The sequence below is a fragment of the Zingiber officinale genome, chromosome 6A, assembly GCF_018446385.1.
Source record: "Zingiber officinale cultivar Zhangliang chromosome 6A, Zo_v1.1, whole genome shotgun sequence".
NCBI lineage: Eukaryota > Viridiplantae > Streptophyta > Magnoliopsida > Zingiberales > Zingiberaceae > Zingiber > Zingiber officinale.
The window spans coordinates 133,726,114-133,856,958 of NC_055997.1; the positions used below are offsets into that span (position 1 = coordinate 133,726,114).

The 130,845-nt window shown below is 39.4% G+C and overlaps 2 protein-coding genes and 1 long non-coding RNA gene across 9 annotated transcripts; 2 read left to right on the plus strand and 1 right to left on the minus strand.

The window, feature by feature from the left end:
• The first annotated feature begins 13,400 nt into the window (after nucleotides 1-13,400).
• On the plus strand, nucleotides 13,401-35,856 carry LOC121998225. 3 transcript variants are annotated; one of them, XM_042553028.1, is made up of 3 exons: nucleotides 13,401-13,663; nucleotides 13,785-14,024; nucleotides 35,838-35,856. In XM_042553028.1, the coding sequence occupies exons 1-2, from the start codon at nucleotides 13,459-13,461 to the stop codon at nucleotides 14,012-14,014; spliced, it is 435 nt and encodes a 144-aa protein (XP_042408962.1). In that variant the 5' UTR covers nucleotides 13,401-13,458; the 3' UTR covers nucleotides 14,015-14,024; nucleotides 35,838-35,856. The 3 variants fall into 3 exon arrangements, with proteins under 3 accessions (XP_042408962.1, XP_042408961.1, XP_042408960.1); XM_042553027.1 differs by lacking the exon at nucleotides 35,838-35,856 and adding an exon at nucleotides 20,697-20,855; XM_042553026.1 differs by lacking the exon at nucleotides 35,838-35,856 and having other exon boundaries at nucleotides 13,403-13,663; nucleotides 13,785-14,142.
• On the minus strand, nucleotides 20,094-63,501 carry LOC121998224 (beta-glucosidase 24-like). Of its 3 annotated transcripts, none has more exons than XM_042553024.1 (13): nucleotides 63,235-63,501; nucleotides 63,094-63,166; nucleotides 62,314-62,372; nucleotides 62,044-62,119; nucleotides 61,884-61,961; nucleotides 31,654-31,741; nucleotides 31,203-31,458; nucleotides 24,191-24,297; nucleotides 23,862-24,079; nucleotides 23,683-23,714; nucleotides 21,364-21,466; nucleotides 21,173-21,281; nucleotides 20,094-20,504 (listed from the first exon to the last, which is right to left on the minus strand). In XM_042553024.1, exons 1-13 carry the CDS (start codon nucleotides 63,376-63,378, stop codon nucleotides 20,336-20,338), a joined length of 1,512 nt encoding a protein of 503 aa, XP_042408958.1. In that variant the 5' UTR covers nucleotides 63,379-63,501; the 3' UTR covers nucleotides 20,094-20,335. The 3 variants fall into 3 exon arrangements, with proteins under 3 accessions (XP_042408958.1, XP_042408956.1, XP_042408957.1); XM_042553022.1 differs by having other exon boundaries at nucleotides 24,182-24,297; nucleotides 63,235-63,500; XM_042553023.1 differs by having other exon boundaries at nucleotides 24,182-24,297; nucleotides 63,094-63,163; nucleotides 63,235-63,499.
• Nucleotides 63,502-102,385: 38,884 nt separating this feature from the next.
• Nucleotides 102,386-105,943, plus strand: LOC121998226. Of its 3 annotated transcripts, XR_006116453.1 has the most exons (6): nucleotides 102,386-103,009; nucleotides 104,077-104,408; nucleotides 104,534-104,747; nucleotides 104,973-105,048; nucleotides 105,224-105,375; nucleotides 105,547-105,943. It is a non-coding gene; the product is annotated as an uncharacterized LOC121998226 (long non-coding RNA). The 3 variants fall into 3 exon arrangements; XR_006116452.1 differs by having other exon boundaries at nucleotides 102,388-104,408; XR_006116454.1 differs by having other exon boundaries at nucleotides 102,386-104,408; nucleotides 104,534-105,153.
• Nucleotides 105,944-130,845: the final 24,902 nt, after the last annotated feature.

Consider the following 130,845-nt stretch of genomic DNA (forward strand, 5'->3'; position numbering starts at 1 on the left):
GGCAAATTCACAAGTGTACAGAAGTGTTGTCAAGTAATAATAAGATTAAATCCATAGGGACTGTTAATTAAGTACTAGTTAACTTCATATAATAAATTATCTAGACAATCGGAGGTTAGTTCTTTGAAATCCAAAGCTCGCACGACGAGATCTTCGTTGAAATCAACTAACAAACGTACGTCTGAAAAAATGTGAGAAGGTAGCCCAACTACATGCGAAGATCAAGGAACTGATCACCGGGCTAGTCAACCTCGGTGAAATGGTAACAAACTGGGACTCAGTCTCCTACACACTCAATGTCTTTCCCAGGATTCCAGAATGGACTTCGATAATCGACGCCTACTATATCTCGAAGGACTTGGAGGTAAGTACACTAGAAGAATTGTTTTCGACTTTAGAATTATACGAATCCAGATGTGCAGGATCAAGTAAAGAGTTAAGCCAGAACCTGACACTCAGAGCTACAAAGAAGGACGGATCCGAATCAGACTTGGATCCGAAAGGAGACCAAGAAGCGTACATGGTAAGAAAATTTAGGAAATTTTTTAGATCAAACAAATTTAAAGAAATATAGAACAGAAAGAATTTGAGAAACAGAAGAAAGGTTCGATGCTACCAATGTCAAAAGGAAGGACATATAAAGGAGGAATGCCTGGAACTCAAAAAGGAAAAAGACAAGAGGCCCAAGCAAAATCAGTACAAGAATCTCAAGTCCACTTGAGATGAAAGCTCAGCATCCGAGTCAGAAATAGAAGCATACACTTGACTATCACTGATGGCTAGCCATGAAGAACATAGCATCTCAAAAGCCAGTATCGATAAAGGGGGAGCGACTTCAGACGAATGCAGCGAAGCAGGGGGAGAATCAAGCTTCAGATTTGACATGGTAAGTGAGGTATGCCTCTTACCACCCGATCAACTTTACCTTAGCATTAAATCAATGGTAAAATCAATATGCAAATTGAAAACTAAAAAAGATAAGTTAACAAATGAAAATTTAGAAATAAAAAAAATCTTAGCAAAATTATGCTTAATAGAGGAGCTTGATAAATTGAAAATTAAAAATGTTAAGTTAAAGGAACAAATAAAAAATTAAAAAATTCTGCATGCTCATATTCTAGATATTATCCACGACTAAATTGATATTTTAGATACCATAAGGATCAAATTAGAAAGGTATCACCAAAATATGTTCCTAAAAGATACTTGATCAATCCTGTAGGAAAAAACCTATATTGAGTTTCCAAATCCGACTTAAAATAAATTAAAATATTTTTGAAATCTATAATTTACAGAAAGAAGATTAAATATTTGATTTCTTTAAAAAACTGTCTAGAAGTGGTTGTTGTTTCAATATCCAAGAATGTCTAGTGCCTTGTCACAACTTGGAAGCCAATTATTGAAATGAATGTTTAATTGACTAATTGTTAGATAGTTAACAGTTATAAAAAAAATAAAAAATTAAAAAAAATTACACAAAACATAGTTTTTTTCCTACTTAAGTTAATTTTTTTCTTTATAAATGACTGTACGACCCTTATTAAAATTTTTAATTTTTTTCAATGCTTAAAAATCTTTTTCAAATATGAAAAATAGATTTTTTTTTTTAAAAAACTTAAACTTTAATGAATTCCTAGAAAATCGTTTATAATGTGTTGTCTTTAGACTTTGTCTTGAATTTTCTTCAAGTCATTTTAAAATACCCTTAGTTTTTTAATGTGATCAAAGGGGGAGAGTTAGAAGTTAAGTTTAAGGGAGAGGTATATATTTCTCAAATATATTGTATATTTACTGATTTACAAAACTTGCAATTTAATATTAATGTAACGAAACTTGCAATTTCATTCAATGTCTTTAATTTAATGTCTCTAATTTAATATCTTGTTTACCCTAACTTAACTTGCGTTGATCCACATCAAAAAGGAGAGATTGCAAGTACCCCATGATGATTTTGATGTGATAAACCAAGTTGTCTTATTGTTATTTTGATGCCTTATGTCTAAGTGTGCAGGAACCTAGGAGCGCAGAAAGTCAAGCGAAAGATGTAGCTAGCGAGAAGGATGGCATGAGCGAGAGTTGACGGGCTCGGTACATCCGAGAGACGAGGTGCTGCGGAAGAGTACACTGGCGGACGAGAAGGCGACGCGTGATGTTTCCGAGGCACGAGAAGCCGAAGCGGAAGACTGCTCGAAGGTCAGAAAATGGGTTCCGATGAACCCTATTCCGGATGTCTGAAATCACCCAAGTGAGCGGAACTAGAGAGGAAAACCCAGAGCCAAGTAAGGTGAACTAGAGCGGAAGACCTGGACCAAAAAGTCAACTAAAAGTTGACTTTTTGGTCCGGGCACCCGGGCCAGAGTTTTATCTGAAACTCCAAGTGTCGCATTATGTTGCAACGAGGATAAAATTTTATCCCCCTCCAGTCACTTGGAACCCTTCCAGGTACCCCTGACCCCGACTATAAATACAGCCCAGGTCCTAGTAGTGAAAAATAACACTTGTAAATCATTCCTTTCTTGTTCTACTATTATTTGTGAGTCATCAACGTTGTAAGAGGCTACTCCGCCCAAAGGAGATCTTCATTGTGCGTTTCCCTTGCCTTGGATTAGCAATCCTCTGATTGCAACCAAGTAATTTTTTTTGTATCTTTTTCTTTCTCTAATTAATTAGTTTTTTTATGTAAGTGTTAGTTAATTTATTTGTAAAGCTCGAGAAGTGTTTGCATTTTATTTTTTAGGGCTATTCACCCCTCTCTAGTCGGCCGCCAAGGGTCTTATAGAAAATCGATACCTTGCCTTGGACATCGAGCTTTACTTATATTGCTTTACTTCCTTCTTCACCGAGATATGATCTTCGCGTAATTATGAGCAATTAATGTTCGGTTGACTAATCCCCTTGATCGGTCGACTAATCAGTGTAGTTTCCTTGTTCACTGAGATTCTCCATTAACGAGCCTTTAATTGCATTTAATGTTTGATCGACTGATCTCTGGATTCGGTCAATCAATCAGACTGGCTTCCAATTTTGTTTCTGATTGATCTGATTGGTGCCATGTTGACTTGGTTTGGTTGATTGATTTGCTGGTTCGGTCGACTAATCAGTCAACTTACCAACTTTGATTTCGAGCTGATCTTTGCTTGTATCAACTTGGTTCGGCCAACCGATCAAGTCGATTCCTGCAAAATAGAGTTAAATAGAATATTCTTGAAAAAAAACAAAGTTAGGGCAGTAATATAAGATGCATGGGCAGTAAATGACGGTAGAATTGTCTTGATCTCAACTTGGAAACCTTTTCGATTTCTTTAGTTGGACAATGACCTAGGGTTTGTTCCTTTCCAGAACACGACCTCACTGTCATTCCTCTCCAGTTGCTTACCTTAACCTACCTACCAAACATTGGTCTTCTAGACTTATTTGGACTTTGCCGCTTAACATCAGATCGACTCACCAGGACTTCCTCTCGATCTTTGGTCCTTTAGACATATTGAGCTTCCTTGTCTATCGACCCACTTGGGCTTCTGCCTAACTTTCACGATTTGCTAAGACTTTCCCCGTCGAGTAAACATCCTACATACTTAGTTAACTTGTTAGATCACAACAAGACTTAACTTGAACCTTTAACAATATCAAAACTCAAGTTTGATTATGGTGCATTCTGCACCAATAGTCTCCCACTTTTTTGATCTTTGGCAACCAAGGTTCACAGTTAAGTTTATAACATATGCAAAGATAAGTAAACAAGTATTTTTAACTTTACTCCCCCCTTGAGTTTAACAATTCCCCCTCAATTCACTATCTCTCTCCTTTGAACACACATTAAAAATAGGAAAAATACAAACAATAAGTTTGAATTATTCCAAGATTTAAGTATTGGAGTTAGACAAATTTGGAGACAAAAGATGTATAAAAATATGATTTGTAAAGAGTTAGGTTTAAAAAGTTAATCAAGACCTCAAATGAATATATTTTGAAAATATTAAGTAAATATGTTAAGACTTTTGAAAATATAAACTGTTAACTAAAAAACAAGTGATGAAAATTTGTTGTTTGGAAAACAAATTGGTTAATAAAAAGAATTTTGAAACCAAGATGTGAAGAAAAATATTTTAAATAAAGAAGTCCGAAAACTTATTAGAATATTAAATTTAAAAATTTAAGTTTAAAAATAAGAATTTTTTTTTTAAAAAGACAATAAACAACTTTTGAAATATTTGGAGAAAATAAATTTTAAAATGAAAAAAATATTAGCTGAAATTTAAAATTTTGAAAATGTAGAATCTGAAAAAAAAATTGTGAAGATAAATTATGAAAAAGTTTGAAATTTTTGTAACGATAAATTTAACATAAGTGTAAAAATTATAGAGTTTAAAAATAAAAAAAAACTTTTGAAAAATGTGAAGAAGAGATGTTGGAAATATTAAATTTTGAAAATCCAAAAATTTTACAAGTTTGTAAAGAGGTCTAAAAAAATTAATTTGGAATTTTCTTAGTCTTGAAATAATTTCAAAAAAGTTATGTGCTTTCCCTTAAATTGATAATTTCTTAAAAATCCAAGCATTATTTAAAAACTAACAAAAAAATGTCCTTATAATAAAATATCAAACCTTCATACTTAGTTGACTACCACAAGAAAACAGCTACTGATTCAAATTGGTCAATTTGAGCTTTTGGTTCTAACTAGTTTATTACTAGCTAGATTATATAAATTGATCAGTGTTTGTGAGATGTTGACTGCTAAAACTATAGGAGCATGCAACTCTATAGGAAATCCCAGGCTACTACATAAAGAAAATATATTTTGAAAGCTATTTTGAAAGGGAAATTTTAAAAACTAATAGGTAATATGTCTCTTAAAAGTATATAAGAAAAACTAGTCTATAAGACATACTTATAAATTGCATAAAAGATAGAAAGGAATGCATTAAGAACCAAGCAAACAACTAAAGTATCCGGTTATGGCATCACGATACAAATGTATCAAAATAAGCAACAAGTTCTAAAGGTCACTCGTCCTGGTCATCATCAGTAGCATGAAAGTAATCAAACATCCTATGATGCTCCTCCTCAAAAGCATTAGCTCAATCAGTCATCTCCTGATGAAAATCAACAATTTGTCATTGGCGAGAGTTATACTGATCAATCATCTTGGTCTCTAGGGAGTTGAACCGTCCAAAAATGTCGTCTCGGAGATGATTAAAAGAATCACTCGTCGGTGGAGGAGGTCTGTAAGAAGTCCCTTGACCCGCATCGAACATAGGTGTCATGGCGAAGCCTTGATCAAAAGGTGACTGATGAGGCTCCTCGACTGCAATCAACTCATCCTCAGCAATGACATCCTCTCCTATAGGTGGAATGTATAATGGATCGATCCACTTATACACCAGTCCTTTTGCGCTAGTCTTAATCCCATCTAAAGACAACTGTCTAATCCCAACGAGATCAAAATCAAACAACTCAATTAATTCACCTTGATGAACTCCTACCCCTAGAGAAGCAATGTATGCAGTGAGAACATGTCATTGGATCATATGAACTTTATTCGAAGTGTTACACCCCGAATAGTAATAATAGACCTAAACACCTAGTAACCTAAGTCAAAGTCAAGTAGATGTCTCAGTGCATACATCTGAAAAAGGGCACTGGATGCAGAACTCCCTGATCTCTAGATGACAAAGGATGAATGCAAGACACAACCATCTTATAAAGTGCATTGTCATGTGAACTCAGTGGCATGGATAGCATCTTTTTGGGGCGCGAGACCTCAAAGAAATCAACATACATAAGATCAAGAGTCAGATGAGCGAAAGGGGTGGGTAGTATGGTAGGAAGAGAAACACTGAAAAAGATACGATTAACAGAAGGTCAAATTCGTAAGAATCTAAGAAACATATCAAGGTCAAACAGCATATCCCGGGTTGCTACTCTAGTCTTATAGTGATGATAATCAATTTCATATAAGTTGTGATAGAATTCAGAACACTGAATTTGATTATATGCATGTCGATAGAAGATAATACTATTAAGTTGAAAATGTTAGGTCATGTCTATGACCTCCTGACAATATATTTGATAAAATAGAAGGTCAAGATAACGAGTTTCTATCACTTTAATTTTTTTTTTGAAAATGATTGACGTAGATTCTTAGTTGAAAATTTAGGGTCTTGGTTATGATTTAAGGAGCTACCCTCCTTTTGTGTAGTTGTATGACTCTTTCCACTATTATTAAAAAATTAAATAAATAAACCATAATTAGAAAAGAAGAATTGGTTAGATGTTATCGAGGCATGATTGATATCTGAGGAAAGTTGTAGATGACGAGACGTAGGAAAGGGTTTCGAAGGGAGGAGAGAGAGATGAAGGTGAAGAGAGGATTTTGGATGAGAAGTAATCTGTCCAAGTCCCGTTTATATAGAGCTCAATCAGTCGATCGATAAAGGGTTTAGTTGGTAGATCCCTTAAAAACTTGAGTTATCGACCAATCAGATGAAGGTGGTTAATTTTTGGTAGATCGAACCAAGTTTTCGGTCGACCGATAAATTGATGATAGGTAGATATTTACGTATTCAATGAGATTGAACTAAAGTTATCGGTCGACTGAATCGGATGTCCGGTCGATCGAAAAATTGATGAAAGGTTCACTTGTTAGGGATGAAATTATGTTTTCGGTCAACTGAACCAGAGTTTCGGTCGATTGAATAATTGATGATTGTTTTGAAATAAACGTCGGGTTCGGTCGACTGAACAATTTTTTTTTAATTGTAAGTTAAGTATTAATATTTTAATTAAGTTTAGAATTTGTTTGAGTTTAAATTGAGTTTAGGTACTAAGTTTCAAGTTAGAATTTTAGTTAAGTATTAGGTTAATTAAGTCTTAATTAGTATTCTGATTAAGTTTAAGTGTTTAATTTTAGTTTTCAGTTATTAAGTTAATATTAATGGTAACATTATTAATATTGTTTATCAACTAATATTTTAGAAATTTCAAGGTTAATTGTTAAAGAGAATTAATTAATTAATTAAGGATTAATTAAGTTGATTTAATGATTATTAATTTAATTTTATTTACAGTTAAGGTACTTAATTTGTTGAAAGTAGTTAAAGATTAATTATGTGCATTAAGTAGTTAATGAGTGATTTCAAGTTTTGATTTACATTTTAATTTTTACTTAATTTTAATTTTATTTTTTAGTTAATTTTAGTTTTATTTTTAACTTAGTTATAATTTAATTTTTAATTAATTTAGTTTTAACTTAATTTTTAATTAATTTAGTTTTAATTTAATTATTAATTAATTTAGTTTTAATTTAATTAATGTTTTAAGTTAATTAATGTTTTAAGTTTTAATTTCTATTATTTGTATTTTTAATTTGGCTTTTATTAAGAATTTTGAAAAAAATTGTTGAACTCATATTAGATTCAAACTTAGCTTTGGGTTAATCAAGCAAGCTTCCTAAGGATAAGTTTTCAGTCAACGGCGAGACATATGACCTTTTTGTATATCAACGGTGGACCACTTTCTGAATGCTTTCCAAGATAGTCCTGCCCAAAAAACTTAATACTAGGTGTTGGTCTAACTAGCTCACATTTAACTGAGGTAGCTTCAACCAGATCCACTAAGTCTAGTGCACTAGGTAGAATACACAAGATTCATCCTAGACATGCCTTCAACAAAGCTTTCTTGACATACTATCATCCCAATTCATTCCGATGCTATGTTAATAGGGTTTGATAAACCTTTTTAACTAACCATTCTAAACTAAGTAGAAAAGTAAACCTAATTCAAAGCATCATTTAATCAAGTAGGATGAATAATTTTTCTATTTTCTCCCCCTGAGTTATAGTTTAGATATGATCTATCTAAGTAGTGAATTTGACTCTTTGGGATCAAATATTGGTTTGGTTTGATTGGTTTAGTTAAGTATCTTTTAGGAACCTATTCTTGGACTTAATTTCGAATGTTTTGATTAATTAATGACAGATATGATTTATTTGTGTTGTTTTGGTTGTAGTCGAATCCCGATTTATTGTACACGGATCGTTACGTCTAAAGTACCATATTTAGACATTTGGATCTCAGTTCAAACGTTTTCAACATTTTCTTGAGTCGTTCATCTTAACCTTTCAAGTTGGAATTTTCTTCCTCAAGTTTTGCAACTTAAGTTGAAGTTCCGGCTTGAACTTGGTTAGTCGAGTTACTCAAGTTAACTTGCTCCTTAAGGTGGTTAATTTCCTTAAGTAGTAAGTTATTTTATTTCTAGGACTTTGTCAATTTTCTAAACAAGCATTTAACTATTTTAAGTAAGTTTGACTTGGAATAAAATGTTACCATATCGGGACTTTCGGAAACGGATACGGATCCATGATTTCTCTTAGATTCGGTGTCGGACTCGTACTCTTCCGGACTCGGAATCTTCGTTTCTTGCCATAAAGGCAAGATGACTCTAGTGCTTCGGTTCTTTCGTATAGGACTCCTCGAAAGATGACTCATCCCACGTCGCTTGGAGGGTCTTCTTCCTTCTTGCTAATTTTGGGGTTTCCTCCCGGTTTAGGCATTCATGTTTGAAATGTGTCTTCTTGTTGCATCCATAACAAATCATTTCTGATTTATTTTGCGTCTGGTTGATTGGTATCTTCTTAGTGCTCACTTTGAACTTTTTCCTTGTTAGTAGTTTTCGGACTATGTTAACTAGCTCTTCTTCATTGGTTGAGTCTGAGTCACACTGACTTTTTGGTTCATTCTTGGTTCCAATTTTGGTTTCTTTTCTTGATCCTGCATACAGGGCAATTCCTTTCTCTACTTGACTAAATTAGACTGTTTGTATAATTCTAATTCACAAAAAAGTTCGTCTAATTTAAGAATGAAAAGATCCCTTGAAACTTTGTATGCATCTACTATTGATGTCCACAAAGTGTTTCTCGGAAAGGCGTTTAGTGCGTACCTTAGTGTCACGATTTTCTAAGTTGTGTTTAATCAGATGTAGGACGTTGAGAATATTTTTTAGTCGAGCGTGCAGTTGCGTGACCGTCTTTCTGGGAAGCATTTTTATATTGAATAAATTATTTAATAGTAGATCTCTCTTATTTACCTTAAATTCATCCGTTCCTTCGTGTAGCTTTATTAGATGGTTCCAAAGTACTTTTTCATTTTCGTAGGGCTCAACTCGGTTCAGTTCTTCCATAGTTAGCCCTCACTGGATGGTGTTGATTGCCTTATAGTTTAGTTATGTCTTCTTGATCATTAGGGGAGTCCAATCTTCTGGTTCTATCGGCTTTCCATTTACCATCCGAGATTTGTATCCTTTGAGTATGGTGAACCAAAGTTCGATGCCGGACTTGAGGTAGCACTTCATCCTATTCTTCCAGTAGCTGAAGTTCTCCCCTCTGAACAATGGAGGACGGACAGTACTATACCCTTCTTGGTAGAAATTCAACATTCTTGCAATTAAAGAATTAGAAGAAAAAATTTCCAAGACTTTCGTCTTGGAATTAATAGTGCGGGATAAAGAAAACAAGTATATAAAAATCCTTTTAAGGAAAATAAAAAGTTTTTTAAAATTTGCTCGAAAAATGGTTAAGTATTTTCAGAGTGATCTCATTCTGATACCAATTGAAAGATCGAGAAGAAGTGATGAAGGGGGGGGGTGAACATCACTCGTTAAAACTTTTTTGTTTTGTATTGATTCGTAAAACAAGAATCAAAGCTGCAACGGAATATAAAAGTTAAAATAATACAGATGACTCAGATGGTTACTTGGTTCAAAGCCTATGTCGACTCCTACTCCAATACCAAAAATCCTTGATCGCACCGATGGATAATCCACTATAACTCTTCTTTCTGAAATCCTTCAAAAAAAAGTAATTCGTATAATATGAAGAATGTAAGATAGTAACACACTACTATCTTTTGGAAATTAAAACAATGCAAGCTTTAACTAAAGTTATACCGACATTAGGTAGAAGATGAAGCTCGGCCGACACTTCTGGATAGAGCAGCTTGCCCGTGAAGATGAAGCACAGAGTAGCAGAACGAATAGGAGCTTTGCACACCGTTGACTTGAAAATTAATACCTTGCCTCAGACTTCGAGTTCTGCTTATATAAGCCTTTATCAGTCGACTGATAAATTCAATCGACTGATATGTTCGGTCGATTGAACCTCCTATCAATCCATTGAACTACTTACTTCCTTCTTCGTCGAGATATGAACTTTGTGCAATTATGAGTAATTAATGTTCGGTCGGCTGATCCCCTTGATCGGTCGACCGATCAATGTAGTTTCCATGTTCGCTGAGATTCTCCATTAATAAGTATTTAATTACATTTAATATTTGGTCGATCGTTCAGACTGACTTCCAACATTGCTTCTGATTAATTTGATCTATGCCACATCGACTTGATTCGGTCGATTGATCTGCTGGTTCAGTCGATCGATTAGTCAACTTACCAACTTTGCTTTCGAGCTGATCTTTGCTTGTATCAACCTGGTTCGGTCGACCAATCCCTGGGTTCGGTCGACTGATCAGGTCGGTTCATGCAAAATAGAGTTAAATAAAATATTCCTGCAAAACAAAGTTAGGACATTAATATAAGATGCATGAGTAGTAAATGACAGTAGAACTATCTTGATCTCAACTTGGAAATCTTCCTGATTTCTTCAGTTACATCAGCGACCTATGTTTGTTCCTTTCTAGAACATGACCTCATTGTCGCTCCTCTCCAGTTGCTTACCTCAACCTACTTGCCAAACATTATTCCTCCAGACATGTTTAGACTTTGCCGCTTAGCATCGGATTGACTCACCAGAACTTCCTCTCAATCTTTAGTTCTCCAGACCTATCGAGCTTCCTTGTCAAGTGTCGAATCCTCTCGACTCACTTGGGTTTCTGCCTGGTTTCCACGATCTGCTAAGACTTTCCCGATCGAGTAAACATCCTGCACACTTTGTTAACTATTAGATCACAACATGACTTAACTTGAACATTTGACAACATCAAAACTCATGTTCGATTCTGGTGCATCCTACACCAATAGGTTCATGAGTGCTTAAAAACTAGAAATTGTGAACAGAGAGAGAGAGAAGGAAAGAGCGAGAGAAGTGAGGGAAAGAGTGCGAGTAGAGAGGCAGAGAAGAGGGAATCGGAGAGATCATAATAAAAAGGTAGTAGGACCTTAGTGAGAAAGTAGCGGGTGATGATAGTGGTGATCATAGAGAGAGAGAGAGAGAGAGAGAGAGCGCTATCACAGGAAATGACAGTGAGATCACTGAGAGAAGGCAGTGGTGAAGGTAATTCTAGGACTTCGGTTTCACCCAAATGAATATAAACACCTAATCTATGTTTGGTTCCTATCCTCAATATGTATTTATATAGATAGACCATCCTATGATATCAGATGTGAACTTTTACTTCTATAACTACATATCAACCCTAATCTTCTAATGTATTAGGTATATATTATTTTCCATTAAGTTCTATGATTGCCTAGGGTTCCTCGGGACAAATCGGGTTGTACTCGTATTCGACTCTTCGCGTCTCAATTTTCTACTAGTCAGAGGGTCGGGTTCTCCTTTCGGTTCATCTCTAATCCCTTGTGGGATACAAATCTCGTGCTTTTGGTATCGAGATAATATTAATACAGTAGATTTGAACCATAAACACATATTTCATCAAACAATAAACATGCAAACATATATATTACTTGAAAAGATGTTCACATAACAAAAAAGCTACTCCCTACATCCTAGAAGCATGAGAGCTACTCCATAACAAAGGAATTACAATCTAAAAACACTAATGAAACCATTCACACAAATTAAAATAGAGAATAGAGATAAGAAATAGTTAGGGAGAAGATTCTCGATGTTTTTGGTATGGTTCCCTTGTGTCGGAGATGGATGAATAAGCAGAGTGGATGAAGATGATGCCTCTAGGGTTTCCCCAAGAGGAGAATTCCTCTCCCAAGGAGAGGGACGAAGTCCTTCGGTCCAAGCCTCCCGAACCGATTTGATCGAATCCTCTTTTATAGGTGCTAAGGTTGGTCACGTGACATGGGCCGTGCTGCTGGGCATGGGTGGCCGTGCTACGCGAGAAAGCTTAGATCTAGCGGCCACGGCCTGTAGAGTGGCGGTCGAGCCTGTCATGACCCATTGTGCTGGCGACGGGCAAGCCGTGGAGTGGCAGCAGAGCCTGCCAAGGGCCGTGGCGCTAGCCACGACTGCCGGTGGCAGGGTAGGGCCTTTGGTTTGATCTTTTCGCTCTTTGTTTCGATTCAATTTTTGCTCCTATCATCCAAAATACTCCTGAACAATATCTATGAATAATAAAACATAAAAAAAATGAAGCATTGGTTATATCAAATAATGTATGTAAAAATGGGTCAAATGTAGTGTGAAAATATATTGAAAACCCTATATACTTCACACTTATCAAATGTAATTTTACTTGACGTTGTCAAATGCCGAAGTTCACAAAGTTTATGAAGAGTATCCTAATGCACCGGCTGGAGGAAAGTAGAAGATTTCAAGACCATTGCCTTACGGAGGAATGGAGAGCAATAATTCTGAACAGAAGAAGAGGCAGTCAGGGTGGCGTGTGGATGAGAACGGAGGAGGTGGTGGGCAACTTTTTTGGGTTAAGAAAAACACATACAAAAGGGAACAGAGAGAAGAGAAATCTTAATCTTCTGCGGGAATAAAGAAACGACGAGATGCACTCTAGGAAAATCAAAAACAAAAGAAGAAAGAAATAACATTGAAATAATACATAAAGGAAGGGTGCCCCAAGTGATGGTGTTAAGACAGAAGAACTAAGAAAGACGAGGGTGTTGCAGTGGTAGTATTGAAGCTCAAGAACTCTTGGAGGGGGCTGAAGAAATTCAAAAAATGCATTTGAGAGAAATTAAAAGAGGAGGAATTAGCGTAATGAGAATGCCAATAAGAATGAGATGGATAGAAATAGAAAATGAGTATGAATATGATTTAAATTAGAATAGTATTTTTTTTCTATTTCCTTTCTTTTTGTTAGGTAACAATTTATTCTCATATTTAGTGGATAATAAATCTATAAGATCCATCATCAATTCCTCAAACTAAATACCCACTTTTAATCCTTTTTTCATTTCTTATTTTCGTTCCATCAAACCAAGCACCCTTAATTACAAGAACGTACATAACGAACACACAAAAACATAGAAAGGGCAGAAATAATAAAAGAAAAGTAAAAAAATTATTATTTTATTAATTTATTATTGTAATTAATAATTATATTTATATAATTCATTTAGATGATATATCAAAAGAATTATAATAAATATAATAATACAAAATATAATATATAATCTCAATGATTATAAAGATAATAATAATTATAAAGATAATAAACGGGCCCACCCACTGGATTCCTTATCTCGCCCCGTAGCGCACCCGTTTCCTCGCTTCATCTCGCACATCCCGTTTGATTTCCATGGTTAATTCGCTGCAGCACTGCGGCATCCTTCCCATCCAAATCTCGCCCAAACCGTCCCCCAAATTCGTCAAATCATCTTCCTCAATCCGAAGTGGACCGAACCCCCAGAAGCAGATCAAGAAGCGATGCCTGAGATGCGGCGAACTTTACCACGACAACAATAACTCCCCCACCGCCTGCTCCTTCCACGGCCACACCACAGGTAGGATTCCTGAGACGGCTTAATTATATTGTTATTATTATGCAATCGATGGAGGTGCCTAGCTAATTTTCTAATTTATCAATGGAATGGACTACGCGGTGGGTGTGGGTGTCGGAGGAAGGGGAAAGAGGGTTGCTGTCCATGGCGCCGCCGCACCAGGGCATTGACGGGGAGTGGAGTGATCGCAGCGGGGTAATCGTGTACAGGTGGAACGACAAGGGGGAGAGGCCTAACACCGGCCGCGCCAACTGGAAGAAAAGGTGGACCTGCTGTGCCGAGTACGGGGAGGACGCGCCGCCCTGCCGCCGGGGCCGCCACGTCTCGTACGACGATGGATTTACGCTCTATTGATCCCGTTCGAGTGAGTCAATCGTTATCCCTTCTTAATAAATAATTGTGGCAGATGCAATGGATTAATTAATATTGATATTATAACATTATTATGCATGCTGCTGGCGGAATGTTTTTCATCTTTATTACCTATTTATCCATTTCTTCTATTCCTCTAGTTCATCTATCTGCCAGGAAAATAGAATCCACAAGGGATGAAAATGAATAATTTTATTGGGTACAAATTAAAAAAATATTTTTATTTTTATTATTTGTTAAAAAATATTTTTAGTTGAAAAAAATTAAAGATGCCTCATCCAATTATATTCTCTATTCCAATTATCTCTCTTTATCCTGGGAAATAGCAAGTGCATTTTATCATTCAATAATAAAATACCATCCTCTAATATTATGTTGCTGACTATCAGTTACATATAAAAAAAAAATAGGCTACCTATACAAAATCAAAATAAGAAAGCAACTGTAATATTAAAATAGAAATTTAAATAACAAAACAAGAGAACTAAATAGAAAACTAAATCTTAAGACAATTTTAAATTTCAGTTTTACGATAATAAATATCAATTATTCCGTAATGATTCCCTCTCTTACAACATTAAGTTATTTATGAAAGTGAATTATCATTAGGTAATCATTGTTTCCTCTTGAATGCAACGACCTATTTATCCTAACACAATTTCTATTCTCATAGTAATTGAATCATATTAACCATTTAAGATCTTTGATATTCAATGTTATCCATGAGAGAATTTAAATTACTTTTGTGATTAAAAAATTAAATTTGATTTTATAGATCCGAGATTAATATTCACCTCTCAATTCATCCCTTAATATCTAAGTCACGCGAACATGTAAACGATTGTAGAGCACACTAAACCATGTGGACAATATATTACAAAGGGTAGTGGCCTTGGCCGTATAATGAAGCTCATGGGTAAAGTCAGCCCAAACATTATGTACTATAAATTCAGTGGGATCTCTCCGCTCCCCACCATAAGGTAAATCAAAAACAATATTTGTTAATTTTGAGGAAAAAAAAAGAATATCTTCTTTATTGAAGAATAGACATATTATACAAACTATACAAACTAATATATATATATATATATATATATATATATATATATATATATATATATATATATAAATATGTTAACTATTATATTCAATACTTAGTTACTTACTCTTAAGTTGGAGCATAACTATTATTCATATCCAACTTATTACAAAGATAATCAACCCGAATCTCACTTAAAGTTTTTGTGAAGATGCCCTCTAGTTGTTCTTCAATCTTCACATATCTTGTAGAAATTAAGTTTTGTTGAATTTTCTCATGAATAAAGTGACAATCAATTTCAAAGTGCTTAGTTCGTTCATAAAATACATGATTCAAAGCAATATGAAGAGCAGCTTAGTTATCACATCATAATTTCGTTGGTACTATAATTTTAAGTCCTATTTCAGTCAAAAATTGATATATCCACATTATCTTACACACAGACTGTGCCATAGCCCTGTATTCTGACTTTGCACTAGATGATGACATAGCATTTTACTTCGTACTCTTTCATGAGACTAAATTTCCTCCAATAAAGAAACAATAACCTGAAGTAGATCTCCTATCTATTTTGGAACCTGCCTAATTTGCATCCGAAAAACATTCGATATGAGTGTGCCCATGATTTTTATATACGATACCTCGTCTAGGTGCTCCCTTCAAGTAACACAAAATTTGTTCTGATGTTGCTCAATGATGAATGGTTGGAAATGTCATAAACTGACTGACAATACTAACTAAGTATGCAATATCCAAATGAGTTACGATAAGATAATTCAACTTCTCAACCAACCTTCGATATCTTTTAGTATGTTTAAATAGCTCTCCTTCTCATGTGAGATGCATGTTCTAAGTCATTAGAGCACTACAAGACTTTGCCCCCAATTTTCCTATCTCAGTTAATAAGTCGAGAACATATTTTCTCTGAGATAGGAATATACTTTTTTTACCCCTCATAACCTCAACACCTAAGAAATACTTCAGTACCCCCAAGTCTTTTATATGAAATTGAGTATGAATCAAAGATTTAAGATATGAGATTCCCGTAGTATTACTTCTAGTGATAACAATATCATCCACATACACAACTAATAGAATGATACCAACTACTGACTGCCTATATAGCACACAATAGTCAAGCTTGTTCTTCATCATACCAAATTTTTTAACAACCTGACTAAATTTTCCAAACTAAGCATGAGGACTTTGTTTTACATCATACAAAGCTTTCCGAAGACGACAAACTTTCCCTGACTCCCCTTGAGCAACAAACCCAGGAGGTTGCTCCATATACACCTCCTCCTGAAGATCACCATGAAGAAAAACATTCTTGATATCAAGTTGATGTAATAGTCAATTATGAGCAGCAGCCATTGAAATAAACAATCGAATAGATGACAACTTTGCGACAGGAGAAAAAGTGTTAGAATAATTCACACCATAGGTTTGAGCATAACCTTTAGCAATAAGGCGGGTTTTTAATTTGGCAACCAATCCATCTTGATTCACCTTTACTGTAAATATCCGTTTGCATCCAATAGTCCGTTTCCCAAAAGGTAGATCAACCAAGTCTCAAGTGTCATGGTCATCTAAAGCATTCATCTCTTTTATCATTGCATCTTTCCAACAATGATGAGATATGACATCACGAACATTTTAGGAATAGAGATAGACTCAAGTGAAGCAATAAAAGAATATGAGGAAAATGATATGATGTTATAAGAAACAAAAGGAGAAGTAGAATAAGTACACTGGCGTTTACCTTTACGTAACGTAATAGGAAGATCATTGCTTGGGAGTTGATCTGATGATGAAATGTTGGGATATGTCCGATGCGGTGTGTACTAAAAATATGCTTCGTAAACATGTACAGTGGAAGACTTAATGATAAATAAACTAATTTATTACATCACACACACACACCACTGTTGGCCCAAGTAGGCCGGAAGATGCACTGAGCCCGTTGACTTCCTTCCCGTGCCATCCTTCTCGGCAGTTGCGTCTTCCGCTCGACTTCTTGTGTTCTTAAACTCCTGCACACTTAGACATAAGGATCAAAATATAATAGGACCTAACTTAACTTGGTTGATCACATCAAAACTATCATGAGGTTCCAACAATCTCCCCCTTTTTGATGTGTATCAACCCAAGTTCAAGTTAGGGAAAAACAAACAAATCAAATTACAAGTTGTAATGGAATTGCATGAATAATTTTATAAAACAAGTTAAAATAACATTATAATGTTGTAATTGAGTTAGCAAAATTCAAATTTCAAATTTGAAACATTCTAACTCCCCCTAAACTTACCTTTCCTCCCCCTTTGATCATAAAAAAAAAAATTAGAATATTTTGAAATTAATTTTGAGGGGTGCTTAATAGAATGTTTAACAATTTTTAAAAAAATTCATAAAGTTATACTTTGTATTTTGAAAAAAATAAAAAGAATTAACAAAAATATTTTGTCAATTGTAAAAATTTGACTAATAAAAAAAAATTTCTAACTTGTTAAAAGATTATAATAGTAAATCATTTTAATAGTTAGTTAATTAAATATTTATTTCAATAAAAGACTTTCAGACTGTGACGAGACACTAGGCTTCTTGGATATTGGAGCAACAACCACTTTCTTAGACAAACCCTTTAAAAAAATTAATATTCAATTTCCTTTCTGACATTTTAACCCTTTTAAAATTGAGAGAATATTAGTCTAAGTATGATTTTGGAACTCAATATAAGTTCCTACCTACTGGATTAATTAGAAATTTTAAAGGTACATAATTTTTAGAAATATTCCTAATTTGTCCCTAGTGATGTCTAATATACCAGTTTAGTTTACCATACTTTCTAAATTTTGATTTTTGACAATTATTCAAATTCAAAATGCATGGTCATTGTTCAAACTTTTGATTTGAGTTTTTAACTTATCATTTTTCCTAGGTAGACTGAATGGGCTAACTGTATACTAAATGGTCCGGGTGACCGAGTAGTAAGGTTTGGTCGATCTAATGCTGATGTGCCATAGTTGGTGACTTGTCAAGTGAGATGTCCGGTGTGCCGATGTGGCATTTGCGATGGATGAGAATAAGTCTCAGATGACTGACATGGCAAGGGATAAGGATCATCTGGATCGACGTGGAACTGGATAAGAATCGATTTGTTGATGTGGCACGAGGCTTGGTCAAGGATAAGGGCTGTAGAGCTATAATGTGGTCGATTGACATCAAGATGTTGAGGTGGTAGAAAAGCATTGGTGGGATAGAGGATCGCTAGACCGATCCTATAGACTAGTTAACCGATAGACGGATCTGGCTCAATTATCGAGGAGATCGGTAGACAGATTGAGCTAATCGGTAGACCAATCCAAGACTATCAATGTAGGCTCGACCAGAGGCTTCTACATCAACTCTAATAAGCTCTCCACGCATGCAAACACTCCTCCACAACACCATTGTGCTACTCCAACGACGAGGCTCCACTACGATCCATAACTTATCGATATATTTTTATCAAGTCATTGTCTCGGTGCGCTCTAAATTCTAAGGAATAGTAAATATTGTAAGAAGTGGATCTCTGCCTCTAAATAGTTGTTCGGAAAGAAAGTGAATTGCCCATTGGAAAGCATTCAAAGATCATGAAGATGAATCAAATAAAAATAAATTTATCTTAATCGTGTTTAATTTTTTTATTTTATTCGACTATGTAATAGTTTGAAAAGAGAAAGAAAAAGGTTTTAAAATGAAATGTGTCGTGCGCTATTTCCCCCTCCCTATAGGTCTCCCCTCTGGCGCTCACGTCGATCCTGCAGACAGTCAATCGTATAAAATACAATTCAGCAACGTCAAGGGATTTGAACCTCAGTCTTTCCGGTTATTTCTTTCATTGCATTATACTTTCTTTCTCACACTCTACTACCAGTCAGATACTTCCAACCCCCTTCAACGTGGGTTGATTCACGTAAGCTTGTCCATATCACTAGAGGAAGCTTCAACACATCCACGCAAATTGATAAATCCAGTTAATCTAATTGATTAGTCTTAAAATAACCTGTCCAATTTGATCCTCATAGAAATTTTCTACTAGCCATTAAGATTAATCGAGAAGCGCACGCGGCTGACAATCCAGAAGTCCAACATCCTTCGATTGCATGTCCCATTTAGAAGAAAATTCTCATAAATACGTCATAATTAGAGATCAAACCATAAATCCTTAAGTGATAATTTGAATATTCTATGCCCCATAGCCCCTGGACTGAGGAAGCTTTAACTTAGATGTTTAGCCAGAGGTGAATTTCGAATACATCAGGAATATTATTTTTCTTTTATTTCTCGCTATATTTTAGATAAATTGTTTACTATCTATAATTTAACCTTTAACTTTCAATGATTATATTATAAACTTTGAAACTAATAGTAAATTATTCTAGGGTAATATTCAAAGTGACATTTTGAGGTTTCCATTTTTTTTTCTTTAATTCTTTCATTCTATTATTTCAAATACTTCTTTGTCATAGCACAACCCCAGTTTCCAACTCTAAATATTTCATTTCAACCCAATTTATTCTATCTAATTATGAACCTCCTTTGTAGTTTTTATATTATAATTAATTTTACTCTTCACACTTTGTAAGTGTTGTCAAAATGTGTCTATAGATTCATTATTGTTGTTTGACCTTGCTCTTGCATAAGTAATATCAATTGATCCTCTCCACTGTTAATAGTAATGGTTGATGAACCAATAAAAGTTAGGAAGGTGTGTGCTTGGGGGAGGGAGTTAAAACGTCCAAAATGTAAATATATAGGGCATTTCGACAATACTAAAAATATAGGAATTATTTCAAAAAATTAAGAGTATAGGAGCTAAATTGATTTTTTTTTCTAAAATGAGATATAACAATTCTATGCATATAAAGAGTCTTACATGAACAGACACAGATTAGGAATAATACAATTATCCATATTTGTGTGGTTTTGTATTTTTTATATATGTTGTAAGCTCATTAGATGCTTCTTGCATTTTACTGCTTAAAAAGAATATATATAGATCACATTAATGGCCTTCACGCGACGACCCCATGTCGACAGAAGGAGATTCATCAGAAGCATAGGTGTTAAGTGTATGGTAGGACAAACACAAACAATATATTCCTTGAGACTCAAACCCTGTCCACTACAAACAAACTACTATACATTTATCATCTCTGTCAAGTCCAAGGGTTGCATTTTATTACTAAGCTAGCATACAACTGAGACATAGAGAAAAATAATTAACTGGCGAGGAGTTTCTGAAACCAAAAGGATGAACTCTTGCGAAGTCTCTTCAAGTTGTCATTGTAGTTAACATAGTTGATTCCAAATCGAATAGTGTACCCATCCATCCATTCAAAATTGTCCAACAATGACCATGCAAAATATCCTTTTACATTGACTCCTTCTCTGACAAAAAAAACACAATACAATTTAATTAGTTACCAAATTCCAAATTATGATATGAAGTTGAGTGTGATATATATAACTCTAAAATACATATGATTTATGTTGCTAGTGTGACTTAATTAAATAATACACTTTTCAACATGAGAGGTTATGATGATTTTCTCTCAAATGATTATCTAATATATATCGCAGGGAAGCACCTCCGATCATTGGAGGCGCCTTCCAGGGTGAGAGGCGTCCATGCGCGTTGTGTAGACTAACAATTTACTCTCTCTGTATATATTCTTGTTAATGGTGTAACTCTAAAATACATATGATTTATGTTGCTAGTGTGACTTAAATAATACACTTTTCAACATTGGAGGTCATGCTGATTTTCTCTCAAATGATTATCTATTTGTTTTATTTTTCATAATGATCAAACATATCTTAAAATTTTGCATGTTGATATTGTATTAGTCTATATATTTAATATTTTATACTATTTTCCAATCTAATTATGCAAAGCATGCAGTCATAAGAAAATCATATAAAGAATGTCATTGTGAATTTATTAGTTTTGCAAAAATTTATTTAATTACGAGAAATGTTCAATCACCAAAATATATATATATATATAAACATCAACATCATGTAATTTGATCTCATAAAAAGTTTAGTCTATGTACCTGATAGCTTCTAAGACACATGAAATGTGTCGCCGGTGGAAGTCTACTCTCAAATTGTCCTTTAAAGCTTCTCTAACTGATGATGTAGCATTGTTGATTTCACTGACTCCTGGAAGTTTTGCTAAAGTTTTAAGTAATAGATATATTATTAGCACTTGACTCTTGCTCGATAAAAAATTGTCATATCTTACCATTTTCAGTGACATAGATTAGAGGATTGTTGTATTTAGTCTTTGTGTAGAGTAAGAGATCCTTTATACCTCTTGGATAGATGTACAACCAAGGTGAAGCTGCCTGCAATTGTTTCGAAAATTTTAGTTGCTAGTATGACCTAACAACAAATTTTCAAGTAGAGAAAAAGGTTATTTGAATTATATGACTATTTAAGTTGAACCAAAAAAATTAAGCTCCAATACAATTAATTAAGCTTCGATTACTTAGATAATTTCCAGGAATCAAATTGAAGTTGTGTTGAGTTTGTATAGAGCTCATCACGAAGACAATGTGATTAAAATCATGTGCATTCAATAGGAGATCAATTTAGTTCGTTTTGGCCAAGCTAAAGATGAACCAAACTTCTATGGGAAGATAGACTGGTTTAGTCACATTGGAATAAATTAATAAAAATTTTGAGAAGTTGTAAATTATACATAATATCTCTCCTAGCTCTCTCCCATGTGATTCTCTCTCAGTAGTCACTGCCTAATCCCTTTTCATATGTCATTCCGGACCTACCTTACCTTGTGCGTTGTCACCCCCATTTATTAGTGTCTGTCATTCTAAATTCTAAATCTTAAACCCTAAAATAAATCGTTAGCACCAATCACAGTTCGCTCTGATGTATTTCTCTTATACTATATATTTTTTTATCTTTATCCCTTGTCTTTGTTGTGTTGGTGGCCATTAGTGTTGCAAGTGATAGGATCAAGAACGGCTATTGCCTAATTGACCCACCTCCCTTTCTTCTTTCTTTTTTCCTCCCCTCTTTTGTAGTAGTAGCAGCTAGGTTTGTTATCTCTTCCTTTCTTTCATTTCATTCCTTGTGTTTCCTAGTGGCGAGCCTCTTATGTTGTTTTCCAATCACTACTCTTAATCATTTCTAGTCAAGTATTAATATATAGGAGTAATATTAATGTATTAAGATTAACATGTAAGTTAACTAATGACTTAATCTCATAAGTTATTAATATAAGATATCAAGTTAACATATGAATATATATTAGAGAATATATATATTAAATTGAACCGTCATGAGAATATTTCATAGGTTGTTATACGAGTGTCATAAATATTTTCATAGTTATTATTAGTATAAACAATCCTTTGACCTGAAGTCACTATAGTTCCTTACAGAAGGAGTTGCGTACTTTAGTATCAACAAATGTTACCTGTAACAAGGTTGATTATAAAGTTGTTCATTGGGTATACAATAAATTATGTAAAGAGATATGAATGATGTAGATGGAATTTGTCCCTTCCATATAATAGAAGTAATATCTGTGAATCCCTTGATTAAGTAGGACTACTAAAATACATGGTCATGTTTAAATAAATCAGTATGAGATATTGAACTTATTTAGTTAAGTCTACTTAGAGATCAAGAAACACATTCATTGATGAGAATATGATAAGATCTATGTCTCATAAATCAATATAGATATCATGAACAACAACACTAAGTTATATAATATAGTCATAGACGGATTAGGTCGAATCTACGACATTCTTGTCACTTGGTAGCTATGATGTATTACTAAATGTCACTCATCGCTTGTGTCTTTATCTCGTGATTTTAGAGTTACTGTCAATGTTAGGAGAACCTATTGAGTTACACATAAATAACACATCATTTTAGGAGTTTTATTTTAGTATTAAAGTGGCCATAAGTTTTAAGTTTGAAATTTATTTCGGATTAGTTAGGTTAATGGGATAATCTAATTGAATCTTACTCGATTACTGTGTTAATCTAATAGGATCTTAAATTTGTTGGATTATGATTAATCTAATATTTATTTAGATTTTTTCAAACAAACTCAAACCAAATATGCATGGAAAAATAAAAGAAAAGAAAAAAAATGTATTATTTTAGATGAGACTTGGAGATTGAGTTTATTTTTTTGGAACACGATGTTATCTGATAAACTTCTGTCAACCCAAAAAGTTAGGGTTCAGTCTAAACTTTTAAATAGTAGCTAGTAGTATGGCGTGGGTCTTGTGATTCTCCAATCATGCTCGTGAGACGGGTTGTGCTTGTGTGGATATCATAGAGGCGAGAACATATTGATCGTGCTTGGATCAACTTCACTCTCTAGAACCGCAAAATGTTTTGTGCATCAAGAGGTAATATTCTTATCCAAACGAGTAATGCGAATTCGTTCAGATCTTCCTTTTCCACTGCGAACATGTTTAATTTTGAACAGAACCCAACAGAAAGAATAAGACAACATATTTCAATTGAAGAAATACATCACAAAATGTGGAGGCACAAAACATTATAAATGCATACTGACCTTTGGTCCAATTGCGATTCCATTCCTCAACACTATTTCACATAAGTAAATATTAGCGCTTTGAATTAACTATGTATAAAATTAATATTTTGAAGTAATAGTCAGGAAATTAAATACACACATAGGTCATATCTGATGTTAAACATGCATTGTCACGGAAATATATAGCAATAAGCTACCTGTTGAATTGGTCCATGAATCGGTGTTGTAGCTCTTGTGAACATTATGGTACCTAGGAAGCTCATAGATGTATCTTGCTGTGTAATAATTAACCCCTATGAAATCATAGGATCCCTTGACCATTTTTGATTGCTTCTTGGTGAATTTAGGTAGTCGATTTCCAACATTCACTCTCATGCTCAATGGATAATCACCTTTTGTCAATGGATCCATGAACCTTTACATTGGAACAGAAAAAAGAAGAAACAAACTAAAATATACAATAAGAAAATGCATAGTTAACTTATTATGGGATTTGAAGAAGCGTATGGAACCTCACCATCCATACATGAAATCTAAAGCTCTGTCAGTTGCCTCTCTATTGGACTTTGAGTTGGAGTATGGGATCATCCAATTCGATACCAATGTTATGCCTATTTTCCCCATCTGAAATGGCTACATAAATACAAAATCAAATGAATATTTAAGTTTCATTTTTCACTCAATGTCATAAAATTGTTATCCAAAAGTAGATAAAAAATGTTATATCATGAAAACAAAAGGCTAACATTTATGACTAATTTCATTCATCTTTCTAATTAATTTAAGGTAGTGAGTATGTGGGGATAATCTGGTTAAATATCAGAATGATTGATAGTGTTTAAGCATTACTTTTAGTTTTAAGGATAATCAAATTTGAGTCGAGCAAGTTTGATTTTAAAGATAATGATAATCTTGGTGGATGGAGTTGGGTTTAGATTGGTCTTTAATAAAAATAAGTGTATACATGGTTATATTGTGTGATAGCCAAAGTGTAAATAAAGTGCAAAAATGAAAATATCAAACGATAATAACAATGGGTTTAATGTGATTCAAAGACCTTCTACTCCATTATCTTTGTTGAGTTGTTAAATGCCCTTGGGGTTATGGTGTCTCCCAAGCACTCACGGTTTGATTCTCAGCTACGTTGTATTTGCAGTGATTTTTCCTCCAAATGAGACTTGTAACTAAGAGATACTGAGCTCTAGGCCGCTCGCCATAAGTACTTCTATATTTATCCTAGTGGTCGGTGAGAAATTTTTTTAGGATTGAACTAGTCATTCTAGATTTGACATTATTCAGCTTGATTAATTATTTTTTTTATTTGTTAAGTTGGTAAATAGGTTTAGAGCATCCGTAATGCTTTTAACGTACAAATGTGTTGATACGTTATATATATATATATATATATATATATATATATATATATATATATATATATATATACAAGATTGATATGCTGCGCGCCTGTCCAGTGCGCGACTGTGCACGACTTGCCTTCCTGAACCTCCTGATCGGTCTCTGGACCGATCAAGGAACCTCCTGATCGGTCCAGAGACCGATCAGGGAACCGATCATTTTCTGATCGGTCTACAGACCGATCAGGAGGTTCCCTGATCGGACTGGTGACCGATCAGGAAGGTAAGTCGCGCACAATCACGTACTTTGCAGGCGCGCAGCATATCAATCCTCTATATATATATATATATATATATATAATCCTTAGCATTTGAATGCATTAATGCTACGGTACCAAAAAAAATATCCATCTCAGTATTAATGCCTCACACATTAACGGCATTTTGGAAGCCCTTAGCGGTGAACCCACGAAGCGAGGTTTAATTTTCCTACGGTGTCAAATTTCTCCTGAATGTGGCCATCAAGTCCAGATCTGCTTGCACTTCCCTAGTTTACCAGGAGATGTATGGAGAGTGGAGCCGAACAGTACACCAGTCGAATAATGATGCATATTTTATTTTTGTTGCTTTAGCGCAACAATTCCAAAATAAAATCCACTAAAATGATTCCATTTAACCCACTTTTTATAATGGTTTGACAAATCTAGAATCCTAGATCTACTCTACTACAATATTATATATAACAACCCTATCTTTCAAAAGATAAAAAATAAAAAACACTTGAAAATTCTATGTCCCATTAGATGCTATTGATTTTAAGGCGAGGAAAATGTTGGCAACCAAGTGAGAAAACAAGCCTTTAGATTGTTAGTGAATCTTTTTCTAACACGAAAAGTTGATTTACACTTAGACCTTGAACACTAAACTTTAAACTCTAAGTCCTAAAATTATAAACCTTACACTTAGAAAAAAGATAGATCTACTATCTTAGTGGTTCTCTTAGTACTGACCAACCCTACACTTAGAAGATCGTATTAGATTGTGTCAACGGACATACGTCATCGTCTATACATGCATCGAATATTAGAGTTCCAAGTTCATTTATGTCTTTTCATCGATGCTTCATAACCCAATTAGATCAACTCTGACATAGAAGATAGCTATCACTTCCATAAATTCGTGCACAAATATAAGAAGTGGTCTTCTAAATCCTGTTAATTCCATAGAATGTTAGTAGATAGGCAATCAAACTCGGCGTTTGGAAAAAAATGACATGGCCATAAATTCTTATTAATTTAAAACCTCTCAAAAACAATTAAACAGATGTTTAAATATTCAAACCCTAAATATCTAAAAGATTAAAATACCCTCAAAAACCAAACTAGGCAAAATAATAAACGCATCATTCTCCTTATGATGCAGAAAATTCATCATTGAATTGCTGGTTACTATGAAAATGTGATTTGTCGACTAGGGAGGTACAACCCGAGGACGATGATTGTGAATGATGATGCTCCACTTGATTTGTAGGCTAGTTGTGTGGAATGCGAGCAAAAACCTTTGAAATCATCCTTGTCTCTATAGTAGAACCCAATAGCCAATGATGGGTCGATTGTGTCTAGAGGTAGGTGTTACATTGTGATGGGGTTGATTTTTTTTTTTTTTTTTTTTGACCGAGGACCAAAGGAATAGAAGTAGTGCCTAAACTTGTCACCCCTTGCTAAAATCATGACAAATCTAGCAGCAACCTCAATATAGACAACTAGAGCTCCACCTCATTTTCCATCTTTATCACCTGAAATAATATATAGAATCATAGGGAACCTTTGCTTGAGTTTTTCATGATCATCTTGTTTGTTGCTAGTGTCAACACCATAAATTTGATTCTTTTGACATATTGTTTCAGTAAGATCTTCCAGGACTGGCAAATGGCACATCATGAATAATTTTCTCTAAAGTATAATCATGAGGTACCATATCCATGATATCTTTTGATAGTTCTTGTAGATTCTAAGAGCATGGATCTTCATTTCATCAATTAAACATGACATAAGAAAATAAATATATAAACAAATATGATAGGGAACCTGATTGAAATGTCATCCTTGTCTTTAGCGTCGTCTAAAAATAATCCCTATGGAAGAAGATGCAGTGGAAAGAAAAAGAAGATCTTCCAAGGGGCTTAACGGCGACAGCGCCAAAAAGATTTAGGTCAATGGAGAACCAAAAGCTCTGTTAAGATGATGCCCTAAGCCCTTGGGGACCAACTCTATATATAGTGGACATCTATTATCAACCCATAGATAATAATAGATACAGGACTATAATTAAGTCTATATATATATATACTAAATATCTATTATCAACATATAGATGATAATAAATACGGTACTATAGGTTCTATACATATGAGATCCACATTCAATTACCCGAAATCTACTAGACATAAGTTAGATCACTTTAAAATGTTCGAATCATATTCAGATATACAACTTACAAATAAACTCATCTAGTAGGAATAATTATATCCAACATCTTCGACATCAACTTCAACATATTTGTTTCCAAATTTTTCAATGGCTCTGCTAAGCTTTTCTTTTAAATCTGAACCTTCTTACTAGGTTCTCCAATTTCTTTACAAGGATGCTAAAGATCTAAAGCAGAAGCAAAATCAGGACTTGGACTCACACTACCCAAGTTTTCAGTTGCAACAATTCTTCCACAGTTATCTGTTTTCTTTCTAGCCTGCAAGATATCATCTAACGACATTGAATTATAACCATTAGGCCTGGAGCCTTTGGGGCCTTCATGCTGCATACTATAAAATAAATTAGCAACCTCTACTTTTCTCAAAGACATTGCTTCAGCAGACTTGCCATTCCGACGCCAGACACGTCCCCCATCATTTCGGACATGAATGGCCCATCCCCATGCTGCTTCTACTGCCCTCACCATGTTCATCGACAACTTCTATTCATCATCTTCGAAAATTAGATCATCGAATGTTTCAATTTTATCATTTACATCTTCTTTATAATTAAAAACTCTTTCCTCCTCATCAAGAACATCCTCTTTCTCTTCCGAGTTTTATCTTGCATTGGATCGGATTTTTTCTATTTTAGTTTTCAAACATTGTCGTCATCCTTTCAACAAGCTGATCCACAACCCCTTCCATCTGTTTCATCTATTTATCAATAATTTGAACTGGTTGCTCCATATATCATAATCAAAAGTGTAGTCAATGCGTTGTTGTCTTCTCGATGACATGATTCCACAAGATCAACTCGGTTCTAATACTTACTGAAGCAACAGATAACTATCAATTTTATTGATTCATGCACGAATATTAGAAATGATCTTCTAAACCCTATTGATTTTACAAAATGCTAGGAGATAGACAATCAAATTAGATGTTTGGAAAGAAGCGCTGTAAATTCTTATTAATTAAAAATCTCTCAAAAACAATTAAATAGGTGTTAAATATTCAAACCCTAAATATGTAAAAGACTAAAATACCCTAAAAAAATCTAACTCAGCAAAATAATAAAAAAAGAACTGAAATTACTCTTTAATTCCAGCATCAAACTCTATGCCCTGAAATTAATTTGAGCAAAAAAATTCACATTGCAGGAATTAATTGATAATTCCTCAGATCAATTTCCATCTCTAAGTTTAATTAGAAGAATTCATCATTATTTTTTCTAAATTATTTTTTTATTAATCAAAGTAATTAAGATATTTAATTATTTGAATAATAGTCCAATCATGGATTGAAATACTAAGCTTTTTAGCTTGAAAAGAGTGGTATTTACCGTTCCAAACACCTGTACCTTAGTGACACTATGACCACAAAACCATTGAGAACTCGTGAGGTCACCGCAAGGTCGTGTAGTGTGTCGCACCCCTGTGGCGGCCCTCTGCCGAGGCTCGGAGGGTGGACGACTCCACACCAGTTGTTGTGGGGTTGTGATTTTTTTACTTTTAAAATATATTTTTATTATTAATAATGATAAATATATAATAATTATAAATATAATATAATATTAATAATAGTTGATCATGTCCGAAATTGGTGAAGGCGGTGAGCTGGGGACGCGACTCTGCTATTCACTGGATGAAGACTCCGTGTTCTCCTACAACACAGCGAGCGTTAGTGTTGCATCAAGAAAGGGTTCCCGGTGTTGGCCCTCCGACGTTCATATCAGTGATCCGGTTAAGTGAAATGTAATATCGCATACCTCCGCCTATAGATAAGAACCCTTTTATAGTGTTACTTTTGCATTGTGCACGTATCTCAAAACATTAACACATTTCCTGAGGCTTCCTAAGAAAGGACAAGTCATAAAGTACTCCTGCACCTTTCCTTAAATGAGCGTGCAAATCTTTGTGATTTGACAGACTTGAAGCTTCTAAAAGACGATTTGTCTGCAGGATATTTTCTGTCCTTTTCGGCACAAAGTTTCAAAAAAGTATGATATGACATGTATGTGGGTTCCGCTGTAGGCCAACAAGCCGCCACTCGACCGGGATATCACCCACTTGGCCTTACAGAATGCAGTCGATAATTCGTTCTTTATTTAACCCTTATTTTGCCGAGGATGCGCAGTATGTCTGATCGGTCCCTAGGTTCGATCAACTCATAAGTTTGATCGGCTAGGATGGTGGACCAAATAAAGTACTACTTAGCTCAAATTTCATCTGTGAGTTGCGAAGGACGACCGCTCGGGTGGTTTGGTCGGCCCTTCACACCCGATCGATGTTGCGAGGCCTGCTGCAAGTCCCGCTTGGCTAACCTTGCCTAGTCAGCAGTTTCAAGTCCGTCCGATCATGCTACTTTGGCCATTTGACTTTGATCTCCATGTCAGTCGGTCCTCCGTGCTTTGACCTACTTCTTGAGCGGCCTATCCTTATGACCATATCAATAGTTATAAGATATTAATAATTTTTAACTTTTTGAAATAATTTATAAATTAATAAAATATTTTCAAATATTTTATTTTTTAATAAATATTAAAAATTGAATATGAATTTAAAATAATTTAATAATTTTAAAATATTTTTATAAATTATATTTTTTAATAAATATTAAAAATTGAATATGAATTTAAAATAATTTAATAATTCTTTAAAATATAATTCTTAAACCTTTCAAATAATTTTTTAAAATAAAAATTTACAAATACATTCAAAAAATAATTTAAATATTTAATAAATATTATAATTATCTTCAAACATTTTAAATAATTTTATAAATTTATATTTAATTTTGAGTTTTAAAATTATTTACTTTTAAAAATAAATTTTATAAAAAATTGATAAATATTATCTTATGAGAAAATATTGAAATATGAACTCAACATCTCAAAATATAATATTAATAGTGAACATATTTAATAATTAAATATTATTAAAATTAATTTTGATTAATATATACTCATATTTGAAAATTAAAAAGAAATCAAAATTATATTGGCATAATACTATGCGATACTAAAACCATATCGTTCTGATCCAAAATCAAAACTCAAACACGGATCGAAATTTTAAATCATGAATCCAATATAATAATTATCTATTAGTTTTCATCATCTATTCCACCTACCTAATGCTAGGAGAATCAACTTTACATGTGAGACTCTAGACATAGTGGTAATATGATTAAGAGATCAAATCATTTGATCCCACATGGAGACCATATATTTAGACACACTAGATTTAGTTGACCTCTAGCAAAGCATCTAGCCCACACATTATGTTAGAAATAGTAGGTTCCATAAATGCCTTTTCATAATGTGCCTACCATGAAATACAATTTTCTTATTACTCTTATATAATGATTAGACATTGAGACTTGGATTAATGTATGTTCAAATAGAGTAAGAATGCTCAATCAATCAACTAGAACTTATTTTAGTATGCTAGAGATGCATGTTTGTAAACTAGCTGTTAGAGCCCTTTCTATATATTCTCTGGGTTTGTTTGTCTTGATATAGGTTTCTGAATATCTCTTATGAAATTTTTGTGATCCAATGCTTGTCTATGGGTTTGTGAAGATTATTTCAACTAGTTTTTGGCATTATATAGTCTTCTTTTATTTAACTTAAATTATGGGTTACTAATCCACATAGAGGCAACAAAGAATTGGAAGATAACAATAAATTGTTTGCAAGGTTGGCTTCTTACCTGATATTTTCTCTTGTAAACCAACACCGCGGCTGCATGGGCTAACAACTGATGATGTGCCACAATGTACGGCTCCTTACTAGAGTCACCATTGCTGCATCGTTGTTCCTCCCAGTTAGAGCACCTTCCTGGAGCTAAAAACCCTAAACCATATCCCCCAATGCTATAGCTCCATGGCTCATTGAAGGTGATCCAATGCTTTACTCGATCCCCAAAATTTCTAAAGCAAGTTTCTGCATAGTTTCTGAAGTCATCCCTGTAAAATCCAGCCATTTCGCAAACATTTATTAAAATCTTAAAACTGAGCCATTTGTTTCATCAGGAGATGCACATATAAATCTTTGAGACCATTAATCAAAATTGACAAAAAAAAAAAAAGGGAAAAATCAAAGATACAGCAAGATTGACTAAAATTGTATTTTCGAAGTTAGTCTATATAAAAGAAACTGACACAATATGGGAACTCAGGAAACCTCCATATTGATCTTCCAAAAATTGGGGAGAGTCCCAGTGGAATAATGTCACAAAGGGCTTCAACCCTGCACAATTAACATAGATATAGCTGAGATGATAATAGAGAGAAAAATTACATTCTTAATGAACCATTGAATTCAAGGTGTGGCATTTATTTATCCCTGGTGATTATCCATTCTATTTTTAATTTTAATGTTGTCAAAATCCATTGGAATTTTATTTAGAGCATGTAAACCAGAACGGATCATCAATTTTAAAATCTCACAAATTACAGCCATTGAAAATGCCCAAATACTGTCTTTTCCTTTTTATGGATCAAAATATTCTCCATTGCCAATCAAATTATTTATCAAATTACACTTCATATCAAGCTCCACTTTTAAGTCATATAACTTATTTCACAAATATTCTGGTATTATTCTAGATATTAAGGGCCGTTCTTTATCAGTTAACCATAATAACTGTGATTTTTCTTTATTGCCAAATTGGATGGGCAAAAAGAAAATCTCCACGGAAAATTTTATCAAGGCTCAACTTCCTCTATAGGGGTCCTCTTTCTAAATGGTTTGACAAACTACTTATTGAAACAAGTTAATAGATTAAAATAATTTAATTTTCTTTTAAAGAAACAAACAAATACCTATTCCATTAAAGGTTATATGTTTTAAAAATATAAGGAAAAATACGTTATTACACGCATCAATTTATTTGTAATACCTATTCCATTTAGTTATATTGAAATTACAACAGTAGTAAGAGAGATACATGAAAGCCTCTTAAAGATCTAGTGTTTTTTTTAGTTTGCACAAGGTATAATTGTTATCTTCCAAGATCTAGTGTATGATATAATGGTACATGTGATACTAATTTTAAATCAATTTGATTTTCTATAATGTCACAATTCAATTAATTATAATGTCTCAGTGTGATTTTAGTTAGTGTAACTCAATTGTGGTAAATGTCATGATTTAGTTGATGGTCATAATTTGGTTGATGAGGTGGAAATTTGTTGCTAGGTCAGATGCTAAGGTTGAGGTGATGACTATGTTAGTGTTAGCATTGAGAGCTAATCATGAGTTGATTAACTTAGGACATAATGTATCATATTTATAATATGCAATGTTTTGTTTGCTATTTACTTTATGTTTGTGCTAGCTGAGTAAATATAATACCTAGAATAATATGTTCTAGTTTACAACATATCAATTGATTGAATTGTGTGATATATATATATATATATATATATATATAAAGCTTCAAACTATCATATAGGTCAATTGATGACTTATTCTCATAAGTCATGAATATAAGATACAAGTTAACACATAGATATATATATTAAAGAATCTATACTGAATTGACTTGCCATGAGAAGTTTCATGGATTGTTATATAAGTATCATAAATATTCTCATAATGACTATTAGTATAAATAGTCTTTAGATCTGAAGTCATTACGGTTTTCTACCTAAGGAGTTATGTACTTTGGCATCGACAAATGTTACTTGTAATAAGGTGTACTATAAAGTTGTTCATTAAGTATGCAATGAGCTATGCAGAGGGATGTAAGTGATGTAGATGAGATTTGTTCCTTCCATATAATAGAAGAGATATCTATAGGCCCTTTGATTGAGTAAGACTACTGAAATGTATGACCATGCTCAAATAAGTCAATATGAGATATTAAACTTATTTGGTTAAATGAGTCTACTTAAAGATCAAAAAACACATAAATTAATGAGAGAATGACATTATCTATACCTCATGAATCAATCTAGATATCAAGAACAACAGGAATGAATTTTATAATATCATGGTCATAGATAGGTTAGTTCGGATCTTGACATTATCCTTACTTGGGTGACAATGATGCTTATATTACTAGATGTCACTCATTGTTGATTTAGAGATTGATTTATTTTATGATTTCAAACCTTAAGCTTATTGAATTAATAAATTAATCTAATTGAGTTTTGGACTTGTTGGATTAATTGGTTAATCCATTTAAGCCCAACCCAACAAGAAAGCCCACTACAAGAAAACCTAATGGTTAGGTTTTCTTTTTTACATCGCTAACAAGACTCCAACTTCTGGAGAAGGTAAAGGGTTTAAAACTCTCCAACTTCTGGAGAAGATAAAGAGTTTAAGACTCTTCAACTTCATGAGAAGGTGAAAAAGCTTTAAGACTCTTTAACTCCATGAGAAGGTTATAAGACTTTGTAATTCTATGAGAAGGTGAAAAAGACTTTAAGACTTTTTTACTCCATGAGAAGGTGAAAGGGCATTAGCTTATTTAACTTCATGAGAAGGAAAAAGTTTAAGCTTGGTTGAGAATAAGAGGGCCCTTTTCTCCTTTTTCGAGTGAAAGGGTGTGTGATTCACACTTTCTAACTTGTTGACAAGAGAGTTTACGAGAGTCTCCAAATTCTGAGTTCATGGGATGAACAAAGAATATGCTCGTGTGGATATTGTAGAGGCGCGAACATTCTGATCACGCTGAGATTGCTCGGACTAGAAGTCTTCTGAGGGTTGTTCATGCTATTGGTGATCTTGTGGATGACTAGAAGGGGAATTGAATATCTTGGACACCCCCAAGTCGATTACTTTTCTACAAGGTTAGTGCACAAGCGGAAATACAAACTAAATCAATAAAAGCAATAAGTAAAGAACATAAAACCGCTAACACGTTCGATGTAACATAGTTCGGAGATTGCTTGCTCCTACTCCACTGCTTGTCCTTGAGGTGGACGATCCCTTAATCCTTTGGTGGATTAGTCCCCAACAATCTCCCGCTAGAGCTTTCTCCTTATCGGTGGAGCAAACCTCTCACAAGGGACTCTTTTTCTTTACAAGATTGAGAATAAGAATTGGAATAAGAGTGTTAGGCTTTGGAAGCTTGAATGTAAAATACCGTAAATAGGCGAATATTAATAAGGGATTTTTCCGGAATTTTTGGAAAATTTTCGGGAATTTTTCGGAGCTCGTACGGACTAGTTGACGGGGATAAAAACGGGGCCCGGAAAAGCCTGTTTAGGCTACTCCATTTAAGTGAGGAAAAGTTGATTTTCCTTTTCCTTTTTAAATTCTTTTTCTTTCTCTTTCTCACCGAAAACCCGCGCGCCCCTCTTCCTTCCCCGTTGCGACCTTGCCCTAACAGCATGACCGCACGCGCCGCGGCGGTTCCTTCTCCCTGAGCATACCAGTTCCCCTCGGCACTTCTTCTTTTCTTCTCATTCTTCCTCTCCGAGTCGATTTCTCTCCTTCTCCCGACGCCGAGCAGCGCCGAGCCCTAAGTGCCGACGCCACCGACGCCCTCTGCGACCCCCCTTCTCTTCCTCCTCGCCTAGCGAAGGCGCCGCTCGCCAGACACTCCTCACCTTGCCCTAGATCGGCTTCTGCACCATACTGCCGACATCACAGGCGAGGTCCCTTCTTCTTCTTCTTCCCTGTCTCGTCGTGGAGGTCCCAGTGCCGCGACTTCCTTTGTCTTAGCTCCGGCTGACCGACGGCTTCTCCTCCCTTCCTCTGGTCCGACGAGACACAGCCGACCTTCCTTCTGCCGCAGCCGCCACAGGGACCAGTGCCGCCACCTGGTGTTAGATCTTTTCCTTTGTTTCGGCCAGGAGTTTCCAGACAAGTTGTACTGGCCAAACAAGCTTGATTCGGCTAGAAGAAGAGTATCGATTTGGAGGGTAAGTAGTTGGTTTAGAGGATTATACATTAGTAATTTAATCTAATGTTTAGCAGTGAAGTTTTCCAGTGGATATAGTGTGCTGTTGGTTGTTCTTGGATCCGACAACAGTGGTGATTTTCAATCACTAATTCCAGCAGCTTCTTATTCTAGAACAAAGTTGTGATTTAAGGTAAGCTAGAGATTAACATGTATTTTATTGATGGTTTTGAATGGTATCATTAGCTGGTTATGAGAATTATGAGAAAATTGGAATTTTAAAGGTAATGTGTTGAGGTAAGGAATAGAGGACTTTTCCAGTTGTAGTAGCGTACACAGGAATTTGATATATTTTGTAGTTGGACGATCATGTGTATGTTGATTAGGTTTATGTGTTTTTGAAATTAGGGTTTTACCCTAATTTAGGGTTAAAGAATTGATTTAGCTATTTATATAAATTTAGCTAAATAATTGTATATCTATTGAATACAGGACTTTGACGCGAGACGGGTATCTCGGAGTCAGATTGGACCTTTCTATTTTTGGAGGCGGGTACTTTTGACTTTTTGTCTTTGATATGCTTAGTAATGAAATTAACATGTTGCATTAATTGTGTTTCTTATCTGTTTCGGTTAATCACTACCCAAATCTTGGTACATGCTTGATTTATTGATTGGTTTGCATCTCATGTATATTTTACCTGTTTATACATGCTTATAGGGTAGTGATATACCATGCTTTACCATGTTCAGGACCTAGGTTTTATACCTTCTGTGTACCTTTGGATTGTTTTGATTCGTTGACCTATGATGCATTTTTATATACATGTGGATTAGGTCAGGATATTTTGTGGTTAGTGCCATGCACCATTTGCATGATTGCATGCTGTGCGATAGTCCACTCCATTATTGTTGAGCACATCGCCAGTTACATGGATCTGCACACACCACCACTCATGGGTTAGTGGTCGATTCAGGCTGAGTGTGTTGCAGCAGGGACTCTGTTAGGCACTGTTGGTCCGCTCATGGGTAGTGTGACACAACGTGTTATCCGGCAGGGATTCCTCCCCGTCTTTGAGTACCGGGAGATGAGAGCATTGCGCTCCCCCATTTATGATTTGGGGTAGGAGGATAGGTGTACTCCGACAGCATCCCGTCCACTCGGTCACTCATCAGGAGTAGTGACGACAGAGTGCACGGTTGTCACAGCCCTACCCACTCGGCCTCACTATTATGTGTGAGATGATCGATTGGCGTCAGGGGTGACCAGGACGCATCATTGGCATCATATGCATGATGCATTTATTGTTTGTGTTTGTGCTTGCTGCATTTATATGCTGCATATTGTTTGGATACCTATGTTTGACATGCATACATGATTCCTATACCACTCGGACTGTTTGTCCTTATACTCAGGTCCTGGTTAGTACAGTTCCTCTCCTGTTTACTTCAGATGCAAATTTTTATCTTTCTTATATTAGGAGACTGTACGCATGATTAGTGTTAGGTGTTATTTCTTTACTTTGCATATCAATTGTACCTGCTGAGTGTTGGATTCACCCCGCCTCCATTATTGTTATATTTCTGGTTGATGCTGTCGGGAGAGAGAGTTCCAGTTGCTAGTCCCCTGCAGACCATCAGCTATAGTTATCTTTGGTTTTGTTTATGCTTCTCATTTGACTATGTTTTAGACTTGGTTGATTTGATACTTGGATATTTTATTTTAGCTTTGCTCTATCAGACTTTGTTTTAGTCTTATTTTGGATTTTACATATGGATATTGTATGGAATCCTTTCGTTTTGATGGACTTTTGGTATGATTTGGATTTTATTCTACTACATGCCTGCCTGGATGGCAGAAGAGGTGAGTTCGCCGGATTTGAGCTTTACGAGTGTAGTTGAGTAGGGTGGATTTCGAGTCAGAGTACTATTGTTTGTGATTACTATTATTAACTGCGTGGTTGTGACAGCTAGAGGCTGAATATCTATATAAACTGCGTGGTGATTGTTTTTATTTATTGTTATTATTCCAGCCGCCTGTGGCTGAGGTATATGAGGATGTAGAAAAGTTTCAGATTGTCCACCGTACAGGGGAGATGCTGTCGAAATTTTCTCAGACAGGGACTCCTCTGGGGCGTGACATTGAAGGCCAAGACTAGGAGTGTATCAACAAGATCAGTAACCTCGTTCAATGCCCCATATATAGAGAGGAAAGAGTTGATCACTAGACAACTCATTCCCTGCATAATAGTCGACTGGTGCAACCGTTGGACACAACCAACGACTACTTAGTAGAATCAGGGTTTCTGCCAACAGTCTCTAATGGTTGCTTACCAGTCGACTGATGAAAGTACCAGTCGACTGGTCACTGCTGGCTGAGCGAACAGAATGCTTCTGTTCGCTCCCAGTAGACTGCATAATCGACTGGACCAGTTGACTGCAACTTCTGTCAGTTGACTGGTCTTGGTTACACACTCACACTCATCCTTTTCAGAGTCGCCCTTGAAGCCCTCTTCCTTGGTCTTCGTCCCTCAGATGCACCCGAGCTCGCGGCTCCTCTCCATGCCATCCTTCACATTGCCTTGAAGCTCGCTTCCTTTGGCTTCACTCCGTTGCTCCTCGTCCAGCGGTCCCTCGGATGCCTTCCTCATCATCATTCACCGTCTCAAGGACCCGAGCCCTAAGATGAGCTTCCCAAGCTGTCGCACCAAGCTTCTCATGTGTGTTTTACCAAGTCCTGCATAACTCAAACACACATATCAAACCAATATGAAAGCCTAACTTAAACTCTTTGGCACACACAGATCAAAATCATGATCGTACTGATCAAACCTAGGTCGATTGCACCAACACATGCATCAAAGGTAATAATCATATTCACTAGAATACTTACCAGAGTAGTTTTGCATTCACATAGATATATGGAGGAATCAATTTCTACTACATTTTAAATTTATTTTTCACTATAAATCCCAACAGACTAAGTCTACCCTATATAGTCTATCCTGTGCACAAGGGGGCAAATGTTAGAGGGGCATCGGAGTGGTCCGACAAAGTTCCTTCGATGCTCAAGTCAATAACATGTATTAATTGATAAAAGAAATGAAAAGGAGAAAAAGGAGAGCCCCTTGGCAAAAATCCAACATAAATCCCTTATGGTATTTATAGCTGTAGATTAAAAAAAATTTATAGAAACCATAGCCATAATCTCCTAGAAACAACCCAAATATCTCATCCATTAATCTCGTTATCATAATTGTCTCCATAAATACCACCATTAGGCCATTAGTGGCCATTGTATCCATAGATGGTGAATGTGGATCATATTTGCTAGTGATTAATAATTGCTCATATTAGAGAGCTTGGACTAAAGAGCTCAGACTAGGTATCTCTGGCAAAATAGCTCAGATTAGAGAACTTGGATTTGAGAACTCAAACGGGATGGTTTAAATTAGAGATCTCAAACTTAAGAGTTCATGATAGAGATCTCAAATTGAAAAGCTCAAACTTGAGAATGGGGCTTAGAAGGAGGAGATCGGGAAGAATAGACTAGGAGCCTAGACTACAGAGCTCTAAGCTTAGGCTAAAGAGCTCAAATTAGAGAGCTTGGACTGGAAAGCTCGAGCTAGAGGACTCGACTAGAGATCTCATAATGACTTGACTCAAAAGTTCAGTCTCTTGATGTTGACATGGAATAAGACAATGTAAGCATGGTACCTAGGTGAGGTGACTACCAAGGGTATCACTGGTCCCTCCATTTAAGTCGAGTCAAGGAGACAAGGTGTAAGAGACCCGACCAAGATATATAAGTTTGTAGGGTGCTAAAGTGGTCCTTTGCACAATAGGGCGAAGTTGTTGGAGTAATGAAGAGGCTTTGATGAGTCTCCCTCCTAAAAACTTTATGCTCAAATAGATTTTGTAATGTATAATATGTGAACTTTGAATAAGGAAATTGTTGGGATGAAGAAAAATGATTGTATTAAATTAATGGAACCTGGTGTGGAGAAGTAGACCCTAGAACCACAAGGGCAAATGAGAAAAGCTTGATCCCAAGACGAGGTTGAGGAGAGAAACATTCGAAGGTTGAACCCCAAAATCATAGGGGCAAAGCAAGAAAGCTTAATCCCAAGATGAGGTTTGGGAGAGACATCGGAATGTTAACCCTAGATTCATAGGGAATGAAAAGGAGAGCCCTTGGCAGAAGTCCAACATCAATCCCCTTTGGTATTTATAGTTGTAGATTAAAAGAAACTTATAGAAACCATGACGACAATCTTCTAGAAATGATCCAACTATCTCATCCATTAATCTCGTTTCATAATTGTCTCCATAAATGCCACTATTAGGCCCTAAGTGGCCATTGTAGCCATAGATGTTGAAAGTGGATCATACTTACTAGTGATTAATAATTGCTCATATTAGAGAGCTTGGACTAAAGAGCTCGGACCGGAGATCTCGGGCAAAATAGCTCGGATTAGAGAACTTGGATTTGATAACTCAAACTGGATGGTTTGAATTAGAGAGATGGATTAGAGATTTCAAACTTAAGATTTCATGATAGAGATCTCAAATTGAAAATATCAAACTCAAGAATGGAGCTCAGGAGGAGGAGATCGGAAAACTCAGACTACTTGGACTGGAAAGCTCAAGCTGGAGGACTCGACTTGAGAGCTCATAATGACTTGACTCGAAAGTTCAGTCTCTTGATGTGGACATGGAAGAAGACAATGTAAGCATGGTACCTAGGTGAGGTAACTACCAAGGGTATCACTAGTCCCCCCATTTAAGTCGAGTCAAGGAGACAAGGTTTATGAGACCCAATCAAGATATATAAGTTTGTAGGGTGCTAAAGTGGTCCTTAGAGCAATAGGAATAAGTTGTTGGTGTAACGAAGAGGCTTTGATGAGTCTCCCTTCTAAAATCTTTATGCTCAAATAGATTTTGTAATGTATAATATGTGAACTTTGAATAAGAAAATTGTTGGGATGAAGAATAATAATTGTATTAAATTAATGGAACATTGTGTGGAGAAGTAGACCGTAGAGCCACAAGGGCAAACGAGGAAAGCTTGATCCTAAGACGAGGCCGAGGAGAGAAACATTCGAAGGTTGAACCCCAAAATCATAGGGCCAAAGCAAGAAAGCTTAGTCCCAAGATGAGGTAAGGGGCAAACATCAGAATGCCCTAGATCCATAGGGACCAAGGAGAGATAATAACTTGATCCAAAGAGCTAGGTAAACCACTGAGGTCTAAGAAAGATAATAAGAGCCCGATCTAGCAACTTGAGTAGATCTCTGAGGTTAGGTTCAAAAAAGAATTAAGTTCTTGAGAATTGGATGAACCTCTAAATCCAATGAGAGATAATAAGAAAAACTTGATCCTGTGAACTAGGGGGCCTTTAAGGTCGAGGAGACAATAAGAATTCAATCCTATGACCAAGCAGACCTTTAATGTTTGAGAAAGATAATAAGAAGAACTTGATTCCATAACCTAGAGGACCTCTAAGGTTGGGGAGAAAATAAGATCCTGAGATCTAGGTGGATTTCTGAGATCTAGAAGAGATACTAAGAAGAGCTCGATCTCATGACCTAAGCAAAGCCTTGAAGTCAGGAAGAGGAAAAAAAATAGATCCTTTGAGGTCGAGAAGAGAATAATAATTCAATCCCAACAGTTGGTTGGATCTTTGAGGTCTAGGAGATATAATAAGAAGAACTTGAACCTAGGGAAGTATAAGAACTCAATCTGAGTCTTAGCTAGATCTCTACGGTCTGGGAGAGATAATAAGATGAATATGATCTTTCAAGTTGGGATAGAAATAAAAACTTAATTTATGACCTGAGAATATCTATGAGGTTTGGGAGAGAATATCTGAAGAAGAGATAATAAGAATAGATGGATCCTAAGACCTATGTGTTAGTGTAATCAGCTTCTAAGGCTTCGATGTTTGACAATATACTTATATTTGGTCAACTTTGACAAAGGATTGATCCAAATAGGATTAAATGTTTTTAAGTAAGATAAGTGTGAAGTCTAGTCAAATCAAGATTAACTGGATGACTAGAAAATAGAAGTATAATTAGGTCAAGGTTAATCAGATGACCAACAAGGGTAAAGTATAGTCAAGTCAAGGTTGACATGATGACTAGTGATCCGGTAGTAAGAGCGGGCCCCCCCTTCTCTTGCAAAGTCAACGCCAAGTGGAAGTCACCGGAACAGCCTCCCACCCAGAGGAGAGTGTGGTCCGACCGGACGGACGGCCATAGATGGCCGGTCCGACTGGACTGCCGGCCGGCCGATGGAATCGAGTACCCGGAAGGGTCCGGCCGGTTTGCACTCATAGTTGGTAGGCACCCTGTCAAATCGGGGTTCCGACGCTCAGTTAAAAAGGTCATGGACCGAGCTGACCTTTTGATCGATCACAGTCATAAAGCACCCCTGTTTGTTAGTCTCCACAAAGCACAAGTAAACCACTGCGGATGTCCGGTCGGATGTTTAGGTATCTTTCCGCTCGGACTACAAGTTTGGAGCAAAGGAAAGGGCCAGAGGATTTCTTTCTCTGACAACCTGTAGGTTTCACGTGTGTGTCATGCTCCAAATCTTGTGACAGGGGATTCTGCTGTCCCATCGAGGGCATGCTTTGACTGTAGCGATATGGGTCAGGTAAACTTTCTGACAGCCGCATACCTAGGATAGGACAGGGGACACTTATGCACCTTGGTACGCGTGCCCAAACCTTTCACAGCTCTATATAAAGAACCTCAGGTTTCATCGACAGGGAGAGGCTGGTATGTACTCTGAGACTTCTGGAGCCACCTTGTTCATCGTGATTTACCTGACTTGAGCGTCGGAGGGTCGTCGCTGGGAATCCCCTTCCCGGCTCGACTTCTGTGCAGGATAGCCGGAGCATCTCGACACTAGTTGGAGACCTACATCAGCGAGCCTTGGAGCGTCACGTGCCCAGCGTCTGTTGACTTCTGGTTCGGACAGGATCAAATTGGCGCCGTCTGTGGGAACGCTCCTGCATCCGAGCAGAGACAATGGACGAGGCTGGACGACAGCACACGGTGACGCTTTCAAGGGAGGAACTCGACGCTCTGGTCGAGATAAGGGCCGCCAAACTCGTGGAGCAAAAGCAAAAAGCATCCGCCGAGCGGGCGGAGCAACAAGCAACGTCCGCGTCGGGGGGCCGAGCGGAAGCACCTCCAGCCACCGTCGCATTCCACCGGGCCTTATTTCGCACCCCTGGAGCCACGCCAGCCCGAAGAGATATAGGATCTTCCTCAGATGAAATGCCAAGGCGGGATGACAGGAAGGGGAAAGCTCCCCGGACGGACTCATCTCCCGAGCGGACCAACCGCCAATTTTCGGAAGCCATTCTGCGAGATCCTCTGCCCAAGCACTACGTGCCCCCTACGATCGGCGAGTATAATGGAACAACGGACCCGGATGATCATTTGGGTAAGTTTGATAATACCGCCACGCTCCACCAATACACCGATGGAGTGAAGTGCCGAGTCTTCCTTACCACGCTCTTGGGATCGGCCACGGTGGTTCCAGATCACGGACGGATCCATCACCGACTTCAGGACTTAACGGCCTTCCTCCATCACTTCGCCAGCAGTTATCGAAAACAAGCGTTAGCTTGTTCGCCATCAACAAGAACCAAAAGAATCGCTCGAGCTTACATCCAATGATTCAACCAAGTGGCGATGGACATCCCAATGACCACATCGGAAACGATGATGAACGCCTTCACACAAGGCCTTGTTGATGGGGACTTCTTCCGGTCGCTCCGAAAGCCGCCCGAGACTATGGTCACATGCTACATCGGGCGAATACATAAACGTGGAAGAAGCGCAAGCCGCTCGGAAAAAGAAGTTCCAACCGAGCGTTCATGCTGAGCGGAAGCAGCACTCCGCTCAGCAACCACCTAGAGGACCAAGGGCTGAAGCAATTCGATCTCCCCACACCAGATCGCACGTGCAAGAAGTGGCTGCCGCTCGGCCCAAGCCAAAGAAGAGGTGGACCCCAATGTTCTGCAAATTCCACAAAACGGATACGCACAACACGAGGGATTGCCGAAGCCTTCCCTTTGTGTCCAATCCTGTTCCCGGAGCCGAACGACGGTCTCCTCCCCTCCACACGAGGCAAAGGACCCAGGAAGCCGACCGGACCCGCATAGAGAGGCGACATCACCATACGTCCGATCGGCATAGATCCCCAAGACAGGAGAGTCGCCGGACGTCCAGGGAACGGTCCCGACCATCCACTCGGGAGGAAGAAAACAGAGCAATACTCCCGGGCGAAATCAACGTTATTGCTGGTGGGCCGACCGGAGGAGACTCCAACCGAGCAAGAAAGGCGGCGTTCGGCAGCTGCAGATCCATACGGTCGGCTGTAGCCAAGAGCGGGCAAGTGGACCGAAATCACTGGGCCCGGAGACTTGGAAGGAGTAGAAGTACCCCACGACGCTGCTCATTAAAGCGGTAATAGCAAATTACACCATTCACATATTTGTTGACACAGGAGCTCGGTCAACATACTATTCAAGAAGGCGTTCGATCAGCTGCAAAGCCGAGCTGCTTCAATGACGACCCGCTCTACGGGTTTACGAGCAATGAACCGGTCGGACAAATCCGGTTGGCCACCTCACGGGAGAAGAGCCGCTCGGAGGACCAGGACAAAAACTGTGGTGGTTGACTCTCCCTCATCCTACAACGTCATTTTGGGACGACCGGCGAATTCCGAGCGGTTGTCTCAACCTTCCACCGAAGATAAAATTTCCGTGGAGGACAAAGTTGGAGAAGTGCGGGAGATCAACTAGCAGCTCGGCGTTGCTATATAGAGATGATCCGAGCGAAGCTTCTTCCGCTCCCCGAATCGAGGTACACGCCATAACCGAGAAACCTCCTGCTTTAATTTATGCTGAAAAGGAGGCAGTTAAGATCCATCCGAACCGCTAGGAGGCCACCACTTTAATCGCCTCGGCTCTAGAGGACAAACAGAAGACGAAGCTGCTCAAATGCCTCCAGCAAAATCATGATGTCTTTGTTTGGTCGCCAAACGAGTTGCCCGGAATTTCGCCTAGCCTAGCGCAACATGAGTTGCATGTCCGACCTGACGCTCGGCCAGTAAAGCAGAAAAAAAGAGATTTTAGCGCGAGCGTAATGCCATAATCCGGCGGAAGTAGAGAAACTGGAGGCCTACCACACGCGAGGTGCGTTCCCGAGTGGCTAACGTGGTATTGGTCTCCAAGCCGGGCAACAAGCGTTGCATTGACTTCGGGACTTAAACAAAGCATGTCCCAAAGATTTTTATCCTCTGCCCCGGATAGATCAGCTGGTGGACTCTACGGTCGGTTGTGAGTTAATTGCATGCTCGACGCCTACCGGGGCTATCACCTGTCGCTCGCCCGCGAAGATCAAGAAAAGGTGAGCTTCGTGACAGCCGATGTAATGCCGTTCGGATTGAAGAATGCCGGGGCCACCTATCAGCGCTTGATGAACAAGGTATTCAAGGAGCAGATCGGGCGGAACCTGGAAGTTTACGTGGACGACATTCTTATCAAATCCGTCCGAGCGGCCGATCTTTTCAAGGATATGGAAGAAACCTTCCGAACACTGCGCAAATATGGAGTCAAGCTAAATCCCCAGAAATGCCTGTTCGGAGCTAAAGGAGGGCGTTTCTTGGGGTATATAGTGACCGAGCGGGGGATCGAAGCAAATCCCAACAAGGTGAAAGCTCTGCAAGACATGCTTCCTCCCAGAAACACAAGGGAAGTGCAACGGTTGACCGGTCGGATAACTGCTTTGTCCAGATTCATCTCCAAAACTGCCGACCGGAGCCTGCCATTCTTCAAGATCCTACGCAGAGCTACTAAGTTCCAGTGGAACGAAGAGTGTGACCGAGCATTTGAAGAGTTGAAAACATATCTGAATTCCCTGCCTGTACTGGCCAAGCCGATCGGAGGTGAGTCACTGTATATGTATTTGTCGTCAACTGAACATGCTGTAGGCTCAGCACTTGTGAGGGCGAGCGGCGAAGAGCAGCCGGTGAAAGATGTTGAATCTCGCTACACCGGGCTCGAGAAGTTGGCCTTTGCATTGGTTCTAGCCGCTCGGCGCCTTCGACCGTATTTCTTGGCCCACACAATCATTGTCCTGACGAACAGTCCACTCGGAAGAGTCCTGTTGAATCCAGAAGCGTCCGGACGGCTTATCAAGTGGACGACAGAATTAAGCGAGTTTGACATCCAGTACCAGCCCCGCTCGGCGATTAAAGCCCAATCCTTGGCTGATTTTGTGACCGAAGTGCAGAGGCCCGAGCCGGAAGCTCTGTGGAAGATATATGTGGATGGGTCTTCCACTCGACTCGGAAGCGGGATTGGGATATTACTTATCTCACCGCAAGAAGAAAAGATGCACCTATCCGTCCGGCTGGACTACAAGGCCACCAACAATGAGGCAGAGTATGAGGCCCTTATAGCCGGATTACAGGCGGCACGACATGTGGGGGCCGGTCGGGTAACTCTCTATTCGGATTCACAGTTGGCCGCTCAGCAACTTTCCGGCACCTTTGAAATCAACTGTGTTCGGCTTAAACTCTACGCTGAGGCCTTTGAGAAACTCAAAGCTACTTTCCGAGAGGTGCTTATTCAGAAGATTCCCCGAACGGAGAACCAGGCGGCCGATGAGTTGGCCAAACTCGCGAGCTCAATAACGCCGATCGCCATTCAGCAGCCAATTGAAAAAACGCTGATGGTGGCGCATGTCGACCGGATGCAAGGCCTCGCGTTTCCAAGTGACTGGAGGACACCTATTATAGAATTCCTCCGTTCGGGCACCACACCATCCGATGAATATGCAGTGGCTCCTCGGAAGAAGAGCCGGTCGGTTTACACTCATCGGAGATCGACTTTACAAGAAAGCTTTCTCGCCTCTGCTAAAATGTGTAAGCTCGGAGGACTCGACATCCTCCGGGAAGTACATCAAGGATCATGTGGAGGTCATCCGGGCGGATCGTTAGCCAAGAAGATCCTTTTGGCCGGATACTTTGGCCAACTTTACAAGCGAATGCTGCTCACTGTAAGAACACGCCTTTCATGCCGAAGTATCACAACTTCTCCCACCGACCGTGCAGAGGAGATGAAGGCATCAACCATCTCATGTCCGTTCGATCGGTGGGGAATGGATATTGTAGGTCCATTTCCGATGGCGATCGGGCAGAGGAAATTTTTGCTAGTGGCGGTAGACTATTTCTCCAAGTGGGTGGAGGCCGAGCCACTGGCAAAGATCACTGAGCAAATGGTTAAAAATTCATTTGGCAAGACATCATTTGTCGGTTCGGCATCCCTCGCCGATTGGTGTCCGACAACGGGCGGCAGTTCACAGGGAAGATGTTGGAGGATTGGTGCCAAAGCTACGGCATTGAGCAACATTTCACGTCCGTGGCCTATCCTCAGAGCAACGGTCAAGCTGAAGTCGCCAACCGGGAAATTCTTCGTATTCTGCGCACTCGGCTCGACCATTTGGGAGGGAGTTGGCCGGACGAGGTGCCGAGCGTCTTGTGGGCTATCCGAACGACGCCAAAAGAAGGGACGGGAGTCACACCGTTCCATTTGGTATATGGCGGTGAGGCTGTCATACCGGTCGAAGTAGGCGTTGAGCCAGGAAGAAAAGATGCACCTATCCGTCCGGCTGGACTACAAGGCCACCAACAATGAGGCAGAGTATGAGGCCCTTATAGCCGGATTACAGGCGGCACGACATGTGGGGGCCGGTCGGGTAACTCTCTATTCGGATTCACAGTTGGCCGCTCAGCAACTTTCCGGCCATGGGCAGGCCCTTTCAAAATCATCGAGAAGCTCCGCTCGGGCGCGTATTATCTGGAGGAAGACGGACGGCAGCTAGATAGACCGTGGAGCGCGAACCACCTCCAGCCTTACCGGGCAGGGTGAAAGGTGTATCACTGTAAATCACCCTGTGTATTTCATTTTTCGACTAAATACTTGAAATGCAGAGATGAAAAGTCAAAGGAGCGAATATAAGGCATTATCATCGTAGCGCGAAGGCCCCCAGGCCGATCGGCCGGGAGGTTTATGTGGTTAGACTTGTAAGCAAATAACCCGTGCCGTTCGGCCGGAATTAAATTGGTCAAGCCAAACGCTCGAAGATCGAAGGCCCCGTACCCTTCGAACGGAGGTATATTATCCGAGCCAAAATACTCGATGAAGTAGATCCTGAGCCGTGCGGCCAGGAGGGCATCATCCAAGCTGGGGGAAAGGCGAAGAGCAACTCCGAACGGAAGTGTCAAAATTAGCCTTGACGGCCGTCTAGCCCAGACGTTAAACCGCAGAGCCGCGCCGACCGGCTATAAATATCCGCGCCGACGAGCTCCGTCGTTAAAGATCGAGAGCCGCGCCGACCGGCTATAAATATCCGCGCCGACGAGCACCGTCGTTAAAAATCAAGAGACGAGCCGGCGTCTATAAACCCTCCGAGCGGAATACCGACGAGCTCCGTCGTTAAAGATTGCGGTCACGGCCGACCGGCTATAAATATCCGCGCCGACGAGCACCGTCGTTAAAAATCAAGAGACGAGCCGGCGTCTATAAACCCTCCGAGCGGAATACCGACGAGCTCCGTCGTTAAAGATCGAGAGCCGCGCCGACCGGCTATAAATATCCGCGCCGACGAGCACCGTCGTTAAAAATCAAGAGACGAGCCGGCGTCTATAAACCCTCCGAGCGGAATACCGACGAGCTCCGTCGTTAAAGATCGAGAGCCGCGCCGACCGGCTATAAATATCCGCGCCGACGAGCACCGTCGTTAAAAATCAAGAGACGAGCCGGCGTCTATAAATAATCCGAGCGGAATATCGTCGACACTGCGATTATTCGTATTCCCCGCCGATTGTCAGACCGAAGCTATTTTCCGATCGGACTCGAGGTATAAAAGGTTCGGATCGGCTTATAGCGAGCGATTCTGGCTAGCAGCCCAGATTGATATTCGGCCGGACGGAAGAGCTGGGGAAAACACTTCATTCTGGAAGAATGCACCTCGAATGCCCAAGGTATGATGTGATAGAAGACGAGCGGACCGTACAAGTGTTAGCCAGGGAACAGTGCAAAAAGATAGAGTACACGAAAGGAAAGCATTTCATTAAAATTAGAACCTTAGGTCGAGTGGCCTAAGTACAAAAAGGTTCATGTTCAGCCGAGTGGCGAAATTACAAAAATTACTCGATGTAGTCGTAGAGGTCCCTCGGAATGTTGCTCAGGAGCTCCACTTGATCGCCGGCTGGAATATTGGTGGACTCGGAAGAAGGCCCTTCGACTTGAGATAGGTCATAGTGGCGAAAGTCGAGTACATCCGCTCGCAAATTTTCTCCGAGAACTCGGCGATCGGATGTAACTTGTCGGAGAGCGGCGACTCGGCTCGGCTCGGCATCCCGGTATTCCTTGAAGGTTGCCCGGAGCTTGTCGGGGCCTCATTCGGACGTTCAATCTTCTCGCATCGGTAGGCGAGCTGCCTTCTCCGATCGAGCCGTCGGCTCCTTTATCTTCAACTCCGCCCCGGGCCTCCACGTTTTCTTCTCGGATCGGAGATGGCCGTGTTCTTCCGAGTGGTGGCGAGTTATCTTTGTGTCGACTTAACCTGTCGCTCGGACTCGGCTAGGGCGTGGGCACGATCACTGTTTTCTTCTGCTCAGCAGCCAGCGAGTTTGAGTTTTCTTCACTCTTTTGCAGCTCGGAGTAGGAAGGTCCTTGGGAGCCGCTCGGACCACCTGCCGCCCGCAATTGCCTTATCTCCTCGTCCGCCATAGCCAGACGGTTGGAAACTGCTATCTCTTCCACCCACCTCTGAAACGAAGGCGCAGTTGTTAGAAGCCGAGCGGAAATATTTTAGGTAAAACAAAAACAAAAACAACGAAGAACTTACCCCCAGCTTGCATGTGGCTGTTGGCTAAGTTCGGAGAGGGATCATTGCTACTCAGCGTCGGCCCACATCTCGGCGAGGGCCCTTTCAAAGTAACGGTGTGCTCGAGCGCGGGTCACCGCAAAGGCAACTCTTGATCGGAAGATGAAGAGTAACCCGTATTGTGCGTGCCCGACCGGGATCAGAAGCGGGCGCAGAAGACCGCGAATGGATGGTCGAACGCGTTGGACCGAACGCAGCGGGGAGAGTGTCGACGGAGTGGCCTCGGCCGGTCGTCGTCGAAGGCGTCCGGTCCGATGAAATGGTCTCGGCCTTTCGCAGCGATCGGTGGGCCGGTCGGAGGGTTGGACCGCGGAGGTAGCGTAGTGGGGTCTCCACTCGGCGTCTCTTTTGCGGGCTGATCCTCCTCCCGAACGGACCCTTCCTCGGGGCCGTTGGTTCCCTGGAGGGTAGCGCCGCTGTCCACATGCTGTTGAGAGGCGGCCGATTCAGCTGGGTGCCGCTTTCTCCTTCGTGAGAACCGACCGACTGAATACCCAGCGCTTTCATGCCACGGCCTCCAGTACCGTGCCTTTCTCTTTAGAACGCCGCCATCAAGTCCATGATCACCGGCGGAAAGAAAAGAAATCGATTAGCAATTAAAGCAAGTGCCAAAGCAAAGTTCTTACCGAAGCCGGTCGGAAGTGGGGTCCGTATAGGACTCAGCCCAAAAATGTACATCACTCCCTCGTGAAGAAGCTTGTTGATGTCAAGTCGTAGACCGGCTAGTACATTTGCGGCGTGAAGATAGTCCGGTCGGGTCTTGAATTTCTTCAGTTCGGGAGGGGGAGGTAGACTGACTTGCCACTGGGTCGGAAAGTTTGGCTGACTGGGCATGCGGAGGTAGAAATAATAGTCCTTCCAATGTTTATTGGAAGTGGGTAGTTTATTGAAGAAGACCAAACCGGGCCGAGCTTGGAACATAAAGGTGCCCGGCTCGGCTTGCTTAGGATAATAGAAATAAAAGAAGACCTCCGGTCGGAGGGGAATGTTGTGAATCTTGAACAAAACGACAACGCCGCAGAGGAGACGGAAGGTGTTTGGTACTAAACTTCCGAGCGGCACGCCAAAATAATTGCAGACGTCTGCTATAAAAGGATGGACGGGGAACCGCAGACCGGCGGTAAATTGGTCGCGAAAGACACAGAAACCACCGCGCGGCGGTCTGTGTGGCCGAGCGGCAGGACCAGCTAGGCGAACTTCGATATCCTCGGGGATTTCGAAATTGTCAGCCAAAATATCAAAATCCCGTTGTTCGAAACGAGATCGCAGGGATTGTTCTTCGGGATGAGAAGAACTGGCCATGATCCGGACAGAAGAAATCAAAAAAGGAAGTTCCAAAGACGAAGGAATGGAATTTCAAAGACTCGAGCTAGGAGAAGAAATACGGATTAGATACCGGAAAGGAAGGAGGAGAGATCTAAAACCTTACTGAGGGGAGATGAATCGAGGAAAGGCGCCGGAGAGCGTCGAAGGCAGCAACAAGATCGCCGGAGCTCCACAGCACAGAGAGCAACAGGCGTGTGAAGGCGAGAAGGAAACGAAGAATTTATAGGGTGAGGGCCGGTCGGCCTCCACCGTCGGATCCAGGTCACGGGAATCAATGCATACATCTAGCCGTTTATTTCGAATTGCTTCGGTCACATCAAAATATCATGCAACCGCCTCCGTACTCTGATGGCATTGCTCCACGTGGCAGTCAATCATTCGGAGCATTTAATGAAGGTATGATCGACATTGATGTCGAAGATTGGCGCAGAACGCAAGGAGATCCGCGAAAGCCATCATTGATTCATTCAAGGATATCTCTACGGCTGACCGGGCGGAGAGTATTAGCATGGAGGAGTCGTTCGGCTAGACTCACAGTCCAGTCAGTCGGACTATTCGCCTCCTTCGACTAGACTTGAAGGGAAGGCAAGTGATCCGGTAGTAAGAGCGGGCCCCCCTGCAAAGTCAACGCCAAGTGGAAGTCACCGGAGCAGCCTCCCACCCGGGGAGAGTGTGGTCCGACCGGACTGCCGGCCGGCCGATGGAATCGAGTACCCGGAAGGGTCCGGCCGGTTTGCACTCATAGTTGGTAGGCACCCTGTCAAATCGGGGTTCCGACGCTCAGTTAAAAAGGTCATGGACCGAGCTGACCTTTTGACCGATCACAGTCATAAAGCACCCCTGTTTGTTAGTCTCCACAAAGCACAAGTAAACCACTGCGGATGTCCGGTCGGATGTTTAGGTCTCTTTCCGCTCGGACTACAAGTTTGGAGCAAAGGAAAGGGCCAGAGGATTTCTTTCTCTGACAACCTGTAGGTTTCACGTGTGTGTCATGCTCCAAATCTTGTGACAGGGGATTCTGCTGTCCCATCGAGGGCATGCTTTGACTGTAGCGATATGGGTCAGGTAAACTTTCTGACAGCCGCGTACCTAGGAAAGGACAGGTAAACTTTCTGACAGCCGCATACCTAGGATAGGACAGGGGACACTTATGCACCTTGGTACGCGTGCCCAAACCTTTCACAGCTCTATATAAAGAACCTCAGGTTTCATCGACAGGGGATTCTGGTATGTACTCTGAGACTTCTGGAGCCACCTTGTTCATCGTGATTTACCTGACTTGAGCGTCGGAGGGTCGTCGCTGGGAATCCCCTTCCCGGCTCGACTTCTGTGCAGGATAGCCGGAGCATCTCGACACTAGTTGGAGACCTACATCAGCGAGCCTTGGAGCGTCACGTGCCCAGCGTCTGTTGACTTCTGGTTCGGACAGGATCAACTAGTAAAGGGAAAATCTAATTAGGTCAAGGTAGACATATAGAATAAGGCTTAGGTGAGTCTAGTAGGTTAGGTAAACTTACATAATAAGGCCTATGTAAGTCCACTAGGTCGGGTAGATTTATTGGATTACGCTTGGTTGTGTAAGTACACCTGGATAATTTTGATGTGGTCAACCAAGTTCAGTTAAGTCCTGTTGTATTTGATTCTTGTGTTTAAGTGTGCAGGAGCATAGAAACAGAAGAAGTCGAGCGGAAGACGTAACCAACGAGAAGCATGACACGGGAAGGGAGTCGACGGACTCAGTGCATCCGAAGGACGAGATGTGATGATGTGTTTTTGTGGAATTTTATTTTATGGGAATTGTTTAGTTATAGAGACTAATTTGAATGAGGAATTGATTTGTGAGTTAATTTGTTGCTAAGCAAGGAGTATTTTGAGCTAACCTCATTTACTATTTGTAATTCATGATTTATGCTTAGCATGTTTAATTTGATTTGTAGCAGAAGAATTGGGCATATTCAATGAGGTTGATTTAATTATCTTGGAATTTAGGCTCAATCCGTACTCAACTACTATTGAACCGAGCCAATTGAACTTGTACCCAGTGCTTTGAGCTTGCTGGACCAAGTGAGCTATTGTTGGGCTCAGACCAGGTGAGCCACTGTTGAACCCAACCAGATCTAACTACTGTGCATGCACAGGTTCACTCCAACATTTAAAAATGCAAAGCCGGCATGGTGAGCAGTGGCTTCATCACTGTTCATCGTGCCAGTTTCTTCCTGAGTAGCACGAGGCGGAGTCCCGTTTCATTTCCAGATCTGAGCAATTTGATTTCTTCATCTACGATGAACTTCGAGCTACCGGAACCATCCGCCGGAGATTAGAGCACATCAGGTGGAGTTTTCCCGATTGCGATATTGGTGTGGGAAGCACCAGATGATCGAACCTGTGTTTTGATTACGTTAAAGGGTTCAAAGTTAAGGTTATTTGTTATTTGACAAGTTTGAATAAGTTTGCAGGAAAGTCCTAAGTGTTCTTAGGCAAAAGTCCTAACTGCGGTTAGGCAGGTGGAAAACCCTAAGGGGTGGTAACCCTAGGTCCTAGGGGTGGTAACCCTAGGTGATGAAAAGTACTAACTGCGGTTAGGCAAGTGGAAAACCCTGGGGGTGGTAACCCTAGGTCCTAGGGGGTGGTAACCCTAGGCAGAAAGTCTTGGCAGGTCGAGGGCTTGGGGCAAAATCCTAGAGTCGGGGACTTTATGTTGAAATCCTGGTGTCGCGAACCGGGTGAAAGTCTGGACGAATCGCGAAGCGAACGCCCAACATGAAGACTAGAAGCTTCGGACGTTGAGCAAAAGTTCAGTTGATCTGAAGGATCAATATGACAACAGGTAAACTCTCCTGAGAGGAGTAGGTGAGGATGCTTTCCTCGACGAAGGAACAGTGGACGTCGGTTCTACCTAAGGTTTCCGGAGGTGAAATCTGAAGTCAAAACCGGACAGTCCCAAGACTGTCAAAAGCTTTATTTTTCATGTCTATATTATGCTAACTTTATTTTGCAAGGTATGATTGATTTCTTGGACTAACCTAATTTGCAGGAAGCGAATTGGACATGTTTGGCTCGGATGAACAGTGTCTGAGGCACCTCCGGGGCTGTTGGAGGAGCCTCGAGCAACTTGGATGTAGCTACGCAGGAAGCAGGGCAGAAGGCACCTTCCAAGTATGCTGAAGGTGTCTTGGACAGCTAATGGAAGACACCTTCCATAGAGCTTGAAGGTGCCTTCGGGTGGATAAGCAGTGAACATCGCGGAGCTTATCGACGCTGTGGACTTAGGGATAGAACCTTAGCTGAAGGCGCCTTCTATGAAGGCTGGAGGCGCCCTCAACGGGCTATTTAAGGTAGTCACGAGTTGAATCTTACATATCTCTAAAATTGGCAATCTTTCTTCCATGTGCTGCTAACAAGACGATCCTGCGAAGTCATAACACTACTCCGATGACCAAAAGCTCTCAATTTCAAACATAATTATTGTCGGTATAATATTTGATAGCACTTTAATTATTGTACTCGTTTGTAATATTTCATATTGATAGTGAATTGCCCAAAATAAACACTCAATGAGTGTGGCCTTGGGGTAGGAGTCGTCATAGACTCCGAACCAAGTAAAACCAACTTGTGTAATTATTTTTCTTTAGTTGTTCTTATTCCGCTACATGTTTTAGCCAACTATTTTAAAATGAACGAATTAGTCACGAGCGATATTCCCTCCCTAGCGCTTTTCGATCCTACACTTGCGTTCCCCTGCCTCGTCGTAGATCAGAAGGAGTTTCCTCAATTTTCAATTTCCATCATCCAACGGAGATGATGGCGGAGTTATCCCGACGTTTTTGGTCTCATTCTGTCCGTCATTTCACATGCGACTCCTGAATCGATCGGATCAATCGACCAGGTGAGCACATACCAGTTACAATACTCTAATTCGTCGTGCATTGAGTTTGTCAGCATATCGCTAGCTTGAAGGGAGGTGCCCAAGAGTTGTGAGTGTCGTCTGCACGACTGGGAGCTTGGATCTTCTCCAGAGATTGTTTGAAGGGAGGTCTCCAGGAGCATCTCTATGTCATGACAAAGAGAAGGAGTTTGATCTCGGATTTGAGTTATGGAATGTTGTTTTTTTTATTTTCAATTTCAAGTTCAATTGCTCAGATTCGATGATCTAATTACTTGCACTTGTAATTTTTCTTCTATTCACTCCTATATTTTGTAATAACATTTTATCCATTCCTTTATTGAAATCAGACACCCTTGATCTTTACATTTGGTTAGTTGCAATTTGAATAGTGATAGTAATCGAAAGCTAGGTTTTAGTTCGAATAAGTGGATCATGTTGAGTTCAAGACCATTTTTGTTGATTTTGCTTCTGAATCTTATTTGTCACTCAACTAGAAAGGATTAGGATTTTACTAATGCACTATTGAGAATTAGTTGAATTCAATTTGTAATGTGAGTTTAATAAAAAGTTAAGATTACTTTGTTAATGTACGTAGTTTAATTTGAATTGGAGGTCATCTCTGTTCTTCTTTTCAATGTGTTCGCATGATTAGCCATACATTGCTTGTCAGATTTTCGAATACTTTCTTTTAGATGAATCAAAACCAAAACACTCATTTTTATTAGAAAACCCAAAAAGAATTCCATATCTAAATCATGCACACACTTATTAGTTATCCTTGAAACAATATACGATTTGAGACTTATACTACATCTCTACTTTTGAGTTAATATGGGTTTTCAACAATTAAAAATTTGAAGTTCCACGTGACATGTAATATAGTCAACATCAAGATGTTGCGAAAGAACACACCGGCGGACGAGAAGAATTTGCGAGGCAGTTCGAGGGACGAGAAGTCGGGGAGGAAGGCTGCTCAAGGAGGAGGCCGAAGTTGAGTTCGGGTGAGCTCAATTCCGGACGGCCGGAGCATCACCCAAGTGAGCGGAGCGAAAAATAGTTAACAAGAGAAGTTAACCATTTTCAGATGAATAGTACGAAGATGCCTTCAAAGGCTTGGTGTAAATATCCCGTGGTAGTTTTGATGTGATCAACTAAGTAAAGTTAGGTCCTGTTGGTATTTAACTCCTATGTCTAAGTGTGCAGGAACTTAGGAGCACAAGAAGTCAAGCGAAAGATGCAATTAACGAGAAGGACGATACAGGAGAGAGCCAACGGGTTAGGTGTGTCCGAGGTACGAGGTGCTGTGGAAGAGTATGTAGGTGGACGAGAAGGAGGCATGTGACGTTTCCGAGAGACGAGAAGCCAGAGAGGAAGTTTGCTCGAAGGCTGAAAGTTGGGTTCGGGTGAGCCCTATTTCGAATGGACGAGATCACCCAAGTGGAGCCAAAGTTAGAGTGGAAGACCTGGACCCAAGCAAGCCGAGCCGGAGTGGAAGAACCCAGACCAAATAGTTAACATGATGTTAACTTGGGTCCGGGCGCCTAGAGCAAGATTTTATTCGGAAAGCGATGTGGCGCATTCTGGTGCGATGGGGATAAAAATTTATCCCCTCCTAGGCGCCTGGAACCCTTCCAAGCGCCCCGACCAGATTTATAAATACAACCTTGGTCCCAAAAGATCAGAACAACACTTGTAATTTATTTCTTTTCAATCTTGTTTAGTAACTGAGTGCTTTAATTGCTATAAAGAGACTTCTCCGCTTGAAGGAGAGTTTAGTGTACTTTCATTTTCCTTGGATTAACAACTTTCTTGGTTGTAACCAAGTAAATCCATTGTGCCTTTTATTTTTAATCTCTTATTTTTGTTTATGCAAGTGTTAAGTATAATTAAGCTATAAAAGTTCGAGGAATGTTCATTTTTATTTGCAGGGCCATTCACCCCCTCTAGCCAGCCGCCCAAGGGTCCAACACTTTGAAGGCGCCTTCCATAAACAGTACGAAGCCGCCTTCAAAGGCTTGGAAGGCGCTTTCAGTGAACAGTACCGACCTCAAGTAATCGTTTGTTTTCATTGTAGATAAAACTTTATCCACTTGAAGGCACCTTGAACCTTTTGAAGGCGTCTTCCACCCACAGATAGGATTTTTCAGGAGCTATAAAAAGGCTCCTGGAGGTAGAAAATATTCAACAAATTGAACAACAACTCTTGTACTCTTTCCTAGTATATTTGTTGAGCTGTCAACGTCTGTAAAAGGCTTCTCTACTTGCAATGAAGGAGATCTTCTAGTGCCTTTCACTGCCTTGGATTAACAACTAAGTTAATTTCTGGCCTTCTTAAGTCTTTCTTTGAAGTTGTTTAGTTCAGTTTTATTACTGTTATTATAATTGTATTACTAATCAAAGGATCGAGAAAGAGATTTATTATTTTTGTAGGCAATTCACCCCCCCTCTTACCGGTCCCGCTATACCAATAAGTGGTATCAGAGTCCAATCACTTCAGAAGGACTAACTGTCGATTGAAGTATAGAGACGATGGTTGGTGCAAGTATTCACCCATCGAAATTTGACGGAGACTTCGTGCAATGGAAACGCCAGATGGAGGTATTTTTTAAAAAAATAAATTTTATTTTTTTTTAATTATAAAATATGATTTTGTAGCCCCCAAGGACCAACATGGAGCTGAAAAAGAAGAGTACTTATGGACAAAGAAAGAACAACTTGATTTCATGGTAAACGGTAAAGTAGAGTTCCATCTGCCGAGTGTTCTTCCGCCCTAGGAGGTCAATCGAATCGACAACTATGACTCCGCTAAAGAGCTCTGGGATAAATTCCTGGAGCTTCATGAAGGTACTTCAGAAGTTAAGTTAACAAGGTGGGGCATCCTCCAAACCCATCTAATGAACCTTCGGATGAACAGTGGAGAGAAAGTAGCGCAACTCCAAGCACGTATCAAAAAACTCATCACTCAGCTCAACAATCTTGAAGAATCTGTAATGACCTGAGATTCAATCTGGTACGCGCTTAACGCTTTCCCAAGGACTCTAGAATGATCATTCTTAGTAGATGCATACTATATATCTAAGGACTTCGAGGTAAGTACACTAGAGAATTTATTTTCTACTTTTAAACTTCACAAAACTCCATGTGCAGATCCTAAAGAAACTGAAAATTCGAATAAAAACCTTACCTTGAAAGCCAAGAAGGAAGATCAAAACTCTGAAGCATCAATTGATGAAGATGAAACGACCCTAATGGTAAGAAAATTTAATAAATTTATTAAATCTAATACATTTAAGACGCATGCTAAGAAACAATCTCATAGTAGAAGGAAGGTCCGGTATTACAACTGCAATGAAAAAGGGCACATCAAGGACGGTTGCCCTAAACTAAAGAACAAGGGCAAAAGACCAACAAAATTGAAGCTCAAAACCCTGAGGGCGATGTGGGACGAAACGTCATCATCAGAATTTGAAGTTGAAGAATACATCGAATTAGCCCTAGTGGTAAACCATCAAAGAGAAGAGGAAAGCAGCTCAGAAATGAGCATCGATGAAGGGGAAGGATCCTCAGAAGAAAGCTCGATGAAGGGGAAGCATCACAACATGAGGTAAGTGTAAGGGATCGGTGGCCGGCTATAAGGGGGGTTGGATAGCTAGGTCACCCCCTAATCGATTGCTTTTCTACAAGATTAGTTTACGCAAGCGGAAATACAAAAGCTAAAGCAATAAAGATAAGCAAGAATACAAACGCTAACATAATTTCTTTATGTGGTTCGGAGATTGCTTGCTTTTACTCCATGGCGTGTCCTTGAGGTGGACGAACCCTTGATCCTTCGGTGGATCAATCCCTGGCAATCTCCGGCTAGAGCTTACTCCTTCTCGGTGGAGTAAAACCTCTCACAAAGCTCTCTTCCTCTTACAAGATGAAGATTTAGATTAGGAGGAAGAGAATGACTTGGAAGCTTTGGACAATTGCTAAGGAGTTATTCAATAAGCATGAGTAACCTCCTTCAAGCCCCAAAGCTTCCTATAAATAAGAGGAGATAGTTGATCATCATATCAACTCATCTCGGCACCAGTGGACTGGCAAAACCATCAGTCGATTGGTGCTACCGTCGGAGGTAGCCAACGACTACTTCGTAGCACCAACTGTTGGCCAACAGTCATTTACCAGTCGACTGCTAGTTTTAGCAGTCGACTGGTCACTGCTGAATGAGCAAACAGAATGCTTCTGTTCGCTGCCAGTCGACTGCTAAAACATGCAGTTGAGTGGTGCAGTCGACTGCTAAAACATGCAGTCGACTGGTGCAGTCGACTGCTAAAACATGTAGTCGACTGGTGCAGTTGACTGCTAAAAGTTGCAACCGACTGGACTGCACCTTGTTACACACTCACACTCATTCTCTCCGGAGTCACCCTTGAAGTCATCTTCCTCGGCCTTCGTCCCTCAGATGCACCCGAGCCCGCGACTCCTCTCTGTTTCATCCTTCACGTTACCTTGAAGTCCACTTCCCTCGGCTCTACTCCGTTGTTCCTCGTCCGGCGGTCCCTCGGATGTCTTCCACACCATCCTTCACGACTCAAGGATCTGAGCCTTAGGATGAGCTTCCCAAGCTTAGCTGCACCAAGCTCCTCATGTATGTTTTACCAAGTCCTGCAAGACTCAACACACACATATCAAACACATATGAAAGTCTAACTTAAACTCTTTGACACACACATCAAAACCATGATCGTACCGATTAAACCTAGGTCGATTGCATTAACAGTAAGTGAGGTATGCTGATGATGTGGTTAGGTGGTACTATATTTTGATTGAAATTGTTTGGTTTTAGAGCTTATTTTGATTGAGGAATTGATTTGTGAGTTAGTTTTTGCTAAGTAAGGCACATCTTGAGTTAATCTAATTCCTTAATTCATGATTTGTGCTTAATATATTTTACTCTTGGGTGTAGGTGAATATTTTGGACGCATTGGTTATACTTGGATATATTCAAATTGGCTAGCTTGGATTTGGATTTGACTCGAGCCAAGTACTGTTGAATCTGAACCAGACCAATCCATTGAACCGGTTCAGGCTGAATTCAAAAACCCATCTTCGGCACGCCGAACAGTGGCTTGTGCTACTGTTCACCGTGCCACCATCGTCTGCTCCAGCGCACGGGACACAAGCACCATCCACATCTAGATCAACGAACAAGTTTTGTCATCGCCGACGATATTCTGAGCGACCAGTGATCATCGTCCAAGGAACAGACCGTGATAGAGGGAGGTTCTCCTGTCCGCGATTCCTATGCATCACACACCACAGATGAGCTCAGATCGAGGGAGTTTTCCCGATATGAAGGCTCTACCAGTCAACAGAAGGTTCAGAGGAGTTTTCCCAGAGTTTCTGCTTCCAATCCATCTTCCAATTTGCTCACGACTTCGTAATCGGTCCGATCAATCGATTGGCGATCACGATCAATTCTTCTTCCTCTGTTCTTTGAGCGATGAGCTTTCAATGTGATAGCGAGCTTGTAGGGAGGTTTCCACGAGTTGCGCAAATCTAAATTCCTAGCCGAGAATTTGAATCTGACTTGTGATTGCTCAAAGGGAGTTTTCAAGAGCTTCTTTGCATTGCAGCATAGAGATGGAATCAGATTTGTGATTTGAGTTTGTGGATGTTTCTTAATCTAGATCTTAGATTCTATTGTTAGATCTTGTGCTCTTATTTGTTTCTCTTTTTCATGCGAACAAAACCCAAATATAATTCTGCACTTTAGAGTAGATGGAATTTTAAATTCTGTTCTTTTGGTTTTCCTTTCTAGATTAGGGATTCTAATGTTACACACATTATTTCTGCATATAGATGTTGAATTGAGTTCGTGTTGTTCTGTTGAGTTTTAAGTTCTCACTTCAAAGTCTTGTTCACAGTTTCCAATGGTGCTTAATCCAAAACCAAGAGTTTAGTTGCATTCAATTCATGATTTCTGCACTTCTAATCGATTAGTTTGCTCTGAAGTTAAGTTTCCTTTGAATTATTTTCACTTGGTTCAGTTAAGCTTCAAGGGGTTTAGGTTTATTTCGACAAGTGCCATTTAGTACAGTTTTAGTTAAGACGCTATTTTTTCTTTGCTTAGATTTAATTCATTTGTTAGGTTAGCTTGCTGTTAGATTCGTTTACTTTTAGTTGGTCTTATGCCGTTTAGTTACTTGTTGTTTAGATTTAATTTTTGTAGTAGAATACGTTTTATCATATTGCACTCGGTTTGGTTAACTTGCCATTTCAAATCTAATCTAGCAGTAACCAAAACTTCATTTCATTGGAAAACCTCAAAAAGGAATATCACAACTTAATCATTCACACATTGGCTAGTTAACTTGGAAAAAAATACTACTTGGGACCTATGCTACATCTCTTTTCTTGATTTAATATGGATTTTCAAAATTAATTAATTTGACGTACTATGTGACAAGCAATATGGTCTACATCATACGTGCACTATCTTCCAAGCAGTCTTTCAATTTTATTAAAATGCTTTCAAAGACTATACTATAACTAGAAAATGAAAATGCTAAGATAAAAATAACCTTAGCCAATTCATGCACCTTAGAAATGTCTGATAATTTAAAAATAGAAAATAAAAAATAAAAAATTGAGAATAGAAATCGAAAAGTTAAAAAATGATCATGCATGTTCAAACAATTTTAAAAAACCAAAATTTAGAAATTATGGTAAAATCAACTGGTACATTAGAAATCACCAAGGACAAATTAGAAAAATTCCTAAAAATTATGCACCTTCCAAATTTTTAGTAAATCCAGTAGACATGAACCTATATCATGTTCCAAAATCTTTTTTAGATAAGTAAGACCAATGTGTCAAGTCACGTGGACATATAAGTAAGACCATTGTTTCGAGTATGTGAGTCTATCAAATTCAATAAATCTTTCTTGCTTAAGTTACAATTCTCCATACAGTCAAAAATAGACAAGAAAAAAAACATGATAGGTAAACTTATCTTTGTTTTTACTCAAAACATTCTAAAAAAAAAATTCAAAAATGACTGACTCTTCGCTAACTATTCTAGAGTTTCTTATTGGAACTCTAAACTAGTCACAAGTTACAATTTCAAGTGCCACTTCTTCATTGAGGTGCTACAGTTAAATTTCATTATATATTAGCAATGTAGAAGGTGATGTTGTGATAATTTGCTTATAATACTTACAATAGTTTCATTATAGTTGATGGCATAGTTGATTTGTCATAGGTGTTAGTTGAGGTATCATAAAATGAATAAAATCAGACTTTTTTTTTGAATAATATTAGTATTCCAAATAGCATTGTAAAAAAGGAGTTAATATCATACCATTGGCTAAGAGCTGATCGATGAGATTGTTGTAGTACTCAATGCCTTGTTTATTCACTCCCCCACTTTGGCTTCCATCTGCCATGAAAATGAAAATTCAATGCGTTTTGGTTATCCAAATTTGGGCAATGCAAGAATGCATAACAAATTAAATACTGACTGGGGAAAATACGTGTCCAGGATATGGAGAATCTAAAAGCATCCAGACCCATTTCTTTCATGATGCCTACGTCTTCCTGCAAATGATCAAGAACAATCAACTCAAAAATTCCAAATATAGATACACTGGAATGAGAATCCAAACTCATCTCTTTTTTGGGATTGGGGATTTAATTCAAATGTGTTGAAAATTTAGATTTCCAATCGCCAATTCAATTGTTTAGCAACTGATATACACAGTAGATACAATGCTCACACAAAAAATGTGTACCTTATATCGATGATATGAGTCAATCGCAATTTCCCCATTGCTCCTATCGATAATTTTTTCTGTCATCGCTACCATTGAATTAGAATTAAATCTTGAAAATCTATAATCATTGTGCATTTTTGCAATTGCAAGCATTCATCTCACTCCAAAGATTTTACTTGGGTTTGTTTTGTTTTTTTTTTTTGTAAAGTTAGTTTAGAAAGTTGGCAATAAAATAATTCAAAATTAATGAGGGGACAAAAAACTAGAAGTCATTATAAAACACACATATGCATCAAAGTTGATGACATAGAAAACAAGAAAAGTCATGATTCGATAATATGCTTATGTTGGCATATCTATTTGACCCCAATCTCGTTGGCTAATGATTAGATAATGCATGGTAATTAAGTAGACAAAGCTAAGAAGCAAGAATCTACGGCCAAATATGACGGCTTAGTTCATATGCAAACAGTTTTTAATTAAAATTAAAGTACATATAAATTTTTGTTGGCCTTTTTGCTGTCCAATCTTTTGATATATGCATTTCTTATTTATTTAGGTAGTGAAGAGAAACAAAAAGTAGAAAAGAAAATAACGGAAACTTAGAATTTGAAGACATATATTTCTCTCAGTTAACAAAATGTTTGAAGGAATGATTATTGCAACAAGAAAAGCATGCATACATACACACACAGATTTCCAGCAGATAATTGATCAGATCTGGGATTTGGACCATACTCTCTCTCTCTCTCACTCTCTCTCTACCATAAAATTTATAAACTGTTATCAAGAGAAGACCTGGATGTTCGTGAGTGAAGGTGTCCCATATGCTCATCCCCCTCCCACCTTCCTTGGCACCACCTTCATACTGCTGTCCATTGATCATGTATTACATAGAAACTCAAAGATGGTTATTTGAGCATAAATTACAAACTTAACCTGATAGGCTGAGGACGCAGTACCGAAGATGAATCCCTTCGGAAATCGGCTCCGTTTAAGCTTGATATTACTCGCTCGTGACGCTGAGCTTAAAACAAACACAATGAGGTATAGAAAGAAGAGGAGAGATGCTGCAGGCTTCATCTCTTGGCCGATGCCCAGCTTACTAAACTTTCAATTTGATTTATAGGCATCTGTGAAATATTTCTTTATGTTGTGCATAACATAAAATAAATTATCTCGAAACAAATGACAATAATATCAACGAGTGAAATAATTGAGAAGCTAGCCCATATCGACATGAAACCCCACTTTGACTGTTGCAATTGGCATCATTGCTCATCATGCGCTACTGTCGATAATGCACGGGAAAGCAAAGCTTTGGAGAGCGTAGCAGTAGAAATTAGGCTTTTGGAAGAGTAAAAGCAGTGGTAGTAATTGAGTTGAGCATCTTGTAAATTTTAAATATGAAAAATAAAAATCAAAAGAACATCTTTTCTTGTAGACTCATTGAACAGTGGAACACTTGTGAATTTTATTAGCAAAGGAACGTAAATCCACTAAACAGCTACGCTTTCACCTTAAGTTATTGTGTTTCCGTTGTAACTAACTTTATTTTAAAATATATATATCAGATATTCTCCCCTTCACTCTACCCTCTTCTCGATCTACTTTTGGAAAGAGATAAGGAGTCAATGTTCCAAAAGTCGATTGTCAAAGATCGAGAAGAATATATATTCCGACAAACCAAGGCATCTCCTGTCTCTTTCCAAAAGTCAATTGCATGTCTAAGATCGAGAGGAGAGTAGACTAAAGGAGAGAATAGCCGATCAAAATTTTTATAAACTTAGTTAGTGGAGACACAATAATCTATATAATTAAATTCAAGAATACATAATATCCTCCTTGGTAAGAAACAAATAATTCCTACTTATAAGATGAAAAATATGAGTACTAGGGAATCTAATGGGATTAATTAAAAAGATAACAAAAATAGAAGTTTTGATCAGTCAGGAAAGTAAAGATTTAGTAGTAAGCCTTCCCGCACTAGTTTTGAGCTGCCTGGACCCCATATATATAGTCAAACCCATAGCTGTTAGTCATTTGATGATTGTGAGTTAGTATTCCAGCATCAATGTATAAACTAGATTGTTACCATTCGGTTCATCAATCAACTGGTCAAGGCACATCAATCTACTAATTCCTAGTTGTCGATTGCCTGCAAAATCAGAAAGAACAAAAAACATATATATTATTTGATTGTATTTAGTGCCCAATTATCTTCATCCTCCAGTCGGCTTATACACCTTAATTCAGTCAACTAACAAACCTTCTTCAGCCACTTCCATCTTGCGTTCGTGCTCACCTTCATTCTTCAAGGTATTAGCACTTCTTTACTAACTTGACCTTAATGCCAGGAAGTTTTCTACACCTTTGGAACTTCCTTCACGCCAAGAAACTCTTTGCTTCTGGAACTTCCTTATTTTGCCTAACATTTGATCGTCGTTCTTGGCCCACTGAGACTAATTATACACCCATCTAGTGTTTTTTAAAATATGATAAATTTAATAATAAGTGTTATTAGAATAATAATTTTATTAATTTTTTAAGAAATATTAGAAAGTTTTCAAGATTTAAATGGAGTTCATATAACACGTTTAAAAAAAAGAAACCGGTTAGATTTAGGAGAGGACTTATTTAGAGTACCTAATTAAGATGAGAGTTAATTGAGAAATTAACTTAGGATTTAATTAAATTAAACCTAAGTTTAGTGTTGATATAAAACTTCTCTTCTTTCATTCTCCACACATTCTAAATTCCTTATCCGTTTCCTCATGCGTCCTATTTCCGCCGATCCTCTTCCTCACCCGTGATCTAAATCCACGCTGCCGACTCAACTCTTCTCCTCCCAATCTCTCTCTCTCTCGCACAGAAAGCCGCTCCCTCTCCCTCGATTACCAAAGTTCGAATCTCACCGCCACCTCAGATCCAATCGCCGACGCACCTCAGCATCTCTTCCTCTTTCAATGTCAGACCCCATTCGTCCTCGGCCGATTGTGATCTAGCTGTTGTCGGAGGGGCTTCAAGCATCGAACAACGACGCTATTTCTTTGTTCACACCACGTTGTTTCTCCATCGATGTGAGCAAGCCGAGCATTGCTTGAGCACCACCTTTCACGGCGCTTTTTCGCAGCCACCACCTGCTACCACCCTTTGCATGGTCACTGATCGCCTCGATTCAGCCAAGCATCGCCGCCAACAAAACCCACAACCACTCACCAGATCCGGCAACCATGGATGTTGATTCCACCTTTAGCCACCAACCGCTACACCCATCTTGTGTGCCACCGCAGATCGTTCTGATCTATTGCTAGAAGAACTGTGTGCCGCCGCTAGTGAGCCACTATTGTTAGCCGTGAACCGCCACCAGCCACCGTCGGACTAGGTGAGAATTAGGGATTATGTTAGGCTAAACCTGTTTGATCTTTTTGTGTGATTGATGAGATCGATTGAGGTTATGATAGGTTTGTGATGGTTTTGGAGTGATTAAAATCAGGTGAATTTGTTTGGATGCTTGTAGTTGTTGAATCAGCCATATAGCTCCTGCTATCATGGTTTGTGGGCAATCCATAGCTCCAGCCATCTTTCCAGCTAAAAATTACTCTTTGATTGTGAGCCACCAGCAACCTACTTGAGTTTGGGTAAGTTTTGGAGTTGATTTATGTATTAAATCTAATTCAGGTTGAAGTTATTGCAAAAACTAAATTGGTGGATTTGTTGGTTAGATAATTAACTAAGTTGTTAGATGAATTATGTGAGTTGGATTCATGATGTTTAGTAGATGTTATAATGGACTGTAGAAATTGATTAAGTTGTATTTAATGGATTAATGGATTGTAGATTATGATTGGAAATATTAAAGGATTCATGAATGATTTGATCAGGGTTTTTCCTAATTAGTCTGGGTTGGGATTTAGCTAGTTGTTGCAAGTAATTAGCCAAATTGTGCATCATGTGATTTGCAGGACTTTGATTCGAAACGAGCGTCTCGACGTGGGATTATTTAGCACAATCGACATATAAAGGCGAGTACTTCTTACCTTGATTCTGTAGTTCGGTGCATGAGCTAGATATTCGAATAGATGCTGTATTTATCTTGACTCTACTCATATTTTTCCTGAGTTTGATACTTACCTGCTTGATCCTTGAGTTGATCGGATTCATATCTATACACACTACAAAAAAAACACTCATATAGGTGCAGTTTTTTTTTTTTAATTTTCAAGAGCGGTTTTCAACCACTCCTATATTTTTACCACCGGTTACAAAAATGCTCCTTTTGTTGTCACTCCTATATCCTATAGAAGCGGTTTTTGCAACCATTGATATAAGTTGGAAAACCACTCTTATTATTCTTTATAGGTACGCTTGGAAACCAATCTTACATGTTGTGCATATAACAACAGTTTCAAACCACGTTTGTAGCTATAAATTTAGGAGCAGTTCAAATCACTTTAAAACCCTTTAAATATAAGAACAATTTTAAACCACTCCTACATGCCTTGGATATAAGACTGATTTTGAAACAATTTTCAACTTCTCCTACAAATCATGAATATTCAAATGGTTTCAAACCACTTCTAAAACTAAGAATTTAAGAATGATTTGTTAGCTAGAGCCCTAGAGCCAATCATTTGATGATTGTATTTTGGACTTGTTGTATCATATTCTATATAAATAAAGGCATTTGGTTTTTGGTTATTATACTTACTTGTATTAGTACCAAATAAATTAAGTATAATAACGTCCTTGAGTAGAAGGTTCTTACCTATATCAATCGATTGGTTGAATCAATAGTGAAATGATATAGGGAACACTACTCTAAATCATTCCTAGTCGAGTATTAACATTCATGGACAATGTTAATGCAATAAGACTAGCATGTAGGTCAACTCGATGACTTGATCTCACAAGTCATGGATATGGAGATATCAAGTTGACACATGGGTATGCATTGGAGAATGTATACTGAATGACCCGCCATGAGAAAGTATCATGGATCGTTATATGAGTGTCATATACTTTCTCATGTGGCTATTAGTATGACTATTAGTCCTTAGACCTGAAGTCACCATGGTTCCCTACATAAAGAGTTATGTACTTTAGTTTCGTCAAACGTTACCCGTAACTGGGTGGACTATAAAGGCGATTACTGGGTATGTAACAAATTATGCGGAGGGATGTGAGTGATATAGATGGGATCTATCCCTCCCATATGACGGGAGCGACATCGGTATTCTTGATAGAGTTAGACCATGAAGTGCATGGCCATGCCCAAATGAGTCAACATGAGATGTTGAGCTCATTTGATCGAGTGAGTCTACTTGGAGTTCAAGATTTAGATTGATTAGAGGATGACACGGTCTATGCCTCACATTGATCAATCTAGATGTCTAGGATAGAAGGACAATGTCACATATTGTGAGGAGTCACAATTAGTAGTCACAAGGTGATGTTGAATCTCAACATTCTTGTAACTTGGGTAGTAATGATGTATTGCTAGATACCGCTCATTACTTATGCTTCTAAATGAGTTTAGGGGCATTGCCAACGTTACAAGAACCTATTGGGTCACACACAAAGAACAAGTGGATGGAGATTAGGTTCATATGATGAACCAAGAGGATTAGATTCATTTGATGAATCAAATTGAATTAAGAGTAATCCTAATTGGGCTAATTGAGTTGGACTCAAGTTGATTCATGTGTTCAATGAGTCTAATTTAGATTATGACTCATTGAATCAATTTAATTAAATGAATTAGATTCATTATATTAAATTGGCTTGAATCAAATGGTTGGGTTAGATCAACCATGGGAGAGATTTGGTCAAGTTTGACTTGACTTGAGAGGAAGATGGAGAGTCAAGTTTGATTTGACTATTTGCCACATCATTAGTGAGTTGGCAAGATGTGGATCAATGATGATGCTCCACATCATCATGGTTACATATGTGTGCCACATCATGGGGGTTACAAACCTCATGTGGCCGGCCACACTAATGGTGGAGAGTTTTATTTTTCATTTGGTGAATTAACTCTCATTCACTTCATCTCCTTCCTCTAGTCATTCTCTTCTCCCTCTCCTCTTCTCTTGGCCGTGAGTTTCAAGGAAGAAACAAGGTGAGTGGTTTTGAGTTTCATGAAAGAAAAATAGAGTGATTGTCACATAGAAGAAGAAGAAGAGTGTTCTTGTATTTCATCTTCTCCATTTTTCTTTCCAATCCTATCCGAGAGCCCTAGAAAGTGCTAGCACACTTGTGGTGCTCTCTTCTCCATCCTTGTGTGTTAGAGAACACACCTTGTTCGTGTGGATACTACTAGAGGATTGTCTACGTTGACAATCTTGAGATCCGTCGTACCTTGGACTTGCGGGATTACGAAAAGGGCACACATCGAAGGTATAAATGTTTTTCCTTTGTAGATCTACTGTAGATCATAGTTTGAAACTCGTACTCATATTTTTGAAATCTATCCTTCGCACGAGATCCAGTGGCATGGGTGATTCGGGATTTTTGTGACGCGAAAAGCGATTTTCGCGGCCCGAAAAACCCAACATGATTGTGAACCGCTCTTGAAGTCGTTAATTATAGAAACAACTTTGAACTAATCCTGATACCAAGCTTATTGGTTTCTCAAAAGTAATATTTTTAGAAGCATTTTGAAATCATTGATGAAACTATAAATTTGGAGTTATTTTCAATCAGTCGTGAATATAAAACTATTTTAAATCAGTCATAAAACAATACATATAAAAATATTTTTTTTTGAATTATGGATTTATAGTGATTTACAAACATATGAGAATTCTATCAGAGGCACTTGTTCATATGAAAAAATACATAATTATATTCAAAACATATTACAAAATCCTACCCTAGTAGTTCTCATAACATTTGATTCAACTTCTCTCTATAGAGAAGAGACATGCCTAATTAACCACCGAAATCATATAGAGTCCTTCCCTGCCTCTTCAATGCATAGACGATGTCCATGGCATTGACGATCTTCCTCCGGGTGTGCTCCATGCAGGTCACGGTGTCGTGGATCAAGTTCTTGAGGACTCCGCGAGTCTTTTCATAAATGAGCCCACTGCTATGCTTGACACCGCCCCTCCTAGCTAGGTGTTGGACCAGCGGCTTAGTGATGCACTGGTTATTGTCACGGAGCATTTTGCAATGGCGCTCTGCCCTTGCCCAACCCCTTACTTCCCTTCCCTCTTTCAGACATCGTCGTGGAATCGAGCAGTCGATCTACAAATTCTTGCACAAATTCGAAGTAATTTTAGAACAATCAAATGAGTATCCGAAGCCAGAAATTAAAGAAGGGTTGATCGTGTGAAGGATTATGCGGGAGAGTCTAAAACGTGAGATCTACGAAGCTTAGAGGAGAAGATGGAGATAGATCGGGTGTGAGCGGGACTTAATAGCGACATCATCTTATGACATAGAGCTGCTGTAGAGCAGTGTAAATCCACACCATTAGTCGATGTGAAATGGACGGTGGGTGATGTGTGAATGGAAATCACACGAATCGTTGAGGTGACAACAAAATATATAAAATTTATACGGAAAATCAATTAAAAAAATCCCACATTGCCTAAAAATAGTAACATTAAAAAGATGGGGCAAAGAAGAAGAAGAGAATATAAATATAGAAGTATTTATAACAATGTTAAGTATTAAATAATTTTCCAATAATATAAATATAGAAGTATTTATAACTATGTTAAGTATTAAATAATTGGTATTGTTTAATTAATTGATTAAAATTTTTTAGAGATATGTTAAAGAGAGAAAATTAGGGAAAATGAAAGTAGCTAGTAGACTTGATAGAGATATTTATGTAATTAAGAAATAGGTTTCATAAATAAATACGAGGTGATTTAACTTAAAATCGCTTCTAACAAACTGCTCCTATATGGATGTTTTTTTTTGTAGTCACAGTCTCTCGTTGTCATCTATGATACTTAACAGATACTAGATACTATGTTTATTTACTTTAATTTCTGTTTATTCACATATCTTATTGAGCATGTTGGCTTACTGTAGCATACATGATTTCTATATATATATATATATATATATGATTGTTGTATCTTGCACATCATATCATTGCATGCATGTCAGCAACCATGTTTCCCTTCTGGTTAAGAGAGACGTTGGCTAGAGCCGCACACTCGGCTACTCCTTGGTAGTGGTAGCTGGAGTACGTGTCGCTTGTCCTGTCATGCCCCCACTTGACCACTCATAGGTAGTGGTAGCTGAAGTTACGAGAAGCATGTACCCCATTGCTACGTAGCTAGTTAGCTACTCAACACCTACCCACTTGGCCACTCGAGAGTAGTGGTAGCTGGAGTGTGTATAGTTGTCATTATCCCGACCTCTCGACCATACAGGGGCTATGGTGTAGAGGGGTGGACAGGAGTAACCATCCGTGCATACGCTTTTGTTATTATAATTGCTTATGTTGTTGATTGCTTACTTATATAGTTGCTTTATCGTATCCATGTAATATGCTTACATATGTTGAATTATATACCTGTTGCATGTGTTAGATACTGACTTACATATTGGTAGTATATATATATCTCACATGTTACTCTTGTAGTTATGAGCAGTACTATTGCATGCCTCACTACCCCTGACTTTCTATTACTAGCTTAGTATATGGATTCAGGTATGGACATTCAATGTGTTACCTCTGTAGTTCATGATACATTTTTCCTATGAGACTGTATACCTTTGGCTCTCTCTATATATTATGCTTATGCACTATCTGTCAATTACCCCCTGAGTCCTAGCACTCACCACCCTTTGATCTGGTTTTTCTTTCGCCAGGGAACAAGAAGATGATACAATGACACTTGGAGGATCCTGACTATCGGTCCCACGTCACATCCGAGGATGATTTTCTGATTTTTATTTCTTGCTTTACTTATGTTTTGAATTTATGAATTTGGTATTGTAATAACTCGATGTTGTCTTGGAGTTGAGTCTTGCAGTTGCTTATATTTTGGTTTGTTGTTGTTGTGTCAAGCCGGGACGGCTCACAGTGAGTTGTTTTATGGTTTTGCATTAGTTATTTTGTGACTTCTGCTGTGATTTGTTACAGCTATGTGGGTTGCATATTATACAACTGCGTGGTTATGCTCTTTTGTCCCAGCTGTCACGCCCCAAGTAGTCCCTGTCAGAAAATTTTTTTGGTAGTATCTTCCCTGTACCGGTGACAATATGAAATTTCCTACAATGCCCTCAGGGTCACATATACCTCGGCCAACACGGTCGGAACAATAATAATACATAACAGTACAAATATAGCAAACATCCACGCAGTTTAATAGTAACAACTAAACATAAGCAGAGATAAGGAAATCATCGCAAAAATCCTACTCAACTACACCCATAAAGCACAAAATCGATATCCTACTCAACTACACACATAAAGCACAAAACTGATATCCTACTCAACTACACTCATAAAGCACAAAACTCCAGCATACATCCAAATGAAAATCCATCGCCAAATAACAAAACCATACAATATCCATATGTCAAAAGCTAAAAGTCTGAAAATATAGTCTAACATAATAAGAAAACCGTAATGTGCGAACTTGTCGCGACGCGCAGTGGTGGGGGACTAGTGACTAGAACCTCCTGAACAATCTCAACTTGAAAATAGGAATAACAGGGTGTGAGTCTAACACTCAGCGAATACCTAGTTGACATGCATAGTAAACTATAACAAATAGTAATAACTATGCATACAGTCTCCTGATATAACATATAGAAAGTGCAAAACTGTAAGATAAGGAGTAAATGTACTAACCAGAACCTGGGTATAGGGATATCAAGGTTGTTAGACCCAAAGTATCATAAATCCTGTATGCATGTCAAACAATGCATCCATCCAATATGAAGCATATAAAGTGCAACAACCACAAGCAATAAATGCAAATAATACATATGATGCCAATAACATGTCCTGGTCACCCTACTGCCAGTCAGCCACCTCACACACTATAGTGAGACAAAGTGGGTAGGGTTGTGACAACCGTGCACTCTGTCGTCACTGCTCTTGATAAGTGACTTAGTGGACGGGATGCTATCGGAGTACACCTATCCTCCTACCTCAAACATAGTGAGGGAGTGCAATGCTCTCATCTTCCGGTACACCATGACGGGGAGGGATCCCTGCCGGCTACCACACTGCATCACACTATCCATGAGCGGACCAACGGATCCAAACAGAGCAACCTGCTGTAACACACCCTGCCTGAATAAAAATCACTAACTCATGAGTGGTTGTGTGTGCAGATCCATGTAACTGCGATGCGCTTAACAATAATGGAGCTGCCAACCGCTTAGCATGCAATCATGCAAGATGGTGCATGTCACTAAGCCGGGAAATAACCGGATCCTATCCCTCTCCATATAATGTGTACCAAAATATGTAGATCAAATAATATGATCTAGGTACACATGTCAAGTAAGGTATCTAACCAGTCCAGTATATCATAAAGCATGACATGTCACTACCTCTATAACATAAATAATAAACAAGGGCATGAATGCTAATCAGATAACAAACAAAACATGCTCGAAAATAAATAGTGACATGTCGATGCAGATATAAATATAATTATTACTACTTGTTAAAAATCTACTAAACATATCAACAAGACGTATCAAAATAGATAGGTCAAGGTACTCGCCTCAAATAGAAGGTCCAAATCCAGTCAAATCTGACGTCGAGATGCTCGTCTCGAATCAGTGTCCTGCGTCACCAATAAATACATATTTTATTTAGCTACAATCATAAGAATTGCTAAATAAAATCCCTAAGACTAATTTTAGGGTACAACCCTAATTAACATAACCTCAATTTACTTATTTAAATATAATAGTTAATTAGGGTTAGTTACTTAATCCCCAATCAACCCATTAGATTAAATCCAAACCTAATTCCCTTTACACATAAACATCTAACTACAAAACGTGTCAAATTCCTACCCTTACCTTAAACTCACAGCCGTAAACAAGGTGGGTTGTTGGAAATCCACCTCACTGCCCTAAAGCTTCTGTCGACAACTACCTTAGGAACAACAAAACATCGATTCCTCTTAGAATCAGTCCAAACAACTAAATTACAGCAAGGAAACTTCTGATACCGAACCATACCTAAATTCACAACCCCTCTTGATGCTGGAACAAAGAGAGCTGCTGATTGGAGTGGGAGTTGCTGATTGGAGTGCTGCCAGAACCAAACGAAGACCCCACAGAATAGAATTTTGGATCCACAGAACACAACCTTGTTGAATTCCTTCCCTACAGCTGGAATCAAACGAAACAAGAAGAAGATCAAGCAGCAGAGATCACGGATCAAACATCAACCCACTCACCTTGTTGTCACATTACCAGAACCCCCCTTACTCTGAAGAGGAGATGAAGCTCGGAACTAGGGCACAGAGATCGACTAGGGCACAGAGATCGGCTAGGGCACAGTGTGGAGATGGTCGGCTCTGTTTCGTGCGGCAGCGACACTGTGCAGAGGTGCAGCAACGAGGAACAGATCTAGGGCATGGTCCTTTCCCCCTTGGCTAAAGATCGTCCCGTGCAAAGGTGCAGTGGCGGCAGTGGTTGGCAACGCTGGGCGTTGACGTCTGAAGGTCGTGACACACCAACACGAGAGGAAGAGGATTGGGCAGAGGAGCTCGTGTAGTTGATGCTCAGCTATCTTCGCTTTGTGGTGTCAGCGCTACTCCGTGCGGGAAGAGAAGAAGAGGAAGGGTTAAGGGGTGCGGCTCGGGAAGGAAGGGGAAAATCAAAGTTTCCCTCGGCCACTGCCTTTGTACCGGAGGGGAAGAAACGGACGACGACGGAGGTTTTGGGAAGAAGAAGAAACAGTGCCACGGGAAAAGAAATACCTTCGCGTGAGAAGAGAAGAAACGACGTTTGGGGGAGAAGGGAAAGAAAATAAAAAGAAATACCTCACATTAAGTGCTATTTCTGGTCTCAGCATTCGGAGCATCAGTCTGACTCGTTCTTTCACTGTACTTACTAACTCTAGGCAGATGCGAGCTAGCCTGTTGAATCTTTTGACCGCTTCTTCTACTGGTAGGTCACCTTGTCTGAATTCTATAAGCTCCTCATACTGTTTATTGGTGATCCGTTGACGGAAGAATTCTTTGTAAAAACTCTGTCTCGAAGTCAACCCAGCTCATCTGGTTGACTGCTCTCTTACTCTTAACTTGCTCCCACTACATACGAGCATCTCCAGATAGGCAGAAAGAGGCACACTTAACCTTCTCGACTTCTGGCCAGTCAAGAAGCTCCGTTGTGCCCTCCAGTGTTTTGAACCAAGCCTGGGCATCCCAGGGCTCAGTCGTTCCTGAGAAGCTTTCTGGTTTCAGCTTCAGCCACTGGATGAGGTATGCTTCTTGTCTTCTAGGTGTTGTGGTGACTTCCAGGGCAACTGATGGGACTTCAGTCACCACTGGGGTCTCCACATTAATGGTTGGGGGAGTGGGAGGAGCTGGCTTCTGATTGGCCATCAGATTGGCAATCACCTGTTGCTGGTCTGCTACTTGTCTCTGAAGTTGAGCAACAACTTCAGAGAGATTAGGCTCAGTTGAGCCTGGGCCTTCATTCTCCTAAACCTGGTCCTCAGTACGAGCAGTACGGGAACGTCCTCTTCTTGACATCTAATTATGCAAAGAAAAAGGCTTGATATCTTCTCTATCCTTTCTAAATATACATATATATGAATAAAGAAAAGAGAAACAAAAACTTCTATCTTACTTAAGCACTCATAAGCAAATACTCTATACTGCAGTTAATAATAAGGAAAGCAATAAAAGAAATAACTTAAATACTTTCTTACTTGAAGACGGCAAGGCTGATGTTGATGTATGTGTGATGCTGGAGAATGGGACTACTCTGATACCAACTGTAACGACCACCCTTCTTACTATACTATACTACTCTCTAAGGATGACCGTTACTTAACTACTAACTCTACTTACTAGTGTTACTTATGCTATTATTAGCAACACTTAGGTTTATCACAGCCCCAAAGAAGTTCCTACCGAAAAATTTCGGCAGAATCTCCCCTGTACCGGTGACCATAAACTGAGATACAAAAATATATACTTCAGCCACAGGCAGCTGGAACATGTATCAAACACTCATGCAGTTTAATAAGTGTCAAACACTAAAATAACTACTTATTACACAGAGACTCATCACAGCATGCAATCTAAGACACAAATAAACTCAATAAAAACAAGGAATAAAAATGCAATCTCAAATGACACAAACCATAAAGTACAACTCAACTATTTCTCATCCACTAAACATGAAAACTCATAGCTTCCCAGATCTCTCCATAGTCCTGGCATCACATACATCCATCACGCATCCTCCTTGTCGCCTTCCTCTTTACACTTTAACTTTTCCTTTATCTGCAGTAGGAGGAAATGCAAACTATAAGCAAAAAGCTTAGTAAGCGCTATCTAACTCACAAAAACTCGATATGCATGTATATACATATAAACATGCTAAAGATGAATGCTTACGAAGAAAGCTACTCATGCTCATCTATTAGCAAAGAAATCAACTAACTGAAATGCTAAACATGTAAAGCTAAACATGCTCATCTAATAGCAAAGCACTAAAATAATCTGCATACTCATGATATACAAGAATAAATTTACATACTGGAAATAAATTAAAGCTAATCATGCTCAATAAACTCATAAGAAAAGCAAATGAAAACTAATACGGTATGCTTAGAATTAAAAGAGCTAAACTTTGCTAGTTCTAAACATAGGTGATACTTGTTTCATTTACTTATAGCCTTATACTTGAAATTAAGATTTAACTTTCTTCTTCTCTTTCTTGGGCCTAGGCTTAGTACCAAAAATGCGCACTCTCTAATAGAGACTGAGGCAGCGAGCCTCCAGTCCTATGAGGGTAAAGGCCTCGGTCTTACCAGGGCCAAGACCTTGGAATTGGTCACTTGGACTTGTTTAAGGACAACCTCGGAAGTCGGGTACTAGCCTCTTACTTTAAATTACTTGTTATCTTTTCTAATTAGACCTTGGTCTTTTCTCTACTCGTAACTTCTCATAATCCTCTAAAAAGGTTTAATAGAACTCTTATCTTTTCCACCTACAAGTAGATCCTAGAGTTTTTATAGAGCAACAGGATTCTTTAAGCAGGTATCAATAGAATAAATCAAAGGAAAGCAAATTTGACTTTTTAAAGCATGCAACAATAAACATAAATTAAAGGAAAGCAAATCTGAACTCTCTAAACATGTTACAATAAACATAAATCAAAGGAAAGTAAATCTGAACTCTCTAAGCATGCTACAGTAAACATAAATTAAAGAAAGAAAGATCTACATTCTTAAAAAAACTGCATACACTTAGAGAGTAGCTGTCATGCTTGTTAAAGTAACGAAGTAACTAAAACTACAATGCTAATAACAGGGCTTATCATGTTTGTTAAAATCGCAAAGAAAACTAATACTATGTACTTAGATTAAAGGTTGTTCGTGCCCTCTAAATAGCACAAAAAGGTCTAAACAGAAAATGCTAAACATAGGGTTGTTCGTGCCCATTAATCGCACAAAAAGATCTAAACTTGTATGCTAAATATAAGGGTTGTTCCAACTAGTTAAGAAAGCATAAGAAACTAAATCTGAAACTGAAATCTTATACTTAGATACAAGGTTAACAAAAGGAAAACTAAAGAGAACTAAATCTGAAACTTGAGCACGAAGAGGAAAACTAAAACTACACGGTAAGAAAAAACTAAATCTTATACTTGCTAAACTGCAAATTGAAAAGAACTAGATGCTTATACTATTAGAAATAAAATCTGCACATCTATTATCAATAGAAGACTGCTCATGTTCAACTAATAGAAACCGAAACCACATGTTAAACCTAAACAGTTTATTCGTTTATCTCAGATTTCAAACAAGACTAAATCCCTAGCAAGCATAGATTCGGCTCAAACACAATCCTACATGCTCAATTAAACTAAACCATTTCCTGATCCTTCTTTGAAACCCACGGCAGCAACACCCAAAACCACAATCTTTATAGCATGTTTCGGATTCAAGAAGAAAAACAAAGTTCGAAACTACTCCTACCGCAAGTGAGCAGCTACTTACCTATTCTTGGAGTTCTTGGACTTACAACCGAAGGAAAGTGTAAAGCCCGAAAAATTCCCGAATTTATTTTAGAATTTTTCTATGATTTTTCTGGAATTTTTAGATATTTTTCCGGAATTTTCCGAGTAGCGTAAGTAGCAAAAATAATTAATTAAGCAAAACGGTCTAAGCGGGAATCGAACCCGGGACCTCTCGGGTCCGCTAAACCATTAGTTAGCTTTAGAAACCGGTGAACCAGCCGGGCCATATTGAGAGAAAAGAGAACCGATTTTAGTTATATTAGAGTTGGTTCAATTGAACCACTTAATATAAATAGGAGAATTAGGTTGGTTTGGGTTATTTTTAGATTTGTGGTTCGGCAATCCTTCTCCCCGACACCCATCCACGCCGCCCCTCTCCTCTCTTCCTCATTCTCTCGGCGCCAATTCAAGAAGAGCCTAGGGATCTTCTCCAAAGGTCCCAAGTTCACCATCCGGCAACGATTTCAACACAAGGAAGATTCCTCCACGAGTAGAGCGCGTGGACGCGAGGGAATCGTCGAGAAATCGTCTTCACCGGAATTTCTAGCAGGTAGATTTGTAAGGAAATTAGCGTACGAGGTAAGAAACCCCTCACCTGCGGTATAATAGCTCCGTTTGTTTATATGCATTAGTTATTAGCTATATGTGTAGTTTCCGGCACCTAGGATGTGTTTTAACCCTTCTCGAAGATTAGGAATTTAGTTAGCACCTTTAGATGGGCCGGACACGTTTATTCTCCTTCAGTTGGAGATCATAGACGCGGTTGGGTGCCTAGAGGTGTCTTTCCTGATGCAGAGAGGGGTTGAAGCACACCAAGTGTTCGAAAAAGGGGTTAGTTTAGCTAATTACCCTTCAGTTATGTTTATTAGCCCAGTTAAATGCATTAGTAGCATTTAAATTAGTAACTTTGCTCACTACAGCTTATATGGGATTAGATATCCAATGGGTAGGCTCCCACAGTCGCCTCTAGGTTCAGATAACCTAGCTCTAGGTTCAGATAACCTAGAAACAGCATGTTATATCAGATAGCTATAGATATTAGTATTTTATTTTCAGTATCGGATTAGATATCCATTGGGTTGGACTCCCACATCGTCCCTAGGTTCAGACAACCTAGTAAACCCCGCTAAATTCGGGACTTGCAACCCCGGTCTAGTAGGGATGCGCATAGGGCCCAAAGCAAGATGTTTATTATTTTCACTTATTATGTATTAGTTTTCAAAACTCAAAAACAGTTATGCTAGTTGAGTTTGATTGCAGCTTCAGTTTAGTTAGTTTAGCTCAGTATTATATTTCAGTTCAGTTCTCTATGTTAGCTTTATAATTGGTTGTATGCTATGCCATGACTAGTTCACTATGCCATGTTTATATGATTGTATGCCATGCCATGCTAGCCTGTCCAGTATGTTTTCGAATAGCATGTTTTCAAATCATAACTGCATCGTATGCATGATTTTGTGAGGTAGATGGTTTCTTACTAAGCGTTAGCTTACAGATACTACTTTTCTTATACTGCAGATACAGGTAAAAGAAAAGTGGATTAGCAGTGGAGGCTGGAGGTCAATGCAGATGAGGGTGTGTGTGTGGAACTGGAATGAAAGACCTCAGGGATCTAACAAGTTTAAGTTATGCATTAGAACTCGTTAGCATTTACTTTCAGCTTATTAGTTTTGATACTTTCACTTTCATGCAATTTAGATTTGGGACGCATTGAACTATGAAAGAATGTGTTAAAATGTCAGTAATCATGTTAGAATGTTATTACATGTTGTTAGAATAGTTTCTGATGCATTAGTTAGAGGTTATGTGGGGTTTTGGCACGCCAAAGTGCTGAAGTCTGATTTTCCGGGTGAAATCAGACTCTGATCGGTCTCCAGACCGATCAGAGCCTGATTGTGCCACTGGATCGGTCCGCCGACCGATCCATGCAGATACAGTATGCTACTGCATCCTCCTGGATCGGTCAGCCGACCGATCCATGCAGATACAGTATGCTACTGCATCCTCCTGGATCGGTCAGCCGACCGATCCAGTGCAACACAGTAGCGAGTCCCAGGTCTCCAGGTGCCTGGATCGGTCTGCAGACCGATCCGGACACACTTGGATCGGTCAGCTGACCGATCCAGCCTCTGTCGGATCGGTCCGCAGACCGGTCCAGCAGGGCACAGCATCGCAGCGAATTTGATCGATCCGTGGATCGATCGGCAGCTAGTTGGGAAGTTTAGTTCCTAGTCCCTAGCTCAGTTGGGATGTCCAGTTCCCTTTTCAGCATGTGTACACCAGAAAAGAAGGTCTTTAGACCTTTCTTATCAGCTGTCTTAGTCATAGTAGAGTAAAATTTCAATTTAGACCAGTTTTCCGCACAGTAGAGCTTAGCAGTAATGTAGCGATTCGCCTTACAGCCTAGTAGTTAGAAGGTGGGTCGTTACAGAAAGCTTCTAGGGTTCGAAGAACTTCGAATCTCGACGGCTTCTTTGTGTTTCCGAGCTCTCCTCGTCGAGGTGGTCACGCACGGGTGAAGACTGTTAGGATGTATACTAAAAGCCTAGCTTTTGGTATAAACATTTATCTAGAGATAAGAATCACATTGGTCAAATGTCTACATTTATGATAAATGTAGTTATTCAATTAATTTATATTGTAGATAACATGGTGTGTGGTGTCACACACAGAGGATCATGTTATCAGTACCTTATAAATTATAAACAGTAGCTCACGACCAAGATGGAAAGGAACAAACTATTGGAAGGTCGTAGTGTAATTAGGTATTAGTTTATCTTAACTATATAATTACACTAGTACACTTAGAGTGTATTGAGTAGGACCATTAGAGGTCGTTTCTTTTATACTGACTTTATAAAGGAACAAAGAACTCAGTTATTATGGAAGTGTGTGCTCTTAATCCTAATATAATAACAAGCACATATATTTGATATTTATTTCTTTAATTTATCAATGAGTGAGATTTAGTTCGATAAATTAATAAGCCCGATAAGTTTGAAAATGATATCACTTATAGTGTGTGTTGTTGATTATAGAAGGAAACTGTGTCCTAGTAATCTAGGTTGAGAATGTCCCCAAGAGGAGCTTATAAGGATTGTCATGTTAAACCCTGCAGGTGGACTTAGTCCGACATGACGATGAAGTTGAGTGGTACTACTCTTGGAGTTAGATATTAATTAAGTGAGTTGTCAGTAACTTACTTAATTAGTGGGCATTTGTTATCTTAAACACAGGGAGACTAACACACTCATAATAAGAAGGAGCCCAAAAAGTAATTTGGGATTGGTGCGGTAGTTCAATAATAGTTCTTTAGTGGAATGAATTATTATTGATAAAATTAAGTTGTGTGTTCGGGGCGAACACGGGAAGCTTAATTTTATCGAGAGACCAAAACCAATTCCTCCTCTCGGTCCCTATCGTAGCCTCTTGTATATAGAGATTTATACCCACCACATACCCACCTTCTTACCCATCCAATGGGGCCAGCCAAGCTAGCTTGGAACCTAAGATAGGGCCGGCCAAGACCAAGTGGATGAGCCAAGTTGGTGGTCGGCCAAAGCTTGGGTCCCAAGCTTAGGTGGCCGACCACTAAAATATTAAAAATGATTTTAATTAAAATTATTTCTTATGTGGATATCATGATTTTAAAAGAGAGTTTAAAATTAAAAATTTCCTTTTATAGCTTTCTACAAAAGATTAAGAGAAGAGATTAATCTCTTTCCTTATTTGTAGATTAAAAGGATGGTTTTAATTTTTAGTAAAAACTTTCCTTATTTGTAAATCATCTATATGTTTAAAAGAGAGTTTAAAATTTGAAATCTTTCCTTATTTGTTGATTAAAAGGTGGATTTTAAATTTTAAGAAAACTTTCCTTTTTAACCATGTTCATGATTTAATAGAGAGTTTAAAAATTAAATATTCTCTTTTATAAGTTTCTATAAAAGATTAAGAAAAGATTTGATATCTTTCCTTATTTGTAGATTAAAAGAGATTTTAATTTTTAGAGATAACTTTCTTTTTATCCACATGTTTAAAAGAAAGATTTTAATTTATTAAATTTCCTTTTTATAAACCAATCATGAAGGGATAAAAATTATTGGAGAAATTTTTATAAATTTCTGGAAACAAATTAGGAAGTTTTAATTCTTGTTTAATTAAAACTCTCCTTGATTTGGGGAAATAAGTGGTCGGCCATGTTATAATGAAAAGAAAAATTATTTTTAATTAAATAAATTTTTCCTTTTCATGGCAAAAGAATTAAGGAAGTTTTTATTTAAATTTCCTTATTTGCCAAGATCAAGGATTATAAAAGAGGGGGTAGAGGTGTATTCATGGTGAACGACTCTATTATTCTTTTCCTCCCTCTCTTCCTTGGTGGTCGGCCTCTTCCTCTTCTCTCTTCTCCTTCTTGTGGCCGAACCATCTTGTTCTCTTGGAGTCCTTGTGATGGCCGGATCTAGCTTGGAGAAAAGGAGAGAAAGGAGGCTTCGCTCTTGCATCCCTTAGAGCTTGGTGGTGGTGGCCGAACCTCATCCTTTCTTGGAGTCATGTGGTGGCCGAACCTTGCAAAGAAGAAGAAGGTGCCTTGGTGGTTCTCGTCTCGGAAGATCGTTGCCCACACAACGTCCGGGATTAGAAGAGGAATACGGTAGAAGATCAAGAGGTCATTATCTACTAACTAAGGTATAACTAATATAGTTTTCCGCATCATGTTAGTTTTATCTCCATGTAAAAATACCAAATACAAGAGGCATGCGATTCTAGTATTTCGAATTAGTTTTTGATGTTGTGTTCTTTTATTTTTCTTTTCCTTGTGATTTGATTGTTCCTTTTGGTTGACCTAAAGTTATTTAAGGAAATTAAATATTAACTTTCCTTAAAAGACTTTATCTAGGCGGTGGTGGTTGTTCCCATATCCAAGAAGGCCATGTGCCTCGCCATGCAGTCCTGGAAGTCAATTTTGGAAATTAATATTTAATGGAATTAATAACCTAGGTGATTTGGATCGAACGTGTTAAGTTCCGCAGGAGATCCAAGTCTAAACCTAAAAGAACAAATAAATTAAACTTAGGATAAAACGTGTTAAGTTCCACAGGCGATCCGAGTTTAATTTAAAAGAACACATGGTAGCTAGGAAAAGGTTCAGACCTTTGTACAAAATTTTTGTACAGTGAAACCATTAGGTTTTCCGAGTAGCAACCAACAAAGACCGGCCGGAAAGAGCCTTTCGCCGGCGCCAGAGACAAAGCCCTAACGCAGTTTCGTTTCAACCGAGCAGAGACGCCGCGCCGTCGCGTGAGAAGAGGAGAGGAATCGAGAGTTTTAGATCACGGGAGAAACTTAAGTCCTCTCTTAACTTAGATATTTTCTGTTATCAACTATAGCTTAAATATATTGTGTTCCCTACTTAATTAATAAAACTCCTGCGGAACAGTTGGCTGGCTGAGTTCGGTTAAGGTTCAGTTCAAGTCCGAGGTCCAGGGTTTGAATCTTGGCTTGGACATTTTTTGTCAAAACTTCTTTCGTTTAGTAAAAATACCAAACGACCTCCAAAAATTACATAAAAATACTCTAAAAATTTCTAAAAATCTCTAGAATATTTTAAAAGTATTTCTAAATATTTTTAAGGACATTTAGAACTTGAAATAGGAAAAATTAGGTCGTTATAAGATACCTCCCAACGGGTCATGAATATGGGATGAATGATTGTGCTCTAATAAAGATTACCACAAATGCATCATGCTTACTGATGGTAAATTATGTTGAAGTTTTTTTTATTGTGTATGTTATCAAATACAACTTGTACTCGTAATAAATGATGTTGAAGTTCTTTTATTGTGGATATTATAGCATGCTTGATTTTGCTTGAAGTCAAATTGTAAAGAAAGTTCGTGTTTATAATTCCTGATTCTGAATATTGCTCTACTAAATTCTATCATGTACCTACTTGTGGGAAATATATTTGCGGGTTGGTGGACTCACAATGTAAATGATACAGGTGTAGGAGATGACACCAAGGGGGTGACAGAGGACATGGAGGTGGAGTAACTGAGAAGATGAGATGGAATGCATAGCACACTATCCAATGGGCTTAAGAGCATGTTAATAACGGTATTCTTTTGATTGTTATGTGGATGAAAGTTGGAAACTATTTGTGAAACACCCAATTTTTTTTAAGATAAATCATTGAATCAATAAATACCAAGTTTCGGGATGAAATAGTCAAAACTTGAAATGAATGCTATAAATTTTGTAAGATAACTCCTCGAATCGATAAAGACCAAGTTTAGGAACGGAATAGTCAAAACTCGAAATAAATGCTACAACCCATAAAAAAAATATTTCCCATCATCCCAAACAATTAAAAGCATCTTCCTGCAACTAGAATAGTTTCAATATTCTTATTATTATTATTCTTAGTCCTCCCATATCACCTCCCTATAAATCATGCAGAAACATAACGGTCATTGAGTCGAGTGTCTTTTTCTGTAATGCAGTCTGCTCACGAATCCTGCCCCTCAGATTCTAACTCATGCCCACCTGCACATAATAACCATAGTGACTCTAAAGACTCAACAAGTACAAAATTCATAATTAACTAGTACAAAATATGCAAACACATGCAGTTTTAATTTGAGTACACTTGATTAAATGTTCTTAAGCAAAGAAAAATAGAAATGGACTTGCTCAAATAATCTTTTTTTTTCTTTTCCTTAGGAAGTTAGCTACCAGACTATGGCAACTCGATCTCAAGTCGCTTGATCAAGCTCCATCCAACCATAGGCTGGTATAGCATCCCAGTCCTTATCTGGAATCCATACCCGTCAAGTGTAGGGCACCCCTGTACTTTTCCGAAGTCCACTATGCGTCAATTTGATATGGCCAAATGAGACGTCTCTCGGCCCCATATCCTTCAAAGAGCAACCACAGTCAAGTCACCTCATTCAAAATTCCTCGCCTCAAATCTTAAAACTCTTTTCTTGCTTCGAACTAAAATTTTGAAATACCTACTGGAACATCATAAAATATGCTTAAAAAAAAAATCAAAGAATCATTCTGAGTCAACCGGCTGCCCTAAGAACCCAAAAACTCAACTTGCTCAATTCTGCCCTGACAAGATGCAGTTTCACCATAAAATTCATAACTCATTCATTTCTAAGCCAAATCGCTCCCCGTTTGAACCCACACAATCCTAACTCGAAGGGATATCACCTGGACTTTATCCTGACCTTGCAGACCCAAGAAACAGCATGTATGACTCAAACAAACTCACTGGTCGTGCACAGGCAGCAACCCAGTGCATGTTCTGACCATAAAATTCATAACTAATTCATTTCTAATCCAAATTGCTCTCCGTTTGATCCCACACAATCCTAACTCGAAGGGATATCACCTAGACTTGATCCTAACCGTGAAGACCCAAAAGACAACATGTATAACTCAAACAAATTCATTGGTCGTGTACAGGCAACAAACCAACGCATGTTCTGACCATAAAATTTATAACTAATTCATTTCTAATCCAAATTGCTCCCCGTTTGAACCCACAAGGCCCTAGACAGCCTTGAAATGTAAAGAATATCATAAATCATCAACTTTAATAGCATGTTATGACTGAAACGAAGAATGAAAGCATATATTATGACATGCAATACATATGGGTGAATGGTGCATCAAGAAAACTTTGTACTTGCCTTCACATGAATAACTTACAACCACGACATCACAAAGCGGTGAAGGAGGCTAGGGAACACATGAACACCCCTGAATTCTCTAAATTCGAAGCTTGAAAATTGAAAGAGAAAGTCAAGGGGGGCGGCCAAATGTTCTAGGGTTGGCTCCTTCTCTCCCTTATTTTCCAATGAAATGATTTTGTGCACTCTCCCTTCTATGGCCGATCAATTAGATGTATATAAGCGGGGACTAAGTGGTTTTAGGGTTTGTTGTTGTTTTTTTTTTGTCTTTATAAAGTTGCTAAATGATAGTTATAAGAGTGCTAGTAAAAAAAAACTAGCAATTAACCCTCTTCTAAACACTAATTTGTGAAATTAACTCAAAAAAATCTCTTAAATTTACCCCCCCCCCCCCCCTCTACTTTTAAAATTCCCCAAGGTAAGAAAAGTAAGCTCAAGAATATATTTTATTAAATAGTCTTTACTTCGGTGTTCCCGTCCTCTCCTTTCGAGTCTTGTATCATCAAAGCTAAACTTCTAAAAGAACTCATCATTAAATGATTTAAATAATTCAAATAATATGATAGTCAAATAAAATTCGTAATACTACTACTAACAATAATACTAGAGCATGCGATTTAGTAGTGAATTTTTTGAACACTACAATACTCTCCCCCTAAAAAAAAATTTGTCCTCGAAATTCGTAGACTTATTGAAAAGCTCGGGGTAGCACTCCCTGATATCCGCCTACACTTCCTAAGTAGCTTCCTCTTTTGAATGATTCAGCCGCTTGACTTTTACTATTGGGATTGTTCGATTCTGCAGTTTCCGATCTTGTCTGCCCAAAATATGTGTAGTCCTCTCCTCAAAAGTCAAATGCGGTGAGAGCTATAGAGGTTCATAGTGCAACACCTGGGAAGGGTTCAACACGTATTTTCGGAGCATTGAGATGTGGAAGACATTGTGTACTACTGCTAGGCTCAGAGGTAGAGCTATACGATAAGCCAAAGTCCCAACTCGGTTAAGGATCTCGAAAGGTCCTATGTATCTGGGCACTAGCTTTCCCTTTTTCCCAAATCTCATCACTCCCTTTATAGGAGCTACTTTCACAAAATCATGGCCCCCGACTGCAAACTCTAAGTCCCTCCTTCTCAAATCTGCATAACTCTTTTGTCGACTATGAGCAGTCCTCATTTTATCTTTGATCCTCCTCACTGTATCCGCCATCTGCTGAACAATTTCTGGACCCAACTCTGCCCTCTCACCTACCTCATCCTAGTGAATAGGTGGCCTACACTTCCTCCCATAGACCGCTTCATACGATGCCATTCCAATGGAGGTCTGGAAACTGTTATTATAGGTGAATTCTACTAGGGGTAGCTTGGCTTCCCAACTCCCCTGGAAATCAATACCACAAGCTTGTGGCAAATCCTCTAGTATTTGGTTCACTCTCTCTGTCTAACCATCAGTCTAGGGATGAAAAGCGGTGTTGAACCGTAGCTTCATCCCCAATGAAGCCTGAAGACTCCTCCAGAAGGTGGATGTAAAGCAGGTATCTCGATCAGATATGATTGACACTGAAATCCCATACAATTTGACAATCTCCCGAATATATAACTCTGCATACTGCGTCATGGTGAATGTAGTCTTAAATGGCAAGAAGTGTGTTGATTTGGTGAGACGATCCACAATTACCCAAATAGAATTCGAGCCTCTAACTGTCCTCGAAAATCCTACGATGAAATCCATCGAAATATTCTCCCACTTCCACTCGGGAATAGGGAGTGATCTTAGAAACCCAACTATTCGCTGATGCTCGGCCTTGACTTGCTAGCATGTCAAACATTCGGACACACAATGATGGATATCATGTTGGATCGAGAAGCGCTAGAGGGGGGGGGGGGGGGGTGAATAGCGCTCGTGGCTATTTCGTTCGATTATCGGAAAACTATCGGAGTTAAAACATGCAGCGGAATAAGCGGAAATAAAATAAAGAGACAACACAAAGAGACAGGTCGATTTTACTTCGTTCGGAGCCTAAGTCGACTCCTACTCGAAGGCCCGCGATCCTTTATCGCTTCCGGTGGGCAACAACTATAAGCTCGTTAAAAGATTACAATTATGAGTACAAATAAAAGCTATCAAAAATTATACCGACAACAAGAAATGCTAATTCTGAAGCTTCGGGTCGTCGGGAACTTGTAGTAGCACTTCGGAGCGTCTTTTGGAGCAGCGTGTAGATGAAAGATCACTTAGAATTCGTTGTATCTTTGAAGCTGCACCTCAACCCTCCTTTTATATGCGGTTCCGGGTGCCTGGATCCCTTCCGGGCGCCTGGAGTGTGACGTGGCCAACCAACCAGGATGCTCCACATGGCGAAGTCACGCAGGGGATAGAATTTGGTCCCGGGCGCCCGGACAGCCTTTTTCCAGCAGGTTCCTCACCTGCAAACAAAGGTTAGTCCGAGCAAAATACCCTGCAAGACAATGTTAGAATCTAATAAAACACAGTAAGTAATAATTGACAGTCTTCGGACTGTCCGAGTCTGACTTTGGATTTCCAACCGGAAGCCCTAGGTCGACCCGACGCCTACTGTTCCCTCTTCGGGAAACGTGTCCTCACCTACTCCACTCAGGAGATTTACCTGTTGCCAGTCGATCCTCCAGATCGACTGGACTTTTGCTCAGCACTCGATGCTTCCGGACTTTCTGCTGGACATCCGCTTCCCCGGCTAGTCCAGTCTTTCACCTGGTTCGCGACACCAGGACTTTTCACCTAGGGTTACCACCCCCTAGGACTTTTGCCTGAAGCCATCAACCTGCCAAGACTTTACGCATAGGGTTACCACCCCCTATGACCTAGGGTTACCGCCCTCTAGGGTTTTCCCTTTGCCTAACCGCAGCTAGGACTTTCCTGAAATCCTCAAGTAGACTTGTTAGACTAAAAAAACATCTTAAATTTGAATTCTTTGCCGTTATCAAAACACGAGTTCGATCGTCGGATGCTTCCCGCACCAACAATCTCCCCCTTTTTGATTATGGCAACACAAATTCGAAGTTAAGTAAACAAGCGAATAGATAGTCATTTTAAACACAGGCAAAATTTGCTAAGTATAGATGAACAATGTAACTAAAGTAAATTTTGCCCTATATACTCCCCCTTAACTTTGGCTCCCCCTTAACTTTTGCTCCCCCTTAATTTTTAACTTCTTGAATTTTATGTTTACATTTTTGCTACTCTCCCCCTTTGCCATAACTCAAAAAATAGGCAATGTATAAAGAGTTGTACATGATTAAAGTTAGCAATATTCAACAGAGTTTGGAAGTTAAGGTCAATTGGAATTTAAGTTTTTAGGACCAGATTATTCATTTAAGTTCAATTGGTCCTTAAATCCAAGCACAAGTCATGTTTATATATTAGGTATCAGAGCCATAGAGAACAAAACATTCTTGAAAAAGAAATTGAGTATCTTTTGCCAGATGTCTAACCTTTAGTTACTTGCTGATTGTCTATAGGACAATAGCTTTTACTAGGTTAGTCAAGTTTATTTAGGTCCAGATAGACTTGACTAGAGCTGGAGAACTTTAACTTGATTAATGTTTATTGCATATTTAACGCCCAGACTCATATTGATGCACAGATATAAGCATTCTTGAGTCCAGGCTATACCCTATGCATCTCACGCCATTCTATATTTTTCATTCACAATCAAGGTAAACCTAGGTGTTTTGTGAGATGCTCTGGCTTAATTCTAGGGGAACATGCTATCTAGGGGGGAAATCCTAGACTAAACCCAACTTTTGAAAGTCTAGTAAAATTGGAGTTTTGAAAAACTGTTTTTCCTAGAATTTATATTAAAAAAATGTGACTAAAAGACTAATTTATTAGATTAAGGTATAGTCAATCAAGCCTGAAATGAAACCATCCATTAGACTAAAAAGTCGACATAGATAAAAGAGTCATAATAGAGCTGCTACAAGCTGTACTAGAGTCATAATAAAGCAACAGTGGGAGCTACTGAGATGATGAGGGAGGTGGTCCGGAACCCAGCGACCGGAGTAGTGTCAGGATCTCAGTGTGATGAGCCCGATCGTCCTCTCGTAGATCTCGGTGCAAGTCGGAGAGCTCCTGTCGTACGTCTCGTCGTAAGTCGGAGACCTCCTGTCGAATGGACTGATGAAACTCGGAGTTCTCGTGCTGGAGACTCGACATAGCCCTCTCTAGTCCGGAAACTCGATCAGCGAGAGTGCGGGGAGCTGGATGTGGTGCTCGAGGTGGTGGTGGGGCAGGAGCAGCCTCCTCAGGAAATAGTGCCAACATGAACTCATCATGCTCTGCCTCCTCCGCCTGCTGGTGCTGTGCCCCCCTACGCCTGGACATGGTAACCTCATCGTCTATATGGATATTTGCTAGGGAAAAGTTCCTAGCTCCTATGATGTCAAACTCGGTCATGTAGCGGATGTCACCTCTGGTGACATCAATGTGTAATGAGGACATGTAAGTTGTCAGAATATGACAATAAGGCATATGTACTCGTCTGTTGGTCACGTATCCAGCTGCATAAATAATAGTGGAAAAGATGTGAAGACTGATGTCTATGTCTAACCTCTGACACAGAGCATAGAGCAGGAAGGAGTGAAATGGACGCATCACCGCAATGTCATGAGTGGTTAGCGGTAGAATACAAAGTACTAGAACCCTATAAAGGGCGTAGTCCTGAATTCTAAGGTTAAGTGACCTAAACTGGGTCTCAGTGGGATCACGTTGGTCCTCAAAGAAGAACGAATAGATAGTATCGAGGGTAATATGTGAGTAGGGATCTCCAAAAGGTAGCTCCCTAGGAGGATAACATAAAAAGGTGCATGGTGACTCTCATAATCCTAGAAACTCACGAATGGTTGTGGGAGATAATGTGATATCCGTGCCAGCTGCCCTAGTGGTATAGGAGTAGTCGTCTACTTTCACTAGGTTGTTGTAAAATTCGGCACATAAACTTATGTTTACTGCGCTGGTGCACTCAACTAGGTTTCGCAGCCTATAGTGGTTTATAGTCTCGGAGACTGGAATACAAGAGCGTAAAAAGAACGATCTGTCTATATATTTGGTTCTAATGGCCATGTAATTTGTTGACATAAACTTAATCCTAAGTTCGTCGGTGGGAAACCTAGGGTCAATGCTAGGGGTAGAGGGCCCAGCACCAGATTTAGTACGCTTCCTAAATTTGAAACTAACATTATACTAAGGAAGAAGAAAAGACAGAAAAAAATTATAAAAATGAATTTTAGGAGGGGATAGAAATTTTACCGAGGAGCCATTGTTAGAAATTTTAGAACTGACGACCTCGGTTGAGTCACGAATTCGTATCAACCACGAAAAAAATTTTTAATTTTGAAAGTCTTCGCAGGGAAGCTAAGAAGAAGCTTAAGGAAGACTTGGGTGCAAGGGTAGGGGGCGCCTCCTGCCCCCTATATATAAGGGAGTCCGGGCGCCCGGGGTCAGAATACCGGGGGCGCCTGCCCCCGGTTTTTGACCTTGGTATATATATAATTATTATTTTTATTATTATTATTAATTTTCAATTTTTAATTTAATTTTGAATTTTAAATTTTGAAATAGTTTTGAAATTTAAGTTTGAAATAATTTTGAAATTTAAGTTTAAAATAATTTTGAAATTTAAGTTTAAAATAATTTTGAAATAATAATTTTGAAATTTAAGTTTGAAATAATTTTGAAATTTAAGTTTAAAATAATTTTGAAATTTAAGATTAAAATAATTTTAAAATTTAAGTTTAAAATAATTTTGAAATTTAAGTTTAAAATAATTTTGAAATTTAAGTTTGAAATAATTTTGAAATTTAAGTTTGAAATAATTTTGAAATTTAAGTTTAAAATAATTTTGAAATAATTTAAGTTTAAAATAATTTTGAAATTTAGGTTTAAAATAATTTTGAAATTTAAGTTTAAAATAATTTTGAAATAATTTTGAAATTTAAGTTTAAAATAATTTTGAAATTTAAGTTTAAAATAATTTTGAAATTTAAGTTTGAAATAATTTTGAAAGTTTTTTTTTTTAATTACTTAGTCATCTCACCCGATCTAAATTCTCAATCAGGGAGTCCTATAACTTTTTGTGAGATGAATTGAGGTTCAATTAAAGGGTTTTGTTTAGTCTTGTGTTAGATTCAGGTTTAGCTTTGGATTCAACAAGTAAACATTCTTTGGATAAACTTCTGGGCTATGGTGAGTCACAAGGAGCTCATTAAAATAACCATGCCTTCGAGGTTTTCCAAATAGTCCTACCCATTGAACTTAATACTAAAACTTGGTTTAACTAGTTAGGATCCATTTAAGGGTAGCTTCGGTCAGTTTCACTTGGCCAAATGCACCAGGTCGAAGCCATATCTTCCTAGACATGCGATGCCCAAGTTTCCCTAACGTACTATCATCCAAAAACTTCACCAGTACTGTGATTCAAGTTAAACTTATCCCGTTTTAATCTAACCTTAACTACCCTGCCGGGTAATCTATTCTTGTTTTACCCATTCCGGATAAATTAGGTTCAGTTACCCTGTCGGGTAGTTCAGCCAGCTAGTTTGGACCCTCCATCTATTTATAATTTCGATTTGTTTAATTTTGAATTTGTAATTTTGAATTTTTAATTTAATTTCGAATTGATTTTTAATTTAAAATTTTTTTTTATTTAATTTCAAATTTTAAATTTTGAATTTGTTTTTTAAGTTTTAAATTTTTAATTTAATTTTGAATTTTAAATTACGATCGTTTTCATTTTAGCTTTCCCTGGATCACGGCCTCGATATGGTCTGTCGAGGTAGTATATTTGATCCTTCGGAACCCAGTATTGGCCAAGTCTCATTTGATTTATCAATTTGGACTTGGGGACCCATGCTTGGACTGATTTACTACTTTGTTTGTTTATTAAGGATAAATAAGATTTATATTTCTTTTTACTTTTATATCCTAGCCCAGTTCTATTGTAGACGGCTCTTTGTGTCCCAAGAATTAGATCCAAATTCTTGGAGCCCAGAGAGAACTTTTCTAAAGTAATTTTTAAATTATTTAACTGATTTTTCAGATTTGAATTTTCTTTCTCAAGTTGTTGTACTTGAGTTGAATCTTCAGTTAAAGATTTTGAGTTAGTTACTCCTTTAAGAATGGTTACTTCTTTTAAAAGTGACTTAATTTTCAAATTTGACTTGGCTAATTTGCGAAGTAAATAATTGACTAAATTATTAAGCCTAGGAATACTTACAGCAGAGTCTGGCCCTTCGGAAACGGATGCGGATCCGTGGCTTTGCTCGGAGTCGGCTTCTGACTCGCTCTCGGATTCGATGATCTGGTCCCGGGCCATCAATGCGAGTAAACTCGTTTGGTCAAGTTCGTCGTCTTCGTCCTCCGAAGAAGATTCGTCCCAGGTTGCCTTTAGGACTTTCTTTCTTCTTTGCTTTTTGGCCTCCTTTTGGTTGGGACAGTTGGCCTTGATATGCCCTTTCTGGTTGCACCCGTAACGTGTGACTTCGAACTTTACCTTTGAGTTTTGTTGGGCCTCCCTGGATTGGACTGCCTTCTTTAGATCTTTCTTGTTGAAGCCCTTCTTCTTCTTGTAGAGCTTCTTTACAAGATTCACAAGTTCGCTGGTTAGTTCATCTTCTGAATCTTCTGAGTCAGGTTCATCTTCTGATTCCGATTCAATTTTTCGTCGTCCTCTTGATTCCCGTGTTCCTGCAACCAAAGCAATCCCTTTCTCGGATGGCTGTGCATTAGTTTGTTCATGGAGTTCGAATTCACTAAATAATTCGTCTAATTTCAAGGAGGACAAATCCTTAGAGACTTTATAGGCATCTACCATTGATGCCCATAGTGTACTCCTAGGGAATGAGTTAAGGGCATACCTTATTATATCTCTGTTTTCTACCTTCTGCCCGATTCCATGTAGAGAATTCAGGATATCTTGAATTCAGGCGTGCAAAGAGCTTGCCGTCTCACCTTCCTGCATTTTCAAATTGTATAGTTTATTTAGTAACAAATCACGCTTACTTACCTTGGTTTCCGAGGTGCCCTTGTGTAGTTCGATCAGTTTCTCCCATAGTTCCTTTGCGGAGGAGAATGGACCGACTCTGTTGAGCTCTTCTTTGGTAAGACCGCACTGGATTGTGCAGGTGGCTTTGGCGTCGGCTTCCACCTTTTTGATAAATGCTGGCTCCCAGTTCTCACAGGATGTAGGCTTACCGTCTGTACCAGTTGGTAGTTGCAGTCCTGTTTTGACGATCATCCAGGTGTCGAACTAGATCTTTAGATAAATTTCCATTCGCCCCTTCCAATATCCAAAGTCTTCTCCGGAAAATAATGGGGGACGAACGGTGCTAAATCCTTCTTGTTGGGCCATTTAGATCTAAAAAACAGAAACAACAAGATCTATTCCAAGACTAAGTCTTAGTAGTGTGGGAGGAAGAAAAAAATTACATGCTCAAGTGGTATTGACCAGCTTTGAGCAGAAAATCGATTCGAAAAAATTAGAATATAGCTATGAGGCTAAATTCTAATCGACCCCGAACAAAACCACGAAAAAATTATCTCGAATAGTGGTTGCACTGATTCAAGACGACCCCGCTCGATACCAATTGTTGGATCGAGAAGCGCTAGAGGGTGAATAGCGCCCGTGGCTATTTCGTTCGATTATCGGAAAACTATCGGAGTTAAAGCGTGCAGGAATAAGCGGAAATAAAATAAAGAGACAACACAAAGAGACATGTCGATTTTAGTTCGGAGCCTAAGTCGACTCCTACTCGAAGGCCCGCGATCCTTTATCGCTTGGGCAACAACTATAAGCTCGTTAAAGATTACAATTATGAGTACAAATAAAAGCTATCAAAATTATACCGACAACAAGAAATGCTAATCTGAAGCTTCGGTCGTCGGGAACTTGTAGTAGCACTTCGGAGCGTCTTTTGGAGCGGCGTGTAGATGAAAGATCACTTAGAATTCGTTGTATCTTTGGCGCACCTCAACCCTCCTTTTATATGGTTACGGGCGCCTGGATCCCTTCCGGCGCCTGGAGTGACGTGGCCAACCAACCAGGATGCTCCACGTGGCGAAGTCGAGGATAGAATTTGGTCCGGCGCCGGACCATTCGGCGCCGGACCTCGGCGCCGGATCTATCCGGGCGCCTGACCTTTTTTCCAGCAGTTCCTCACCGCAAACAAAGGTTAGTCCGAGCAAAATACCGCAAGACAATGTTAGAATTCGATAAAACAAGTAATAATTGACAGTCTTGAACGTCCGAGTCTGACTTTGGATTTCGTAGGAAGCCCTAGGTCTCGACGCCTCAGTTCCCTCTTGGGAACGCGTCCTCACCTACTCCACTCGGAGAACATCCTTGATGCCTGGACTTTTGCTCAGCACTCGATGCTTCCGGACTTTCTGCTGGACATCCGCTTCCCCGGCTAGTCCAGTCTTTCACCTGGTTCGCGACACCAGGACTTTTCACCTAGGGTTACCACCCCTAGGACTTTTGCCTGAAGCCATCAACCTGCCAAGACTTTACGCATAGGGTTACCACCCCCTATGACCTAGGGTTACCGCCCTCTAGGGTTTTCCCTTTGCCTAACCGCAGCTAGGACTTTCCTGAAATCCTCAAGTAGACTTGTTAGACTAAAAAAACATCTTAACTTTGAATTCTTTGCGGTTATCAAAACTCGAGTTCGATCGTCGGATGCTTCCCGCACCAACATATCGCGCTTCATGCTTGGCTACCAATACAATTGCTGAAGATCCTTACACATCTTTGTGCTCCCTAGGTGAATGAAATATGGTGATGTATGGGCCTCTATCATAATTAGCTCTCTCAGTGCATCCCCTGTAGGGACCCAAAATTGACTCCTGTACTTCACAACCCCATCACTCACGGTGTACAATGTTGGACCCCGTGGTAGTTTTGATGTGATCAACCAAGTTAGTTAGGTCTTGCTGTGTTTGATCCCTGTGTCTGAGTGTGCAGGAGCTTAGGAGCACAGGAAGTCGAGCGGAAGACGCAGCTAGCGTGAAGGACAACACGGGAAGGGAGCCGACGGGATCGGTGCATCCGAAGGATGAGAGAGCTGCGGAAGAGTACTCCGGTGGGCGTGAAGAGCGTGTGCGGCATTCGAGGGACGTTAAGCCGGGACAGAAGGCTACTCGAGGAGAAGACCGGGAATTGGGTTCGGGTGAGCCCTATTTCGGTTGGCCGAAATCATCCAAAAGAACGGAGCATCGGAAGCCCACGCAAAGGAGCTGGAAAAAGGAGCTGTGCTGGAAAATCCAGCTCAAGGCGCCTTCAACAGTCTTGAAGGCGCCTTCAACTTGAAGGCGCCTTCAACTTGAAGGTGCCTTCAAGGCTTGTTCAAGGCACCTTCAACCTGGTCAAACAGACCGTTCGTGCACGGATAAAGTTTTATCCGCTGACCCAGCTTGGAGGCGCCTTAGACCCTCAATGGAGGCGCCTTGGAGCTTCGGGATAGAATATCCAGGGGCTATAAAAAGACCCCTAGAGCTAGGAATTCATAATGACTCAAGGAATCAACTGTGTACTCTTTCCTAGCAATAGTTCTAAGCTTCCAAAGTGTAAAAGGCTTCTCCGCCTTCAGCAAAGGAGATTTTTCTACTGGGCTTTTTCTACTTCCCTGGATTAACAACCTCCTTGGTTGTAACCAGGTTAAATCCTGTCTACTACTTAATTTCTATTTCCTTGCTTGTTTTAATTTTACTATTGCTTTTCTGAGTTGAAATCCGAGGAGGGTAGTTTTATTTTTGTTTACAGCAATTCACCCCCTCTTGTCGGCCTCCGCTCCACCTACAATTGGTATCAAAGTCTGATCGCCTCAGAAGGACTAACTGCCAACTGAAGCACTACGATCAAAACGATGACCGGAGACAGTGACTACCCACCTGCATTCGAGGGGGAGTTTGTTTCATGGAAGCAAAAGATGGAGGTATACCTTAACTCTGATTTTTCTATTTATTTAATAATGAAATCTGGTTATAAAGCACCAAAGAAAGCAAACGGAGAAGAGCTCGAGAAATACCTCTAGAACGATAAGCAACGTGACGAGTTTATGACAAATGCACGGGCTGAATTTCATCTTCTAACCACAATACCAAATGAAGATCTCGACAAGTCGGAGAGTACAATAGCGCAAAAGAACTTTGGGAAAAGTTCTTAAAACTCTACGAAGAACAAATTGAAGTTGAATCCGACTCCTCGATGGACGCTGATCCGACGTCAGAAGAGTCCGAAACTGAGGTAAGTGCCGAGACAAAACCAGTAACCGAACTCCATCTTGAAGACCTAGAATGCTCATCACAAATGAGCATCGATGAAGGGGGAGAAACATCAGAAGACGAAAACAACTCAACAGGGGGAGAATCAACCGCCGACAAGGTAAGTCAGGTATGGTCTCCACCTCTTGGCAAATTAATTGTTTTAATTGAAATATTGCCGAAAGGTTTTCGTGAATTATAAATTATTTCATCGAAAGAATATTTTAAATTAAAAACTGAAAAACTATTAAAGAATATTGAGTTAAAAGATAATTTGTCAATTAAAAGATTTTGACAAACTAACAATAGAAAATGTACAATTTTTTGCATGCTCAATATTTTTTGCCATAATTCTAAAAAACTGTGAATTAAGAACTTATGAGAAGTTAAAATGGAAATTTAAAAATCATAATATTTGATCTTAGTTGAAATATTAGACTTAGCACTTTCAGAGAAGAAAATTAAACAGTAAATTTCTTTATAAAGCTTTGTCAAGGAAGTGGTTGTTGCTCCAATAACCAAGAAGGCCTAATGCCTCGCCACGACCTGAAAGCTGAAATATTGAAATGAAAGGTTTGATTAACTTTCTGAAAAAGCATTTAAAAATTAGAATTAAATAATGCTTTGAAAGTTTAATCAAATATTTTTGAAAATTTTATTTATAATTTATTTTTAGAAATACTTTTTTCTGGAAAATTCTAAAAGTTCATTTACTTGGATTTTTTTTTTTAAAATTCAAAAAGTCTTTTAACTTAGAATTTTTTTTCAAAAAATTCATTTTGGGTAGAAATATTTTTTCTGGAAAGTTCTGTTTGAAAATTCATTTACTTAGAATTTTTTTAAAAGTTCCCTCTAATTAGGACCCCAATTTTGCTGTGATCAAAGGGGGAGAGTAAGGTACAAGTTTAGGGGGAGTTAGGAAAATTAAAAGTTTACCTATTTTTTTCAAAATGTGTTGTAATTTTATTTATTGCAAAAGTTATGCTTAATTGGTTAGTTTAGTAATTTTTCTTTAAAAATTACTATTTATGTCTATTTTAACCCTAACTTGAACTTGGGTTGATGCACATCAAAAAGGGGGAGATTGTTGGACCCCGTGGTAGTTTTGATGTGATCAACCAAGTTGGTTAGGTCCTGCTGTGTTTGATCCCTGTGTCTGAGTGTGCAGGAGCTTAGGAGCACAGGAAGTCGAGTGGAAGACGCAGCTAGCGTGAAGGACGACACGGGAAGGGAGACGACGGGCTCAGTGCGTCCAAAGGACGAGAGAGCTGCGGAAGAGTACTCCGGTGGGCGTGAAGAGTGTGCGCGGCGTTCGAGGGAAGTTAAGCCGGGACGGAAGGCTGCTCGAGGAGAAGGCCGGGAATTGGGTTCGGGTGAGCCCTATTTCAGTTGGCCGAAATCACCCAAAAGAACGGAGCATCAGAAGCCCACACAAAGGAGCTGGAAAAAGGAGTTGTGCTGGAAAATCCAGCTCAAGGCGCCTTCAACAGTCTTGAAGGCGCCTTCAACTTGAAGGCACCTTCAAGGCTTGTTCAAGGCGCCTTCAACCTGGTCAAACAGACCGTTTGTGCGCGGATAAAGTTTTATCCGCTGACCCAGCTTGGAGGTGCCTTAGACCCTCAATGGAGGCGCCTTGGAGCTTCGGGATAGAATTTCCAGGGGCTATAAAAAGACCCCTGGAGCTAGGAATTCATAACAACTCAAGGAATCAACTGTGTACTCTTTCCTAGCAATAGTTCTAAGCTTCCAAAGTGTAAAAGTCTTCTCCGCCTTCAGCAAAGGAGATTTTTCTACTGCCCTGAATTAACAACCTCCTTGGTTGTAACCAGGTTAAATCCTGTCTACTACTTAATTTCTATTTCCTTGCTTGTTTTAATTTTGCTATTGCTTTTCTGAGTTGAAATCTGAGGACGGTAGTTTTATTTTTGTTTACAGCAATTCACCCCCCTCTTGTCGGCCTCCGCTGCACCTACATACAACCCACTTCCCTTTTCCTCATCTCTCAGTCTCCACTTCTACAATTGCTCATCACTCATCTGAGCCATGCGGATGTAGTCCAATAGTGTAGACTACACAATCAAGGATTTCAGTCTCGGGGCTCGACCAGCTGTATAGACCTCTAACCCAAGACTCTGATCCCGCTGCAAAGGCCCTGAAATTGATAGATGTGCGATCACTGTAGTCTTCCTATTTAGAGCATTGACTCATGTTTAGATTTTTCTGCGTGAAAAAGTATTTCAGACTCTTGTGGTCGGTGAAGATCTTGCACTTTTCTCTATACAGATAGTGCTCCAAATCTTAAGTGCAAACACGAACGCCGCTAGCTCGAGATCCGGAGTAGGGTAGTTCTTCTCATGAACCTTCAACTGTTTAGAGGCATAAGCGATAACCCTGTCACCTTGCATCAATACTGTGCCTAGGCCTAGCTTAGACGCATCCGTCTAGACCACATAGTCACCTTGCCCTAATGGCATAGCTAAGACGGGCATTGATATGAGAGCTTTCTTCAAAGTATCAAAACTGTGTTGGCACTCCGGGCTCCATACATACTTGGCATTCTTCTTTGTCAGCGCAATCAAGGGCACTGCAATAGAGGAAAAACCCTTGATGAACTTCCGATAGTAGCCCACTAACCCCAGAAAACTATGAATCTCCGATTCATTCTTCAACACTTCCCACTCTCTGACTGCCTCCACCTTGGACAGATCAACCTCCACTCCCCTACTAGAAATGATGTGCCCAAGGAAAGTAACCCTTTCTAGCTAGAACTCACACTTGCTGAACTTCGCATAGAGCCTACGCTCTCTCAGACCACCCAGTATTGTCCTCAAGTGCTGACCATGCTCTTCTCTGCTCCGAGAATAAATGACTATGTCATCAATGAAGACGATGACAAACTGGTCAAGATACGGCTGAAATACATGATTCATGAGGTCCATGAAGACAACTGGAGCATTGGTTAGCCCGAATGGCATCACCAAGAACTCATAGTAACCACATCGAGTCTTGAACACTGTCTTATGCACATCCGATTCCCTCACCTTCAATTAATGGTAACCATAACGAAGATCTATCTTTGAGAATATCGAAGCTCCTTGCAACTGATCAAAGAGATCCTCCACTCTGGGCAATGGATACTTGTTCTTGATGGTCACCAAATTCAGCCCCCTGTAGTCGATGCATAGCCTCATGCTACTGTCCTTCTTCTTCACAAATAAGACAGGTGCACCTCAGGGAGAAACACTAGGGCGAATGAACCCCTTGTCTAGTAACTCCTAAATCTACTCCTTTAACTCTTTCATCTCAGTAGGAGCAAGACGATATGGTGCCTTAGAGATTGACAATGTGTCTGGCAGCAACTCAATAGAAAACTCCACCTCTCGATCCGGTGGAATCCCTATAACGTCATAAGGAAGGATGTCTGCATAATCCCTAACAACTTCCACATTAGGAATAGAAGGACCATCTTGTGTCGTAGTCACTGTAATGCTGGCTAAGAATGACAGGCAGCCACTGTCAATGAGCTTCCTTTCTTGTAAGAACGATATAAGCCGAGGCTTCCTCAAATTCTTCGTTGCCACAAAAGTGAAAGGTTCTCCTCCCAAAGGACGCAGTTGGACTGCCCTGCACTGAAAGTCGATTACTGTTGGTCCGGGTAGGCTGGCTGGAGAGGGTCGAGTTGCTTGAAACATAAAAATAAAACACCTTCTCGATCTTTTGACTCGGATTAGTAATGAAATTATAGCAGAAACAACAACTTAAAAAAATAGTAAAAGGCACCAGAGTTTACTTGGTTACAACCTAGATGGTTGTTAATCCAAGACAAGAGAACACTCACTAAGAATCTCCTTTACCGATGGCGGAGAAGCCTTTTACACTCGTTAATAGCTCAGAAAAGACTAGGAAACTGAATACTGAAGTTATTGTTTCTTTCCTAGGTCCAGGGGTTCTTTTATAGCCCCTGAAAAAACTTATCCTTAGGTTGAAGGCGCCTTCCATAGGGATGGAAGGCGCCTCCAGCATGGCACAGGATAAAACTTTATCCTTTCCGTCAACAGCCAGATTGCTTGGTCGAAGGCGTCTTCCATGGCTGGTTGAAGGTGCCTTCAGCCATTGAAGGCGCCTTATGCTTGAAGGTCGCAGAGGCACCTTCAACTCCTATTGAAGGCACCTCTAGCAGCTCCATAGCTCCACTCTAGCTCTTCCGTTGCTCCGATCGCCTGGTGATTTCGGCCAACCAAAATAAGGCTCACCCGAACCTAATTTCGACCTTTTCCTCAAGCAAACTTCCGCTCTGACGTCTAGTCCCTCGAACGTCGCACACGTCCTTCTTATCCACAGGCGTACTCTCCCGCAGCATCTCGTCTCTCTGACGCACCGAGCCCATCGGCTCTCTCCAATGTCGTCCTTCTCGCTAGCCGTGTTTTCCGCTCGACTTCCTGTGATCCTAAGCTCCTGCACACTTAGACATAAGGATTAAAAAATAATAGGACCTAGCCTAACTTGGTTGATCACACCAAAAATAACCTTGGGGTTCTAACAATTGCTTAATTCTCTAACAACCAGTCTATCCTTAGAATGATGTCGAACTCTAGTATGGGAAGTACTATCAAATCGGCATACATAGTATGGCCTTGTAGCACCATCTCGAGATTCTGGACGGTGCTAGCCGTACTCAGCTCCTCTCCAGAAGGAATCGTCACTAGTAGACTTTCTGTTAGACCCTCCGAAGTAATCCCTTACGATGCACAAACGCATGTGAAATAAAAGAATGAGTAGCCCCTGAATCTAACAGAGCTTTGATGGCTGCTCCTACAACCAATATTCTGCCTGCACTCGAGTATTACACATACACATAGGTCGATATTTGCACAAAGCATAAAAAGAGCTAAGGTTCGAGTAATAAAGTAGCATAGATTACTATCCCGAATATTTGAAAGCCTAAAATAAAGCGCGTAAAGTTACTTGTAATCAAGGTAGTGTCTGGGTTAGCCTCCTCAGTCTGCATCACATAAACTCTCCCTGTCACAGGCCTCCTCAGCTGTGGGCAATCAAAGGACAGGTGGTTCGGTTGCTTACACTTGTAGCAGACTTCAGCTCCTAGCAGACACTTCCCCACATGTTGGCATCTACAAGTCTGACAAGTAGGTTTCTCCAGCTGCATCGCAGGCTTCGAAGCCTGTTGACCTTGTGGCTTCCCTGAGCCGGAAGGTTTTACTGCTGGCTTTGCTGTCCCCTGCGACCTCTGAGATCCAGTAAACTATCTCTTCGCCTACGACTACTGCTGAATCCGTGAATAAAATGGCCTCTTCCTCTATGCCTCTGCTTGTAAATACCTCAGGGTCTGCTCCAACCTGAAAGCCTTCCTTAGTGCTATGGCATAATCTGTAGGATCTGACATCAACACATCTCTGCGAATAGCGGGACTCAAGTCATCCAGGAAATGCTGCAGTTTCTCCGCGGAGTTATCAGCAATGAGGGGCGCAAAGTGGCAGCCCCTATCAAACTTCTTGACGTACTCTGCCACAAACATATCCCCCTGTCGGAGGTTCCTAAACTCCCTCTTTATCTGTGCCTGGACATCACACTACAAGAAAATTGGGATTCTACAACACTTAAACGACAACGTTTTTTTTTTAAAAGCGTTGTCTATTTTTTTTAACAACGCTTTTAGTGAAAAGCGTTGTCTATTTCATTATTTTCTGATTAATAGACAACGCTTTTCTAAAAACCGTTGTCTATTAGTAATTTTTATGGGTTAAAGACAACGCTTCGTAAAAAGCGTTGTCTAATAGCCTTTTTTTTAGTGTCTACGACAACGATTTTTAAAAAGTGTTGTCTATTGTTAAGTTCTTGTCTAAATCTAGATTAATACAACCCGTTGGATCAAGTAAGGAGTAGAAAACCCTAGTTTCACGCCGGCCCTTCTCCATCCAACTCCTCATCTTCCGATAGTTTTTGATCCCGAACCCTTCTCCCAACTCCTCATCTCACGCTGGCCTTCTCCATCTAACTCCTCCTCTCACGCCCTCTCCTTCCAACTCCTCTCCGGCAGACCCCCGCAAACCACTCCTCCGAACTCCTCTCCGTGTGAGAGATCGACCCATCTCTTCGCCTCCTTCGCCCCTGACGCTGAGGCAGTGTGACCACACTCGATCAAATGATGCCTTCGCTCCGATCGCCGTCTCTAACCCTAATCCATCCTCCGTCGATCACTCCCTCGACAACGCTGGCGTCCTCATCTCCTCACAGGATGCGGAGGCCTTGCTCAAGCTCTCTTACTCCTTGTCAGGTGTCGCCGTTGGCTTCTTTCTTGGGCGGTATCCGCTACCTCAACGATCAACAGTCACCCTATGTGTGGAACTTTATGGTCGACCTCCTCGGCAATAACCTCCTTTTTGACACTATGTGGAACTCCGTTCGCTCCATGCAATTTGAGGCCTTCTCTCACTATGCGAAGCTATGGATTTCTCCATCGAGTCACTGTTTTGTGCCTTGCGTTATGCCAAACTCAGCATTTTCTTGTAAGGGTTGGCTCTATAATTAAGTTCCTATCTACCAATTATTTCAAAGCCCTAACTCTTTATGACTCTAAATGTGAGGGAAAACTACCAAGTCCCACATTTAGGAGACATGTGATTCAGATGCAAGGTCTTTTATTGAAATACTGCAGAGGTAGCAAAAGACAAGTATCTTAAATGATAGAAGAGTCAAATAAAACCATTTATTACTATTATTATTATCTTTATCTTTTGATCTATGATATGAAAGGTTTTTGACCTGGATTGCTTATGTTAAGAATATTATTAGTAAATATCAAGGGCTTCTTGAATGGTTTATTACAAAGCCAAGGTTTGTTGCAACTGCAGGATATATAGATGTCCTAGGACACTTTAGCTTATGAGTTTTTCCATTAATCCTTTTGAAAATCTGTTATGTTCATTCTTCAGTTATTCACTCATTCTACATCCAAGGATGGCAAAGTTGCAAATTGATCTAATTTTCCATCTTTGGTGTGGTCAAATTGGGAAATCTTGAATGTTGCCATGATCTGTTTGTTTCTTGAATTTGATACATATTTATTAGCTTGAAATATTTCAATTTGGCATCAGATATGACTGCTGTCCAAATATAATTATAGTATGTTCCAAGAATGAATTCAGTATTCATGTCCAACGAGGATTTTGAATGTTGTCTTCTAACCTCAAGTTTGTGTGGACAGTTGGATGCCTCTAGTTAGCCATTGAGCTGTTTCTACTGGATTTAATATTTTGTAGTTTGCTAATGTATTTAATGTTAGGTTGATCCCATTGTATAGCATCAACAGATTTCTGGTTAATCAAATAGCAAATACAACATTTGAATACAATTCTATTATTATCCTTTCACTATGACTACAAAGAGATGAAAACTAAAATGCACATATCTTTTGATTCTTGCACTATCGTCTATATTTTATTTTAGTTATCAATTTGACATTTTCTCTTTTTTGAAAAGTCACTAAAGTCATGTCTGTATGCTAAATGCACAATATTACACAACTCTGTTGTCTAAGTAGTTGTATGTATTTATAATTCTCATAAATTTGTAGGAACTGATTCTTCAACCCATTCACCTCCCAATAGGATTGGACAAGTTTCACATAGTGTTGTTCTAGGAATTGTTAATATTTCTGATCAAAGAGAACTAATGGGCTTGTTGCCTGATATTCGTCGGGTATTTTCTTCAGAAGTTGTATGACTTCACCTTTACTTGAAGTTATGCATTTCTATGTTTTGGTCTCTTGCAAGTTTATCTACAATATGCTTTATCCTTTTTAAAAGTTGGTGTAGTTCTGCTATCTCTAGGAGCTGGGATTTTATCTCCTGCTGGTGCTATCAACACCCCGCTTGTCTCCTATATAATAAGAAGATGTTTTTAGGGGTATGAAATAGTTTTATGTTAGATGTTCAATAGTTTTCAAATTTCCCATACATTTTACATGTGAATGAGTAGCTCATTTTAAAATTATTTGATAAGTATTCTAAAAATTATGCTCTATGTCTTAGGAATTAATGCCCTCTGTGGGGTAGGGATCCTTTCAACTCCTTATGCTGTCAAAGAAGGGGATGTCTTGGCCTATCCATAGTTCTAATATTTTCTATGCTTGTCTGGTATACTGGCATTCTGCTGCGCTACTACTTGGACAATGAGGAAGGACTTGAGACATACCCTGATATCGGACAAGCAGCCTTTGACACCACAAGCTGATTTGCCATCTCTGTACGTATAGTGCATATCAATTGCTCATCCCTTTTTACCTATTAATAAGAGATCTGATAAGCTAATTAACCTTGGTTATTTAATCCGTGTATCGTAGATTGTTCTCTACCTAGAGTTGTGTGTAAATAATGAAAACAAATTCATATTTAAGCTTTGGTGGTAGTTCTATTTTTTTTAACTAAATATTTAATATTTCTGTTTTACTAATTTTTGTATATTATGCAGGTTTGCTGTGTTGAGTATATCATTTTAGAGAGGGATAAATTTTCTTCTTTGTTTCCAAATGCATAGTTGGAATTAGGTGGGCTACATATGGACTCTCCTCTTCTCTTTGCCATTTTAACCACTCTTCTAGTACTTCCCACAATAGGGGTTCGAGATTTAAGTGTTCTTAGTTACCTATTAGGTGATTATATATTTATTTTCTTCTATTTGCATTTGTTAATTGTAATGTGGTATATTCACCTTTTGACTAGATAATAGGCAGCTCCTAGTAATAGCACAGGACATTCACAAGATGTTAGTAGCAGAGCTCAACAAAACAATCAAACACAGCCACCTGTTACGTTGGTCAATCAACCCTTTCAAGTGCAACTCGCGATCACCAGCCGCACTACAACCAAATATGGTAGAATTTCATTCTGTTTAACATAGTTATAGAAGGAGAGGAAAGACTTGTTACTCATATTTTTTTTAATTTATCAGCCTACAACAGACTTGTTACTCATATTTCACATGTCGTTTACTTATTCCTGTTGACTTTCATTAAATACTGAGATTTTGAAAATTTTACATGCAGTGTCTTTTCAGATATTTTGAATGGTGAATGGATGTATTCAGAAACTCCAGCTAAATAGCTCGGATATGGATGATTATAGGAGCAGCAACTACATGCTATGTGGCACTGCATCCAAACCTCAAGGGGAGGGTGTGACTGGAAAGTACTTCAACGAAGAACTATTAAGAAGACTTTGGAATTTAAACGAGAAGATGGTTAAAGCCAATGAGTAAAGAACATTCAAGTCAAGAGGATAAGTAGCATCTAGCAAGATTCTTTAAGTTCATGCAATAAGATATAATCGATAGGAGTAGTTTTGAGTGTTTCCTAATTAAAATTTCTTTGTATGCAAGTAATTATGTTTGTTATAGAAATGTAAGGATGATAATTTATATATTGATCTTAGTTGTTTATTTAATAATATGTTGTTGATTGAAATAGATTTATTTTCATTCATCTTTTATTTGTCTTTGGTATTAAAAGACAATAATTTAAAATTTCTTATCTTTTACTAAAAAAAACAACGTTTTTTTATGCATTGTGAAATTGTTGTCTTTGCTAAAAAAGACAACGTTTTTTATGCGTTGTCTTTAACAAAGACAACGCTTTTTATGTATTGTCTTTAACAAAGACAACGTTTTTTATGCGCTGTCTTTGTAAAAAATGACAACGCTTTTAAAGCGTTGCAAAAGCGTTGTCTTTGTTACAAACGACAACGCTTTTAAAGCGTTGTCTTTGAGCAGACTTTTAACAACAGTGCTTTTAACAACGCTTTTTCAGCCACATAGACAACGCTTTAAAAGCGTTGTCTATTAGCTTTTTTCTTGTAGTGTCAGGTGTAAATTATTTGTTGTAGAAAATCTTTTTAAACTCCTCCCAAGTCAGAGTCTCCATATTCACAGTCTTTTCAGCCCCTTCCCTCCAAAGGGCAACATTATCCTTCAGCTGGAAGATGGCGCAACTAACTTTGGTTGCATCCTCCAGTCCCATAAATCGTCTCCAAGGATCTGACCCATCCCTCAGCAACGAATGGATCAGTGGAACTCGTAAACTCCGGGGGTCCCATCTTATGAAATTTCTCGTATGACATCTTAGTTCTCGCCACCTGAGAGGTGCCGACATTCTGACATAGTAAATGAGCCAGGCCAGCTAACACCTGCTCGCTGACATTCAACAGGGGTGGTGGGGGCGGTGTAATCTAGCGTCTATGAGGCATCTGAGAATACAACACAACCACTACTTAGTCACAGCATGCTCAGATAATATGAATGTGTACATATCCTCATATCATTAACAAGTATCAAATAATAAAGTAATCAACATAATCAACATCATAAAATGTTCAACATCAGGAAATCATTTAGTATAGCTCAACCATTAGACAGAAGTATAAAATGCTAAAACTTACAGACTTTGGAGCATGACTCCTTGAGCTTCCTGCAACCAACTGTAGGCACAACCCAAACCGAGACCTTTGCTTTGATACCAACTGTGAAACACCCAAAAAATTTTTTAGGATAAATCATCGAATCAATAAATACCAAGTTTCAGGATGAAATAGTCAAAACTTGAAATGAATGCTATAAATTTTGTAAGATAACTCCTCAAATCGATAAAGACCAAGTTTAGGGACGGAATAGTCAAAACTCGAAATAAATGCTACAACCCATAAAAAAAATATTTTCCATCATCCCAAACAATTAAAAGCATCTTCTTGCAACTAGAGTAGTTTCAATATTCTTATTATTATTATTCTTAGTCCTCCCTTATCACCTCCCCATAAATCATGCAGAAATGTAAAAGTCATTGGGTCGAGTGTCTTTTTCTGTAATGCAGTCCGCTCACGAATCTTGCCCCTCAACCTCTAACTCATGCTCACCTGCACATAATAACCATAGTGACTCTAAAGACTCAACAAGTACAAAATTCATAATTAACTAGTACAAAATATGCAAACACATGCAGTTTTAATCTGAGTGCACTTGATTAAATGTTCTTAAGCAAAGAAAAATAGAAATGGGCTTGCTCAAATAATCTCTTTTTTTTTATTTTTCCTAGGATGTTAACTACCAGACTGTGGCTACTCAATCTCAAGTCGCTTGATCAAGCTCCATCTAACCATAGGCTGGTATGGCATGTTGGCGTAGGGCGGGGCCAGTGAGAGGGCGCAGTGTCTAAAAAAAACTTTCCCTTCTTTCCAACCAAGATTAGTAAAAATATCCCAATTAAAATAAACTAAAATGAACAACTAATTAAAAAATAAAAAGGCAAACAAATTTAATTTGGTTACAACCTATGTGATTGTTAATCCAAGGCGGTAGCAAAGCTCTACTAGAAATATCTCCTTCTCTGTAGCCAGAGAAGCCTCTTACACTCTTTGAAAAGCTCAGAAAATCTCTACGAAATGATTATAGTAACTGTTCTCAGTTGTTGTATCTTTCCTAGGTCCAGGGGTCCTTTTATAGCCCTTGAAAAATCTTATCTACTGCTTAAGGGCGCCTCCAGCGAGGTCCGCTGCCAAAACGACTACATAGACTGGGTCGAGGGTGCCCTCAATAACATGGAGGGTGCCCTCAATAACATGGAGGGCACCCTCAATACATCATGGAGGGTGCCCTCTATACATGGAGGGCACCCTCTATATCATGGAGGGTGCCCTCTATACATCATGGAGGGTGTCTCCTATACATCATGGAGGGTGCCTTCTATACATCATGGAGGGCACCCTCTACCTGCAACGTATAAATAGCTTCAGCTTTCCTTTGGATCTTCCATTGTTCTGTTCGCTTGGGTGATTGCGGTCAATCGAAATAGGGCTCACCCGAACCCAATTTCTGGTCTTTTTTTCGAGCAGGTTTTCGCTCCGGCTTCTCATCCCTCGAACGTTGCGTACGTTCTTCTCATCCACCAGTGTACTCTTCCGCAGCTCTTTCGTCCCTCGGATGCACTAAACCCATCGGCTCCCTTCCTATGTCATCCTTCTGCTAGCTGCGTCTTCCGCTCGACTTCCTGTGCTCTTAAGTTTCTACACACTTAGACACAGGGATCAAAACCAAACAGGACCTAACCTAACTTGGTTGATCACATCAAAATAACCGCGGGGTCAAACAATCTCCCCTTTTTTAATGTGCATTAACCCAAGTTTAAGTTAGGATAATAACAAAAAAAGAAATGACAAATAAAATATTTTAAGTATGAAGTTTGCATTAAAAGAAATTGCAACACTAATTATGATTTATCAAAATTCAGACTTATAAAATAGAGTTTAGCAAAAATTCAAAATTTTGATAAAAATTCTAACTCCCCCTACTTCCCCTGAACTTGTACTTATTTCTCCCCCTTTGATCACATCAAAATAAACAATATGTAATTTTAAGTTTTAGGAAAAATAAAAAACTTGATAAAAACAAGTAAAAGAAATTTAAAATAATTTCTAATTTATGGAGTTTTCCAAAAATTAACACATTAAAAGTAATTATCTTAATTAATTTCACAAGCTTATCAGTTTATCAATTAAATATCTAATTCAATAATCGACTTTCAGGTTGTGGCGAGGCACTAGGCCTTCTTGATTATTGGATCATCAACCACTTTTAGACAAAGCCTTTTAGAGAATTTAAACATTTAATCTTTTCTGAAAGCCTTAGAAAATTATTTAATCTAAAGTAAGACCTTGGAACCCAATATAAGTTCCTTCCTATTGGGTTAACTAAGAATTTGGGAGGTACATATTTTTTGGGAATTTTTCTAAGTTGGCCTTGGTGATGTCTAATATACCAATTTAATTTACCATAAATTCTACGTTTTGATTTTTGAAAGTTATTCAAGCATGCATGGTGATTTTTTAATTTTTCGATTTCTATTTTTAATTTTTTTATTTCTATTTTTAATTTTTCATTTTCTAATTTTAGATTATCATACAATTGTAGAGGGCATGCTTTTGCTAAATTCAATTTTAATTCAGCAATTTTCTTTTCTAGTTTAACTAGATCTTTAGTAGGACTTTTAATAAATTTAAAGGACTGCTTGGGAGAGAGAGTACGTACCTCACTTACCTCAATTTTTGATGCTTCCTCTTCATCGCTGCTTTCTTCCGATGATCCTCCCCCTTCATCAATGCTCATCTCTAAGCTGGTTTCATCTTTCACTTGATGGTTGGCCATTAGGCTAGTCCTGAGAAGGCTTTAACCTCGGACTCAGAGGATGATGAATCGTTCCATGTTGCCTTCAGGGTCTTGTGTTTAGAGGTTGTTGGTCTTTTGTACTTTTCTTTTTCCTTGCCCCTTTTCTTCAATTTTGGGCAGTCATCCTTGATGTGCCCTTCTTCGTTACAGTTGTAGCATCGAACCTTTATTTTGTTTCGGTAATCCCTCTTTGTCTGCGATTTAAATTTGTTAGAATTAATAAATTTATTGAATTTCCTTACCATTAGCGCTGCTTCGTTTTCATCAATTGATTCTTCGGAATCTAAATCATTGGTTCTTGCCTTCAGGGTTCTGATTCGGTCCTTTTCTTTGTCCTGCGCACCAAGACTTGTGTAATTCAAAAGTAGAGAAAAGACTTTCTAAAGTACTTACCTCGAGATCCTTGGATATATAGTAGGAGTCTACTATAGTTGTCCATTCAGGTGTTCTTGGGAACGCATTTAACGCATACCTTTGTGCGTCTCGATTCGTTGCCATTTCTCCGAGGTTTGTTAGTCCGGTGATCAGCTCCTTGATTCTTTCGTGTTGTTGTGCTACTGACTCTCATTCTTCCATCAGGAGGGTTCATTTGTTGATTCCAGAGCACGTCCCGTCTTGCAAGCTTCATTTCGAAAGTTCCTTCGTGTAGTTCCAGGAACTTCTCCCAAAGTTCCTTTGCTGAGTCGTAGCTGCCGATTCGATTGACCTCCTGGGGTGGAAGAACGTTGAGCAAATGGAATTCTGCTTTACCATTCGTCACGAAGTCGGCTTGCTCCTTCTTCGTCCACTGATATTCTTCTCTATCTTTTGGAATTGTAAAAACATATTTCATTGTTAAAAGAATTTCGAAATCTATTTGAAGAATACTTCCATTCGACGTTTCCATTGTGTGAAGTCTCCCTCGAACTTTGGTGGATGAATGCATGTATCGAACATCGTCTTGATCTTGATGCTTCAGTCGGCGATTAGTCCCTCTGAGGCGGTTGGGCTTTGATACCACTTGTTAGCGCAGTGGTGAGGCCGGTGAGAGGGCGCAACGTCTAAAAATAAAAAAAAAACCTTTCCCTTCTTTCCAACCAAGATTAGTAGCAATATCCCAATTAAAATAAACTAAAATGAACAACTAATTAAAAAGGAAAGAGGCAAACAGATTTGACTTGGTTATAACCTAAGTAGTTGTTAATCCACTAGAAATATCTCCTTCTCTGTAGGCAGAGAGCCTTTTACACTCTTTAAAAAGCTCAGAAAATCTTTAGGAAATGATTACAGTAGTTGTTCTCAGTTGTTGTATCTTTCCTAGGTCCAGGGGTCCTTTTATAGCTCTTGAAAAATCTTATCTACTGCTTGAGGGCGCCTCCAGCGAGGCAGCGGATAAAACTTTATCCGCTGCCAAAACGACTACAAAGACTAGGTCGAGGGCGCCCTCAATAATATGGAGGGTGCCCTCAATATATCATGGAGGGTGTCCTCTATACATTATGGAGGGTGTCCTCTTTATCATGGAGGGCGCCCTCTACCTGCAGCGTATAAATAGCTCCAGCTTTCCTTTGGATTCTTCGCTGCTCCGTTCGCTTGGGTGATTGTGACCAACCGAAATAGGGTTCACTCGAATCCAATTTCCGGCCTTGTCCTAGAGCAATCTTCCACTCCAGCTTCTCGTCCCTTGAACGTACTCGAATCCAATTTCCGGCCTTGTCCTCGAGCAATCTTCCACTCCAGCTTCTCGTCCCTTGAACGTCGTGTATGTTCTTCTCGTCCACCAGTGTACTCTTCCGTAGTTCTTTCATCCCTCGGATGCACCGAACTCATCAGCTCTCTTCTCGTGCCATCCTTCTCGCTAGCTGCATCTTCTGTTCGACTTCCTATGCTCCTAAGTTTCTACACACTTAGACACAGGGATCAAGAACATAACATAACTTGGTTGATCACATCAAAACAACCACGGAGTCCAACATGACATCCCAGTCCTTATCTGGAGTCCATACCCGTCAAGTGTAGGGCACCCCGATACTTTTCCGAAGTCCATTATGCATCAATTTGATATGTCCAAACAAGACTCTCTTAGCACCATATCCGTCAAAGCGCAACCACAATCAAGTCACCTCATTCAAAATTCCTTGCCTCAAATCTCAAAACTCTTTTCTTGCTTTGGACTAAATTTTTGAAATAACTACTGGAACATCATAAAATATGCTTAATAAAAAAAATCAAATAATCATTCCGAGGCAACCGGCTGCCCCTAGGAACCCAAAAACTCGACTTGCTTAATTCTGCCCTGACAAGAAGCAGTTTGAGCGGTTTCACCATTAAATTCATAACTCATTCATTTCTAAGCCAAATCGCTCCCCGTTTGAACCCACACGATCCTAACTTGAAGGGATATCACATGGACTTGATCCTAACCATGAAGACCCAAGAAACAACATGTATAACTCAAACAAACTCACTGGTCGTACACAAGAAGCAACATAGCGCACGTTATGACCATAAAATTCACAACTAATTCATTTCTAATCCAAATTGCTCCCCGTATGAACCCACATGATTCTAACTCGAAGAGCAATCATTGGACTTGATCCTAACCATGTAGACCCAAGAAACGACATGTATAACTCAAACAAACTCACTGGTCGCGTACAGGCAGCAAACCATCACATGTTCTGACCATAAAATTCATAATTAATTCATTTCTAATCCAAATTGCTCTCTGTTTGAACCCACACACCCCTAGACAACCTTGACATGTAAGTAATATCATAAATCATCAACTTGAATAGCATGTTATGACTGAAATGAAGAATGAAAGCATATATTATGACATGCAATACATATGGGTGAATGGTGTTGGAACCCCAAGGTTGTTTTGGTGTGATCAACAAGTTAAGATAGGTCTTGTGTGTTTTTAACCTTGTGTCTAAGTGTGCAGGAGATTAGGAGCACAGGTAGTCGAGTGGAAGACGCAGTTAGTGAGAAGGATGGCACGCTGTCCGTCCGAGGGACGAGGCGCTGCGGAAGAGTACCCCGGTGGACGAGAAGGAAGCGTGCGGTGGTTCCGAGGGATGAAAGCTGGAGCGGAAGATTGCTCGAGGAGCAAGAGACACAGCTAGCGAGAAGGTCAGTACGGGGTACGACCGAGGGATGAAGATTACGGATGAGTACGCTGGCGGATGAGAAGGAAGTGTTGGTGCAACCTTAGGTCAAGGTTAACCTGGTTGACCCGACTCGAGTTGACCTGACTCGAGTTGTATTTTGATGTTTGACGAGAACAGAAGAGTTGTATTTTGATGGGAGATTGTTGGTGCAACCTTAGGTCAAGGTTGACCTGGTTGACCTAACTCGAGTTGACCTGACTCAAGTTGTATCTTGATGTTTGACAAGAACAAAAACTTGGGAGGTTATGGGTGCAACCCTTGGTCAAGGTTGACCTGGTTGACCCGAGGTGAGTTGACTTGGCACAGAAAAGTCCAAGCAGGGAGCTTGGCACGGGAAAAGTCCAAGCAGGGAGCTTGGCACGGGAGAAAGTCCAAGTATGGAGACTTGGCACGGAGAAGTCCAAGTATGGGAACTTGGCAAGTGGAAGTCGGAGAGGGCTCAGTAGCTCGTTCTCCGGACTAGGTCAGAGAGGGCTCGGTAGCTCGTTCTCTGGATCAGAAGTGAAAGACGGAGAGGGCTCGATAGCTCGTTCTCCGGACTAGGTCAGAGAGGGCTCGGTAGCTCGTTCTCTAGATCAGGAAGGCGGGAAAAGCTGGGAGAGGCCAGGTGAAAATCCTGGTGAGTGAAGTCAGGTGAAAGTCCTGGTGAGTGAAGCCAGGTGAAAGTCCTGGTGAGTGAAGCCAGGTGAAAAATCCTGGTGAGTGAAGCTAGGTGAAAGTCCTGGTGAGTGAAGCCAGGCAGATGGAAAGTCCTGGTGAGTGAAGCCAGGCAGACGGAAAAGTCCTGGTGAGTGAAGCCAGGCAGATTGGAAATCCTGGTGAGTGAAGCCAGGTGAAAACCCTAGTGAGTGAAGCTAGGTGAAAGTGAAAGTCCTGGTGAGTGAAGCCAGGCAGTTGGTGAAAGTCCTGGTGAGTGAAGCCAGGCAGTTTGAAAGTCCTGGTGAGTGAAGCCGGGCAAGGAAAAATCCAGATGGATCAAGGATGATCGGACATCTGGTGTTGAGAAGGTCAATAGGTCAAGGGAGTGACCGGATACTTGGCACTAAGAGAAAAGTCCAAGTGGGTCAAAGGGATTGACCGGACACTTGGTGGGGAGTCTTAGCAGGTCAAGGGAGTGACCGGATGCTAAGCATGATGTACCAACAGGTCAAGATTGACCGGATGTTGGTGTGGGAGACTTGGGACTTGGTATTGGGAAAAACCAAGCTCTAGATCGATCTGGGGACCGATCTAGTGATACGGCTGATCGGTCTGGTGATCGATCAGTAACCAAACAGAATGCTTCTGTGGATTATCTGATCGGTCTGAAGACCGATCAGGAAGCAAACAGAAGAGAAGAAGGAGAAAGGCTGATCGGTCCAGGGACCGATCAGACTCCTCCTGGACCGATCAGGACATAGCCTGATCGGTCCAGGCTTAGCCTGATCGGTCCCCAAGACCGATCAAGGACAGTGTGGACCGATCAGGTTGGAGCCTGATCGGTCCAGGAGTGACAACGGCTAGATCTCGGTCTTCTGTGTCTTCTTCTGCCTTCACAGGTTTGCAGGTTCAGCTATATAAAGAGTCGAGCGACTCTACAGGTTATTCTTCTTGCTTCTGCAAGTTCTTCCAGGTTCCTTCTGCGAGCTTTGCTGAGCTCGTACTTCTTGAAGTTTCGCGTGAGCTTCCCTGCTGCTGGCATCCGTGAAGCTGCTGCTTCATCAACGGACTCCAGACGAGAAGGCAAGCTTGTTTGTTTTACATTCATATTGTCTTGTGCTTCTTTGTATTTTGTGTACTTCTATCTTGCTTTTGCAAGAGTTATTGTGGCGAGGTTTCTCCACCCAGAAGGAGTTCATATTAGCCGGTTTTCCGAGGTCTCATCCACCGACGGATTGATAGGCTTCGTCCACCTTACGGACACGCCGAGGAATAGGAGTTTCATCTCCGAACCTCATTACATCGCTGTGCTTGAGGTTTGAATTCTCCATTTACGTTTCGGTTGTTATTTTTCCGCTGCGCTAACTTGATTTGTAGAAAGAAACGAAGATTTGGGGTCGGCTATTCACACCCCCCCTCTCTAGCCGCGACCATCGATCCTAACAAGTGGTATCAGAGCGAGGTCGCTCTTCATTGGATCAACACCCGGGGGAGCACGAGCTAGAGAATGGAGTTATTTGGAGAAGACGTCACAATTCCACCTTTCTACGATCGCGACGACTTCGCGTTTTGGAAGGTAAGAATGAAGTACTTTCTTATGACTAATCTAGAAAATTGGAGGTGTGTGCAATTAGGTTTTACTCCTCCATTGGATAAAGAAGGAGAACTTTTGGAGAAGAAGAAATGGACGAAGGAGCAAATCCACCAATCAACCATCAATGATGAGGTAACGAAAATCATTGAATTTTCTTTACCTAATGATGTTTTGTGTAGGATAGGTGGATATAACGATGCCAAGGAGTTGTGGAACAACTTGGCCAAGTTCCATGAGGGAAGCTCCAATTCAAGTCATGAAGAGGAGTCAAGTGAGTCAAGTAGCTCACTTCATGGAGGTAAGGAATTAGAAGTTGAGGGCTACTCAACATCTAAGGAAGAAGAGGAGGAGAGTTCTTCTTCAAGATTGGAGCAAGAAGAAGAAGCCTCTACTTCCGGAAGGGATGAAGAAGAAAGCATACAACCATCCTCAACCCTAGGTAACTCAAGCAATTTAATTTCTTGTAAATTACATATAATGTGCTTTGAGTGTAGGGAATTTGGGCATTACAAGAGTAAATGTCCAAGGAGGATTAGGAAGACTCCACCGGCGCCAAAGGTCAAGAAAGCCGGAGTCCCGATACGCAAGGGTAAGGAGCACGTGGTGTGCTTCCAATGCAAGCAAAGGGGACATTATAGGAGCCAATGTCTGAGGGGGAGGCAATCTCACAAGGACAAGAGACCGAGCACGTCTATAGGGGGAGCTAAGGCAAACCCTAAGGTAATCTCTAAGGCACATTCTTGCAATTCTAGTAGGATGCATGCTAGTAACCTTATTGCTATTGTCAATAATAATAAGCATGATAACTATAGTAACCGATACACGTGCTTAGGTGCCAAACATGTTAGCCTAGATAAGGATAATACTAGAAAAACCAACCCTAGAATTAACTCATCTAAGGTTAAGGAAAACCTAGGTAGGAATCCCAAATCATCTAGACATATGCCTAGGAATACCTCAAAGAAAAATGATAAATTAAAGCTTGAGGTATTAGAGAAAGAAAATCAAGTCTTGAGGTCAAGACTTGACTCTCTAGAAAAGGCTCTTGAGGATTTGACTCTAGAGTCTAGGGGTCAAAAACCCAAGTCCAAGGACAAGAAAGGTTTGGGTCACAAACCTAAGTCCCAAGTGGTCAAGCCCACTTATCATAATGTTCCATTGGATTATGGAACAAGACCTAGGGCTAGAAAGACCATCACCAAGGTCACAAGGGGAGTCACCCTTGGAGTTGATCTTGATGAGTCCCAAATGACCAAGGCTTTAAAGCCTAGGAGGGTCATTAGGAGGGTTGCTAGGGAAGTCATCCCTAGTGAATATTTAGTGAACCCAATGAACTCCAATAGGTATTGGGTTCCTAAGAGCGTGATTCCATCACGCTAGATGGTTTAGGGTGTGCCAACCTTACTTGAATAGGTAGTTAACCTAATCATGGCAAAAGGTGGCACTTTAGGAATTTTCAAGGTGTAATCAAGCCTTGGAAATGAAATGGAAAGTTATTCCTAAGGTGATTAGGATGTGCCAATCACATTTGAGGAGTTTTCTAGAGTCAATCTAATTGGCACATAGTGATCTAAAAATCTTTGGTATATGATTTTAGGTCTATTACACTTAGGAATATAAAACCTATGGCAAAATGATCAAAACTATCAAAAATGGCAACTAAGGCTAGAATTAGGTATCTTCTATACCTTTACATGTTATTTGCCATATATTGTTTGTCATATGCCATGTCATGACATCATATTTAATTTATTATCATTTGAAATGTCATGATAATGCTTAGGTTAGTTAAATGTTATGCTCTATTTAAGTTTCATACTTTATGCCATGACATCATGACATTGGCACATGTTTTTACTTATGATATCATTATATGCCATGTCATCATCTTTTGCATTTATAATCAATTAATTTGATTTAAGGACAAAAACACAATTTGATATGGAGATCAAATTGTTGTTTAGAAAATGCATGAGAACTTAGCCTAAGATGACCTAAACCCATATCTCACATCAAAATTGACTTCGATGTGTTTGATACACCTTAGATGTGTGTGAGATATTAGGATCATGAGTTAGGATCAAGGTGCATAGTTCTTGTACCTAGATGAGCCTAATTCAAAATTGAGGATCATAGGGAAAGCTTGTGTACAAGTCATGTACATTTAGCCCTAAGATTGTGGTCCTAAATTAAATGGTTTAAAATCATTTCAAAGTTGATTTGAAAAACCTTGATGAAGCTTTTCTAGTGATAGTATTCATCATTGAGTAAGTTGATACAAAGATTGATTAACTTTGAGTTATTTCAAGATCTTTTGAACTTTGTATCAAGATTTGAAAATGGAAGTTATTTTCATAGAAAACTATTTTTTCTTGATAGTATATGTTATGAGGAATGTATCCTCAAAGTTTTACAATTTTTGGAATTTTCTGAAATTTTCTAGGAGTTTCTGAATTTCGGGAGGAAAATCAGAAATTCTGATATCAGGCTTGTGGACCGATCAGAGAGGATTCTGATCGGTCCAGGATAGTGTGGATCGGTCACTAGGACCGATCCAGGAGAGTGTGGATCGGTCTGGTGACCGATCCAGTGAAGGCTGATCGGTCTGGTGATCGATCAGAGCGTGCCAAATGTCGATTTTTCGACTGTTGACTGAAATTTCAGCTATGGAAGTTGGTGGTTTAGATTTTTAAAGGTTTGAAACTCTCCAAGACATTGTTGGTGCAATGGTCAAGGGGGAGTTGACCTTTAGGGGGAGTTTTACTACTGGTCAAGGGGGAGTTGACCTTTAGGGGGAGTTTTTACTCCTAAAGACTTGAGTGATATGGGATTATCACTAAGTTAATTATTGATCTTAGTATCAAGGGGAAATTAAGGGTTTCAATGAAAGGTATGGGACCTTCATTAGAAAGAAACTCTTGACCTTGATTCACTCTTTTTGATGTGTGTCAAAAAGGGGGAGAGTGTAGGTTTGGGGAGAATGTTCAAGGAAGAACATTAGAAAACCTAAGTTAGGTTATGGTTTTGTCAAACATCAAAAAGGGGGAGATTGTTGGTGCAACCTTAGGTCAAGGTTGACCTGGTTGACCCGACTCGAGTTGACCTGACTCGAGTTGTATTTTGATGTTTGACGAGAACAGAAGAGTTGTATTTTGATGGGAGATTGTTGGTGCAACCTTAGGTCAAGGTTGACCTGGTTGACCTAACTCGAGTTGACCTGACTCAAGTTGTATCTTGATGTTTGACAAGAACAAAAACTTGGGAGGTTGTGGGTGCAACCCTTGGTCAAGGTTGACCTGGTTGACCCGAGGTGAGTTGACTTGGCACGGAAAAGTCCAAGCATGGAGCTTGGCACGGGAAAAGTCCAAGCATGGAGCTTGGCACGGGAAAAGTCCAAGCAGGGAGCTTGGCACGGGAGAAAGTCCAAGTGTGGAGACTTGGCACGGAGAAGTCCAAGTATGGGAACTTGGCAAGTGGAAGTCGGAGAGGACTCAGTAGCTCGTTCTCCGGACTAGGTCAGAGAGGGCTCGGTAGCTCGTTCTCTGGACCGGAAGTGAAAGACGGAGAGGGCTCGGTAGCTCGTTCTCCGGACTAGGTCAGAGAGGGATCGGTAGCTCGTTCTCTAGATCAGGAAGGCAGATGGAAAATCCTGGTGAGTGAAGCCAGGTGAAAATCCTGGTGAGTGAAGCCAGGTGAAAGTCCTGGTGAGTGAAGCTAGGTGAAAGTCCTGGTGAGTGAAGCCAGGTGAAAAATCCTGGTGAGTGAAGCCAGGTGAAAGTCCTGGTGAGTGAAGCCAGGCAGATGGAAAGTCCTGGTGAGTGAAGCCAGGCAGACGAAAAAGTCCTGGTGAGTGAAGCCAGGCAGATTGGAAATCCTGGTGAGTGAAGCTAGGTGAAAACCCTAGTGAGTGAAGCTAGGTGAAAGTGAAAGTCCTAGTGAGTGAAGCCAGGCAGTTGGTGAAAGTCCTGGTGAGTGAAGCCAGGCAGTTTGAAAGTCCTGGTGAGTGAAGCCGGGCAAGGAAAAATCCAGATGGATCAAGGATGATCGGACATCTGGTGTTGAGAAGGTCAAGTAGGTCAAGGGAGTGACCGGATACTTGGCACGAAGAGAAAAGTCCAAGTGGGTCAAAGGGATTGACCGGACACTTGGTGGGGAGTCTTAGCAGGTCAAGGGAGTGACCGGATGCTAAGCATGATGTACCAACAGGTCAAGGTTGACCGGATGTTGGTATGGGAGACTTGGGACTTGGTATTGGGAAAAACCAAGCTCTGGATCGATCTGGGGACCGATCCAGTGATACGGCTGATTGGTCTGGTGACCGATCAGTAACCAAACAGAATGCTTCTGTCTGAAGACCAATCAGGAAGCAAACAGAAGAGAAGAAGGAGAAAGGCTGATCGGTCCAGGGACCGATCAGACTCCTCCTGGACCGATCAGGACATAGCCTGATCGGTCCCCAAGACCGATCAGGGACAGTGTGGACCGGTCAGGTTGGAGCCTGATCGGTCCAGGCCTAGCCGTTGTGAGTGACAACGGCTAGATCTCGGTCTTCTGTGTCTTCTTCTGCCTTCACAGGTTTGCAGGTTCAGCTATATAAAGAGTCGAGTGACTCTACAGGTTATTCTTCTTGCTTCTGCAAGTTCTTCCAGGTTCCTTCTGCGAGCTTTGCTGAGCTCGTACTTCTTGAAGCTTCGCGTAAGCTTCCCTGCTGCTGGCATCCGTGAAGCTGCTGCTTCATCAACGGACTCCAGACGAGAAGGCAAGCTTGTTTGTTTTACATTCATATTGTCTTGTGCTTCTTTGTATTTTGTGTACTTCTATCTTGCTGTTGCAAGAGTTATTGTGGCGAGGTTTCTCCACCCAGAAGGAGTTCATATTAGCCGGTTTTCCGGGGTCTCATCCACCGACGGATTGATAGGCTTCGTCCACCTTACGGACACGCCGAGGAGTAGGAGTTTCATCTCCGAACCTCGTTACATCGCTGTGCTTGAGGTTTGAATTCTCCATTTACGTTTCGGTTGTTATTTTTCCGCTGCGCTAACTTGATTTGTAGAAAGAAACGAAGATTTGGGGTCGGCTATTCACACCCCCCCCCCTCTCTAGCCACGACCATCGATCCTAACAGGAAGCTCGCGGTGATTCCGAGGAATGAGAAGCTGGAGCGGAAGCCCGCTCGAGAAGACCGAAAGTTGGGTCCGGATGGCAGAGATCACCCAAGCGAGTGGATCCGGAGTTGAACACCCGGACTAAGGCGAACTGAACCGGAGCGAAGGTCCCGATGGAGAAAAGTCAACTCCTGTTGACTATAGTGCTCTAGGCGCCCGGAACAGCCCGGGGCTCCCGGAATGCCTCTTGGCGCTCGGACCTTGAATCTTGACCAGATCGCGTCAAACGCGATCTGAATATTGGGGATAAAGTTTTATCCCCCCCCCCCACCCCGAGGGCGCCCGGAACTGTTCAGCGTGCCCCGACCAAAGCTTTAAATATAGCGTTGGTCCAGAAGTTTTTCAATGAACTCCAAGTAATCATTTTCAACGCTTGTGTGCTTTAGAGTTGTAGTTGAGCTTCTGTTTCTGCGCGTCAATGTTGTGAGAGGCTTCTCCGCCTAAAGGAGTATTCTAGTGCTTTCAACTTCCTTGGATTAACAACCACATCGGTTGTAACCAAGTAAATATCTTGTGCCTCGTTCTTTATGTTTTTAATTTACTGCTTTGCTTTATTTATGCAAGTGTTAGCTTAAAGAGTTCGAGGAAGGGTTGTTTGTTTTTATTTTACAGGGCTATCCAACAACCCCCTCCTAGCCGACCGCAACGATCCTACAAGTGGTATCAGAGCAGAGTACGCCTCAGGAGGACTAACCGCCAACTGATGCAACAAAATGATGGTTGGAGCTAGCGAATACCCACCAGCATTCGAGGGGGAGTTTTTTTTATGGAAGAAACAAATGGAGGTATACCTAAACACTGATTTTGGTATTTCTTTAATAATGAAATTTGGTTATGAAGAATCGAAGAACGCGTACGAAGAAGAAATCGATAAACGTCTCTGGACCCACAAGCAACGTAACGAGTATATGGCAAACGGTCGGGCAGAATTTCATCTTCTAACCGTAATACAAGATGAAGATTTCGACAGAATCAGAGAATACAAAGGTGCAAAAGAACTTTGGGAAAAGTTCTTGAAGATTCATGAAGAATCAAAAGAAGTCAAAACTGAGATCAAGGAAATTGCCGAAACAGCAATCATAGCGAAAGACCCACCTAAAGATGAAGAAAGCTTATCCGAGATGAGCATCGAGAAAGGAGGAGAGTCTTCAGAAGAAATCAATTCAACAGGGGGAGAATCAACAGCTGACAAGGTAAGTCAGGTATGGTCTCCACTTTCTAAACAATTAGTTAAATCAATCGAAATGTCACCGAAAGAATTTTACGAATTAAAAATTGAATCATCGAAAGAGTTTTTCGGATTAGAAAATCTTCTATCGAATAAATTTTGTAAATTATGAAATATTTTTTCGAACGAATTTTGACAAACTAATAATAGAAATTAACATGATACAATTTTTTGCATTTTAATATTAGTTGTTTTAAATCTGAAAAAGTGTGATTTAAAAAATTATAATAAATTAAAATGAAATTTTAAAACTTTCTGATAAAAGCATTAGAATTAAAATAATAATAATAATAATAATAATAATAATAATAATAAATGCTTAGAAAGTTTTTTTTTATTCTTTTCTACATGTTCTAAAAAGTTTTTATGCATAAAGTTTACTGCTGAGAAAATTCTTAATTTTGATGACGAAAACTTAGAAATTTTTCAAAAGTTATTTTTAACTTAGAAATTTTTCTTGACTTAGAAATGTTTTCAAGAAATCATTTCTCACAATTTTTTTTCTAAGTATCAACCCTTAGATTCTTTTTGTACCCCATTTTTTTTATGTGATCAAAGGGGGAGAAGAAAGTATAAGTCTAGGGGGAGGTAGAAGGTAGAAAATTGAAAATTTTTGAAATTTAATTTTTCTATCTTGATGCACGTTATTGCAATATAAATTGTTTAATTTTCATGTCTATTTTGACCCTAGCTTAACTTGGGTTGATCACATCAAAAAGGGGGAGATTGTTGGAACCCCAAGGTTGTTTTGGTGTGATCAACGAGTTAAGATAGGTCATGTGTGTTTCTAACCTTGTGTCTATGCAGGAGCTTAGGAGCACAGGTAGTCGAGCGGAAGACGCAGCTAGCGAGAAGGACGGCACGCTGTGCGTCCGAGGGACGAGGCACTGCGGAAGAGTACTCCCGTGGACGAGAAGGAAGCGTACGGTGGTTCTAAGGGACGAAAGCCGGAGCGGAAGATTGCTTAGGGAGCAAGAGACATAGCTAGCGAGAAGGTCGGCACGGGGTGCGACCGAGGGACGAAGACTGCGGATGAGTATGCTGACAGACGAGAAGGAAGCACGCGGCGATTCCGAGGGACGAGAAGCCGGAGCGGAAGCCCGCTCGAGAAGACCGGAAGTTGGGTTCGGGTGAGCCCTTTTCCGGATGGCAGAGATCACCCAAACGAGTGGATCCGGAGTTGAAGACCCGGACCAAGGCGAACTGAACCGGAGCGAAGGTCCCGACGGAGAAAAGTCAACTCCTGTTGACTATCGTGCTCCGGGTGCCCGGAACCATTCCGGGCGCCCGAAATAGCCCGGGGCGCCCGGACCTTGAATCTTGACCAGATCACGTCAAACACGATCTAAATGTTGGGGATAAAGTTTTATCCTCCCAGGGCGCCCGGAACCCTTCGGGGCGCCTCGACCAAGGCTATAAATATAGCCTTGGTCCAGAAGCTTTTCAATGAACTCCAAGTAATCATTTTCAACACTTGTGTGTTTTAGAGTTGTAGTTGAGCTTCTATTTCTACGCGTCAACGTTGTAAGAGGCTTCTCCGCCTAAAGGAGTATTCTAGTACTTTCAACTTTCTTAGATTAACAACCACATCGGTTGTAACCAAGTAAATATCTTGTGTCTCATTCTTTATGTTTTTAATTTACTGCTTTGTTTTATTTATGCAAGTGTTAGCTTAAAGAGTTCGAGGAAGGGTTGTTTGTTTTTATTTTACAGGGCTATCCAACAACCCCCTCCTAGCCGGCCGCAACGGTCCTACAAATGGTGCATCAAGAAACTTTGTACTTGCCTTCACATGAATAACTTACAACCACGACATCACGAAGCGGCGAAGGAGGCTAGGGAACACATGAACACCCTTGAATTCTCTAAATTTGAAGATTGAAAATTGAAAGAGAAAGCCAGGGGCGGCCAAATGTTCTAGGGTTGGCTCCTTCTCTCCCTTTTTTCCAATGGAATGATTTTATGCACTCTCCCTTCTATGGCCAATCAATTAGATGCATATAAGAGGAGACTAAGTGGTTTTAGGGGTTGTTGTTGTTTTTTTTGTCTTTATAAAGTTGATAAATGATAGTTATAAGAGTGCTAGTAAAAAAAACTAGCCATGGACCCCCTTCTAAGCACTAATTTGTGAAATTAACTAAAAAACTCTCTTAAATGTACCCCTCTCTACTTTTAAAATTCCCAAAGGCAAGAAAAGTAAGCTCAAGAATATATTTTATAAAATAGCCTTTACCTCGGTATTCCCATCCTCTCTTGTCGAGTCTTGTATCATCAAAGTTAAACTTCTAAAAGAACTCATCATTAAACAATTTAAATAATTCAAATAATATGATAGTCGAATAAAATTTGTATTACTACTGCTAACAATAATACTAGAGCATGTGATTTAGTAGTGAAATTTTCAAATGCTACTATTGACGATATAATTCACACATATTATGAATGATAGCATATGGTATATATAATACCATTACAAGTGAAAATAGGAAAATACATAAATTATGAAAATAATAAGTATTTTCTAATAATAATTATTCTCTAATAACTATGAAACAAATAACTATTTACTTATAATAATTATTTTCTAATATGCCCTCTCAAGATAGTGTCCCAGAAATGACACCAATCTTATTGTAAATAGCAAACAACCGAGGTCGAGAAAGCGACTTTGTAAGTGTATCAGCCAACTGATCCTCAGCAGGAATATGAGTAACTCGTAGTTCGGAGGCCTGCACCAGATCACGAACAAAGTGATAATCAATAGTCAGATGCTTCATCCGAGAGTGAAAAATAGGATTAGCTGAAAGATACGTGACATCCAAATTATCAATAAAAAGCACAGCAGGCGTGGTAACCGAAAGAAGCAGATCTGTCAAAAGTGATTTAATCCATTGGATCTCAGTTGTTGCAGAGGCAATGACCTGATATTCAGCATCAGTCATAGAACGTGCAACAGTGCGCTGTTTGGTAGATTTCCAAGAAACCGGATTAGCACCTAGAAAAATAATAAATACACCAGTAAAACACCGATCATCTGAACTCCTGCCCAGTCTGCATCGGAGAAATCATGAAGAGTAAAAGGTGTATTCGCAAGAAGACGAATGCCAAAATCCCTAGTACTATTGAGATACCGAAGTAGACGCTTCACAGCACCCCAATGCGTCTTTGAAGGAGCATGCATAAACTGTGAAAGCTTGCTGACCGCAAAGGAAATATCAGGACGAGTCATACGGAGATATTGTAAGCCTCGAACCACTTGTCGGAACTTAGTTGTATCAAAAGATAAAGACCCATCATACAAAGTAAGACGAGAGCCAACAGTAATAGAAGTGGAGACCGCCTTGGAATCAAGCATGTTGTGTTTGGAGAGAAGATCAGTGAGTGACATACTTTTGTTGAGACAAGAGAAGACCATTTGAGGTTGGACGAACATTAATACCGCAGAAGAGGGAAAGAGCCCCAAGATCCTTAATCGTAAATTTTGCATAAAGTTTACATACTATGATGTCAACAGAAGAATCATCACTCCCTATAATGATTAGATCATCAACATATACAAGAAAATAGATAACAGTATCATCTCGAGAATATTAAGGAGGTGTCAGCTCGAGATGCGATAAGCCAAGAGAGACCAAGAAAGTGTGAAGCTCCAAATACCAGGAGCGCGGAGCCTGCTTCAGGCCATAAAGCACCTTATGCAAATGGCACACATGATCCGAAAACTCAGCACTGTGCATACCCGAAGGTTGCGCCATATAAACCTCCTCTGCAAGATTACCATTAAGAAACACATTGTTTACATCAAGTTGGCGAAGACACCACCTCTGATTCACAGCCAAATTAAGAACAATGCACATTGTTACTGGATTAATAACAGGGTTGAATGTATCATGAAAGTCAACACCAGGGCGCTGATGAAAACCCTTGGCAACAAGACGAGCCTTATACCGATCAATTGAGTCATCGGAATTACGCTTAATGCGAAACACCCACTTATTACCCACAAGATTTTGGTCTAGCGAAGGTGGGACAAGAGTCCAAATCTGATTATGGAGAAGAGCATCATACTCTTCATGCATGGCCTGTACCCAATTCGGATCTTTGAGCGCCTGCGTGATAGAGGAGGGTTCACAAGGTTGTGGAAGACTAGTATGAAGAAGATACTTTGGATTGGGTTCGTAGATAACATTTTTGGAACGAGTTTGCATGGGGTGTTGGTTTAGAGAAACGAGAGAGGGAGAAAGAGCCAGTGGGCTAAAGGGTCGGTTGCCACCAGGTAGCGTGGACGACCCAACAACAAGAGGTGATGATGGTGGAGATGATGGCGGCAATGATGACAGCGGCGAAGAAGTCACTTGCGGACGGTTACGGTTAGTGGCAGGTTGCGGCATCAGTGCTGGAGAGTCCCATGAGAGAACTGGTGCAACAGAGAGCTCAGAATCAGTGTCTATTACTGTGGAATCCAAAGAGGAGGTGATGGCAAATGGAAAAATATGCTCCACAAACTTAACATGACAAGATACAAAGACTCTTTTGAGAGCTACATCATAGCACAGGAAAGCACTCTAGGTGAGAGAATAGCCAAGGAAGACACAAGAGGTTGACTTGGGATCAAGCTTGTGGCGAGAGTAGGGGTGCAACTACGGAAAGCATAGACACTCAAAAACTCGAAGCTTAGAAAAATCAGGAACGGTGGTGAGCAATTTTTCAAAAGAGGACATATGGGAGAGACCGACCTTAGGCATGGGGTTAATCAAATAGATTGCCGCAGCAAAGGCATAAGGCCAGAGAGTGAGTGGAATAGATGCTTTGTGCAACAAAGTGAGACCAGTTTCGACTATATGATGATGACGACGTTCAGAGTATCCATGGTGTTCAGGAGTGTGTGAAGGAGTGGTAAGATGACTAATACCATGAGTAGTAAGAAAGGAGTGAAGCTAAGAATTCACCTCCATTATTAGTGAATAGTATTTTGATGGTCATCGAGAATCGATTTTCAAAAAGAGTTTTGAATGCAATAAAGGTAGAGTGTACATCTGATTTATTGCGTAAAGGATAAAGCCATATATACTTTGTAAAATCATCAACAAAGATAACATAATATTTGAGTCCATCAAATGATGATATAGGAGATGTTCAGACATTAGAAAAGATAATATCCAAAGGAGCACAAGACGAAATACTAGATTTATAAAAGGGCAATTTGTGGCTCTTATTAATATTGCACGAAGTGCATGAAAAATTAGACAAAGTATTCGCAGGAAACGAAAGACCCAAGGATAAAAAAAGCATTGCAAAACATCTAATGATGGATGACCTAAATGACTATGTCATAAGGAAATAGATGATGAGATAGACATAGAAAAGGCAGAAGGTGATGATAGCATAGACATAAATTTTGGCTAGTAATAGACACCATCTCTATGGACCCCGCTGACTAGTGTCGCTCCTGTACGATGATCCAATACCTGAAAATAGGAATCAAAGAAAAGAAATATAACAGGATTAGTAGCACAAAGTGCTGCGATAGAAATCAAATTTTTTGACATAGATGTCACAAATAAAACATTGGAGAAAACTAAAGGGAAAGATGGAGTAGAGAAAGAAAAAACCAGTGCGTGTAATAGGTAGTCTAGAACCATCACCAATGACGACGCTATCATTCCTAGAGTAAGGCTCATGCAACGAGAGAGTAGCGAGATCAATGGTGACATGATGAGAGGCGCCAAAGTCAACAACCCATTCCCGAGAATCAGACGAAGGTGTATAATGAACGGCAGTGTGCGCAAATGGCGCACTATACGTGAGACACGGAGCACGAGGAGGAGCCAGCGGAAGCAGAGCAAACATCGAGGTAGTCATATGACCGCACTGGCGAGCAGAGTGACCTTAGACATTACAAATCTGACAGCGCCCAAAATAACGATTGAGACTGGACACAGCTGGATGTGCAGGAGGACACGCAAATAGCCCAGGAGTATACATGCGTGATTGATGGGATATAGGCGGAACCTATTGGCGACCACCATGATAGTTTGAATACCGATTATAAGAATTCCCTGTTGGAGCCACAAGTGCAGTCATTGGCATCAAAGATGGAGATAGTGTTGAGACTTTTAACTGGGCTTCATAGTCAAGGAGCTGCTCGAATAGCTCATCAAATGTAATAGGGACGTCACAAACTTGCAGAGCATGTGAGATATTGCAGTAATCTTGGCTAAGACCATTCAAGACACAAATAGATAGTTCATCAAAGTCAACTTTGACATTTAAGCTCAAAAGCGTCAATATTTCTTTTGATGTCTTACATATAATCAGTGATAGACCTATTACCCTGTTGAGGGTTGGCAAGATTTTGACGATGAGTCATAATCCTGCCACGTGAGGGAGCGGCATAGGTTCTCTCTAACGTCTGCTATGCGTCTATAGATGAAGTTGATGAAGAAAAAAATTGCACAAGAGTAGGAGACATCAAACCTATAATAGCATTGAGAAGAAGTTGATCCTGGCGGAGTAAGAGAATATGATCAATATTTGCCTGAGGGAGTGTGGCATATGTAGGCGTTATCTGCGCAGGGGGGGGGGGCAGGGACATGAGCCATCAACAAAACCTAGTAAGCCATATTCGAACAGAAGAGACGTGAACTGCAAGTGCCAGGCAGAATAATTGGAGGTGGTGAGTTTCAACGGTGCCTGAGCATTGACATTGAGAACCACAAGAGAGGTAGGAGAATAAGGAGTATTTGTAAGAGATAGTCGGCGGGTGATGTCGTTGGCGGGTGATGTCGTCGGCGGCAGCCATTGTAGAAGACGGCTGGAGCCGGCGGTTGATGTCGTAGATGGCAACCATTATAGAAGGCGGCTGGTACGTATTGTGGAGAAAAGAAAGAAAGAAAGAAAGAAAGCAAGAGAAAAAAAAAAAAGGTTGTTGTTAAGCTTAGAGTTTTGATACCATATTGACGATAGAATTCACACATATTATTAATGATAGCCTATGATATATATAAATACTATTACAAGTGAAAATAGGAAAATATATAAATTAGGAAAACAATAAATATTTCTAATAATAATTATTCTCTAATAACTAGGAAACAAATAACTATTTATTTATAATAATTATTTCGTAATAGCTACTCTATTCATTTTATGTTTTCATGTTTTGTTATTGGGAGTTTAAGAAACTTTTTATTCGAAAGATATATGTTGAGACTTGAAGTTTGCATGTGATAAAATTTTTCTTTAGGTCTAAAGTAAATCTGATATGCTATATATCGGATGTCTTAGGAATGGAGTTATGGGTCGTTTCAACAATAGTAATAATTAGTATTTAGTATTGTATTATATTGAGGTCATTATAATATATCCTACTTAGGGCATCTTTAATGGGGCATTAAATAGGTATTATAATATCCATTTAACACCTCCTCTCTATTTTGAATGGACATTATAATGCCCACTCGCAAAAGGGAGACGGGAGTGTTCTTTTTTATTTTATTTTATTTTGTTTTCTATTTTTTTGTAAATGGTAAAACAAATATTAAAAAAATTAATATTATTTTTTAAAAAAATAAAATTATTTTTTAAAAAAATTTATTATTATTATTATTAATTTAAATATTTTAAAATATATTTAAATTGTATTTATTTAATATGTTTTAATTTTATGATAATTGAATGGATTATGAGACCCATAAATAATATGTTAATGTTAAAATAGTTTTTTACTGAACCCAGTAGATAAGTTTTTAAAATATCCAAATCACGTATCATAGTTTCAAAATTACTAAATCATGTACCCACTTTATGTTTTACCCTTATTTTCAAATCAATTTGACTGGAAAAATAAATCAGTTGAATCGATTTCATTCTGTTTGAAAAATCTATCCCGATTTCGACCAAAATCGGTTGGTGGACCTAGAGATCTCGGAATGACATGAAATAAATTTCTATATGTTCGTCTAGTTCTTCTGATTGTAAAAATACTATCAAATATCAATTTAACCTAATATATTGAGAGTAGTGATTTTTTGAAAATAAATTATTTTTTTTGAAACTAGGGTCGAATGAACCTAAATAAAATCAATGTAGGTTCATCCGGCTAAAATTGGTTGATGGAACTAAAGAGCTCGAAATGAAGTGAAACTAGATCTTATGAGTTTTTTTAGTTTTATGATTATATCAATTCTCTTAAATATCAATTTGACCAAATATATTAAGAACAGTGATTTTTTGAACATAAATTAATTTTTTAGATACATTCGTATTTAAAAAATTATTGCTCTCAATATATTCGGTCAAATTGATATTGCATTTTTACAATCGAAAGAACTACAAGAACACATAAGAACTGGTTCCATATCATTTCAAGATCTCTAAGTCTATCAGCCAGTTTCGGCCAAAAACGACTGATGGACATAGAAACCTCGAAATGACATGAAACCAGCTCTTATGTATTCGTCTAGTTCTCCTAATTTCAAAAATACTATCAAAGATCAATTTGATCAAATATATTAAGAGCAGTAATTTTTTAAATATGAATTAGTTTTTCGAGCACATTCGCATTTAAAAAAATCACTGCTTTCAATATAAAGGGTCAAATTAATATTTGATAGCATTTTTACAATCTGGAAAAATAGACATATACATAAAACTAATTTTCTCTAGCTCCAGCAGTCGATTTTAGCTAAAATTGGCTGATGATTTTTTCAAACTCACAGAAAGAAATGGAAAATTTTTCTAGTCGAATTGATTTGAAGATGAAGGTAAAACGGAAAGTGGGTACGTGATTTGGTAATTTTGAAACTATGATATGTGATTTGGATATTTTAAAAACTTATCTATTGGTTTCGATAAATAATTGATGTTAAAAGGAATATGGATGAAAAAGATATATTATTATAATAAGTATGTGATAATAAATCTTTTATTTTTTAATAAGATGATGGATATTATAATAGATTAGGTGGATGCTCTTATGTTTTATGTTTTATGACTTAGTTTCATTCCATTTTTAATAAACAGTACCTATGAATTTATTCAATGTCAGTCAATTATACAATTTAGGTACATAGAAAATTAAAACTACAAATTAGAGAGAATTAATAGGCAACGGAGCTTTTATTCAATTGAAAATTAATCATATATTAAAGAATTGATCTCGTGTATAAACCCCAGTTAAAATAAAATAAAATAAAATTTAATCAGATAGAAAATTAGGAAATAAATCAAACTATGTTAAAGTCGAACCAAAATTATTCAACATTACCTTAAAATAAAACATTATGACCTTACGAAATAAATATTTGTAAGAAAAGATGTTGCTAATTAAAATGCATTTTACTCCATCAGCCGTCGG

What these genes read in the sequence shown, in the direction of transcription:
- LOC121998225 (XM_042553028.1), top strand. Translation starts at nt 13,459, where the DNA reads ATGGTTAATTCGCTGCAGCACTGCGGCATCCTTCCCATCCAAATCTCG. An exon ending in CTTCCACGGCCACACCACAG is followed by an intron (nt 13,664 to 13,784) that starts GTAGGATTCCTG and finishes TGTCGGAGGAAG; the next exon opens with GGGAAAGAGGGTTGCTGTCC.
- LOC121998224 (XM_042553022.1), bottom strand. Translation starts at nt 63,378, where the DNA reads ATGAAGCCTGCAGCATCTCTCCTCTTCTTTCTATACCTCATTGTGTTT. An exon ending in CTGCGTCCTCAGCCTATCAG is followed by an intron (nt 63,167 to 63,234) that starts GTTAAGTTTGTA and finishes ATCAATGGACAG; the next exon opens with CAGTATGAAGGTGGTGCCAA. An exon ending in TTCATGGACCAATTCAACAG is followed by an intron (nt 23,715 to 23,861) that starts GTAGCTTATTGC and finishes TATGTGAAATAG; the next exon opens with TGTTGAGGAATGGAATCGCA.